At 52.4% G+C, this 121,896-nt stretch overlaps 3 protein-coding genes, 3 long non-coding RNA genes and 3 other non-coding genes across 10 annotated transcripts; 1 reads left to right on the forward strand and 8 right to left on the reverse strand.

Moving 5' to 3' along the window:
* Positions 1-25,622: 25,622 nt before the first annotated feature.
* Positions 25,623-29,306, reverse strand: LOC115501747. The gene is made up of 3 exons (XR_003964896.1): positions 29,252-29,306; positions 26,416-26,576; positions 25,623-25,775 (listed from the first exon to the last, which is right to left on the reverse strand). It is a non-coding gene; the product is annotated as an uncharacterized LOC115501747 (long non-coding RNA).
* A 540-nt stretch (positions 29,307-29,846) lies between these two features.
* Positions 29,847-76,975, forward strand: LRRC75A (leucine rich repeat containing 75A). Its single transcript, XM_030294932.1, has 4 exons — positions 29,847-30,098; positions 61,410-61,538; positions 71,827-71,942; positions 74,998-76,975. Exons 1-4 carry the CDS (start codon positions 29,847-29,849, stop codon positions 75,536-75,538), a joined length of 1,038 nt encoding a protein of 345 aa, XP_030150792.1. The 3' UTR covers positions 75,539-76,975.
* A 102-nt stretch (positions 76,976-77,077) lies between these two features.
* LOC115500483 lies at positions 77,078-78,918 on the reverse strand. Its single transcript, XR_003964542.1, has 3 exons — positions 78,489-78,918; positions 77,666-77,768; positions 77,078-77,431 (listed from the first exon to the last, which is right to left on the reverse strand). It is a non-coding gene; the product is annotated as an uncharacterized LOC115500483 (long non-coding RNA).
* LOC115501914 lies at positions 77,502-77,575 on the reverse strand. The gene has a single exon (XR_003964965.1). It is a non-coding gene; the product is annotated as a small nucleolar RNA SNORD65 (small nucleolar RNA).
* On the reverse strand, positions 78,635-78,705 carry LOC115501895. Its single transcript, XR_003964947.1, has one exon. It is a non-coding gene; the product is annotated as a small nucleolar RNA SNORD49 (small nucleolar RNA).
* Positions 78,919-79,045: 127 nt separating the features above from the next.
* Positions 79,046-79,116, reverse strand: LOC115501896. Its single transcript, XR_003964948.1, has one exon. It is a non-coding gene; the product is annotated as a small nucleolar RNA SNORD49 (small nucleolar RNA).
* Positions 79,117-80,982: 1,866 nt separating this feature from the next.
* TRPV2 (transient receptor potential cation channel subfamily V member 2) lies at positions 80,983-99,605 on the reverse strand. Of its 2 annotated transcripts, XM_030294931.1 has the most exons (15): positions 99,316-99,603; positions 97,264-97,581; positions 94,771-94,904; positions 93,066-93,359; positions 92,146-92,444; positions 90,190-90,363; positions 89,665-89,820; positions 88,962-89,057; positions 88,009-88,079; positions 87,362-87,527; positions 85,340-85,406; positions 84,893-85,230; positions 83,837-83,964; positions 82,993-83,072; positions 80,983-81,190 (listed from the first exon to the last, which is right to left on the reverse strand). In XM_030294931.1, exons 2-15 carry the CDS (start codon positions 97,461-97,463, stop codon positions 81,096-81,098), a joined length of 2,298 nt encoding a protein of 765 aa, XP_030150791.1. In that variant the 5' UTR covers positions 97,464-97,581; positions 99,316-99,603; the 3' UTR covers positions 80,983-81,095. The 2 variants fall into 2 exon arrangements, 1 of the variants encoding a protein (XP_030150791.1); XR_003964541.1 differs by lacking the exons at positions 80,983-81,190; positions 82,993-83,072; positions 88,009-88,079 and having other exon boundaries at positions 83,878-83,964; positions 99,316-99,605.
* Positions 99,606-102,593: 2,988 nt separating this feature from the next.
* LOC115501194 lies at positions 102,594-108,640 on the reverse strand. The gene is made up of 3 exons (XR_003964744.1): positions 108,548-108,640; positions 107,997-108,175; positions 102,594-102,629 (listed from the first exon to the last, which is right to left on the reverse strand). It is a non-coding gene; the product is annotated as an uncharacterized LOC115501194 (long non-coding RNA).
* Positions 108,641-119,318: 10,678 nt separating this feature from the next.
* On the reverse strand, positions 119,319-121,256 carry UBB (ubiquitin B). Its single transcript, XM_030295453.1, has 2 exons — positions 121,152-121,256; positions 119,319-120,406 (listed from the first exon to the last, which is right to left on the reverse strand). The coding sequence occupies exon 2, from the start codon at positions 120,398-120,400 to the stop codon at positions 119,483-119,485; it is 918 nt and encodes a 305-aa protein (XP_030151313.1). The 5' UTR covers positions 120,401-120,406; positions 121,152-121,256; the 3' UTR covers positions 119,319-119,482.
* Between the last annotated feature and the right edge of the window lie 640 nt (positions 121,257-121,896).

The following is a 121,896-nucleotide window of genomic DNA, read 5'->3' on the forward strand; positions in this document are numbered from 1 at the left end:
GGTGTCTGCGTTGGCAGCCATTATAGCAGCTACCATCGTCTCCTTCCAAGAATGCCGCTGCCTTCTCATTGGCGCCCCCACGCGCCCTGGCTGTACCTGCCCACCAGCTTCAAAGGTCATCCTGTCGCGTTCGATCGATAGCTCGCCGCGGTTCCACCACCGACACACACCGTCTCCTTTATTTGGGAGCACGTCTCAGCATCATATTATTTTACGTATAAACGCTAAAGTTCACATTTCTAAAGATGACCCTTGAAACAGTGACATACCTGTATTCGTTTAAAACAAAGTCCCGGGGTGCCTGGGTGGCTCAGTCGGTAAAGCACGCCATTCTGGATCTCTCGGCCCAGTGTTCAAGCCCCACGTTGGGCATAGAACCTACTCTAATATATAAATAAGTCCTAATGTTACTAAAAATCAAGTGATTGTTGAGATTCTCCTGCCTGCTGTAAATTTCTTTGCATTCTTCACAGTTTGAGACAGGATCCAAATAAGTTCTACACTTTGAAGTTAATTGGTATGTCACTTGAATCTCTTTCTATAACTCCCCCTGACATTTATTTCTTTTAACATATTTCTTGGAAAAACTAGGTCTTTTGTCCTGTCAAGTTTCCTACAATCCAGATTTTGCTCACTAACTGGGACGATATGTTAATGTTCTTCTGCTTTCCTGTGTTTCCTATAAACTGACGGCACGAGAGGCTTGATCCCATTCAAGTTCAATTTTTTGGCAAAAATACTTCATAGGGGACTTGTGTTCTTCTATCGGAAGGCACGTGTCTGGATTTCTCTCTTCGCTGGTATAAGCACCTGCTGATCATTTATTAGGAGTTGCGAGATAGTTATATTCTATAATCTGTAATTCCTTCCTTTATAAATGGATTGTTCCTATAAAAAGAAACTTCTCATCAACTATTGGGCTACCCTGGGGTACAGTTTGTTCCCTAGGGTGCTCCAAAGGTGACCAATGAGGTTTTTGTTCATTTAGTTGCTGTGTAGTAAATGCAGGGTGGTGTCTAAGTAAAAGATCATCTCTTACTTCCCATCAGAATCCAAACTAGGAGAGAACTCCGAATGCCATGAATGTAGGGTGTCTCTCAATGTTTACAAAATCCGATGTGAACATTAGAAAATTTACAGTGGGCAAAACCTTATGAATGCATCACCTGTGAGAAAACCGTCACTTAGAGCATTGAATTTATGCTCTGGTTGAGTGCTCGCACCAGAGAGAGAACTTATAAATGTCACAACTGGGGTGCCTGGGTGGCTCAGTCAGTTGAACTCAGTCGGACTCTTGATTTCAGCTCAGGTCCTGAACCCAGGGTCGTGAGATCGGGCCCTACATTGGGCTCCACACTGAGCATGGAGGCTGCTTGGGCTTTTCTCTCTCCCTCTGCTGCTCTCCCCCTGCTCTCTCTCTCTCTCTCATTAATTAATTAATTAATTTAATTAAATAACCGTGAAAAGCCTTAATCATACCACTTCCTTCATTGCCATCAGAGGAGTCCTTTATGGGAGGAAAACCCTCGAGATGTCCTGAACGTGGGAGAGTTGTCAAAGTAGGTATCTTATTAAGGATCAGATCAGAGATGGTGTGGCCCCTGGAGAAACAGTATGGAGGTTCCTCAAAAAATTAATTAGAAATGCCATAAGGCCCAGGGCGCCTGGGTGGCTCAGTCGGTTAAGCGGCCGACTTCAGCTCAGGTCACGATCTCACGGTCCGTGAGTTCGAGCCCCGTGTCGGGCTCTGGGCTGATGGCTCAGAGCCTGGAGCCTGTTTCCGATTCTGTGTCTCCCTCTCTCTCTGCCCCTCCCCCGTTCATGCTCTGTCTCTCTCTGCCTCAAAAATAAATAAACGTTAAAAAAAAAATTAAAAAAAAAAAAAAGAAATGCCATAAGGCCCAGTAATTCCACCTTCCACCACTGGGGATTTGGGGAGAGAAAATGAAAGCACTAATCTGAAAAGGTCTATGCACCCCTATGTTTATTGCAGCATTACTTACAGTAGCCAAGATAGGGAAGCGCCCACTGATAAAGGAATGGACGAAAATGTGGTGCGTAAACACAACGGAATAGTACGCAACCGTAAAAAAGACTGAAATCTTGCCCTTCGCAACAACATAGGTGGACTTAGAATCACTTGTGCGAAGGGAAATAAGTCTGACAGCGAAAGACGAATACCATGTGATTTCACTCAGCTGTGAAATCCACAACACAAAAGAAAGGAGCGAACAAACCAAAGCAGAAACAGACCCATAAAATGCAGAGGGCAAACTGGTGGTTGCCAGAGGAGGGTGGGCAAAATGGGCGAAGGGGAGAGGCCGTTCCAGGCTTCCAGTTCCCCACCCCACCACACCAGCCCCCCACACACTCACGCTCTGTTCATAGCTGCCTCCCTCTTCCTTCTCAGCTGCCCGACTCTTATCATAGATTTTTGTCTCCAGAAATATTTGGAGAACGGTGCCAAAAGGAAATACACTCCATCTTCTTCTTCAGTTTTGCTAATACTGGCCAGTGTACCAGACAGACCTTGACCAAACGGCTTTGACCCCTTCGTGGGATCGCTCTTACTGAACGGCATTTGGCATCACGCCCTGGGTGAGCGTCCAGGCCGGCAGGAAGCAGCGGTCATGGGGAAGGACTGTCGTTTTTTATTGAAACGATGTTGTTAGATGTGCTGTTTATCGGTGTCTTCTTTAAGACTCCCCAAAGAGACATTTCTGGTAAGCTTAGACCAGGAAAAGCTGTCCTCCTGAACAACTGGTAGGTTTCTAACTTACAGACCCCAGGCATCTTCTGACTGCCGACTCACCGAATACTCCAGTAAATAAAATCTTTTTAAGGAAATAGCCAGAATACGTGATGTTCACGTTCCTGCCGACTAATGTCATCAAGTTAATGGGCTGCAATTGATCTTAGAATAAGATTATTCTCTGTCGCCGATCCTGAAACCTTCCAGAGACTTGAACTGGGATGGAGAGAAGTGTTTGGTTTGAAGCATTTCCATTTATAAGAGATATTGATGCTTCCAAGTAGATGAGGAGGAGGCTTTATTTTTAGGAAATTTTTGCCCCTACTTTTCCTTCTCTCACCTACTCACATGATTTCAAGGATTTTTGCTTTTAGTTAATGGACAAGAAATTAAAGGTGATGAGGAGGTAAATGATAAATGTAGAAATTCTGCTGGTGGTAAGGCAGAGAAATTTCTCAGATAAAGAAAGGAAATAAATCTCAGGGACCATGAGGGTCCAGAGATTTTACTCTGGGTATTGAAATGTTCATTGGCTGATCTACTTTGTATCGATAACGATTAATTAATGTGTAAACACTGGCATGATCACCTAAGCCCACTTTGACCTCAGGAAAGTTGTACTGGAGACAAAGCCCATGAAGTATGTGCAAAAGCCTTCAGCCAAGATTCGTATCTTACTGCATATCTGAAGATTAATTCATATCCATTGCTTATCATCATGTAATATGTGGTGGAAAGAACTTCTGAGATGGTATTGAATGGCACCTGGCTGGCTCAGTCGATGGAGCATGGGACTCTTAGTCTCAAGGTTGTGAGTTCAAACCCCACGTTGGGTGTCGAGATTACTTACACATAAAATCTTTTTTTTTTAAAATAAACTAAAGTGGTATTGAATGTAAGAAATCCCCAAAGATTTTTCTCCTCTATGGGATGCTCCCAGGTAAAGTTGAATAAATCAGAGGGAAAAGGGCTATTTTGTAATGTACCTTTGTGAAAATCCAAACTTCCCATAAAATCAGAAATGTATTATAATATTAACAATCTTAAACTTAAAAATAAAATAACCTTTCAGTGCAAAAAGATATATACACACATTAACCTATAACCACGTTTCTAATATTAGATCATTTCCCAATCTTTTTATTCCATTGAAGAAATAAATAGCCTTTAATGTTATGGCAAGTTTTGAAGTTGTGTTTGGCCCAAAATACAGTAGTCATTTTTGTAAAGATTTTTTAAAGGTAATTCCTACCCACAAAGTTGGGCTTGAACTTATGACCCAGAGATCAAGAGTTGTACATTCCTCGGCTGAGCCAGTCAGATGCCCCAATAGTCATTTTAAATTTTTTTTAAAGTTTTTTAAGTTTATTTATTTATTTTGAGACAGAGAGAGAGAGAGAGAGAGAGACAGTGTGAGTGGGGGAGGGGCAGAGAAAGAGAGAGAGAATCCCAAGCAGGCTTCACACTGTTAGTGCAGAGCCTAATTTTGGGCTTGAACTCCTGAACCGTGAGATCATGACCTGAGCCAAAGTCAGATGCCTAACCGACTGAGCCACCCAGGTGCCCCCAGTCATTTTTTTTTTTTTTAAGTAAACCTGGGACTCAAACTCAAGACGCTGAAATCAAGAGTCTGCTTTACAGACTAAGGCAGCCAGGCACCCCGATTTTTTTTAATGGGGGCTCAAAATCTAGGAAGTTTATAAAGAATTCCTAGATCACCATTCAGAACTTTTTTTTGGGTGTCCATTAAAGTTCTATAATCACTCTTTCATTCTAGTGTCTGAAACTCCTAGATTATATCATATAAATTGTTCACGAAATCATCTTTTTGGGTGCAATCAAAATGTTAAATAAGAGATTAATTTACAACTAATTGATCATAGCCAGTTACAGATTTCTTTGTTCCTTCTCCACTGCTTCACTTGACTAACCTTGGGGGAAAAAAAGAGAAAAAAGAAGAGATTAATGGAAAATTCTGGAATTGCTTAACATTTCAATATTTTAAATACAGTCAGTTCTTTTTTTTTAATGTTTATTTATTTTTGAGAGAGAGAGACAGAGCACAAGCAGGGGAAGGGCAGAGAGAGAGAGAGAGAGAGAGACAGAATCAGAAGCAGCCTCCAGGTTCTGAGCTGTCAGCACAGAGCCAAAACGGGGCTCGAACTCCAAGATCATAACCTGAGCTAGAGTTGGACGCTTAACAGACCAAGACACCCAGGCGCCCCAGTCAGCTCTTCCATACTTGTTTTGAAAGCACAGATTCGTTCCACCACAATTGCTACATAGGGCAACATTTGAGTTTGAGTATGTGTGATTTCAGGGCGACTGGATGGCCAGTTAAGCATCTAGCTTTGGCTCAGGTCATGATCTCACAGCTTCTGAGTTCAGCCCCATGTCAGACTCTGTGCTGACAGCTCAGAGCCTGGAACCTGCTTCGGATTCTGTGTCTCCCTCTCTCTCTCTGCCCCTCTGTCACTCATATTCTGTCTCTCTCTCTCTCTCTCTCTCTCTCTCAAAAAGAAATAAACATTAAAAATGAACACTAATGAACAGGGATCTGAAGACGGAATCATGTGCAGAGATGGGTAAAATCCAGATAATGTGAGCATGTTGACTTTTCCCAGAAGGGAGATGCAATTAATCGCCTTGTCTATTACATTTCTCTTTGTCTCTCTTTCAATTCACTGCTCCTCTCTGTCTGCCCAAGTGTCAAGTTTACCCCATCTACAGACTAATTTCTAAAACTTCGGTGACTTTTTCTTTCCACGACTGGAAGATTTCAGTTTGTTTCTTTTTACCATCGCTTGTTTCTACTTTGTTTCTGATGGCTTTTTATTTTTTTAAGACTTTTTAATTTTTTTATTATTTTTTTTAATGTTTATTCAATTTTTTGAGAGACAAAGAGAGACAGAGTGTGAGCAGGGGAGGGGCAAAGAGAGAGGGGAAAACACAGAACCCAAAGCAGTCTCCAGGCTCCGAGCCATCAGCACAGAACCCTACGTGGGGCTTGAACCCACAAACCATGAGATCATGTCCTGAGACGAAGTCGGACGCTGAACCGACTGAGCCACCAGGTGCCCCAACTTTTTAAAAAGATTTTATTATTTAGGGGCGCCTGGGTGGCTCAGTCGGTTGAGTGTCTGACTTCAGCTCAGGTCATGATCTCACGGTTCGTGAGTTCAAGCCCTGCATGGGGTTCTCTGCCTTCTGCTCAGAGCCTGCTTTAGATCCTCTGTCCCCCCCCCCCACGGCCCCTCCCCTGCTCACCCTCTCTTTCTTTCTCTCTCTCTCTCAAAAATAAATGAACATTTAAAAAAATAAAATTTTATGATTCAGTGATCTCTACACCCATCGTGGGGCTTGAACCCACAACCCTGAGATCAAGAGTCGCACGCTCCATCGACTGAGCCAGCCAGGCACTCCTCTGATATCTTTTTAAATAATTTCTTGCTCTAGTTTAAAACAGAAGTCATTCCTTTTTGTATCTCCCTGAGCATGCCACATACATTTATTTTGAAGTCATTATCAGTCTGTTCCAGAGGGTGAACTTGGAGTGGATTCAGATTCCAATTTTTTATTCTCTTGGAAAGTTCTCTCTCTCTCTCTCTCTCATTCTGGGCTCACATCCCCACCCATCTAGTCTTTATGCAGTTGCTTCCACCTGCCCCCTGGCCAAGCCATAGTCTTACAATGACGTTTCAGGACTCCCCTGTCCCCTCGCGGTCTTCATGTTATGCAAAATCAGGTAATATGCCAACTGGTGACTGTGTTCTGAGGCCATCTCTGACTTCCTACCTCCCCAGTCTTGTGGCTTATAAATGCCACCTCCCCAGGTGGCAGTCGGCCAGGGTTGTTTATTTTTTTCCCCACTTCCTTTCATGACCTAGTCTGCCCCTCACTTCCAGCAGTGAGCCTGGCGTGAAGGCTCAACATTTTTAGTTCTCTCCAATCATTCCCACTGACTTCCGACCCCCCCCTCAAAAAAAAAAAAAAAAAACAGCAAACCCGGGGCTGCGGTGTGCTCTCTGCTTTACATTTCCGCCCTTGCAATATTTCACCTCTTCCCCGCTTGATCTTTTCTATCCTCCAGCATCGTCTTACCTTTGAGTGTATCCAGGCATTTGGGGTTTTCTGTTTCAATAGTTTATGTGTCGCTGCTGTATGTTTGGAGCAGAGAAGGTCCATCAAAGCATGAGCTCCTGATCTTATCCCTTCCCTCTCTTCTCTGCCCTGGGTTTTTGTGCCTAGTGGCTACAATGCAGGGGAAGTTTGGGGTCTATTGACGGGATGGCATATCTAGGCGTGCCTTGACAACCCATCGCTTACCAGCTAGTTTAATGAACTGCCAGATCTTTGACGAGATACATAGGGAAGGCTTCTCACGGTTAGATTATCTCTGAGATTCTGCAAGATGTTAGATTATGCGCCAACTCTCTATCTCACGCCCGGAACCACCAAGAGATCTTGGGTAACGAAATTGGAGTGATCTCAACCGGATTTAAATGATCTCCCATATTCGGTCATTACTTCAGAGGAGTGCATAGCAACCACGTTCTTCTTGAGTGGTTTTGTAATCACCAAACTTGATTATGAGTTTATGAGGTCATCGCGTCCTGGGATATAGAACCCGGAGAAACATGTTACAGCGTCGCTGCGGAAGATCCGAGCCTGTGATGGACTGGGTTGAAGCTAGTCACAGACAGCCGACCTTGGTGACCACCTACAAGTAGGATGCCGCTTATTCAGGAAGTTCTTTTCCCCCCAACCTAAGGCGGGGCCCTTCACCCACCAGAGCGAGGGAGCCTGCCGCCCTTCCGGAGAAAAGCCAATATGGCACAGAACTCCAAAGCATGGATTTGGGGACCTGGTTGGCTTTATGAAACTGGCCAATTGCCTTCATTTTCTTATCTCTTGAGAAAGGAATATCATTGTTCTCCCTCCTAGGATTATCATGAGTGAAATCGTGTATGTAAAATGCTGTCCTGGAACAGTATGTCTGTTTCTTTAAAAAACTAATCAACGCAGGGGCGCCTGGGTGGCTCCGTCAGTTAAGCATCCGACTCTTGATTTCAGCTCAGATCACGATCTCCCACTTCTTGAGACTGAGCCCCACATGGGGCTCCACGGCGTGCAGCCTGCTTAAGATTCTCTCTCTCCCTCTCCCTCTGCCCCTCCCCTGCTCACTCGCATGCCCTCTCTCTCAAAAAATAAAAATAAAAATAAACACAGAATTATAATAGCACACGCAGAATTATCATATGACCCAGCAATTCCACATCTGGGTATATGCCCAATAAAATCGAAAGCAGAGACTCGAACAGCTATGTGTATACTCATGTTTACAGCAGCATTGCTCATAATGGCCAAAAAGTGGAGGCAACCCGGGCGTCCCTTGATGTACGAATGGATAAACAAAATGCGCTATATCCACACGATACAATATTATTCAGCCTTGAAAAGGAAGGAAACTTCTGACACACAACACCACACGGATGAACCTTGAGGACGTTACGCTCGGTGGAAATGAGCCAGTCACAAAGAGACAAATAGTGTATGATTCCACTTGTGGGAGGTGCCTAGAATATGAGTCTGTCAGATTCATAGAGACAAACAGAAGAAAGGTGGCCACCAGAAGCTGAGAGGGGAGAGGCATGGGGAGTGACTAAGATGAGGGGCACTTGGGTGGCTCAGTTGGTTAAGCATCCGACTTCGGCTCAGGTCATGATCTCACGGTTCATGGGTTCGAACCCCGCGTCAGGGTCTGCGCTGATAGCGTGAAGCCTGCTTGGGATTCTTTGTCTCCCTCTCTCTCTGCCCCTCTCTTTCTCTCCAAAATGAGGAAACATTTTTTTAAACTTTTTTTTTAAATGTTTTATTTATTTTTGACAGAGAGAGAGAGAGACAGAGCATGAGCAGGGGAGGGGGCAGAGAGAGAGGGAGACACAGAATCGGAAGCAGGCTCCAGGCTCCCAGCTGTCAGCACAGAGCCCGACGCGAGGCTCGAACTCGCAAACCGCGAGATCGTGACCTGAGCCGCAGTCGGACGCTCAACCGACTGAGCCACCCAGGCGCCCCGTAAATATTTTTTTAAAAAGAAAAAAATAAATAAAATGATGAAGACGAAAATAAATTAAGTAAATAAAATGATTAAGATGGTGAATTTTGTTATGTGTATTTCACCACAATTGAAAAAAGGAAAGAGCCACATGACAGAAATTTCCATTCATTGCTCTGCTCAATAAACTTCTATTACACAAACATTCTCCAGATCCTCTGTTAGGCACTGTGGCTCCCAAGAGGACTTAGACACTGGCCCTGACCTCAGAGGAGAGGCGAGGCAGACATCTAAACAATGTGTGAAATAAAGTGCAGACAGGGGTCTGGGTCATAAAGTCCTATCAATGACATGAAGGACCCAGGGGAGCAAGTGGCCATTTCTTCTTGAGAAGCCACAGTGAAAGTCAGGAGAGCTTTCTAGAAAGCAGAACATGTGGCCTGAATCCTGAAACCTGCAGAAGTAGTCATCAAGCTTTGGGGGGTTTGAAAGGGAGAAGTTTGAGCCACGCCGGGGGCCTGACATGTCCTGGTGCACTCATGGCCATGCACTTGGTATTGCTGGTTCTAGGTGACAGAGGCATCCTGGGCCGGCAGCAGATACGGCTCTAAAAGGAGCCACAGGGGGCTTCTGGGCCTGGCGAGGTGTTTGGACACTCACTTGCGGGCAATGGACAGTGACTGGGAGGTGCTGAGCAGGGGACTGACTCAATCATATTGGAACGAGAGCAATCACTTGGTAATGCAAGACTAGCGATCCTATTTGTTTGTTGCTTCCAGGCTAAACAGCAACTGATAAGTAGCCAGAAGTCTAGTGTTTTCAGGCCTGCTCAGAAAGGATGATACACGTGGGCCTGTGAATCTTCAAATGCTTATTCAGACCCACGTTGCTCATAATCGGAAGGAGGACTTAGGTCATGATCTCACGGCTCAGGTCATGATCTCACGGTTGATGGGATAAAGCCCCGCGTTGGGGTCTGTGCTGACAGCACAGAGTCTGCTTGGGATTCTCTCTCTGCCCCTCCCCCAAATTAACCATCTTTGCTTAATGTTCAAGAGCCTTGCATATTGCCAGTGAATCAGGAAATGAATACTTTGTAATGACAGCCACACACAAACCTGGAGTTCCCTGTCTGGGACTGCAGCCCAAACGCTGAAGCTCTTCCCAAAGATCCCCACGGAATGTGAAGGAATACCCATCCACTGTAACCAGAAAAGCCATTTCCTCTGAAGTCAGAACACGCTGTTGGGTTTCTAGAAGATAAAACCAAAAACTTTTGGCATCCTGACGCTTTGCTGGATGACAGTACCTCCTGTTTTTACCAGGCTGCAAGGACTTCTCACCAGTTTTTCCCAGACAACCCATTTCCAGAAAACAAATATCCTCCTTAGGCGTCTGCCCACCCTCCCGTTTGCCATGTCCACACAGAACAGGGACTTTCCAGATGCTGACACACATTGTCTCACGTTAGGCAAGGTATCCAAAAACAAAAACAAAAACTTATTTCTCACAGAAATTTCAGAGAATCTGCACCAAATAATCCAGAAAGTGTGTTCTTTGCAAACAAGCTGGTATGGCTTTGAGATTCATATTGAGTGAAGTGAAAAGACTTAATAAAGCACGTCTCTGCGTGCTGCTCTGGCTGTGACAAGCACTTGGGGATCTAGCATGATTCTCGTCCTGGGCCTGGAGAGCCTGAGGGCTGGAGTTTGTATCACTCTGTTCTCTCTGGAACTTCAAGTCAGCCCCCCAGCTAAGCTGTCTGTCAATTTTGTGAGCAAAAACGAGCAGCGACTCCGTGAGTTTTCCAAGGGACAAAGTGTGGGCAGGTTGTTTCGTTGCAGTTTTGTCCCAGGTTGACAGAAGATTCTGACCCATGCTCTCATTGTCTAGAACAATGATTCTCAACTGGGGGGGGGGGTGATTTTGTGCCCCAGGGATATTTGGCAATATCTGGAGACATTTTTTATGTCATGACCGGGGCTGGGGGAAGACAAAGGAAGAAGTGTTACTGGCATCGGGTGGGTAGAGGCCAGGGATGCTGCTAAATGCCCTGCAATGCGCAGGGCGGCCTCCTTCCCACCGCCAAAGAATTATCCAGTCTCCAATGTCAATGGCGTCAAGATCAAGAAATCTGCGTCTAGAATTAGAATCCAAACACCAGAGTGCCTAACATTTAGTGCTCTCAGAAAGTCAAACTTTCCTGCCCACCAAGATCATTCTCTCGTTTTGTAGTCATGGGGGTTATAGCAAAGTGCAAGGTTAGACTACACTTCCCAGCCTGCTTTGCAGTTCAGTAGGAGCGTGTGACTAGTTCTCACCAATAGCATGTGACTTGAAGAGATTGCAAGATAAGGCTTTGAAGAATTATCTTTCTCCTTCTGCTGGTAAGATGTAGATGATAACTAGGCTATGTTAGAACCACATATGAGATCCTGGGTCCCTGAGTCGCCCTATGGGAAAGAACCACCCATCAACTAAAGAGCACTTGCTGCGGTCTGTTAGGTGAATGAAAAACAAACTCTTCTTGTGTTGGAGCCAATACATATTTTTGGGTCTTGTTTGTCACGGTCACTTAGCTCATCCTAGCTGATAAAGAGCCATCCCCCACAATCCCATTTTGGCCCTACATGCCGAGACCCCTGAATGGGGCAAACATGGTGGGGATCTCTGCCCCTAGGGTTAGCTTGGGGTTCCCCCTCCTCTAACTGGTAGGGCTGCATGTGTCGAAGCCCACTGTTGAGGGGTCCTTGCTTTGCTGTGTACAGCATTGACTCTTGGAGTAACCTGTGATATGATCCCAGCTCTATGTGACTTTGGTTACATCTGGCAGAACCTCAACAAGAAGCAGCTTTGGCAAAAAAAAAAAAAAAAAAAAAGACGGGGGCAGGGGGAGAGACTCAGGCAACCAAACCACAGGAAGCATCATGGCGGACCTGGCTACCAAGAGAGCAGGACTCTCTGTCTCCACCTCTTATCTCCACTGCTCTGGGTGTGTTGGCTTCATTCTCTCCTTCTGCAGTTAAACTTCTTTACACAAAGGGGAAGAGGCACCATCATCCTTGAACTCATATCTTCACAACTGCCAGTCCAGAGAAGAAAGATCCTCCCTGCCTCCAGTTTGAAAAACCCTGGGAGGAACTTGGGTGGAGCGTTCCTGCTGTGGCTGGAGGCCAATGTTATCAGCAGGAGGTGAGGAATGGTGTTGCTCCTACACAAACCTTAGCCAGGTGCACCTTCTATTAACTTGAAATCTTCCCAAGGGCCCATCTTGCCTCTGATCCCTGAGCTAAGGAATCAGGGGGTAGCCTCAGGGTGTGAGCGGTTCACAGAATTCTTTTCCCACCACCGCTCCCCCAACTCCTACCTTTGGCAGCGAAGGTTGTCCCAAAAGTGACAGGGGAAAATTCTCTGTGCAAGATATGATAAATCATAAAACACGATGGCTCCTGAAATCTGCTGTGTGCCAAAGCTGGGAATTTTTCAGCAAGATAAACCATGTATCTCAATCAATTTGTCTCCAGTTTCTACTGGTTCACCCTAGTCTGTTTCATTCATGGCGTATATCACACTTGTTTCTTGTCCATCTGCCCTACTAGAATGTAAGCTCCCTCAGGGCTGGGATCTTGTCTGTCTCGGTCCCTGCCTTGTCCCTCACATTCGTCACGGTTCCCGGCATGACCCCTGCTTGTGATGTGTGCAAGAGAGTGAGCCTTTTGCCAAAGTTTGGAGCCTGCCATGTTTCGCTGAGGGTCCATCCGCCCCTTCCTCTGTGCGTGGTGACTTAAATGTCTGTGGGATCTTCTTTGAATCTACTCTCGTTTGCGTGAACCCTTGCAGAAGTCTCTGTGTCAGACCAATGGCAGCTTTCTCCTTATTCTGGTGGGATTTCCCACTACTTTTCATCATTTCAGCGATAACTTGGGAGAAGGGGGTTCCTGGTACAAACAGAGGAGTCAAGGTTAGAGAGATACAAACTGATAAGACAGTGGCCACTCTCTGGAGATGGTGTTCATAGTCTCACCTCCCAAGTTTCTTCCATTCATTCCATATTTATTTAGGGGGCGGGACCTCAAGTCACTCTCTGGAACCCGAAGTTCTAAGTCCTCGTGCTGACCTGTTCCCATCTGGTACTTTCTCCATCTGTGGCTTCCACAGCACAATCATCCTAACCCTGGGGGTTGGGTTTCTATCTCTTATTGCCAATTGTTAACTAGGGGGCGGAATATTCATTACTTAAGACAGGGATGCAGGATTTCATGCTTTCTTCCTTATTTGGTCGGGGGTTTCCTGTGAGGGCGCCCGCCATCTTGGGCCCGTTTGGTTTGATCCGGCTTCTTGCAGAGTACTGCTCCGACCGGCCTCTGTCCTTCCAGAAAGCTGGCCAGTATTTCCTCCTTTTGGCCTCCAAGTGCCCTGTCAGAACCTAACTGCCTCCTCCAACGGCTTTGCTATCTTCCCCCTTTGACATCACCTCCAGATGCTCTTCCAAGCTTCCCCTTCCTCCTCCAGCACATGAAGTGACACAATGCCCCACTGACCTGTCCTTGTCCATCTTCTCATCCCAGGTCACCTCATCCACTCACTGTTATGGCTAAATGTGGCCCTTCTCAACGGCACGTGTCCAGTTAGACCGGGGTCCGGCGCCTCCACAAAATGCGTCCCAGGGCGCCTGGGTGGCTCAGTCGGTTAAGCATCCGACTTCAGCTCAAGTCATGATCTCGCGGTCCGTGAGTTCGAGCCCCGCATCGGGCTCTGTGCTGACAGCTCAGAGCCTGGAGCCTGTTTCAGATTCTGTCTCCCTCTCTCTCTGACCCTCCCCCGTTCATGCTCTGTCTCAGAAATAAATAAACATTAAAAAAAAAATTAAAAAAAAATAAATAAAAAATAAAAAAAAAATGCGTCCCAAACTCAACAGGTGTGGGACGGGAGTCATTTTCTACCCACACTCTTGCTTGTTCCTCCAGCTTCTTCTCTTTCCCCTCACATTTCCCTGCACCTCCATCCAACTTGTAGTCACGTCCTGTCAACACTGCATCCTCAGCATCTTTCTACAACCATACGGCTCCCTCCTGGCTACCCTCCCTTCGGCTCCCGCCTGCCTTTCCATCTCCTTACCTCCAGTTCCACGCTCCCATTAGCCACCCCCATACCTCCTCTAGAATAATCTTCCCACAACACAGGAGTGTCGTTTCGCTCTCTGACTTCAACTTTTCAACACTTCAATACCTTGACTGCAGGATGAAGCACCAAATCCTTGTCCCCTGAGGCCTTTCATGGCCAGGCCCCTGCCCACCTCTCCAACCTCCTTTCCAGCCCTTGCACCCATATTCCAACTCTATGGGACTATTGCAGGTGCCCAATGTGCCTCATTGCAGAATGCCTGTCCTGAGTCAACCTGGAAAATGCCACCCATCTTTTTTGTTTTTAATGCTTTTTAAACAGTTTATTTTTGAGAGAGAGAGAGAGAGAGAGAGAGAGAGAGAGAGAGGCAGAGTGCGAGTAGGGGAGGGACAGAGAGAGAGGGAGACACGGAATCCGAAGCAGGCTCCAGGCTCTGAGCTGGCAGCACAGAGCCCAACACGGGGCTCGAACTCATGAACTGCGAGATCATGACCTGAGCTGCCCGGGGCCCCAGTGCCACCCATCTTTCAAGTTTTATTTTGGGGGGCACCTGGGTTACTCGGACAGTTAAGCGTCCAACTTTGGCTCAGGTCACGATCTCATGGTGCATGGGTTCAAGCCCCGTATCAGGCTCTGTGCTGACAGCGGGGGGCCTGGATTCTGCTTCAGATTCTGTGCAGGTGTGTGTGTCTCTCTCTCTGCCCCTCCCCTGCTCACATTCTGTGTCTCTCAAAAATAAATAAACATTAAAAAAATTTTTAATAAAGTTTTCTTTTTCTTTAAGTTTATTTATTTTGAGAGAGCGAGCGAGCAAGGGAGGGACAGAGAGAGAGAGAGAGAGAGAGGGAGAGAGAGAATCCCAAGCAGGCTTCCCACTGCCAGCACAGAGCCCGATGTGGGGCTCAAACCCACAAACCACAAGATCACGATCTGAGCTGAAATCAAGAATCAGACGCTTAACCGACTGAGCCACCCAGGTGCCCCTGACGTTATTTTTCATTTAAAGAACCTCTACCTCCAACGTGGGGCTTGAACTCATGACGCTGAGATCAAGAGTCGCATGCTCTATCATCTGAGCCAGCCAGGTGCCCCTCACCCATCTTAAATAACCAGTTCCTCGGAACACCTCTCCGGCACCCTCTTCCTTCTTTACGACTCACTGCACCCCACCCTGTGTTCATCCCCATCAGAGGCCCTGTAACACTTCATTTCACGTATTGGATTACAAGTCTGTCTGCCCTGCCGGACGATAAATTTCATGACACATAGTAGGCTTTCAATAGATGCGCCATGAATATTATACACACGTGGACTCCGCGAAAGGGAGACCGAATACAAATAAAAATACACACACCCAGTGTATATCACGGACACGGATTCTAGAGACCGACTTTCTGGCAGGCGATGAACCCGTGGAATTTTTCTTCAAAGCGAGCCCCCAAGGAGACATCACTTCTCCCTTCCCCTCAATGGCCAAACACCAGCAAAACAACGTCAACTGCCTCCTGGGCCTCCCGGATGACTCACTGGAGAGCTTTCTTGGGGAGGCGTGGGAAGAGATGATGGTTGACAAAAATAACCACAAACATTTGAAGCATCACCGACCGAGCCTCTGTCTGTGGGGTGAACAACAGGGACGAATGGCAAGGTTTCTCCCAGGCAGGGCAGCAACCCTCCTTCCAGCACAAGTGGTCCTCAAACACTCACGTGGGCAGAGACCCAGACGAACGTAGTGAAATTCAATAGCCCCTGTTCCTATGCAGTCAGCCGCTCGTGTTCGATGTGCCCGTTCTTAGTAAATGACGAAGGAAGCACCCGTGTGAGCAGTGATGACTGAACCTCATCAAGCTGATAATTCCCTCCGTGTCTTTTTAAACAGTTACGAAGGGCTTTCCCCACCCTGTACATCATCTTGTTCGAAGAGCACATCAACCAGGACAGAAGGGCGATTTTACAGACGAAGAAAAAGACTCAGGGAGAATCAGTGATTTACCTGCACAGAGCATGATGCAAAGTGGTCCAAAGACCGGCAGCATCGGCGTCACCTGGGAACCTGTTGGACACGTGACTTCTGAACCCCGCCCAGATCTACTAAATCCGAAAGTCTGCCACGGGGCCCAGTGGTCTGTTGTAACAAGCCCTCCAGGTGACACAAGTGCATGTCCAACTTTGAGAACCACTGACCGAGGGTGTGCAGGTAGCAAGTTATAGACCCTGGGTGAGAACCCAAGGATGTCCTTAGGTAATAGTTGTCATCGGACTACTTGAATGTTAGTGAATAAGAGTTTCCTGCTTCTACTTGCTTCATGAAGCCCTGCAAAGACCAGCTCCACCTATAGCTCAGCCTCTCTCCACTCCACTCTCCCTCCCACCGGCCTCCTCCATTCCTTAGACATGCCAAACTCTTTTCTGGCCCCAGGACCTTTGCACTACTGTTTCCACTGCTTGGCACGCCATACCTCCCGGCTGGATTCTTCTCACTTTAAGTGCCGCCACAATGCCTAGCACAAGGTAAACTCTCAGTAAACGCGTATTGAATAAATAAACCACAAACCAGAGGCAACTCAGAAGAAGGAAAAGGCAATTTCCTCCATTCCTGCCTCCACTAAGAATGGCCAATCTAGGCTGTTCTTTGGGGAGGGGAGCATGGAAAGCAGTTAAGAGTTTGAATATCAGGGGTACCTGATGAAAGCTCCCGCATAGGACCTGGTTTCTTTTTTTTTTTTAGTTTTTTTTTTTCAACGTTTATTTATTTTTGGGACAGAGAGAGAGAGACAGAGCATGAACGGGCAAGGGGCAGAGAGAGAGGGAGACACAGAATCGGAAACAGGCTCCAGGCTCTGAGACATCAGCCCAGAGCCCGACGCGGGGCTCGAACTCACGGACCGCGAGATCGTGACCTGGCTGAAGTCGGACGCTTAACCGACTGCGCCACCCAGGCGCCCCAGGACCTGGTTTCTAAAGATAAGCACATTAGTGGATTAAGCTGCAGTGACCACAGATGGGAGGGAAGGGAAGCTGGCTTTAGTTGGGAAAAGAAGAGTGATGGGACCCAGGAAAGGGTGTGGCTTCCCTGAGACTCTCTTCTTAATTATGGCAAAAAAACACAGAACATGAAATCTACCCTCAACATTGTTTTTCACCCTCAACAAATTATTTTTCGTCTTTCGGCTCAGGTCAAGGTCTCAGTTCGTGGGTTTGAGCCCAGCGTTGGGCTCTGTGCTGACAGCTCAGAGCCTGGAGCCCGCTTCCGATTCTGTGTCTCCCTCTCTCTCTGCCCTTCTCCCACTCGCGCTCTGTCTCTCCCTCTCAAAAATGAATAAACTTAAAAAAATTTTTAAATAAATAAATTTTTATTTATTTTAGAGAGAGCGTGAGCAAGCAGGGGAAAGGGGCAGACGGAGACAGAGAGGGAGAGAATCTCAAGCAGGCTTCAGGCTCAGTGCAGAGCCCAATGCAGGGCTCGATCCCACGATTCTGAGATCATGACCTGAGCTGAAATCAAGAGTCAGACACCTAACTGATTGAGCCACCCAGGCGTCCCTACCCTCAACAAATTTTTTTAATGTTTAGTTATATTTGAGAGAGAGTGACGCACAAGTGGAGGAGGGGCAGAGAGAGAGGAAGACAGAATCTGAAGCAGGCTCCAGGCTCCGAGCTGTCAACAAATATCTCTTTGACATCTCGCTTTCAATTCTTTGAATAAATATCCAGAAGGGGGGTTGCTGGGTCATATAGTGGCTCTAGTTGTAGGTGTTTTTTTTTTTTAATGTTCATTTATTTATTTTTTTTTTAATTTTTTTTTCAACGTTTATTTATTTTGGGGACAGAGAGAGACAGAGCATGAACGGGGGAGGGGCAGAGAGAGAGGGAGACACAGAATCGGAAACAGGCTCCAGGCTCTGAGCCATCAGCCCAGCGCCCGACGCAGGGCTCGAACTCACGGACCGCGAGATCGTGACCTGGCTGAAGTCGGACGCTTAACCGACTGCGCCACCCAGGCGCCCCTAATGTTCATTTATTTTTGAGAGAGAGACAGAGTGTGAGTGGGGAGGGACAGAGAGAGAGAAAGAGAATCCGAAGCAGGCTCCAGGCCCCGAGCTGTCAGCACAGAGCCCAACGCGGGACTCGAACTCAAAAACCGCTAGATCATGACCTGAGACGAAGTCGGACACTTAACCGACTGAGCCACCCAGATGTCCCTACTTTTAGTTTTTCGAGGAGCCTCCATACTATTTTCCACAGTGACGACACCATTTCACATTCCCACCCGCAGCACACAAGGCTTCCAATGTCTCCACATCCTTGCCAAATCTTGTTATTTTCTGCTTTTGCTTTTGTTTTTGATAGCAGTCATCCTAATGGACGTGAAGCGGTATCTCCTTGGGGTTTTGATTTGCATTTTCTTTTTTTTTTTTAATTTTTTTTTTTTAACGTTTATTTATTTTTGAGACAGAGAGAGACAGAGCATGAACGGGGGAGGGGCAGAGAGAGAGGGAGACACAGAATCGGAAACAGGCTCCAGGCTCTGAGCCGTCAGCCCAGAGCCCGACGCGGGGCTCGAACTCATGGACCGCGAGATCATGACCTGAGCCGAAGTCGGCCGCTTAACCGACTGAGCCACCCAGGCGCCCCTTGATTTGCATTTTCCTAATGAGTAGGGATGAACACCTTTTCATCGGCCGTTCGCATATCTTCTTTGGAGAAATGTCTGTGCAAGGCCTTTGCCCATGTTTTTTTTTTTTTTTTTTTTAATTTTTTTTTTTCCAACGTTTATTTATTTTTAAGACAGAGAGAGACAGAGCATGAACGGGGGAGGGGCAGAGAGAGAGGGAGACACAGAATCGGAAACAGGCTCCAGGCTCTGAGCCATCAGCCCAGAGCCTGACGCGGGGCTCGAACTCCCGGACCGCGAGATCGTGACCTGGCTGAAGTCGGACGCTTAACCGACTGCGCCACCCAGGCGCCCCTTTGCCCATGTTTTAATTGGGTTTTTGCTTTTTGTGGCCATCCATGGAACCTTCTATCTGGCTCTTGATTCTGCCATTTATAAAGTACTACATGTCAGGTAGTGTGTAAAGCCAGTCACACGCGCAACCTCATTTTATCCTTACGACAACCTTAAAAGGCAGGTACAGTAAGAATCTTCGTTTCACAGACGAGGTTCCAAAGCCCAGAGAGGTGCAGAGATCATGCCTGTGTCTCTCGGCACCTCAGAACTCGGGACTGTCTCCCCGCCGGTGGTGGAGACAGTGTCTTGCTTTCTGATGTGTCTCCTCAAACACCCACAGGCGCCCAGCAGAGAGGGTGGGGAGCTGTTGAAACCCGGTGCTGGCCCCTCCGGGGGGGGGGCGGGGAGGACTGGCCTCTACTGCCCGTCAGTGTTCAAGGGGCAGAGTCATGTTCTTTTACGTGGCTCTTCTTATACCAACCATGAGAAAGGAAAGAGCGCAGTGTGAGAACACAGGCAGAACAGTGGTCCCCCAGAGATGTCCACGTCCTGGTCCCCCAGAACTACTGAATGTTACCTTACGTGGCAAAAGGGTTGCTGCAGATGGGATTAAGGATCTTGGGATGGGGAGATTATTCTGGAATACCTGGCTGGGCCCAATGTAAACACAAGGGTCCTTATAAGAGGGAAGTAGGCGGGTCAGAGAGAGAGAGAGGAGATGTGACAACGGAAACAGAGGTCCGGGTGATGTGATGGCTGGAAAGGAGGCGTGAGCCAAGGAATACGGGCAGTTTCTAGAAGCTGGGAAAGGAAAGGAGACAGATGTCCCTCCTGAGCCTCCACGGGGAGCGCAGTTCTGCCAACACCTTCGTTTGACCCAGTGAGACCCCCTCTGGACTTCTGACCTCCAGAACCGTAACTCAGGAAAAATGATGTTCTTTTAAGAACGTGGTGATTTGTTATAGCAACAATAGGAAGCTATTAGAAAATGGACCAAAAAACCCCAGTAGAATATGGGCAACCCAATAGAAAATGGACAAAATGGGCACTTAACACACAAAGGAAATGCACGGGTGGGTAACCAAATGAAGAGATAGTCAACATCAGTGATTGTTGTGGTTCGCCTGGGCTGCCGCAACAAAATGCCATAGACTGGGTGGCTTAGAATAGAAATCCCCCTTCTAAAAGGGGGCAATAGGAACAAAAAGGGAGGGGGTGATAGATCCCAAGCAAGTCCCAAACCTAGTCTATGGTATTTTGTTTGGCAGCCTAAGCTAAGACATCAGTAACTGAGGAGATGTAAATGAAGGCCCCTGCGATTACATTTTAATTGGAAAAAATGAATACATCTATCAACAACCAGCATGGGAGAGAAAATACGAATCCGGGGAGGGATCTCTCATATGGTGCCGGGGTGGGGCAGCACTTTGATGGGAAGCAATCCAGCATGAATCCTAAATGTTTTGTTTGTTTTTGAGAGAGAGTGCATGAGCAGGAGAGGAGTGGGGGGGGGCGGGGGAACAGAGGATCTGAAGCATGGTGTGGGGCTCGAACTCATGAACCATGAGATCGTGACCTGAGCCGAAGTCAGATGCTCAACCAACTGAGCCACCCAGGTGCCCCACAATCCAGCATTAATTCTAAAGCTTAATAGTTCCACTCGCAGAGCTCTACCAGGTGTAAGACAAGAATGTACGAGACCATTCATAAAAGCACTGTCCACAGTGGCAAAAGGCTGGAAACACTTGAATGGCCGTCAGTGAGGGAGTGGAGAAATAAATCGAGGTATGCTCATAAATGGACTATTACACATCATCAAAATGAATTAACTACAGTGACGGGCAGCAACAAGGATGATACTTACCAACGCAATATTAAATTAAAACAGTGGCTCTGAAAAAAAACTGCACAGGGCAGTATACCCTTTGATAACGTTAGCGACAGCGGAAATAAAATATAGATAGCCTTTAGGAACACATATGAATCCAATTCAACTCCCCAGACGGTGTGGGAATAGAACAAAATGGATGAAACAAGATTGGGCATGATTTGAAAAGCTGGAATCTGGACAATAGGGGCATATGGGTTCACTTTATTAGTCTCCCTAGTTTTGTGTGGGTTTGACATTGCCCATTATACAAAGAAATTTTAAAATAATATAAAGAGGGGCACCTGGGTAGCTCAGTCGGTTAAGCCTCCGACTTGGGCTCAGGTCATGATCTCGCAGTTCATGGGTTCAAGCCCCGCGTCGGGCTCTGTGCTGACAGCTCGGAGCCCGGAGCCTGCTTCAGATTCTGTGTCTCCCTCTTTCTCTGCCCCTCCCCTGCTCACGCTCTGTCTCATTTTCTCTCTCTCTCAAAAAAATAAATAAATAGAACATAAAATTAAATTAAATTAAATTAAATTAGATTAAATTAAAATAAAGAGGGAAGCAGGGAATGATGAACACAGAAATCAGGAGTTAGGGCAAAGGTCTGGAAGAGAACCCTACGATGAAATGGCTGCCTTGGCTTTGTTCTGTGTTGGGTGTTGAGTTCGGGAGCACTGATTACATAACTAACTAAACAGCTAGATTAAAGCAAATCATGCATGGAGCAGTGGAGAAAGAATGAGAGAAGTGGAGGGGAAAAAGCAGGAAGTCAGCCTTGTGAACAGTTCTCAGCCGCCCTAGGTGGATGCGTCCCTCGGGTGTCCTGTTTGCATGGAGGTACTTGCAACTCATGGAGACCTGGCCCCTGGCCCCACCGCTGGCTCTCCTCCTCCTCAGATGCCATTTCTCTGGCCATCTGAGAGTACCCTTTCTGGAAAAGGCCTGGGCAAGGTATCCCACAGCTCTGAGGGGCCGGAGAAGGGCTAGATCCACAGACCGGGATCTCACACAGGTGGTCGGCTTGACCCGGCAGGCTTTCGGACTAAAACGTAGGGGTTCACGTTCATCCCCGGCACATGCTGCCAGCCATCGGGGACCCTGGTGCATTTACCTGGTGGCTAAAAGAAGGCCCCAGGTGTCAGGAGAGCTGCTGAGAGAGTAAGCTAACTGGTCACCCTGGAAAGAAGGAGGGTTGTTCTTCGAAAGAAAATGAACTGAGAGACAGAGACCCCTTTTGTGCGTGCGTGTGTGTGTGTGTGTGTGTGTGTGTGTGTGTGTTGTGAGTGTTCCCTCCGGGCCAGTTCTTTCAGTAACGCCTAAATTCCTCAGAGTCAAGAAATGCTTTTTCTGTCCCCTTTTGCAACCTTAATGAGCTCTCGGGAGACAACAATTTACCTCCTTCCTGCCCAGGCCCCAGCTCTTCCGGCTCTTCTCAAAGTTCGGTCCCCAGACACACCTGACTGGCAGCATCAGTATCCCGGGGAAACACATTTAAAAAGCCGCTGCCCCTGATTTCCTGAATCAGAAATTCTTCGGGTGGCGCCAGGGGGATCTGTGTTTTAACAAGCCCTCTAGGGCACTCTGATGGGAGGGAAGGGGAGGGAAAGGAAGGGGAGGGGAGGGGATGGAGGGGAGGGGAGGGAAGGGGAAGAGAGGGGAAGGAGGGGAGGGGAGGGGAAGGAGGGGAGGGGAGGGGAAGGAGGGGAGGGGAGGGGAGGGGAGGGGAGGGGAGGGGAGGGGAGGGGAGGGAAGGACGGTGGGGAGGGAAGGAGAGGGGAGGGAGGGGAAGGAGGGGAGGGAAGGGGAGGGAGGGGAGGGAGGGGAGGGAAGGAAGGGGGGAGGGAAGGGGAGGGAGGGGAGGGAGGGGAGGGAAGGGGAGGGAGGGGAGGGGAGAGAGGGGAGGGAACAAGGGGGGAGGGAAGGGGAGGGGGGAGAGGGAGGGGAGGGGAAGGGAGGGGAGGGAGGGGAAGGGAGGGGAGGGGAGGGGAGGGAGGGGAAGGGAGGGGAGGGGAGGGGAGGGAGGGGAAGGGAGGGGAGGGAAGGGGAGGGAGGGGAAGGGAGGGGAGGGAAGGAAAGGGGGGGAGGGAAGGAGAGGGGAGGGAGGGGGAGGGAGGGGAGGGAAGGGGAGGGAAGGGGAGGGAGGTGAAGGGAGGGAGGGGCGGGGAGGGAAGAAATCCCGAGGAGCTCCTCCAATGTGTCTTCCAACTGCAGACTTACCTGTGTCCTTCGCCTTCCTTTCCCCAAATCGTGCCAGAGTCTACCTGATTCTCATCTGAGTCCAGCCACATTCTGGGTCACCTCCCACCCACCTCCCCAGGGGCCTCAGGGCGCCCAGCCTCCTGCCTCGTGTTCCTACCTACATCCTCTCCTCACATTCAAAGACAAACAGCAACTACATGGCAACAACATTTTCACACAAAAATGCTTAAGATATACATTGAGCATCTATATTCTCAAAAGCAGTGGGGACTTGGTTTTGAATTCCCAATCTTCAGTTCCTACCAAGGAGGCATTGGGCAAATTCTTATTTCTCCTAAACTTCAGCTTCTCTTTAAAAAGGGGCATCGGGGTGCCTGGGTGGCTCACTCGGTTAAGCGTCCGACTTCAGCTCAGGTCACGATTTCACGGTCCGTGAGTTCGAGCCCCGTGTCGGGCTTTGGCTGATGGCTCAGAGCCTGGAGCCTGCTTCCGATTCTGTGTCTCCCTCTCTCTCTGTCCCTCCCCCGTTCATGCTCTGTCTCTCTCTGTCCCAAAAATAAATTAAAAAAGTAAAATAAAATAAAATAAAATAAAATAAATAAAAGTTAAAAAAAATTAAAAAAAATAAATAAATAAAAATAAAAAGGGGCATCATGGGGAGCCTGGGTGGCTCAGTCGGTTAAGCCTCCGACTTTGGCTCAGGTCATGATCTCAAGGTTCATAGGTTCGGGCCCCATGTCTGGCTCTATGCTGACAGCCTGGAGCCTGCTTTGAGTTCTGTGTCTCTCCTCTCTCTGTCCTTCCCCTGCTCACACTCTGTCTCTCTCTCTCAAAAATAAATAAACATTAAAAATTTTTTTTACAAAAAGGAGGCATCATAACACTTTTTGCAGGATTATTAAAAAATGATAAATATAATCAATGTAAAACCTACTGCAGCAATAAAAGATTGCACTGTTTGATCCATACATTAGATATTTTGATTTAAAGATTTATGCAATCCGAATGATCTTCAAATTCCATTAGGCGTCTTATACTTCAAGTTCTCACAACATGAGTAGAAACTGAAATGAATGTTCAAAGAGAAATCATGATGTGAATTCCTTAATTCCAGGCTTGAAGATGACAAAACACCAGTGCTTCTGATGTTATAAAAAATTACTTGCTTAGGAGCACCTGGGTGGCTCAGTCGGCTTAGCGTCTGACTCTTAGTTTCAGCTCAGGTCATGGTCTCACGGTTTCGTGGGTTCGAGCCCTGCATGGGGCTCTGCACTGGCCCCACTGAGCCTGCTTGGGATTCTCTCTCTCTCTCCCTCTCTCTGCCCCTCCCCACTCCTGCTGTCTCTCTCTCAAAATAAATAAACTTAAAAAAAATTACTTGCTAAAAGAGAATGACGAAAGGATAAATTCCAGGATTTTCTCTTAGTAAAGTGATCTATCTCCCTTTAAAAAAACAAACAACAGGGGGGCACCTGGGTGGTTCAGTCGATTAAGTGTCTGACTTTGGCCCAGGTCATGATCTCGAAGCCTGTGAGTTCGAGCCCTGCATCGGGCTCTGTGCTGACAGCCCCCTTTCTCACAAAGGGGGTGCTCTGCATCGAAAGGTGTTGGGAGGTGGGCTACTGGTACCATTAGTTAATTTAAAAGTGAATTAGGCATTTTCTAATGAATCAGCCTGGAACCTGCTTCCTATTCTGTGTCTCCCTGTCTCTCTGCCCCTCCCCCACTCGCACTCTGTGTCTCTCAAAAATAAATAAACATTAAAAAATTTTTTTAAATAAAAAGAAGGGGTGCCTGGGTGGCTCAGTCGGTTAAGCGCCCAACTTTGGCTCAGGTCATGATCTCGCAGTCAGTGAGTTCGAGTCCCGCATCAGGCTCTGTGCTGACGGCTCAGAGCCTGGAGCCTGCTTCCTATTCTGTGTCTCCCTCTCTCTCTGCTCCTCCCCCACTCACACTCTGTCTCTCAAAGATGAATAAATGTTTTTTAAAAATGCATTTAAAAAATAAATGAAAATTAAAAAATAAAAATAAATAAAAAATAAAAATCACCACCACCACAAAAATAGCAGTCCCATTCACAAGTTTCTTGAAAGCACAATCTCCTTAATTCTCTGCAAACTGATTTCCGGAGGCTCGTCAGTAGCTTCCCTGTCAATAAACGCAACCTCCGTTTTAGTGCTCTTTGTGGTTCGTTCAATCATTTTATCGAGCGCCTGCCATGGAGTGAGTTCCTGTCACTAGGCTAACACATTGGAGGTGGCCATGTGTGGTTTTGGGTTTTTTTCTCATTCAACAAGTATTTTCTGAGCTCCTCCCGTGTGCCAGGCACTGTGCTCTGTGGGCACCGGGGGACACCCTGGCCTGGAGGTGAGCCTAGGTCGTTACAGCTACCTCTGGCGCAGACAGTGAGACCCGAAAAACACGCAACATGGACACCTAACTTCAGCCCGTGGGAGGCAAGGGAATCTCAGAGGCCATCCCCGAGGAAGCGACATCCAAGTTTAGTCTAAAGGATAAGAAGGGACGATGAAGAAGGAATCTCTGGGTGGAACAGCACAGGCCAATGAACAGTAGAAACATGGTACAAGCTATGCTGTGGTGGTCACAGGGAATTCGAGTCACACAGAGGAGGGCACGGGGGTGTTCAAGGGAGGTGACGCCTTACCTGGATCTTCAAGGATGATGAGGCGTCTCTTAAGGAGGCGAAGGATGTCCTGGAAAGACCACGCTGCGTGTGCAAAGGTACAAAGTATGGCATCTTGGGAGAGGTGTAAGGGAGTACGAGATGATGGCTGAAGGGTAGGGCATGAGGACAGTGCAGCACCTGGGGGACACGAATGCCATAGTAAGTAGTTTGGACTGAAAGTGATAGGAATTGCTGAAAAGAGGAGAGAGAGAGAGTGAGACACAGAGAGTTAGTTCCCTTTTATAGTGATGGCTCCAGCTGCTACATGGAAGACACATTAGGAGAGTAACACCGGAGTGGGGGAGACAAGTTAGAAAGAAGACTATTGTGGGGCGCCTGGGTGGCTCAGTCGGTTAAGCGTTCGACTTCGGCTCAGGTCACGATCTCGCGTTATGTGAGTTCGAGCCCCGCGTTGGGCTCTGTGCTGACTGCCCAGAGCCTGGAGCCTGTTTCGGATTCTGTGTCTCCCTCTCTCTCTGACCCTCCCCCATTCATGCTCTGTCTCTCTCTGTCTCAAAAATAAATAAACGTTAAAAAAAAAATTAAAAAAAAAAAAAAGAAAGAAGACTATTGTAATCCAATGATTAGGGTGAAAAATGACAGGTCCTCAACAAGGCAGTGGCTGTAGGATGTCAAATGTAAACAGCTGATTCACTGATATAAAGGAATATTAACGACACGGGCTCTAGAGTCAGACCGCCCGAGGTGTGAATCCCAGTCCTGTCCCTCCCTATCTGTGAGCAAGTCACTTAACCTCTCGAGGATCCCATTGCCTCACCTGTGAAATCAGGACAATGATAAAGACCTCCGTTGTTGAAAGGGTGACATAGCATAATATCCACGAGGAACACAGCCTGAGGCAGCACTCGGTGAATGTGCACAAATGACAGTCACCGTCCTTAGCACCATTAACTGCACTTGGTTGACCAGATGTAGATCCTGAGAGAGACCAGAGACCGCAGTGACTCCAGGGTCTCTGGCTGGCCACAACTAACAGAAAGCAGAGAGAGGAGAAGGCAGGTGGGGAAGGAGGCCCGGGAGAGGATGCGCTCATTTGTTGAGAAGGAAGTGCCCACCGTTGGAAGAGATAATCCTCCAGTCTTTCGCACCCTGGATCTTGCTGTGTGTGCCAAGAGGGCAAGACCCTGACCACTTGTTACCTGGGCCACTTCTCAGTGTTGTCTTTGTGGCGAGCAACCTTGAAAGATGAGGTCGTGTCTCCCTCTAGGCTTGCTTCCTGCTTCCTGCATGAGCGATGGATTCCCAAGCTCGATTCCCAAGTTCCCCCGTGATGCAAACCCACTGCTTGCGGAGCATCCCTCTGAGCCCATCGTGCTGCCCCATGGGAACTCAGAGGCAAGGGAAATTGATGCAAATATGCAGTTTCTCATGCTGTGTGCGCCTGAGTAATAAAGTCCTGTGTCTCTGACCCCGGAGTCTCGTGTCTTCTGCCAGCATCGATGAATCAGTAACAGGTTAACTTATTAGCTTATGAGTTGGAAAGAGAGACCTGGGGACATCAGTGTGCGCACGGCAGGTAAAGCCATGAGTATAGATAACATTGCCTGGGAAGAGGTCTGGGGCATAGTCTGGGTAACACCAACAAGGAAAGGATGAAAGTAAGAAAAGGAGCTCCCAGATGACCTCAAGAAAGAAATCTAGAGGGGAGTAATGCCTTACAAGCCAAGGGAGTAGAGTTTCAATCAAAACAAAATAGGAAACAGGAAGACACGCTGCTTAAAAATCAAGACTGAAAGCAACCACTGAACTCAGCAACTAGGTGACTGGCAGAGACATTTCAATGACATAGGGTGGCCAGAAGCCGCCCCCCCCCCCGCCCACTCCAGAAGAGGAGAGAATGGAGGTAAACATCTTAAATAAATGTCTCCAAAAAGCTTAGCTGAAAAGGAAAGAGAAAGGTGGAGCATTGGTGACTGGAGGGGATGCAGGCAAATGAAAGTTTTCCCTGTAAACAGATGGGAGAGATCTGAGCAGATTATACACGAAAGAGAACAAACAAGTCAGGAAAGAGGGAAAAGTGGAGTAAAAAACAAAAACAAAAACAAAAAACAAAACTCAGAGTAAGGAAAGATGGAATCAGGTCTCTGCAGAAGAGGAAAAGGATGACATTCAGATCCCAAGTGAGGGACTGGCCGGGACCCTCTTCCACTGAGGTGGCATTTGCCCCAACCACACGCCCAACCTGCCCACTCAGATTGTGGTTTGCCTGCAGGTGCGTGGAGCCCCTGGTCCCTAGGGAGGGGCCTGGTCAGCAAGTTTCCCTGCTGGTCACCATGCCTGGCAGTCCTCCAGGCCAGAGATGACAGGCACCAGAGTGTTTCCCAGCCTGGGTTATTTGGAGATGCCATCAGTCTACTCCCCACACAAAGGGTCCAGGCAAGTTTGGAAGGTGTTGGGTAAGGCCTGTGAAGCCAGCCTCCAGGAAGACTGAGTGTTCCCTGCCAGTAGAGATGGGCATTTGGGAGTGGGGCATCCGAAGGGAAAAGAAAGCCTTCTGGGGGAGACACAAGGGCTCATCCTCCGGGTCCTCGGGGTTGGCGGAGAAAACACCCATGGGAAGACCCCAGTGCCGCTCGCAGAGTAGGGAAAGGAACTGTCCTTTGCAGAACACCTGCACTCTGCTTGGAGATTCTGCGGCCCCTCCTCCTACCCTCCCAATTCTTGACACAGTGTTCTTATCCCCACATGACAGAGGAAGGAGCTGAGGGCTTGCCTGATGCTCAGCGCGCAGTGCGTGCCGGGGTCCAGCTGTCTGTGACTTGGGAACTGCTCTCCTGTCCCCGTGGCCCCCACTGTCCTTCGCACTAAAGCGTCAGCCAGGGCCTGGGTCAGGGGCAAGCGCACACAACGTTAGCACTCCTGCAGCCCTGCGGACGACACGGGGGCAGCCACCACCGCCTACGAGCATGCTCTGTGCCAGGGAAGGTGCCCCAAGTGCCTTAGCCTTCTCTCCCGCAGGGCCCTGGTTGGCTTCCCAAGCACCATCAGACCTCACGGGGGTCTGATCCCTTAGGGGCTAGACCTGGCAGAGGGAGGGGGCCAGCAGGACTGGGTAGTTGTTGGCCCTACATGCAGGCATGCCTCTGCTTTTTTGCACGGGGTGACCCGGAAGAACCTCGCCCAGAGGTGTGAGAGCAAGAACATGAGGAGACAACGGTTCTTTACATCTTGATGGTCCGGAGCCTTTAAGGGACTGACGGAAGCAGCCAGAGGGGCTCTCTCCATAAAAAGGCACGCCCACGACACACAACCTTGGACACAGTTTACGCCTCGGAGCGCCAACCACCGCCACCCCCACCCGGCCCTCCCCCGGCGCCCCCTCCGCAGGCCAGGTGTCAAAGGAGCCTAGGGGCTGGCTAAAAAATGCAGATCCCCCGGCCGCACCGCGGAGACTCTCATTCAGTGGGTCTGGGGCCAGGCCCGGGAGCCTGCGTTTTTAACCAGCACCTCAGATGACTTCGGCACCGACGCGTCGCAGAGCCCACTTTGAGAAACCCGACTCTGGGGCTGAGACACCCCCCCCGCCCCGCCCCGCCCCCGCCATGTTCCAAAGTTTCCCCATCTCGTCGGGCGCACGGACCGCTTCCCCTCACCTCCCGCGGGCCTCGCCCTCGTGCGCGGTCGTGGAAGCGTCTGGGAAACCCGGCGGGGGCCCAGAGCGAGGGTCCTTGGGGCCTGCTCGCCCCGGGCGCCAGCGCGCCACGGCCCCGGGAGGCGCCGCGCGGTGGCCGGCAGGGGGCGCGGTACCGATGACGGCGCCGGAGGGGTGTCCGGCGGCCCCAGCCCGGAGCCGAGGGGCGGGAGGGAGATGGGAGGGGAGCGCAGGGGAGCGGGGGAAGGGAGGCGGGAGGCGGGAGGCGCGCGGCGGCGCGGAGCCGGGCGCGGGCGCAGGGGCGGGAGCGGGAGCCGGAGCCCGAGCCGGGGGCGGGGCCGGCCGGGGCGGGGCCGGCGGGAGGGCGGGGCGGGCGGCGAGCGCCCGGGGAGCGCGCCCGGGGAGCGCGGAGGGAGGAGCGAGGGGAGCGCGGGCAGCCGCTCGCCCCCGCCCCCGCGCGCCCCGCGCGCAACAGTTCCCCCAAAGTTGCCGCGCGGGAGGCGGGCGCGCCCGGGCGGCCGAGGGGCGGGCGGGCGGGCCGGGGACGCGGACCGTCGCCGGCCGGGCGCGGGCAAGTGCCGGCGGGCGGCGGCGGCATGGGCACCCGGCAGACCAAGGGCAGCCTGGCGGAGAGAGCCAGCCCCGGCGCGGCGCCCGTCCCCCGCCGCGAGCGGCCCGACTTCTGGGCGTCGCTGCTGCTGCGCGCCGGGGACAAGGCGGGGCGCGCGGGCGCCGGCGCGGGGCTGCCCCCGTATCACCGGCGCGTCGGCATGGTCCAGGAGCTGCTGCGGATGGTGCGCCAGGGCCGGCGGGAGGAGGCGGGGACGCTGCTGCAGCACCTGCGCCAGGTGAGCGCGGGCAGGGGGCGCGGGGGGCGCGCCGGCCCCGGGAGCGCCCCGCCCCTTGCCGAGCAGGCCCGGAGCGCCGAGGACACCGCCCAGGGCCCCCCTCTCGCGGGGATGGAGCCGGTCTGGCAGCAGGTGCCTCGGCGCTCCCGCTGAATTTGAGGCCTCGCGGGGCGGGGCGGGGCGGGGGAAGGCTGGCCCAGTGAGGCCCGGCCGAGGGGGACCTGTTGGAATAACGTCCCCGTTTCTCTCCTCCACGGGCAGAGAGGGAGGCAGGTCCCAAGGATGGTCGGTGGGAGCGGGTGCGGGGACGGATGCCTGGTCTGCGCCAAGGCGCTTTCCTTCCTCTCTACCCGCTGGCCGTCACCAGGGGTCCTCAAGGAATGCGCAGTTGTCAGTTATCCCCTTCGGGAGTCCAAGGGCGCAGCCCTGGGACTGGTGAGGCGCCGGCCCCCAGGTCATTTGGCCACCGGGAGGCATCCTGGATTACGGGTGAGGTGGGAGACAGCGTTGATCTCCCCTGGCTTACTTTGACAGGTGCTCAGCCAGGAGTCCCTGCTGAACAGTAGAGAGAAAGGAGAGGGGGGCTGGCTTGGTTTCCCGTGTGAGTAACCTGGTGCAGGAACTTCAGGAGGCGGCCAGTACTCTGCCTTCAGCCTGTTCCTGTCCCTGCCCCATTGGTTGGGGACTGACTTTGCAGATCTGGCCAGGCCCCTTTGCTTTGGGGCTGTCCTGGGCGGCCACTGTCATCCACCTCTCTGGCTTGTTTTCCACCTGCTTTCTTGTGAGGGAGGGGGGCCCCCCTGTTCCATGGATTTTGGTGAGTGAGTGAGAGAGAGGCAGGAGTGTATACGTCCCCCATCACCAAGTTGGCTTGGACCAGCTTTGGGGGGTGGGGGTGGGTGACAGAGTCCAGGCCCCGAGGTATTCTCCATCGGTGGTGGGGTCCAGTGCGGATCAGGGAGCAGGAGACCTCAGGTGGCCTTTCTGAAGTTTTTCCATCACTAATGAAAGAGGGTGTAGGAGTGCCTTCCTTCTAGGAGCTTTCAAAATCGAATGAGACGCACGTCCCTTGTGGATTTTATACCCCCCACCCCCACCCCGCCACACACACCTTTTATATCTGGTTTACCCTGGAGTATGTTCCCAAGATGTGCACTGCACAGGGAGAAGAAAGCAGAGGCTTGGGGACTTGGGGAGACTCGGAGCTTCTGCTCTTGCCTTAACTTTTCCAAACAGCATCCAGAATGATGCCTGAGATAGCTCCGGATCTCTAGGTTTCCTCTCTGGATTGAGTCATTAGGGAAAGATGACATTACGCGCAGCGTAACTTCGGCAGTGTGTGTTTCTGTCCTCCGAAAATTGGAAACCAGCGTATGGCCTCTGTGGAAGCTCGTTCGCTTCCAAACAGAATAATGGATTTTCCAGACCTTCGTAGCCCATTCGCACACCAGACAGTAAGAAGGTTCTGCTGACCACAGGCTATTCCCCCAGCATTGGGGTGGGTGCTTCAGGGGGTCCAGAAAGAAGAGGGGAGAGGGCTGACAGGCGGGAGTCGAGACAAGCCCCTGCTTAGAAGGTAAAAGAACCAAGTAAAGCCAGCATTCTCGAGGGCCGTTCGGGTAGGGCCCGGCAGGAGTTGGCAGACATCTTGGGCTCCTCCAGTCCCCCTGAAACGGACTGTGATTCCACCTCCTGAAGCTGAACTTCTCCCTGGTTTTTGGAGAGTCACAGGGTTCTTGAGACAGGGAGCATTTCCTGAGACACGTTGGTCTTGTGTGTGGCCTGACACACTTCTTCGTGGCAGGATTGACAGGGCTGATGGGGGCCAGGACGGGGTCAATCAGACTTGCCCCTTTTCTGTGACAGCACCAGAATAACTTGCCTCCCAGCTTGCGTGGGCCAGGCTCCCTTGACCTCTGGCTTGTGGCTGAGGTCTGCAGGTCTCTCCCGAGCCAGTGATGGGCTTGCCCTAGGGGCCTGGAGCGCTGCCCCGTCGCCTGGAACGCGTACAGATCAGGGCTCCTCCAAGAGTTGGCCACGGGCCCTGGGCAGTGCGAGAGGGGAGCACGCCAGGTGGCCAGATGTCAGAGAGGTGGTGTTCTAGGATCCTGAGGCTGGTTAGAGGAATTTTGAGCTGGATCTGTGCTGTGCACCTACGTGGCTCTTTCTCCCGAGTTGTGTTTTCCTTCCCAGTTTGCTCCTCTCGTCTGGAGGTAGTGATGTGCAGAAAGGGAATGAGCAGTCACTGAGAGATAGGGAAACACCCAGGGCCTCACCAGGGGGCGGACCAGGTGAGCCTCTCTAGGAACACAGTGGGCCCAGACAGGTGAGTGCCGTGCTCAGAGTGCTGCATCTTGCTGGTGTGTGGACCCAGACCCCCAGGGCAGGGGTAGATGAATAGGAAAGGTAGGAAGCAACAGTAGCCAGGGCAGTAACAGCGCTGGGTTACTTATTGTGCGTGGTGCATTCTCCTGTGCTTGGAAACGTGTTTGGCTGCCGGGTTTGGGAATGCCCTGAGCGCTAGGGTCGGAGGGGGCTTAGCCTCCTGTCCTTGAGCATCTCGAGCCCCGGAAGAGCTCCGGACGCTCTTCCCAGACTAATGCACCAGACGTGCAATCTTGTGAGAATTCCCGAGGGTTCACAGACCCCAAGTTCAAGATTTGCTCCAGTCTGGTAACCGCCCCCTACCCCCCACCCCCCCACCCCCGCCACCACCACCACCACCACCACCACCACCACGTGACTTGCTACAGGCTCAGGAATGCTGTTTCCATTCCTCAGGACCTCGCGTGGCAGTTTGTGGTGGCCGTTGGTGTCATTTCTTCTGAATGCCCCTCGTTCGCCGCTAAGATTTGCAGGGTAGTTTCCCTGATTGGAGACTTTCCCGCTAGTCCGTGCTTGGCACCTGTTGGAGAGGCGTCAGGAGGCTTTGCTTAATGGTCATGATCGTGAGCCGTGGCCCCTGGGGCTCAGGCAGGGTGCCTGAGTGGACCTGTTTCTTGAGGAGCAGTGTAATCGTGAGGGGAGCCTGGGGCCAAGGTTCAGCTCTGGCAGCTTGCCTTCCAGTCCTTAATCTGCTTTGACCTTGGACCCAGCAGATAACAGCTCTCTGAGCTGTATTTCCTCATTTCCCAAAGAGTTATCTGGGGTCCTGAGCAGAGCAAACGCTACAAAGTATGTGGAATTGAGTCAGCTCTGCACGTTCTCACGGGCAGTGATAAGACACGAGAGAATCTGCCCAACTTTGGGTCTGGCCAGGCTACGGGCAGCGTCTTGGTATCCTTTCTCAGGCCAGGCCCAAAGAGCTTTTGGGTCTTGTCTACCTGGCCAGGGCTCAGCCTGGACCAAAAAAGCTCCCTGCAAGTTCAGAAGCAGTGGGGGATGCGAGACTCATGGGGACAAAAGAAGAAGCCACCTATAGATAGAGGAGGCCATTCCTTTCCCCACCGCTGAATTCCAATCCTGCAGGATGTCTCCATTCTTTCCCCACGTGCCTCTCCTTAAGTCTTGGGCTCAGGCTTGCCATCTTTAAGGAGCCCTGGGGAAGAAGTACTTTTAGGCATAGAGAGAGGGCAAATGCAGCCTCTCCGAGTCCCACAGATGCAGACTGGCTCGTCGGCCGGCTTCGTGGAGCACCAGAATAAGGGGTCAGTTTCCCTAGGAGATGCCAGGCTGCAGTGGCCCACGTCCTCCTGTTCACCAGCCTCCCCGCTCTCTCATAAAGAGAATCCGACCGGATCAGTTCATTGCCACTCAGTATGGCGCAGCCCTACTGGGCAAAGCTGTTCCAGGGCTAGCCTGTCCAGCCCCATTCAGGGGTGTGGCTTCGCCATGAGCGCTGGATTCAGTCTGCTGTGGCCAGAGTGGCAGGGCTGACTTCCCTCTGTACCTGGGAGTATGAGCCATGTCAGCTAATGCAAAAAAAAAAAAAAAAAAAAAAAAAAAAAAGAACAACTCCCCTCCCCCTGCCCGGGGCCAAGGGTAACTTGCTTCCTAGGGGGACTGAATAGGAGACAAGCATTTAGAGGCTCCCTGGGGTCCTGGATACTGGGCAGGTGCTTCCTGGCTGGAGTCAGAAAGATGAAGAAAATAGCCTTGAAGGTCACCTTTTTCTTCTGACACCCCACCCGAGAAAATCTCTTTAGGTGAGCAGGTTGGAGGACACCGAACACGGAGGTCTCCCACCCTTGGCCTTGATCTTATTCTTCCCTGACTTGAAATGCATTTCCTTGTGTCCAATGAACGCTTCTTGCCTTTCCAAGGCCGCCCTCCGTGTCTGCCCTTGGCTCTGAGATTCACTTGCCTTTTCGGTCCTACCACAGTGGGTAGCGTTTAATCATCCGTACGCAGTTTCTCACCTGACATAGATTTTGTTTGTCAGACTAAGTCATATGCTTCCCAAGCGTGGAGACCCCACCATCTCCCCCGCCCCGCCCCCGTTGTCCCTGGCATGGTACTGAACACCCACAGGCCTATGACATTCTTCAGTAAGTCTGTGCACTGTGAAGATGTGCGTCCACATGTCACCACTGTCACGGTGTGTCCTCAGAAGGCTCGTGAATCCCCAGCCACAGCTGTGCATCTGGGGGCTTATTTATGAGAAGCATTAGTATGACCGTGAGATCTGACATGTTTGCTCTCTGTGTCATTGGATGCCTGGGAGCAGTGTCCTCGGGGCTTGGCTGTTCCTGGCGGCCTGCCAGGTGGTGGTGTTCTTGGAGAGAGGAGTGGCCCGCTGCCCGGCCTCCGTGGGCACCTTGGGGATCCCATCCTGCAGGTGCAGTCTGGAGCCTCTGCCGAGGTGGCCGCGAGGGGGGTGGGGGGTGGGGGCCGAGCCTGAAGGGAGAGCCTGGCCGCCACATTCCCGATCGGCTGCTTGTGCTGAATCATGTTCGTTTCACCCACAAAGAGAAACCTTCCTTTTTTAAAATCCACCGCTCTCTGACTGGGCTGGGCACAGGCATTTCCAGTAATAAAGGTGTGGAAGGAATCCCATGCCGGGGCCTGCTTTGCTGGTTTGCAAGGCCAGGGACGCGGTAGCCTCTGTATGGGCAGCCATGACCGCGGGGCTCGGGCCTGGGCCGGCTGTCCCGACTTCACATCTGGTGGGCTGGGGGCCTTCTTTCTGGAACACATGCCCACCTCCTCAGAGATGACCAGGATCTGCTTTGCTGTTTGTCTTCAGAGCTCCTGAAATACCCTGGGGTCCACGTATGGACACCCCTCCTTGGTGACCTGGGACACCCCCTGCCCCTTCCCCCAATGTCATTTCATTTCCGTGTGTGCTTCTCTTGGGCAGAGGCCATAGATCATGTACTGGGCACAGTGGGTTTTCAAGAGATCCTTGTCGAATGGATTTTAAACTTCTTCTCGGGCACACTTCCCCGAGACCACTGCTCCTCTTTCTCAGCAACCAGCGTGGTCTGGCTCAGACTTCTGGAGTGTTTCCACCCCAAGCACGGAGCCAGGTTATCCTTCCAGTAACCTGCAGAGTTGGTATTGTCCCCGCTCCCCGTTCTCTGGGTGCCAGCAGCTCCTGTGCACCCTGCACGCCCCCTGCAGGTGAGAGCCACCTGGCACAAGGGTCACCCAGGTGACCAGGGTCTTTTCTCTGGCTTCCCCACCTGGATGCTCAAGGGGTGGGGTCGACATCCCCACTTTAAGGAGGGGATCTCCGCCTGCCATTTCTCCCGCCCTTCCCCTCCAAGAGCAGCGCCGTGGGTGACCCTCAAGCAAAATCACACACACACACACACACACACACACACAGCCGCGTCCTGCACGAGCAGCCTGTTCTGATGAGGACGGTGACCTTGGAACACTCGGGGGGGGGGGGTGGGGGTAGTGTGGGCTCGCCACAGTGCCTCTTCTCCCCACCCCACCCACCAGCCCTGAGCAGGGCCCACGTGGCTCTCCGGGAGCATTTCCCAGCTTTTTTTTTTTTTTTTTTTAACTTTTATTAGCTCAAACTCCTGGCTGCCACAACCATATGGAGTTCTGCTGACGGCTGCTGCTCAAAGGCATGTGGCATTTTGATGTTTCTAACTTCATCTTCACCAGCGTAGATGCAGGGGTCCGGCTGGGAGTGGGGGGTGTCTGTTGCCTGGTAGAGAGGTGGCCTCCTCCAGGCTGCCCCCCACCCCTGCTCAGCCCTGCATGCCCATAACTAGTTTTCTGCTTCTCTCTGCATTTACACGTTTCTCTCTATGTCCCTTCCTTTCCTCGGAAGGGTTGGGGGGGGGGGGGGGGGGGGGGAGAAGCAAACGCTTTGCCTCTTATTAGTCGGCCTGCTTTTGGTCAACTTCCCTCTGCGGCACACCCCAGCCTCCATGGAGGAAGGGGTCCAGCTCATTTCAGTCACCTGCTTGGTGGGCCGGTGCCTTGGGCCGGAGAGTGGTCATTGGAGACACCCCTCCTGTCTGCACGTTGCTTTCCAGTCCACAAAGCGTTCTCCCTCGTTTCTTTTGCTCCTTAAATAGTCTTGGGAGGTTGGCAGGATATTGCTTACAGTGAAAAAAAAAAAAAAATGGCGGGGGGGGTTTAATATTATGAAAGCACTGTATAATCATTGTAGTAAAATATGAAAAGGCAGATGAGCAAAAATAAGACAGCAGGAATGAATTCCTCTATTTCACAGTCGAGTGCCTGTTCTTCGAGGCACTCTTCTAGGCGCTGGAGAGGCAGGAGGCAGGCAGAAAGGAAAAGCGGTACTCGTAATTGTTTCCCTGCCGCCTGGAGGGTTTGTGAGGACCCAAGAGGCGGGCGCTGAGCATTGGCCCAGAGAAAAGGGCTCCGCGGAGGTGGCTCCCTTCGCTGGCAACCGGGAGCCCTGGTTCCGGTCCCAGCTCAGACCGTACTGGGTGCCCAGCTCCTTCCCTTCTCTGGCCTCGGTTTCCCCATCTACAAAGTGAAGGGGCGGTGTATGGTTGAAATGACCACTGAGGCTCTCTGCCATCGCTCAGGTTCCCCCAGGCTCCAGTCCCCAGCCAGTGGAAGAGCCGGGGACACGGGGAGGGGCTTCTGGAGGGAAACAGCCCCCTGGGGCTCTGGGGTTGACCCCTGCACAGCCCTCACACTGGCCACTGCAGAGGCCAGCCTGTCACGCACGCAGCAGCCCTTGCCGACCTACCCTTCCTCTGACGGAGGAGGGTGGTAGTCACACAGTGTCAAGGGCAGAAGCCGGGGCAGCGGACTTGCACACCGTCCTGTAGGCTGCGATTCGCGAGCAAAGACCCGTGTTCAGAGAGGCCTGCGTTGTCTTGTGAGCCCTTCACCCAGGGTGTCACGAAGGACAGTGAGGCCTGTCTCCAGGCTTAGCCAGGCCCTGCGGGGACCTGCAGCCTGTGGAACTCCCTCAGACTCCCTCTCTTCCCCCTCTGCTCCCAGGAGGTCGCCTGGGCCCCTCTCACATCCACCTCTCTCCTCTCTCTCCCGCAGGGCAGGCCTAGCTCAGTGTTCATGATTCCGCTCCTTGGTGCCTCTCTCCTGCCCACAGAGACCCAGTCTCCCAGCCTGCGCAGAGCGGGGGTGGGGTAGGGGCCTTGTCCTCTCTGGCAAGCCCCCCCCCCCCACCCCTGCCCAGCCAAGCACCTGCTGCTACCCGGCCTCACTAGTACGTGGTTCTTTCATTCCGCAGACACTCCTGGCACCTGTGGGGTGGGGTGGGGTGGGGTGGGTGGCCCCTGGAAGGAGTGGGCAAAGCAGGGTCCGCCCCGGTGCTTGTTTTTAGCGGAATCAGAGGAGCCGCTGGTTCTGTAGACAGGCGGTGAGTGAGTGTAGGGCCAGCCGTAGCGGGTCACATTCCCGCTCTGCCATTGACTCCGGCCACAGACGCAGAGAGGTTGGGCTGGGCAGAGAGCCAGGGAAGTGGCCGTAGGGGATGGCGGGGGGTGGGGGTGGGGGTGGCATTCGCAGGTGCAGGGCACGCGGCACAGGCTAGCTGCTTTGCAAACTCCTTTTCCCCCACAGGGCTTCTGGGTGGACACAGGCGCTGAGCCTGGAGGCTGCAGGAAGCCAACCTCCCTCTCCTCCTCCCCTGCCCCTCTCCTCCTCCCAGCAGCCCTGGTGCTTGGGTCTGGCCCTCTCCGGTGCATACCTCCCTCCAGGCCCTTAGCCTAGGCTCCCCAAGAGCATCCCAGTGCCTCGCTGGGAGCTCCGACTCTCTTTTTCCCCTCCAGGGACCCCCCCCCCCGTCCACACACAGCTGCTTCCCCCCCCCCCCCAGAGCCACCGGCTGCCCAAGGAGGCTTGCAGGACACCCCTCTCCCACTGAGGGCCACCAGGCAGGGGTGCGACCCCCGGGGGAGACTGGAAGCCCTCCCCACCCAAGCATGGCAACCACCTGCAGGGAGCCGGGGACTCGTACCCCGCGAAGCAGCAGTCTGTGACCACCCGCCCTCCCCACCCCTCCTCCACAGCCCCTGCTGCCCTTAGTTCTGTCCATGCAGCCACCGCCTCCGGATGCTTTGGGCTCAGGCCCCACATGGAGAGCCGGGAGTGGGGCAGGATTCCCTCCCACGGTGCTGGGGGCAGACAGAGACCGGGAGAGTCCACCCCCGTCCCCCCCGCCAGATGTCAACCCGGCTGGTCCCAGCACACCCAGCAGACCCACCCCCAACGTGCAGAGCACACTGAGGGTTGGAGGGGGGGTGGGCGGGTACAGGAGATGCGGGTGCTGCTCAGGAGAGAATGCTCTGTGCTCAGCTGGGAGGCCGGTCAGGCTTCCTTGGCCCCAGAGGAATCCCAGGGTCTGTTGTCAGAAAGACAACGCGTCTTTCTGATTTTCACTCCTGGCAAATGGTCAGACTGCCCAGCCCATAGCTCTGCACCCATAGCGCAGAGACAGGACCAGGGCTCGCATCCCTCTGCCGCCCATGCGGGGCCGCCTCGCCCAGCCCAGCCCAGCCCAGCCCAGCCTGTCCTGACAATGACACCACCCACTAACGGTGCCTGACTCTGCTCCCCTCCCCATCCTCAGACGCTGCTCAAGCCAGCCATCCTGGGGGGGACAAGGAGGGTGTCCTCTGTCCTCTTTGCACCTGCCAGGGCCCAGGTGTTGAAGATTCCACCTCCAGCATCATACAGTAAACTCAGTGTGACTCTGACGTATTTGCCGAGATTGGCTTGTGATCTCTTAGGGCTCCTGATGTCCTTCCCGTGGGGCTGTCACTTTCTCCCTAGATAGGTGAGTGAACAAGAGAAAGCAAGGGCTACAGAGAGGAAGGAGCATGGGAGGGGGCTCTAGGCCCGCCTGGCACCAGCTGCTGGGCCAGTCCTCTGGCCTTTTGATCGGCCACTTGACCATCTTGCCTACCGTGGTCTCATTGGCTCGCTCCTGGCTGTGGTCCTGGGTCCCAGCCACCAGAGAACGGGGAGGGCTGGGGTTTGAATGTCCTTAGAGCTCCAAGGGGGCTTGGCTCTGCTCCTTCCCTGCTCCCTGGAGGAATTGGATGGAGAGAAGGGGTTCCTGTGGTTCCTTTCAGTGAGGAAGCCTGCTGCAGTCAGAGCTGAGATGCTCTGTGGGAGTGCAGGCCCAGAGGGGAGTCGTGGCCTGCACAGGATCCCACAAGACTGGGCCCAGGTCCCTGCCTCCCAAGGCCCTCTCACACCCCGTGATCCCTGGAGAAACAGCGGGGGCCTGTGTGTGTCCCAGGGAATAACCCCTGAGCTTCCTTGGGTCGGGACTCATGGCTCTGGGTCCCATCCTCAAGGGCAGGACGAGGGAAGGGCTCTGGGCCTCTTCGTGGGGCAGGAACCCTGGCCATCCCCGCACCCTTGTGTGAACTGGCAGGAGCAAAGGGGTGGGGAAGCCAGACCTCCAGGGAGGGGAAGGGTGGGGAGTGCCGTTCCTCCGAGCACATTCTCTAAGCGGGCTCCAGGCTCCGAGCTGCCAGCACAGAGCCCGACGCGGGGCTCGAACCCTCAAACAGTGAGATCGTAACCTGAGCGGAAGTTGGACGCTTAACCAACTGAGCCACCCAGGTGCCCCCGTGACAGTTTTTTTGTTCGTTTGTTTTTTACAGTGAGATCGGAGGGACTGACAGCACAGAATCCGCTTTGGATCCTCTGTCTCCCTCTCTCTGTGCCCCTCCCCCCCACATGCTCCCTCTCTTTCTCTCAAAAATAAATAAACATTAAAAAATAAATAAGGATGTGGAGGCCGTGGCGGCCCAGGCTATGGTGAGCTCACGGGGGAGGAAGCAGGGAGCAGACCACGACCTGAAGACAAAGAAGGTGGTCGTGAGCTCACTGCCCCCCGCGTTAGGGCCACACCTCTGCTCCCGGTCAGCCTGAGGAAACCCGGGGCTTTGGAGGTGTGGAGGCCATTCAGTGAATCCAGGTGGGCCAGGGATGCCTCGTCCCCTTGGTTTCTCTCAGTGAGATGCAGGGCAGCTCCGTGCCCCTGCAGGGCCTTTTCGGTTAGCACAGCCACAGTCAGGTCCTGGTGAGTTCAGCCCCACCCAGACACCCATGCCCCGCACGGCTGCACTTGGCCGCCTCGGCGAAAGTGCACACAGTTCAGCTGAGGCCAGTCAGGATCCTCGCCCCTTTCCCACTCGTCTCCTCGGAACAGCCTTCCCAGATCACCTAAGGCAGGGAATGGTAAAATGCCAGCCAGCACATGATTTCTGCCTCTGAGCCAGATGCTCACCCTCTTCTTCCTAAATCGGGGCGGTAGAGCAGTTGGGCATCTTCTGTAAGGTTCTGGCTCAACATTCCTGCCTCTCAAAGGGTGTCAGACAGAATCAGAAACATCCTGAGCGGGAGCACCGAGGGTCAAGCAGGGACATCACGGTGTCCCTTCCTCGCTGCCCTTCCCACGGGCTCCGGCCCCTCCTATTTCCAAGGATCCAGGAATTCCCCTCCAGCTTCCCAGACTGTTTTTCCATTCCCGCCTCTGCTAGCGCGAGGGGAAATAAGGTCTGGATACTTCCCCCACCCCTGCAAGTACCCCCCCACAACTCCAGATGAAATCAGTTCATTCGATCTGATTTCTCCTCCACGGTGCCAGTCTTCCAAATTTTGTGTTGTTCTCAACCGCAGACCTGTATCTCCCACTTCCTCTGGAATTGTGGAGTTTGGGGGTGAAAACACTCGTGAGCAGGATGCTTGCCCCTTGGGGTTTCCAGACCACCGCTGGCCCGGAGACCGTCAGGAGTGTGGAGGGCTACGGCTCTTAGATATGGAAACTCAGACACAAAAGGTTCCAAGTTACCCGTTCCGAGAACTCCCGTCCCTCCAGAATTCACCTGCTGGTAGAGAATCCATCACATGGGACGAGAAGGATGGAAACGCTTTTGGTAGGACACCTCTCAAAGAGAAGACCCAGAAGTGGGCACCTGGGGGTATAGGGAACATAGGCGAGGTGGAGACGGCCATGCCCAAAAAGGAGAGGGGTTTGGGGATGGAAGTAGAGAAACTGTTTTAGGAAACTAGCCCGGGGCGCCTGGGTGGCTCAGTCGGTTAAGCCTCCAACTTCGGCTCAGGTCATGATCTCATGGTTTGTGAGTTCAAGCCCCGCGTCGGGCTCTGTGCTGATGGCTCAGAGCCTGGAGCCTGCTGAGAATTCTGTGTCTCCCTCTGTCTCTGCCCCTCCCCTGCTCACAGTTTCTCTCTCTCTCTCTCAAAAATAAACATTAAAAAATTAAAAAAAAAAAAAAAAACTAGCCAGAGGTTGGCCAGGAAGCCCAAAGGAGCGAGGGCAGCCAGCTGGGAACTTGAGAGCAGGTGTTGTGGCACGGCACTCTGACGTCCCACCCAGCCGTGATCTTGAGGAAGGAGGGCCACCAGGGGAAATCTTGCAGGCAGGATGCAGGGAGGCTGGGGTGGAAGGAGAGGCCCAGGACCCTGGTGGAAAGCTCTGAGGCTTCGCTGGCCCTCTCACCTCACCCGCCCCCACCTCCACCTGCACCCCTCCCTCCTGGTCCCTCAAAGTGGTGGACAAATCAGACAAAGCCCCCCCCCCTTCCTTTGCAGTCTCTAAGTCTCACTGATTCCCTCTTGCTGCTGCTGCTGGTTCATGTCGTCTGTGGGGACAACGAGGCCCCGAGGAGCAGGGCCTTAGGATGGGGAAGATTCCACCTGACCCCGGGAGCCCTCGGAGAGCACATCTGTGGCTCCCTTGCTGGGCCCCCTCCTGCCTTCCCTGCTGCCCAGAGAATGGCGCACAGCTCCTTAGCGATACGCCGTCGACCTCAAAGATTCTAAATTACAAGGTCTTGGGGGAATTGGCTGATTCTGGAGGTGCTGACAGGGCCAAGGCCACGGACGCTGGGAATCTCCTCCTCTTCCTCCCTCCTTGCCACTTCCTGCTTGGAGGTGGGAGTGAGCTGGGTCAGGCTGGATCCCTGCTCCACTGTGACTCATCTCTGCTCACCCAGATCCCCGGAAGCTTTGCCTAGGCCTTGCCTCCGACCTGGAGATTTTAAAGTGGTAAAGACCCTCTGTTTGTTGGGACAGTTACTTTTATGTGTCATCTTGGCTGGGCCACAGTACCCACTTTTGGTCAAACCCAAGTCTGCATGTCACCGCAAATGGACGGTTAGATGAGACTAACGTTTAAATCAGTGGACTCCAGGGGCGCCTGGGTGGCTCAGTGGGTTAAGCATCCAACTTCAGTTCAGGTCATGATCTCATGGCTCATGAGTTCGAGCCCCACGTCGGGCACTGGGCTGACAGCTCAGAGCCTGGAGCCTGTTTCGGATTCTGTGTCTCCCTCTCTCTCTCTGCTCCTCGTGCGCTCTCTCTCTCCTTCTCAGAAATAAACATAAATAAATCAGTAGACTTTGAGTAAAGCGGATGCCCTCCAGAAAGTGGGTGGGCCTTGTCCAATCAGTTGAAGACCTTGAGAGAAAAGGCTGGAATTCTGCCTCCAGATCGCCTTCAAACTCAAGACTGCAAAATCCACTCTTTCCTGGGTCCTCAGCATCCCAGCCTACACTACAGACTTCAGACTTGCCAGATCTCACGAGGCAGTTCCTTCTCTCTCTCTCTCTCATATGCAAACACATACACTATTGGTTCTGTTTCTCTGGAGAACCCTGACTAGTACCCTTGTCCTCTATGAACTGGGGGCTGGAGAGAAGGAGTTAAAAACTTCTGGGGACTCTGGGGCCCTCCTGTCCCCGCTGCTCGCTCACTGTGTGAGACAACCGTCCACACCTCAGCTTCTCACTCCGAGAAATGGGCTGTTTCTGTCCTACTTGGAAAGCAGGTTGTTAGGAGCCAGAAGGAGCCTGTAAGTCACTCCTCCACCTCTTTGCCATTACCTACAGTTCCCTTGACCATGGACCAAAGCTTTCATCTGAAACAAACAAAACTTACCCCAGCGAGGACAAATGCATCCCCCGGAAAGCATAAACAACTCATGCAGACTATTTCCCAAGCAGAGGGATCAGGAGGGCGCTGGGACTGATGACAAATTGCCGAGAATCCGTGGAATGTAGAAGCCAGGGGACCTCAGGGACCCTCTGGCCCTAGGCTTTCTGCAGAGTCCCAGCCCCACAAGATGCACTGGGAGTGGGGGAGGGGCTCGGCAACCAAGTTTGGGAAGCAGTGCAAATGCCAGCACCCTTCCCCAAGTCCTGAAGCACAGTAGCCAAAGCGTCCGACAGGAGAAAAGAAATTGCTGTTTGTTGAATTCCTTGTGTTCCAAGCCTCTGATGGGCCGCTCTCTCCTACTTTCTGCTCGCTCTTTAGGAGGAATGAGCCAGTGCCATCTGCATTTGTAGGTGACGTTGCTGCCACGCGCAGGGGATGATTTACTCGGAGCCACACCATTACTTGGGGCCCAACCCTGGACAGGGACCCAGTGGTCCCCTGTCCCACCCCGAGCAGAGTCTAGGTGGAGATGTGACCACAGGGGAGCAGACCAGACCCACCTCAGGCCCGCTACACCCTTTCCGCTGACTTTATATCTTTCTAAAGAGAAAGTATCTTTGTGCTATTTATTTGTTGCCATTGCCGTTCCTTGGACTTTAATTCAGTGACACTTGGCAACAGCCAGGCATCTGTTTCCAGGGGACTGTTTCATGCAAAGAGTGTCCTTTTGAAAGACTTCGAAGATAACACACAAATCACACGCAGCAGCCATAAAGCCCTGTGCCTGGGGAAGCTGCTGACCGGCCCCTGCACCCTGGTGGGGAGGGCAGTTGCAGCAGCCCAAGCACTTGTCACAATTAAGGAGCGCCGGCCTGCCCGGATGCTGGCTTCAAAACCCTGGGGGGGGCCAGGTGGCCTACCAAGAGCAGGAGAGTGGCCAGCCCCCCCCCGGGGGACACAGCACCCTGGGACCAGAGAACCTCACTCCTTGCCCCACGCCCCTCAGCCAGGCCGGCAAGTTGGGCCAGGGGCACACACACACACACACACACACACACACACACACCCCACATATACACACATACATACACACATCCCACATGCATATACATATACACACATGTATACACATGTATACGTACAAACACAGACTACTTGTGGGTGCTTGGCTTTTCTTAATTGCTATTTAATATATTGAAGTGGAGGGGTGCCTGGGTGGCTCCATCGGTTAAGCATCTGGTTTGGGCTCAGGTCATGATCTCATGGTTCATGGGTTTGAGCCCCGAGGCGAGCTCTGTGCTGACAGTGCGGAGCCTGCTGGGAATTCTCTCCCTCCCCCTCTCTCTCTGCCCCTCCCACACACCCATGTTCTCTCTCTCTCTCTCTCTCTCTCTCTCAAAGTAAATAAACTTTAGATAGATAGATAGATAGATAGATCGATCATGGGCCACCAAGAGGTGGATGCTTAACCAACTGAGCCACCCGGGCACCCCTGAAGTGGAAATTTTAAAGTCTACCATTTCACTAAGATTTTATGGTTAACATACAAATACCATTATTCTGCTGATGAGTCTAGTAAATTTAACCATTGCTTTTAAGGCTGTGGGGCTTATAACTTCAGTAACTAAACTTCTTTAGATATCTGAGTGATTTTACTGATTTAACATACGCAGCTTTCTTAAGTTGATAAGTAGCCTTCCTATAAGAAGCAGGACTTTCCCAAGTTCCTAAACAGTTCTTAAAATTTAACAGATGAAGCTTATAAATAGGGCGACCATCAACTTCTCCTAAACATTTTGAGTGGGCTTCATGCCCAGCGTGGGGCTCAAACTCATGACCTTGAGATCAAGAGTTGCACACTCTACCGACCTGAGCCAGCCAGGCGCCCCAAAGATAGAAGGTGGGGTTTTTTTTAGGTTTTAGTTGTTTTTTGGTTTGAGGTGGTTGTTGTTCTGTTCTGTTTTGTTTTGTTTTGTTTGTAGGCTCTAGGCCCAAAGTGTGGCTTGAACTCAATACACTTGGACCCCAAGATAAAGAGTCCACCAACTGAGCCTGCTAGGCACCCCAGGAGTTCTCTTCAGCATTTCAAAACTGTGGCAAACTCCGCCTAATCCTCTCTCAGCATTCCGCTGGAAATCATAAGCCTGAAGGCAATTACTCAATTACCCGTTTTAAATTGGAATTGCAAGGCTAATCTGTTAGGTACTCTAATATACCTAATTCTCTTAAACATTACAGATGTGTGAAACGCCAGATGCGTGTATTCCTAAATTTATCTGAGCTTGATTTGCTTCAGTATCTCAGGGCTTCATTCAACCCTTTCTGGGTGAAGGACACTTTGTTGCCACGGAAACGGTTTTACTGTTCAGGGCGCAGGAGCCTGGGGTCTGGTTGCCTGAACCTCGCACCTGCACCTAAGCGGTGGTGGTCTGAGCCCCATTGTTCCCTCTCTCTCCAGCACCCTCCCCCTCCCCACCCCCAAACCCCACCTCCTCCTCTCTCTTGGATCCTATTGTTTCGCACTTCCTACCTCGGTAGGGTCAAAGGATAGCTTCACAGATTTCTACTTAGTGCTCCAGCCTTTCAGAGGTCCTCCCCCCCCCATTCTTCCTGTCCTCAGGGCAGCTATCTAGAACTCCTCCTGTGGGGCACACACTCTCGCACCATCGGCTCCTTGGCTCCCAGATCTTCCCTCCAGGAGGGGTCAACGCCAACGACAAGAATCACAGGGAATCAGAAGGAAGATTCCTTAGCAGTTACCTTCCCTCATAGTACAGAAACCCGCTACAGCAGCGCTGAGTGATTATCTTTCTGCTGCTTGCATACTTCCAATGACTGTGAGCTCATCACCTGTTTTTGTTTTTTAATTGCGGTAAAGTAGACATAACATAAAATTCACCATTTTAGGGGCGTCTGGCTGGCTCAGTCAGGGGAGCATGTGATTCTTCATCTTGGGGTTGTGGGTTCGAGCCCCACACTGGGTAGAGAGATTACGTAAAAATAAAATCTTCTAGGGGCTCCTGGGTGGCTCAGTCGGTTAAGCACCCGACTCTTGACTTAGGCTCAGGTCCTGATGTCACGGTTCATGAGTTCCAGCCCTGCCTCGGGCTCTGTGCTGACTGCAAGGAGCCTGCCTGGGGCTCTGTCTCCCTCTCTCTGCCCCTCCCCTGCTCTCTCTCTCTCAAAATAAATAAAGATGAATTTAAATAAATAAATAAAATCTTTTTGAAAAATTTAGTTTTAACCACATTTAGATGTACAGTTCAGTGGCATTAAGTGTATTCACTTCATCGTGCAACTATCCCCTTCATCCGTCTCCAGAACGTTTTCATCTTTCCCAACTGAAATTCAGTTCCCACTAAACAACACTGCCCCATCCCCCTCCTCCCAGCTCCTGACAGCCACCCTTCTTCTACTTTGTGTGTCCATGAACTCGACTCCTCTAGGGACCTCATATGGGTGGAATCGCAATCTTAGTCCTTGTGGGTCTGTCTTATCCCACCCAGCAGAGTGGGCATAGGGTTCCCCACGGTGCGGGGGCCGTCAGAATCTCCTTCGCCTCTTGTTTTGAAACGTTCTTTCTCATAGTGAGCTGGGAATCATCTCAGGGCAGGCGGTCCTCTGGGAAGCATTTCTCACCAGCCAGTCCCACCTCCTTGGGGGGCAGATAGCAAAGGGAAGGGTGGGGGGGGGGGATACATGCACCCAGAGAGGACCCAGGCTGGTAGAAACAAACGTAGGTTTCTTTTTTTTTTTTTTTTTTTTTTTTTGATGTTTATTTATTTATTTATTTATTTATTTTTAAAATTTTTTTTTTCAACGTTTATTTATTTTTGGGACAGAGAGAGACAGAGCATGAACGGGGGAGGGGCAGAGAGAGAGGGAGACGCAGAATCGGAAACAGGCTCCAGGCTCTGAGCCATCAGCCCAGAGCCCGACGCGGGGCTCGAACTCACGGACCGCGAGATCGTGACCTGGCTGAAGTCGGACGCCCAACCGACTGCGCCACCCAGGCGCCCCTAAATGACACTTTTTAAAAGAATTTTTTTTTCAACGTTTTTTATTTATTTTTGGGACAGAGAGAGACAGAGCATGAACGGGGGAGGGGCAGAGAGAGAGGGAGACGCAGAACCGGAAACAGGCTCCAGGCTCTGAGCCATCAGCCCAGAGCCCGACGCGGGGCTCGAACTCCCGGACCGCGAGATCGTGACCTGGCTGAAGTCGGACGCCCAACCGACTGCGCCACCCAGGCGCCCCTAAATGACACTTTTTAAAAGAATTTTTTTTTCAACGTTTTTTATTTATTTTTGGGACAGAGAGAGACAGAGCATGAACGGGGGAGGGGCAGAGAGAGAGGGAGACGCAGAACCGGAAACAGGCTCCAGGCTCCGAGCCATGAGCCCAGAGCCCGACGCGGGGCTCGAACTCCCGGACCGCGAGATCGTGACCTGGCTGAAGTCGGACGCTTAACCGACTGCGCCACCCAGGCGCCCCATGTTTATTTATTTTTGAGACAGAGACAGACGGAGCATGAGCAGGGGAGGGGCAGAGAGAGAGAGAGAGGGAGACACAGAATCTGAAGCAGGCTCCAGGTTCCTAGCTGTCAGCCCAGAGCCCCACGCGAGGCTCGAACTCACGAACCGTGAGATCGTGACCTGAGCCCAAGTCGGACGCTTAGCCAACTGAGCCGCGCCCCTCGACAAAGTAGATTTCTGATGGCAGTGGCCCTCGGTCGCCCACGGCTGGAGGAGGGGAGGGGTCCCAGTCCCCTTGCCCTCCTTGGCGCTTCCCCCGGGGAAAATGCCACCTCTGTTTTGGTTGGGTGTATTCATTTCCCGGAGCCGCCATAACAAGGGATCAGGAGCCCGGGGGCTTAGAACGGCGGAAGCGCATTCTCTTACGGTTCTGGAGGCCAGACGTCCAAATTAAGTCGTTGGCAGGGCCGCGTGCCCCGACTGCCTATGCCTTGGTGTCACCTCCTTATAAGGACACCTGTCATTGGATTGAGAGCCCACCTGGGTGATCCAACCACATCTGCAGAGACCCTCTTTTCAAGGGAGATGGCGCTCCCGGAGTTCCGGGGACTAGGCACCACAGTTTGGGTGTCCAGTGTCCCGCACCTCGTTCTGTGGTGTGGACATCCACCCCCAGCGGCCCCCTCCATTCCCTGGGGGGCTTTTGAGACTCCTTCCTGCTTCCTCGGAGACTTGTCGGCCTCCAGTGAGCAGCTGCCTGGAGTCCTCACCAGACCCCCTCTCTCTGGCTCCTCTCCCTGGGGCTGCTTTTCCCTCCTGGCACCTGCCAGTTCTCTTCCCTCCCCCCCTCCTCCTGGGAATCCCCAGGAAGGCCAGCCTGAATGTCACAGGGGAGGGGACAGAAGTTGAGTCAGCCAGTATTCCCCAGTCGGTGCCCACCCCCTCAGGAAGAGCTGCCTCTGATGTTCCAGGGCCGGGAGGGGAGAGAGAAGCCCGGGCTGCTTCCTGCCCGCCCTCCGGACTCTAATTAATCCCCCTCTGGTGGACTGTGTTTGATTACAACCTCATTAAGTAGCTTTGCACATTCAGGCTCTGGCGGCTTCCAGATTGAAGCTGTCTGCCTTGGCTGGTTTCTACGCAGAGCCTGCGGCCTGCCGCCTTCCTCCTTCCCCTGCTCTGTTGTCGCAGAAACCGTGGAGTCATGCCTGGAGGGGAGAGACCGCGCTCCTTTCCCGTGGGGCCTTCCTTCTGGGGATGAGTTTCAAACCTCAATCTGAAAGGGAAGGGGGTGGCTGCGGGTTTAAAATAGCGTGTGCCTGGCGGCCTCCTGTGCGGCTTCCCCCAGCCTTCCCCTAAAATCCCTAAGAAGACATGCCAAAAAAAGATGAAAAACACTGAAAACAGAGACAGGTGGACAGTCTGGGAGGAACCTCCCGTCTTCCTGCAGCAGCGCTGGCTCCCAGCTTCCCCTCAGGAATCTGAGGCCTCAGTGTGAGAACTCCATTAATCAGGAAGTCAGGCAGCTGCCTCTTTCCCCTCCAGCAAGCGGCAGGCGGGTGATTTGGGGATAGAAAGAGTGCTGCTTACCCCCTCCCCTCCGAGCCCTCCTCCCCTGTGCTGCTTCTGCATTCGAGAAAGCAAGGCAAGGCCCAGGAGGCCACCACCTCCAGACCGGAAGTGCAGTATGGCCGCCGGGGCTGGGAAAGTCCTGGGATGCGGACACCACGGTGGATGTTCACGGAGGCCGGATGTTCACGGAGGCCGTCAAGGGCCCAGGCTGTGGGGGTGGGTGAGGATGTCCCTTCCCAAGGTCAGAGTCGCCTTGGCTCGGTGTCCCAGGCCTGGCCCCGAGCTGGCTTCTTCAGCAAGCCAGAGCCGGACGAGGTGGACTCCGTTCTTACCCAGGAAGCAGCCATGGGACAAGGTCATGACTCTGGTCCCCGACTGCAACGTGTGGGAGGAGTTTTCCACCGACACGCAATTCTCAGACACCAGCTGGGTACCCTGGAACTCAACTCTATTCTGGCCCCGTTTACCTGGAGGGAGCATCAGAGCCCAAGGGTGAAGGGCGCTCAGCCCTACAAGACTGCGCCCGACCCCCACTTCAGAGGCCAACTCAAAGTCCAGGTTGTCACTCGTGCTGTGACCCATGGGCTACAGGCTGGAGGTTCCCACTGATGAAGTTTTGGGGTGATGGTGGGGGGCGGGATCTGGAGTCGACAGCCAAGAAAGAATTCTTGAAGACGTCTTTGGTGCAAAAAGGTGATTTTATTGGGGCGCCTGGGTGGCTCAGTCGGTTAGGCGGCCGACTTCGGCTCAGGTCATGATCTCGCAGTCCGTGAGTTCGAGCCCCGCGTCGGGCTCTGTGCTGACAGCTCAGAGCCTGGAGCCTGTTTCAGATTCTGTGTCTCCCTCTCTCTGACCCTTCCCTGTTCATGCTCTGTCTCTCCCTGTCTCAAAAATAAATAAAACGTTAAAAAAACAATTAAAAAAAAAAGGTGATTTTATTAAAGCACGGGGACAGGCCCCGTGGGCAGGAAGAGCTGCACGGATAACTCGTTATATACCCTCCGGTTGGGAGGGGGTCAGGGATGGAGAAAGTCTCGAAGGAACTTTGGGAGCAAAGTTTCCAGGACCTTGAGTGGCCAGCTGCTGTTAGGAAAACACCATTTATTACCGTTTAATAAAGCCTCAAGTCGTGAGACCCTTCGGGTATATATTGGGGGGCCATAAGCTTGGAGTACGATTGCAGTTGAGAGAAAGAAGGTTTCCAAAGGAATTTTTGTATGTTAAAGTAGACTTGCAGGTTCCTGGGGGGTCAGGAAAATGTTAAGCCAAGATTCCGTTTTGGCCCTAGCAAAGTGTCATCATCAAGGCAGCTGAGCTCCTAGAGGAGGTCGCTGCCTGTTTCAAGGACTCGTCAGTGGGCTGAAGGCAGTAAGGGAGTTTAAGTTTTCATGTGTCTTAGTTTCCCACATCGCCATGGCAAGCACTTGAACCCCTTTGTTCTTGGGCAGCCAGGAGTGTCTGAGGAATATCCCATAGATGCCGCCTGCAGGGGTTGGGGGGGGGTTGCCGTTAGCCTGTACTCTGCCCTAGCTTGCCCTACGCTCCCTCATCACCACAATCCTCTCCTGGGGTTCAGTGAACTTGCAAGAGCAGCTCATAGGACTCGGGAAAGCAGTTTACTTACTAGTTATTAAAGGATGTAACTCAGGAACCGCCACATGGAAGAGAGGGCAAGGTGTGGGGGAAGGAGTCAGAGCTTCCCTGCAGATGATCTCACTCTCCCCTGTGTCCTCGCGTCCCGAACCCGTCTCTCCAAACCCCATCTGAGGATTTTGTGGAGGATTCATTCCACAGTCATGACTGATGAAATCATTGGCCATTGGCGACTAACCCAACCTCCAGCCCCTACCCCTCGCCAGAGGGCAGGGAGGTGGGACCGAAAGTTCCAACCCACTAATCACCGACTGCTGGACTGCTCTCGGGGCAACCAGCCCCCTTCATTAGGTGATCCTGGGGGGCTGTCCCAAAGTCACCTCATTAACACGACACGAGACACTTCTGTCACTCTCATCATGTAGGAAATTCCAAGGGTTTTAGGAGCTCTGTGCCAGAAATGGGGACAAAGACCAAATATATATTTCCTATATATTTTTTTAATTAATTAATTAATTAATTAATTTTTGAGAGAGGGAGAGGGAATCCCAAGCAGGATCTGCACTGTCAGCATAGAGCCCGACGTGGGGCTCGAACTCACAAACCTTGAACCGAAATCAAGAGTCAGATGCTCAACCTACTGAGCCACCCAGGTGCGCCCCCAAATATATATTATAAGTTACTACAAATCACAGTATCACCACTAGACAGATGATAGACGTGGGTCTCACTAGGTCGTGCCTCTTTCCAGGGTGAACAAGTGGGGAAAAGAAAAAACACGGGTGTAGGATAAATCAATGCCGCGGAAGCTGAACCCTGACCTCCAAAAACGATCTACAGCAGGATCCGGAAGAAGTGAACTTTGTGGGAAAAGAACAAAATGCCGCACACAGAGGGCAAGCTGAAACAGGGGGGGGGGGGGGGGGAACCAGAGGGTGAGATGAAAAGGAGATTAATGAGAAAAATAAGAATCGGAGGAAAATGCTCGCCCACTTGCCGTCCTTCCTGGAGAGACTAAAAGTAGACTCAGAACATGAGATCAAGGATGAGGACGAGGAAGGCAAACTTGAGACACTCTGAGAGAGTGTTATGGAAAGGACATGAAAAAGATAAGATCAGGGGCCCCCTGCTGGCTCAGTTGGTAGAGCCTGCGACTCTTGATCTCGAGGTTGTGAGTTCGAGCCCCACATTGGGGGTAGAGATGACTTAAAATCCTTGGGGCTCCTGGGTGGCTCAGTTGGTTAGGCATCTGACTTCGGCTCGGGTCGTGATCTCTCGGTTCGTGGGTTCGAGCCCCGCATCGGGCTCTGTGCCAACAGCTCAGAGCCTGGAGCCTGCTTTGGATTCTGGGTCTCCCTCTCTCTCTGCCCCTCCCCCACTCGTTCTCTCTCTCTCTCTCTCTCTCTCTCTCTCTCTCTCTCTTTCTCTCTCAAAAATATTTAAAAATTTTTTAAAAATAAATAAAAGGTAAAAAAAAAATAAAATCCTTTAAAAAAAATAAAAGCTACAATCACAAGAGACTGAGAGCCACCGTCGGTTTTCCTGATGAAAAGAACAGGTTGAGAAAAGGTGGGTGTTTGTAGACGGAAAGATGGACACAGTGGCAAAAAATTTTAGTAACCAAATGTGACAGAAAAAAAAAAATGGCCAGATGCGCATGCCCCCTCCTCCTCCTGAGCCCTCCTCCTACCTCCAGAAGGTGTCTGTGTTTGCCTTCCTAGGTCTTTCCTTACGTTGTTGGGAACTACGCAGAACATAAAATGTACCGTCTTAACCATTTTCAAAGGTTGGTATTGGTGCGTTCACATTGTTGTGCAATCCCATCTCCAGAACTCTCTCGTCTTGCAAAGCTGAGACTCTGTACCCGTTAAACACTAACTCCTCAATCCTTGTGGGCTGGGAGCCCACGGCGGCCACCTACTTTCTGTCTCTGTGAATTTGATGGCTCTCAAAACCTCATGTAAGTGGGACTATCGTTTTGTGACCGGCCTATTTCACTTAGCATAATATCCTCAAGGTTCATCCGTGGTGTAGCACATGTGGGGTTTCGTTCCTTTTCATGACTGAATAATATTCCATCGTTGTATATACACCACACTTTGGTTCTCCACCCATGTGTTGGTGGACACTCGGGTTGTTTCCACCTTTTGGCTATTGCAAATAATGCTGCAGGTGTGCAGATGTTGGCTTGAGTCCCCGCTTTCAGTTCTTCAGGGGCATATATGGTAATTCTATTTTCAATTTAAAAAAATGTTTTTAATGTTTATTTGTTTTTGAGAGAGAGAGAGAGAGGCCGTGAGCTGGGGAGGGGCAGAGAGAGAGGGAGACACAGAATCTGAAACAGGCTCCAGGCTCTGAGCTGTCAGCACAGAGCCTGACATGGGGCTTGAACTCACGGACTACGAGGTCATGACCTGAGCCGAAGTCAGACGCCTAACCGACTGAGCCACCCAGGCGCCCGTCTACTTTTAATTTTTGAGGAAATGCCATTCTCTTTTCCACAGTGACCGTGCCGTTTCACCTTCTCATCAGCAAGCACAAGGTTTCCCGTTTCTTCCCATGTTTGCTAAGACTTGTTACTTTCTGGTTGGGGAGCAGGTTGGTCAGCCAGAGAACTTAAGTCGATTTGTGTCAGGAAGGGAAGCCTGACAGGGTTGGCAGGATGGAGATGAGACACTGAGGAACAGTTGGGGTCACAGGAGAGGTACCACGAAGGGATTTTTGGAGTCTTAAAGGGGATCACAGAGGGATGCCCCTTTGGTGACTTGGAGACATGGTTATAAAGATACCAGTTGTTGGGGCTCCTGGGTGGCCCAGTCAGTTAAGCGCCCTACTTTGGCTCAGGTCATGATCCCACGGTTCGTGAGTTCAAGCCCCGCACAGAGCCCGTTTCAGATCCTCTGCCCCCGCTCCCGCCTCCCCCCTCTCTGCTCAAAAATAAACATTAAAAAGATTATCTCTCTCTCGTCCTCTGCCCCTCTGCCCTTCTCACACTCTCTCTCTAAAATAAAGAACTTAAAAAAAAAAAAAAGACCTAGTCTCTTAGCGAGGTTAACGTTTGTAATAGTGGTGTTGTCTATAATCACCGTACTGTGTATTAAATCTCTCAGACTTACTTATCTACTGGTTGCTAGTATATACCCTTAAACCACATGTCTCACCCCCAGCCCCTGGTAACCACCATTATACTCTGTGTTTTTGAGTTTGGTCCTTTCTAGATTCCACATAGAAGTGAGATTATGCAGTATTTGTTTTCCTGTCTGACTTATCTCCCTTAGCATAATGGCCTCAAGGTCCTTCCGTGTGGTCGCAGATGGCAGGATTTCCTTTTTCTTAATGGCTGAATAGTATTCCAGTGTGTGTGTGTGTGTGTGTGTGTGTGTGTGTGTACCACATCTTTATCGATTCAGCCAACACTTAGGTTGTTTCCACCTCTTGGCTATTGTGAATAATGCAATGAACATGAGAATGCGTGTAACTCATCAATGGTCTGTTTTCATCTCCTTTGTATATATCCCCAGAAGTGGGATTCCTGGATTGCACGGTAGTTCTATTTTGAATGTTTTGGGGAAACTTTATGCCCTTTAAAATTATTGAGGACCTCAAAAAGAGATTTTCTTTATGTGGGTTATACCTAGCAGATGCTAGTCACCATATTAGAAATCAGACAAGGGGCGCCTGGGTGGCTCAGTTGGTTTAAGCATCTGACTTCGGTTCAGGTCGAAGTCCGTCTCCAGCTCTGTGCTGACAGCTCAGAGCCTGGAGCCGGCTTCGAATTCTGTGTCTCCCTCTCTCTCTGTCCCTCCCCCACTCATGCTCTGTCTCTGTCTCTGTCTCTCTCAAATAAATGTTAAACAAAAAAAAAAGAAATCAAACAAAAGTGTTTAAAATTTTTTTTTCAACGTTTATTTTTATTTTTGGGACAGAGAGAGACAGAGCATGAACGGGGGAGGGGCAGAGAGAGAGGGAGACACAGAATCGGAAGCAGGCTCCAGGCTCTGAGCCATCAGCCCAGAGCCCGACGCGGGGCTCGAACTCACGGACCGCGAGATCGTGACCTGGCTGAAGTCGGACGCTTAACCGACTGCGCCACCCAGGCGCCCCCAAACAAAAGTGTTTTAAAGATTTATATATTCATTTCGGGGCACCTGGCAGACTCAGTTGGTAGAACGTGTGACTCTTGATCTCAGGGTCGTGAGTTCAAGCCCCGCACTGGGTGTAGAGTTTACTTAAAAAAAAAGAGAGAGAGAGATTGGGGCACCTGGGTGGCTCAGCCGGTTAATCACTCCACTCTTAGTTTTTGGCTCAGGTCATGATCTCATGGTTCGTGGGTTTGAGCCCCACGTCGGGCTCCGTGCTTGGGATTCTCTCTCCCTCTCTCTCTGCCCCTTCCCTGCTCACTCACTCGCTCTCTCAGCATACACGATTTTAAAAATTTTTAATAAAAATTAAAAAGATTTATTTATTCATTCTTTTAAAATTAATAATCTCACATGTGCAAGAAATAAATTTTTACAAAAATAACTACATTTTTCAAACGAAAAACACTTCAGTGAGGGACGTGGCATTGTTTTACAGTTTTTCGAATCTCTGTAACGTGTGGCTTGACAGAAGATAGCTGGATCCTCATACCTGCTGCTTCTGCATTCGGTCTCTTGCAGCGGCTTGTCGGGGTTGAAGTCTGCAAAGAAAATCTAGGTCACGCTGACATGTCATTAGAAAAGAGGATCTCGCAGAGCCCCTGAACGGGACTATAGACCGCACTTGGAGAAATGCTCGTCTACGTGGATCTCTGCTCACTTTTTGGAAAGCCATACCCCTACCCCTAACCTCAGGTCCATCACCTGTCTTCCTACAGGAACGAGTCCCCAAACCTGGTTCTTCAAGCTCAAGTACCATGGGGCCCCCACTTACACGAGATGGAGTGTGTCAGCCACTGGCCACCTTGGTTCCCTGCTGGTGACACTCTCCAAGCAAAGCTGCCTACGGCAGTGACCCAGGGACACCCACTGATGTCCCCAAGCTTTCTGATAAGGAACCCTGCTTGCCCAATTCCTAGAGATGCCGCTGTTTAGACCATAGCGAGGAAGCTGTTTTCCTTACTGCCTGGTACTTTGCAAGGCAGACCAGCCCCCCCAAGTCCAAGGCTGTGCCCGGGGTGGCCTGGAGGAGCCCTGTGTGATTTGGGTCTTTTCCCCGTGCACGCAGCCGGCACCGCTTACCTCCTGCCTCATCCTTTCCCGAGAGCCTCCTAACGTCGGAGGCCCCTGTTGGGCAGCATCAGTGGGGCCATCAGAGCAAAGCTGTGACACAGTCGTCCCCCATGAATTAGCCTCGGAGAGCGGGGTGGGGAGGACAGCTAGGAGCCCAGAAATATCCTCAAGCAGCTCAAGCATTCGTGGGCCTAGATGGGGTCGAAACAAAGAAATAACAGCAATAAAATGTGCAGCCGCCCTTGTCCAGCCCCCATCTGGTTTTCCGGGTTGCAGCTTCTCATAACCCGCAGCCCTGGGACCTTCAGGAGCCCCACCCCGGCTGTGGCATGACCCACAGTTACCCAAAGCACAGTGAGCAGGGCAGGGCCGAGCAGGACCATGTCTGCCTTCCTGGGGAGACCCTCCTCTCCTCCCCCTGGGCGCCCCCCTCCCAAGCAACAGCTAAACAAGTCCAGACAACAGCAGCCCCCACAGCTGGAGCCACCGTCAGCAGGCTGGGTGCCCAGAGTGACCACGAGGGGTTCTGGGAGGAACAATTTGCGCCTCCCCAGACCTGCTCCAACCTCCGGGGTTAACAACGAGGGTTTTCTTGGTCCTCCCCGGATGGCATGGCCTCTACTGGCCTGGAAAGGAGGGAAATGGGAAGAGGGGCAGGGCCAGAAGGAGTGCAAGAGCCCGGGCAGTCAACCAGTCCAGGGTTTTCAGACTTGGCTTTGGCAACAGAACTACTTTGGGGGGTTGTTTGTGTTCCTGTAGTTTTTAACTAAAGGGTGGCCTGCTCTGTCGAGAGCTTGCTGACCCCTCTGGCCTGTCTGTTGCTTGCTTTCAGCCCCAAGATCTTGGAAATACAGTTTGGTAACTACTAGTGTGGTTCATCTGCCCATTTCACAGATGGGGAAACAGATCCCAAGAAGGAAGAAGTCTGTTGCCTGCAGACTGACAGTGTGTGGGGGCTGGGTAGAACCTAGAATCTGGTGTTTTCTGCAGGGACATCCAGACAGGGACAAAACAGGGGAGGCAGAGGCTGGCGTGAAGTCGACATCTCACCAAAGGACAGGCAGGAAAAGAAAGATAAATGTATCTTCTGTCCTCCTGTGGCCACAAATCCAGCCTCTGGCCGGGGCAATAACCACCCCTCCATTTCCACCCATGGGACCGTCCACTTCCCTCACCCACGGCCCCAGGAAAGGGGAGCCTCGGCACTTTGACACATGGGCCTTCTAAGACCCTAGAACACAGGCCCTGTGACTCCCCCTTCCTACATTCCCAGCCTCTTCCTGCCACAAGGATGCATTTTTGCACATTACTGAGTAACAGTGTGTGTTCTGAGATCACACGTGCCCTGACCCTGCTGACCATGAGGCCTAATCTCGAGTTTTCTAAAGAGAGAGGTCATGGCTTTTGTCACATTCTCAGATGGGTCTGTGGTCCAAGAAGTGGTTAAGAGCAATCGTGTAAGGAGAGGAGGGGCCTTGCAGAGGGGAGGGGGGTGGAGGCCAGGAGGGTAGGGTGGGGAGGGCTGTGTTGGTGGTATTCTTCCCCTCCAGAGGCTTCTTTTTTTTTTTTAAATTTTTTTTCAACGTTTATTTATTTTTGGGACAGAGAGAGACAGAGCATGAACGGGGGAAGGGCAGAGAGAGAGGGAGACACAGAATCGGAAACAGGCTCCAGGCTCTGAGCCATCAGCCCAGAGCCTGACGCGGGGCTCGAACTCACGGACCGCGAGATCGTGACCTGGCTGAAGTCGGACGCTTAACCGACTGCGCCACCCAGGCGCCCCCAGAGGCTTCTTTTTTATGAGAGAGAGAGAGAGAGTGCAAGTGAGCGAGAGGCAGAGAGAGAGAGAAGTAGGACTCAAGGTCACCCGATGTGGGATTCAACCCCGCTAACCTTGAGATCATGACCTGAGTCAGATGTTTACATATGTTACTTGGTTTTATTGCCCTCACCTACTCATGATGGAGGGTCCCTGGCTCCATTTCACAGATAAGGAAACTGAGACCCAGTGATATGAGGTAGCTTGTCCAGGACACGGCGCTGGCCGAGGGATAGAACAAGTCAGGCCAGAGACCGAGGTCCGCAACAGTGTTGTATCTGGGTCTGCAAAGGCCTTCAGCTCTGGAACTTGGCAGCTGGCACGTCAGAAGCCTCCCTGTGCCAGTATGCACACCAGACCTTGAGCCCTGCATCTAGGTCCCTGGTAAATTATTTCAGCAGCCAGAGGCCCTGACAGAGGGCTCCTTGCCTCTGAGGTCCATTCCTGCTGGGTGGACAGCAAAGCCCCCCTCACTGGCCCTTGGAATCGATTCTTTCCTTCCTTCCTTCCTTCCTTCCTTCCTTCCTTCCTTCCTTCCTTCCTCTTTCTTTCTTTCTTTCTTTCTTTCTTTCTTTCTTTCTTTCTTTTTTTCTTTCTCTCTTTCTCTCTTTCTTTCTCTCTTTTTTTCAATGCTAATTTATTTTTGAGAAAGAGAGAAAGCGGGGGAGGAGCAGAGAGAGAGGGGGACAGAGAATCCAAAGTGGGCCCCGTGCTGACAGCAGAGATCATGACCTGAGCCAAAGTCAGACACTTAACCGACTCAGGTGCCCCCGGCCGGATCCACGAAGCAAAGATCCTTCCTTTCTTTGCTCTTAAAAATGTCACCACCAAACCTCAGGAATTCAGGATGGCATTCCCTGCACGTTCATCCAGCCTCCAGCCCAACTCACTTCGGATAAACCAGATAAACCAGAGCAGTCCCCAAAGAGCTCCCTGCCCCCCACTGACACATAGCCACCCCCCCCACCCATTCCTGAAATTTTTCTTTATTTTTTTTTTTTAACAAATTTTTTTAATATTTGTTTTGGAGAGAGAGAGACAGAGCACGAGCAGGGGAGGGGCACAGAGATAAAGGGAGACACAGAATCTGGAACAGGCTCCAGGCTCCGAGCTGTCAGCAGAGCCTGATTCGGGGCTCGAACCCACGAACTGTGAGATCACGACCCGAGCCGAAGTCGGACACTTAACCAACTGAGCCACCCAGGCGCCCCGAAATTTTTCTTTAAAAACATCTTTATTATAGGTGATTGTTTGTCTTCCACTGTGACTGGGATATAATTAAAAAAAATTTTTTTATGTTTTTATTTATTTTGGCGAGAGAGACTGAGCACTAGTGGGGGAGGGGCAGAGAGAGAGGGAGACACAGAATCCGAACAGGCGCCAGGCTCTGAGCTGACAGCAGAGAGGCCGATGCAGGTCTCGAACTCATGAGCCAGAAAGAAGATCGTGACGTGAGCCAAAGTCGGACGCTCAACCAACTGAGCCACCCAGGCGCCCTGTGACTGGGAGATAATTGAGTTACGGCATTGTGTAAGGTTAAGGCGTACTGCCTCAAGGCTTGACTTCCAGCCACTGTGAGATGGTTACCACAGTAAGCTGAGTTAATCGCCTCACCTCATGTAGTTACGGGAGAAAAAAAAGAAAAACCATGTTTTCTTCTTTGCGATGAGAGCTCTTAGGATGTGCGCTCACTCAGCAGCAATGACCACAGTCGTCATGTCGTACGTTCCATTCCTGAAGTCCTGGGCCTTGGTTTCTTCATCTGTAAATTGGGAATAATGATGCGCAGCCTACTTGCCTTATGGGATTTCTTTTTTCTTTTTTAATTTTTTTTTAACATTTATTTATTTTTGAGACAGAGAGAGAGAGAGAGAGAGCATGAATGGGGGAGGGGCAGAGAGAGAGGGAGACACAGAATCGGAAGCAGGCTCCAGGCTCTGAGCCATCAGCCCAGAGCCCGATGCGGGGCTCGAACTCACGGACCGCGAGATCGTGACCTGAGCTGAAGTCGGACGCTTAACCGACTGAGGCACCCAGGTACCCCAACCTTATGGGATTTCTAAGCATCACACGGGAAGGTGTTTGGAAAAGTTCAGGACACCCCCCCCCACCACCACCACCACCACCAAAATGGCAGAGAGCAAACCCCTCCTGGGACTCACCCACTAAGCACACATTTCCTATGCCCCAGGGCGCTGGCCCCTGGGATCTCAGGCTGGAATGCTCTGGCCTGTGCGGGGGGGCAGCTTCAAGTGCAGCTCGGGGGACCAGGGGCCGTAGGGTGAGGGCGGCAGAAGTGGGTGGTACTTGCTTTCCCTGCCCACCTTCAGTGGCCCCCGTGGTCCTCAAAGTGGGCTGGGGGCAGTCCCCCCCACCCCCCAGAGTGGGAATGTTACCATTGCCTGGTTCAGGCAAGCCACCAAGCTGAGAACAGAAACCGTAGCTCCCACCAGAGGACGACAGAGACTGGGGCGAGGCGCTCGAGGAAAGACACAAGGTTTACCCCTGCTTTTTCACACAGAGAGGGCATAAAGTTTATTCTAACTCTCTAGGGTAGAAACCCATGTTTCTATACTTCTCTAAAGCGATTAACGCTGTTTCAAGCTTCCGCAGGCTTGACTGGTGGGGAATTCACACTTAGTCCTGTTTGGGGAGCCTGCCCTTTCCCTGGGGCTGTGTAAGAATCTCTGGGTCTTACACAGTCCAGAACATTTGGAGTTGGGCCCCTGGGTCCTAATGCACACTGGTCACTGTTCTGGGCCAAGCCCATGGGGTCCGTTGCTGGGAAGGCCAGGGGTGTCTGCAGAGGCCCCCAACTGGGGCTGTCCATGTGTGGTGACTCCCAAACCCTTGTCCCTCCTCAAGCTTGGGGAAGCTCTGCCCCCACTTGATGCCCTTTCTGTGGGAGCCCTGGTGGGGTTTTCTTCTGGGCACCTGACAGCCTCTCATTCAACTCCACGATTCAGAAGCCCCTCAAGACAAAGGACCACCAAGAAGGAGGAGTAAAAATGACCTCAGGAAGCATGAAAACCTTTGTCCAGAGGTTGGAGGGCTTGAGATAGATACATCCCTGCACTGGGAAGGCCATCTCTGCAGGGGCTTCCCTGGCCCCCTGGGGAAGTTCTGCAGCTGGGAAACCTTGAAGGGAGTGTGTGTGTGTGTGTGTGTGTGGCGGGGTGGGGGGGGTCTCCGCCTTTGCCCGGGTGCTGGAGTGGGGCACTGAGCCACCTCCAGAGCAGAGGGCTGTTCTGGGCCTGTTGGGTGGGACTCGAGGGGTACGGCTGAGCCGCCCCTGACCTCTGGGCATCCTTCACTCTTGCAGGACCTGGGCATGGAGTCAACCTCTCTGGACGACGTTCTGTACCGCTACGCCAGCTTCCGGAACCTGGTGGACCCCATCACACACGACCTCATCATCAGCCTGGCCCGTTACATCCACTGCCCCAAGCCGGTAGGGCAGCTGTGGTCTGAGCCCGCCAGATCTGGGGGTGTGAGGCGGGCGCCCTTCTGCCAGAGAACCCAGTGCCCAGGAGGGTTGGTCGATACTGCCCGGGGCCGAGGGGCACAAGCCCCTTGTGCAGACATCAAGCCAGCGGGCCTGATGCCTGCCCTGTCCTAAGGCCCAGCATCCATAGCAGAGATCAGCATGATCAGTAGGGGATTTGTTTGGCTCCTGAGTGTATTAAATCCGAATTCACTGCCAACATGTAAAACTCAGAATATTTCACACGTTCTCCATATTTAGCTACCTTTGAAAAACGGGAAGTTCTGGTAACACGAAGCCCTCATTTCTGTAGGACTGGAGCTGAGTAGCCTCCCCTATTACGTGGGGCCAGGGCCACCGCGTAGAGTCACGTAGGTTGTACCTCGCACAACGACACGTAAGAGCAGAGGTGGCAGGGGTGAGGGCAGACAGGAGACCACTCAGATCCAGCCCGGTCTCCGCCACCAGGCCTTAGGCGCCGGTGCAAGACTGTGTCCATCTAGAGGCGGACGTTTCCTTATGTGCACAAAGGTGCCACGTAAATCTCGCAGGGACCCTGCTTGCCTCCGGCATGCCTCAGTCCCCACCACTCCCAGCGGTCTCCCTGCCTAAGGCTGAATGTCATTTTCCACCCACCCACTTTGCTCATGTCCACTGGCTTCCGAAGCTGAGAGGGAAAAGCTCCGGGGTCCCCAGCTCCGCAGGCAGGTACTGCTTGGACATTTCCGGATGGGAGGCTCTGCCCCTCTCCCTCGCGGGGTGCAGGGCCAGCTCACCCAGAGCTGCCCTGGCAGGGCCCGGGAGGGCCGGGGTGGGACAGCCCCACCCTGGAGCTTTTCTCTCCCATCCCTCAATTTCTAGCAGTTTCCAAAAGAAGCGCGGAACAGGGGCAGGGAAGCCGGAGCAGGACCCAGGAGTGCCTGAGGGAAGCTCGTGCTTTCAAAGTAGGATCTAGGATAAGAGGGAGGAGGTGATTTTCAGACCCACAGTCGTCCAGGGGGCTGGGACCTTGCTCTGGAGCTGAGCCTCCATCTGGGCCTTTGTCTAGGGCCTTGACTTTGGCTTCTGGGTCTGTTTGGAGCCAGGACTCCAAGGTGAGGAGTGAGTTCTGAAGGGCTGGGGCGGCAGGCGTGGGGGAGGGTTGGTGGTGGGACGCAGCAGAAGGCAGGGATGCTGGGCTCAAATATGTGCCGGTTAGAAAAAGCTGGCAGTGACGGTTGGCAGGCTGGGAGCCTCGGGCTCGGGGAAGAGGGGCGGGTGCCAGGAGCCGCGGGGGGGGGGGACCGGCTGGGCCTGGAGTCACCTTCACTTCTCATTCAGATTATACCTGGCTCAGCCTGGAGCAGCTGAGACCAGAGTCCGTAGGCCTCGCAGGTGCCAGACCTCTGCCTTTTCTAGAACTTAGATGCCCGCAGGTGAAGGGGTGACACTCAAAGCAGCTCATTGGGAGAGATGTTATTTTCATGCCCATTTTAACGTTGAGGAAGACCAGATTCAGGCAATGAAGTCATCGGATAAAGGTTACACTCCAGATGTGATCTGGACCCCAGTTCCGGGCAGAGTGGGGCTGTTCAGGATCTCTGCACTGTCCCTCAATGGCCAGCAGCTTCTCTCAGGGCTTGAGTGGGAGCTCGCAGGGTTGCATGGGGGCTGGAGCTGGGGGGCCTGTGCGGGAACAGCCTGAGCACCCGTGCCCCCTCCTCCCTCCCTGCCCGCCCATGCCGGACCTCAGGAGACTGGACGGGGCGGGAAGGAGAGGTGGCCCAAGGGATTCTGTGCTGAGTTCCATCCCTTCCGTCTGGGCGGCGACCACAGGGCCCTGTTGTTGTCTTAGCTCAGGCCGCTACAACACGTTACCACTGACCGCGTGGCTTATAAACAACAGAAATGTGTTGCTCACAGTTCTGGAAACCGGAAGCCCAAGATCAGGGTGCCCAGCATGGTCGGGTTCCGATGAGAGCCCTGCTCTGGGTTTGCAGACAGCCGCCGTCTTGCTGTGGCCTCACGTGGCGGAAAGAAAAAGAACTGGCTAGCTCTCTGGCCTCTTCTTCTTCATCTTTTTTTTTTGAGGTTATTTATTTATTTATTTTGAGAGAGAGAGAGTGGGGGAGAGACAGAGAGAGGGAGAGAGAGAATCCCAAGCAGGCTCTGGGCTGACAGTGCAGAGTCCGACGTGGAGCTCGAACTCACGAACTGTGAGGTCATGACCTGAGCGGAAACCGAGAGTTGGCGCTTAACCAACTGAGCCGCCCAGGCACCCCTGAACTTCATCTTCCTCCGCTCCAAAGGGGGATAACAACACCGTCTCCTGTGGGCCCGTCGGAGAAATGATTCTTGAGAAGGACGCCGTGTGTCTGGCATGGAGGAGCCCCTGTACGCAGAAGCTAAGGTATAATTCAGTCATCGAGCACCAGTCATGTGCCAAGCAGGGTGCTCGGGCCCAGCACGTCAGTTGTGGGGCACGGAGGCCGGCAGTGGCCTCAGAGTCTTGGAGAACAAGGGTCTGGCTTCTGATTTCCGGATTTCCGAGAGCCAGCCGGTGGCGTCAGCCCTGTCGGAGGCCCGGGAGCCTGGTGGGTTCCCCTGCCCATATCTAAGGCCATGTGGCAGGAGAAGCCCTTCTGAAGGACTCTTCCGGTTGGGGCGGAGGCCCAGATGGGCGGTCCCGACTCTAGGGCCCCGAGGCTGGTGGTAAGGGCAGCCCCCAGGCCCACCCCCAATACATGACTGCCTCGGGGCTGGCCAGGACCTCCCGTTCTTAGCTCTTTCACCCAAGTGTGAGCCTTAAGGTTATAGACAGAGATGTCAAGACCATCAACTATGAGGGGGCGTCTCCCTCAATTGTGAGATGGGACAAAGGAAGCAACCCTTCCTGGTCCAGTCTTGGCGGAGCATCCACCAGACAAATAAGCCTTCCCACCACTAAGACGACCCCCTTGAATGAGTCCCATCCATTTTCTTGACCTGTGTCCCAGCTGGAGGTGGGCCTGGGCCCTGGCAAAGGGGTGGGTCTGTGCCTGTCCCGAGGCGGAAGGGGACGGGCAGAACCCCATCCCGCCCGTGACTGTGTGCTGATTAATCCACAGCCCAGCTTCAGACTCAAAAGTCACCCACCTCTTGGACATTTGTGCCCTGGAGCCCGTGAGTCACCACCCCTCCCCCACTGTGAGCACAGGTCACTGAGTGGGGAATTTGAGGCTCTTTCCTTCCCTGGGCCCCAGCTCCAGCCCCGCACATCTATCCCATCGTGTCTACAGTAGGGTTCCCCGCACGCAGACGCTAAAATGAGGGTGTGTGGACAGCCATCTGTTAAGGAGGTGTCCCAGGGAAGCCAGGCCAGCCCAGGCTCCATCCTGAGGAGGGCAGGTGGCTTTGGCCTGGTCCCTCGAGGACCCCGGGGCTCGAACCATCGATGGGCTCCCCTGGGACGTAAGCTCCCAGGCACATCTGTCTCACTGGCTCGCCTGGGCCGTCCAGACAGAAGCACAAAATTGGGAAACGTGGATCCAAGGGCGTTTGGGACGGAACAGCCATGTGGCCCGTCACAGCCAGCAAGTTCCAACAGCCCTGATTCCCTAATGGTTGGGGTCTCTCCAAGGCCCTCCTGGTCCCCGCGTCCCCCGTCTCGGGGCTGCTGTCAGAGTCTCCACCTGGACTCTGGGCCTCTGCTCCTGCCTCCTGCCCTCTATGCTCTGGGAACAGCCAGAGACTCATCCGCAAGGTGCCCTGGATCACATGTGCGCCTCCCTGAGATACCTTCCACTGTGGCGTCGCGTTGTAGGCCGAAACCAAACTCTTTATTTGCCCCCGCCTGCATCTCCTGTATCATTCCTTATTTCCCTGTCCGCCCCGCTCATTCTGCTCCAGCCACGTGGCCCTCCTGCCTGTGACCACACCTGCCCTCTCTGGCTGGGCTGCCCTCTCCTCCGTTCGGACTCAGCCCGACTGTGTCCTCTCCAGGGCCACCTTTGACCAGCCTAGCTCGCAGAGTCGTCCCGGCCAGCCTTTGCGCTGTGTATTGCGTTATTTCACTTGCGGGTCTCCGAAGTTCTCTGGCTTGCTTACTCGTGAGCTAACCTACTGTCCGCCTTCCCCACCAGAATGTCAATTCCGAACGGGCAAGAGGTGGCATCTGTCTCGTTCGCCGTTACTTCTTGCGCCAGGCAGGGCCCCGGGGGGAGAAGCAGGCCACACGGAAGCCAACAGGGGATGTTGAGACACCCAAAGATGAGCAGCAGTGGGAAGCTGTTACCAGAAAGGGCCATGGGTGCAAGCCATGACATGGGAGCCAGAACCCTGCTTCTAGAACCATGCAGTATTTCTATTTATTTATTTATTTATTTATTTATTTTGAGACAGGGACAGAGAGTATCAGTGGTTCTAGCTTAGGGTCCCTTAAGACAGTGGCCAGGGTTGCAAGCGTCAACAGGCTTGGCAGAGACTGGCAGACCCCCTTCCCGGATGGCACATCCCTTGGCTGTTGGCAGGAGCCCCCAGCTCCTTGCCACACGGGCCTCTCCGTAGGACCTCTTGAACTTCCTCACATCGTGGCAGCTGGCTTATCGCTGAGCAGGCGATCCAATAATGAGCAAGGCAGACACCACAACATCTCTTATGAGCCAGCCACATTCTATGGACCGCTCAGGTCAGCCCTGATGCCGTGTGGAAGGAGACTATGAAAGGGGGCTATTACAGGAGGCCAGGATGGGTGGTGGGGGCCATCTTGGAGGCTGACTACCACCCAGGCTGAAACAAGAAGGGAATGAGAAGAGAAGGGCCTTTCCTCCTGTCCTCTGATCTCGCTCCAATCGCTCTCATTAGCTGAACCCGACTGGAAGCCGGGGCAAGAGGGTCAGTGATGCTGTCTATAGGCTCAGCCTTCCCGGCACCGAGAAGAGCAGACAATGGACTCCAGGAAGGGAGTAAAGAGAAAAGCCAGCGGAAGTCGGTATCTGATGAATGAATGAATTTGTGAATGAGTGAGGGAAGCCTTGGGGCTGTAGTAGTGGGGGGCTGTGCTGGTTTGGGGCCTGCGGGAGCACACAGAGGTGCCTGGGGCAGCCAGGATGGCAGGTGGGAGCCACCATCTGACAGTAGGGAGGTGGGGCAGAGTCCGGATGCTGGGGCCCCCTCCTGGAGGGGACTGCGGTCGGCCTTAAGCATCTTTCCTGACAAGCCAGTGAGAGGCCGTCAGGTTCTTCCCCAGGGCCCGGGTCAGAGGCAATGGTCAGGCCGGAAGAGGCACTGCGGGACCCGCACCCCACCCTGCAGTGCCCGGTCCCCCCTGGCTTGCACCATGTCCCTCTCCTTTCTTCTTCCTTTTCCATGGGTGGGAGGAAGGGCTGCAGAATTGATTCCACAAACCGCCTTTGAGCCTCGGGCGTGGGGTAGGACTGTCGCAAGTAACAGAAGCCCACTCACGCTGCCTCAGGCTAAGAAGAGAATTTATCCAGCTGTCTTGTGGGGCCCAAAGACAGCCACGCTTGGAAGGCGGGGCTGGAACTATAGTGCAGGGCAGACATGTCTCCGTCCCGCCTCTCAGCTCACCCCGGCCTCCCTCTCCATTCCCGGGGCTCCGGGTTTACTCCTCGAGGTGGGTGGAGGTGGGGGGGGGGGCGTCCAGCCCGGGGAGGAGACGGGGGTGTGTCTCGTCCCCAGGACACGGCTGGTTGGCTGCGGTCTGCTAGTGCCCGCTTCTGGGCCAATCAGCTGCGGCCCGGGATGGGGTCTGGTTGCACAAAGGGGCTGCTGGGCCTCACCACTTAGGCGAGCAGCGCGGGCCCTGCAGAGCGCGCATTGCTGGGTGCAGGGCGCGCGGACCCCGTTCCTTTGCGGCGCCGGTGTTCAAACTCCTCGGTCCAGGTTGCACAAGGGGCGCGTGGCTGCTCTGTACCGAGAGGCGGCTGTTTCTGGAAACCACGCAGAAACGGCACTTCCTCCTCCTCCTTTGCCGCCTCCCTCTCCTTGCGTCCTCTCCCTTCCCCACCCTCTCCTGACTTCTCCAACTCGGGGCCAGCCCTTGCTTTGTCCTGTTCTCCGCAGGAGGGAGGCCGGGAGGGGCCTTCGAAAATGGACGGAGCTGGGGGAAAATTAGATGGGCTTGCTTAAGGCGGCTTTTGTGGGTGCAAGTGAGAGAAACACCTTGAACCCACCGAAAGCAAAAGGCGTATCCCCGGGAGGGCAGCGCAGAGCGCAGCGCGGGATGGCAGGTCGGGAAGGATGCCAGCCTCAGAGCCGAGCTTGGAGTCCCCATTCCATTTTACAAGCTGTGGGGCTTGCCAGTCTATTCCACTTCCGTAAGCCTCAATTCTCGTCTGTAAAGTGGGGATAATAGCGCCCGTTTCAGGGGATGGTTGCGAGTTAACTGCATTGTGACGAGGTCGTGCATGCAATGCAGGGGCGACGCCGACCAGTAGATGCGCAGCTGGCTGTTGTGTATGTAGTCCAGATAAACTACAGAGTGGAGGGGAGCTCTCACTTCTGGAAGGACACTAGCTCGCGCTGAGTCTCCGATCAGCGGTGAGGTGACCGTATCCATTGTCCTTGTTGGTGAGGAATCGGGCTTGCTCAGTCTCCCAGGTGGGGGAGCGGCCGCGCACGGTCCACGCGTTGCCGCGCCTTGCACGCGGCTGCCCCCTTGTGGCCGTGTCCGCGCACTGCGGCGGCTGCTTTGCCGCCTTTTCCTCTCTTTGTTTCTTCCTTCCAAGGCCCAGCCGCTCAGACCCAGAGGATGACCCCGGACTTTGGCAACCCTGGGAAGTGGTTGGAGGAGGAGCCCAAGCTGAGGAGCTCGGTTCTCAGCTTTGGGGCAGGTGCCGCGGGAGGGTGGCGATGTTCTTTCCCCGGAGTGGTCCCAGGAGTGAAGCCGGGCGGACCACCCAGTCTCACGCACGCACTTGGTCCCTCTGGTCTTTGAAGCGTTTGAACTGGTGCTTCTCCACCTTGGCGACACAGGGGAGTCACCTGCGGAGCTTTGAAACAAGCCCCGCACGCAAGCTGCAGACCCATTCTGGGGTTGGCCACAGGCAGCAGGGATTTTTATTTTTTATTTTTATTATTTTTATTTACATTTGAGAGAGAGAGTGATAGCACGAGTGAGGGAGAGGCAGAGAGAGAGGGAGACACAGAATCTGAAGCAGGCCCCGGGCTCTGAACTGTCAGCGCAGAGCCCGATGTGGGGCTCGAACTCATGAACCACGAGATCATGACCTGAGCCAAAGTTGGACACTTAACCGACTGAGCCACCCAGGCGCCCCTCCCTGAGCCTCTTCTGACCGAGGCCTCCTCACTGGAGTCCCTCAGACTCTTCCCTTTTCCTTGGCACTCAGGGCTACACTGTGCCTTCTCCATCCCTTTGTGTCCAGTGTGTCCTCCCCCTTAGCTCATTCCATGGCCGAGGGGGAGGGTGTCATCAGAGGCTGATGAATGTAACGAATGTGCCTTGAGCCCCAGCCTCGTAATTCCAGTAGCATCTTCCAGGAGATCCTTCACGTGGCTCCAAATGAGCTGGACGCTAACCCCGCCCTGCCTTTCTGTCCCTTCTCCCCTGGAGCCCCTTGCCTTCCACCCGGCTCCCCAGCCCAAAGCCCGGACCCATCCTCATGGCCTCCCAGCCCACACCCTCTCCGCCCCGTGCCAGGTCAGGCAAGCGTGGCGGCCCCCGTCACTTTCAGCCCTTCCCGACACACCCATATGACGAGGTTCAGCAAGAGACTAAGTCTAGGAATCAGAACGTGCAGTCCAGGGGTTTGCACGTGTAATCGCCTGAAGTGACAGGTGACATTTGTTTATCAGAAGGCGTGGGCAGTAGGAAGTGAGGTTCTTGGAGAACCAGAGACCAGAGGTGCTGTCTAAACCGACTGCATTCACTCTCGAGCCTGTGTCTCCTGGATCCCCATTCGGATGCCTCGCCTCTTTGGACACTCAACACCCCCTTTTCCTGCCTCTCCGCTCTCTCGTCTCCCGCCCGCAAGGTCTTCTCTTGCCTTCCCATCAGCCCCAGCCCTGCTCTGTAGGCCTCAGTTTCTTCCTCTTTAATTAATTAATTATATATATATATATTTTGAGAGAGAGAGACAGGGTGTGAGTGGGGGAGAGGCAAAGAGAGAGGAAGACACAGAATCCAAAGCAGGCTCCAGGCTCCAGGCTCCCAGCTGCCAACACAGAGCCCAAAGTGGGGCTCGAATCCGTGAACTGCGAGATCACGACCCGAGCCGAAGTCAGACGCTCAACCGACTGAGCCACCCAGGCGCCCCAGTTTCTTCCTCTTCAAAACGGGGATAATGAAAGTGTTTCTGCTCTGGGGTGTTGTGGAAATTCCGTAAAGTCCTAGCATAACGTCCGTGTGCAGTAATCCATATGACAGATGGTGGTGGCTTGGACCAAGTGGTAGCCGTGGAGGTGGCAAGTGACGGGACCCCAGGTTGTCACCTACTCCTGCCCCCGTAATACGCCCAACACCTAAACCTTTGCACCCATTTCCTCCTCACTCAGGGAGGCCTCGTTTCCTCTCTCCATGCAAAAATCACAAACCCATATCAGCCCTTAAAAGCCAAACTCAAATCTGAGCCTTGGATGGAAGTCCTCCTCCTTTACCCGCTCAGGACAGCACGGTATTTACCCAGTGGGCTTTCCTGGAGAGTTGGCGTGCTGAGCTACAGTCAGAGCACTCTACAAGTTGTAACTGTTTTCATCCTCACAAAATGCCCCGCGACTCTGGTTTGCTATCCCTTCACAGTCAAGTGACTTCCTGAGGTCACAGAGGAGGTACCAAAACGAGGGGGAAGATCCACCGGATTTGGCTCTGAGTCTGTGCTCTTAACGACTCAATACACTGCTTCTCCGTTAGCAGAGTGACGATGGTCACAGGCCATCAAGTTGGCCTTTACTGAGCGCCGGGCACCCTGCTGAGCACTGGTCACAGGTTCATGGTTGAACCTCACCACATACATGTTGCTCTGCGCACGTGGGTTTGCATCTGAGCCCCAGCACTTGCTGGCTCTCAGCTTTTAGCACTGGGCCACCTGGCAAGAGCCCTCCCTCTTGGCCCTCCCTTTCCCAGGGCTTGCTGACCGTCTGTGGGGTTGACGTCCCTTGGGACAGAGCTGGCGTCTCTCTGGCATCTCTCTGATGCCCCCTGGAACCCAGTGTAAGTTCACTAGGCCCTCCATAACAAAATACCACTTAAACGGCAGAGATTTATTTTCTCATAGCTCTGATAGCTGGAAGTCCAAGGTCAAGATGTTGGCAAGGTTGATCTCTTGAGTCCTCCCCTTGGCCTAGAGATGGCCATCTTCTCCCTGTGTCCTCACATGGTCTTTTCCTCTGTGCATGTCTGTGTCCCAATCTCTTTTCATGAGGACACCGGTCATACTGGCTTAGGGCCCACCCCCAAGGACCGCATTTTACCTTAATTACTCTGCACATACAGCCACATTCCGAGGTACCTGCGATTAGGACCCAAATTTAAGAACTTTGGTCGGGACACAATTCAGGACAGTTATTTCAAACTCCAAACTGCTGACGGGACGGGCCTGCAGTCCCTGGCTCAGTCCGTAGAACATGCGACGCTTGTTCTCGAGGTCGTGAGTTCAAGCCCCACGTTGGGTGTAGAGCTAACTTACAAAAAAAAAAAAAAAAAAAAAAAAAATGCTGATTGTCCAGATAGATTAGAGTAGATGAATGAAGTGGGCTGGGAAAAGACTTGGCCTCCCCATTCTTCTATTTTCCCACTTTTGACATTTTTCCCCCTGAGGCACCACAAAAGTATTTCCCTTTCGTCTTTACTATGTGAAAGACCAGTGCGGGACCATCTGTTCACGGCTGTATCCCCAGCTCCTAGAACAAGTGCCTGTCACCTAGAGGGGGTGCTCAGTCAATATTTGTTGAGCAAATGAGTGAGCAGAAAGGCCCTGGACATTGGGGAGAGGCAGAGACCAGGGTGAATACTGGCTAGGGGGTCAGCCAGCACTCAGCTCTGGTCAACGGTCAGATTGTCTGGAATTCAGAGGTCTCTGTAAATCTCGATTTTGCCACGACAGCAACGAATTCACAGAAACGAGAACATGAGGCAGATCCGTTGGCAGCCATTGCCCTCTACTAAGGAGGTCCCCCGTGAGCCGGCAGGACAGGCCTCTGTGAGCAGCCCGGGGGCGTCGTGCTCCTCCAGTGCAGACGGGAAGCTGGAGGTGAGGGCCTGGGCCCCTCTGCCTGTTCCTGCCCCTCAGGGACCCCCTGCCTATGGTCGTCTCTGCAGGAAGGCGACGCGCTGGGCGCCACCGAGAAGCTGTGCAGGCAGCTGACTTACCACCTCAGCCCCCACTCGCAGTGGAGGCGGCACCGGGGGCTGGTGAAGAGGAAGCCACAGGCCTGGTGAGTCTCCGTCACCTGAGGTGGACCTGCCCTGCCCCCTGCCCAGCCTCCCCTCCCCCTCCAGAGTAGCCCAAAGTGAACCCATGCCAGGCCGGGTGTTCCACCACACTCCCTCCCCCGGGGGTGAAGGGAGGAGCTGAGACCAGAGGGGTGGTCTCGGAAGGTGCCCGAAGGAGGGGAGACTGAAGGAGGGCATTCCACAAGGGCGAGGGCCACGAGGGGAGCTAGCTGCAGGCGGGACCCCTGTCTGTGGATGGGGAACTGGGGAGTGTGGGCCCATTCAGAAGGGGTGGGTGGGGAGGCCGACGGGAGGAGTTTCTAATTCCTGGTGTGTGGAATATGGGTGATGAGGTTTTGGGGTGATGGTGGGGTGGTCTGGAGCAGACGGCCAAGAAAGAATTCTTGAAGACGTCTTTGGTGCAAAAACAGGTGATTTTATTAAAGCACGGGGACAGGACCCACGGGCAGGAAGAGCTGCATTGGGGTCGTGAGGGGTAACTCATTACATACCTCAGGTTGGGAGGGGGTCGGGATAGAGTAAGTCTCTAAGGAATTTTGGAAGCAAGGTTTCCAGCACCTTGAGGGGCTAGCTGTTGCTAGGGAAAGGCCATTTATTACCGTTTAATAAAACCTCAGCCACGAGACCCTTTAGATGTGTATCAGGGGCCATCAGCTTGGAGTATGATGGCCAGCATGTATCTTGGGGGAGTTGAGATAAAGGAAGTAGACTTACAGGATCCTCGAGGTTGGGACAAGTTAAGCTAAGGTTCTCTTTTGCCCCTAGCAAAGTGTCATCATGGAGGCAGCTGAGCTCCCAGAGGACGGTCACTCTGCCTGTGCCAAGGACTTGTCAATGGGCTGTAGGCAGTAAGGGAGTAATTTTTCATTTGCCTTAGTTTCCCACATCACCATGGCGAGCACTTAAACCCCCTTTCCTTTGTTCTTGGGTGGCCAGGAGTGTCCGAGGAGTATCATGTAGATGCCACCTGCGGGGGGGGGGGGTGTGCCAGCCTGTATTTCTCTCAACTTGCCCCAAGCTCCCTCATCATGGGCACTCCCACCGGATCCCCCCCAGTTCTCCTGGATGGCTCCTAGGGAGATCCAGACCCCAGCCGTGCCCCTGGCCCACACAGCAATGGGAACCCTCAAGGGTTTTTGGACCTTCTAAAGAAGATTGGGGGGTTCGGGGCAGCTGGGACACAGAACCTGTGGACCGAGACAGGTAGCACCATAGGAAGCCAAATAAAGGGGAGCCTGGAAGGAAGGCTTTCTGGAGAGAGCGCCCCTGCCTTCCTTGTAAATGACCCCGGGGCAGAGTGGCTTGTGTCCTTCCCCTAGACTGGGTAGGGGCAGGACTGCCCTCCCTCACCCACAAGAACTCTGGTTCCTCTTTCCCTTCTGGACTCCCCCACTCCAAAGCCAGGAGAGGAGCTGGATCCTGGAGGAACAGTGTGAGGCTCTCACGAAGCAAGCCCTCAACTGGGCTGAGGTCAGGGGGACAGAACAGGACAGGAAGACCCGTGGAATCTGGAATGCCACTGCGGAGTCTGTGAGCTAGGTCTTTGGGATTGAAAAGCTAGAAATGCGAGCTCTGCTGGAATCCAGGCGCCTCCTCTCCTGTCTCCCCAACACACACGTGTGCTCAGCCCATTCTTCATTTCAACAGCTTCGCTCCCCTCAGGCGGCTTCCCATCACACTTGAGTCTAAACAGGGCCCTCCATGATGGGCCCTCTGCTCCTCTGTGGCCTCTCACCTCTCACTTCCCCTCACCGCAAACAAGGCGGCCTTCCTGCTGGCTCACAGACACCAACTCTTCCCAGCCTCAGGGCCTTTGCATGTACCCACTCTGCTGGAACTTTTACCAGACTCTTCTGATGGCCCACTTCTTTAAATGTCAGCTCAAATTAAGTCCTCAGAGAAGGCTTCCCTGGGCAACCGGGTCCAGGCTCCTCTCACTTCAATCTTGTTTGTTGTCTGTCTCACCCTACCCCCACCGTCCCCCCGCAGTAGAGTGAAAACAGGGATCTTGTCCATCTTGTCCACTACTGTGACCCCAGTGCCTAGGACAGTGCCTGGTATGTAGTGGGAGCTTAACAAACACTTGTTGAAGGATTGAACGAGGGAGGTGGGGGTTGTTACTGTCGTCATTTGACTGGCCACGATCACCCAGCTGCTAGGAGCCTTCCGGCTTCAGATCCCAAGAATAGAGACTTCTGTCCAAGCCGCCATCTTTGGGCGGCTGCTGTTAACATATGCTCTTGAAACAGGCTGAGCCCCCTCCACCTTCCTCTCCTTCCCACGGCTGGAGCCCTGGGGCTCATGTGGTACCTGGAAATGGGGAGCTCTGGTCACAGAACGAGAAACAGGAAGAGCGAGGAGTAGCAGATGGGAGAGTGGGAGGGGGTGCAGAGCACTGAGCCTCCAGGAGTTGGCAGCTACCTGCCCCCAAGTCCAGAGCCCCTGCACCCCACCCCTGCCTGTGGTCCTACAGGGCTCTCCCTAAGGATTCCCCCATCTGGTGGGCAAGATTATCCTGCAAGAGAGGCCTCAGGAGCCTTTGTGGCACTCTTGGGGACGCAGGAAGCTCAGTCCAAGTAATGACAGCAGCAAATACTTCTTCGTAACTCACATGGACAAGGCATTGTCCTAAATGCTTTGTGCCTATGACCTTATTTCATGAACAACTCTGGTACGCGATTAGCTCCATCTGTTCAGGTGAAACTGAGGCACAGGGTTAGAGGTCATGTGACTAAAGATCACACGCATAGGAAGAAAAAAAGAGTGAAGATGCAAACGCAGGCACTATGGGTACCCAGAACGAACCCTTAGTCACTGCAGAAACATCTGGGCCTTTCTTTCCCTTGTGGCCCCTCAAGCTCTGGACAGCCGGGCCCAGCCAGGCTGAGATGTGAGGTAGTACCACGGGGACCAGAGGGCCTGGTCTCTCCCATCCCTGGCATTGCAGAGCAGAAGGTGGCCCCGTGGTGGCGGCCACTGCTGCCCCCGGGGAAAAGGCCCCCTGCTTGAACGTCGCTTGTGCCTTCTCCCCTTCAGCCTCAAGGCTGTCCTGGCTGGGAGCCCTCCGGACAACACGGTGGACCTGTCGGGCATCCCGCTGACCTCGCGGGACCTGGAGCGGGTGACCAGCTACCTGCAGCGCTGCGGGGAACAGGTGGACAGCGTGGAGCTGGGCTTCACCGGCCTCACGGACGACATGGTCCGGCAGCTGCTGCCGGCGCTCAGCGCCCTGCCCCGCCTCGCCACGCTGGCACTCAACGGCAACCGGCTGACGCGGGCCCTGCTGCGTGACCTCACCGACACCCTCAAGGACCCCAGCAAGTTCCCCAACGTCACGTGGATCGACCTGGGCAACAACGTGGACATCTTCTCGTTGCCCCAGCCCTTCCTGCTCAGCTTGCGCAAGCGATCCCCGAAGCAGGGCCACCTACCCACCATCCTGGAGCTGGGCGAGGGCCCGGGCAGTGGGGAGGAGGCCCGGGATGGGCCAGTGGGCCAGGAGGACCCTGGAGGCGGCCCTCAGGATCCTGCTGAAGACCATGAGGGCAGGGAGAACATAGGCAGAGTTCAGACATGACACAGACGTAGGGGGGCCTCCCCAGGGAGTCCTAGTGGAGTAAGATGACTGAGGCAGGCTAGGGGGCCCCACTAGGGGCCTCAGGCTGTCCCCCAAAATTGGCCAGGGCAGCCCCAGCCACGGGAGCCAGACTGTAGCATCTGAAAGGGGGTTGTGTAACACTTCTCTTCGGTCTCCACTGCCCCCTTGCTAATCTCCTCTGCTCCTGAGAAATCCTCCTTGGCTCGAGAGACAGATTTGTGGGAGCAGTCTGTTTGGAGATGCGGAAAGCTTGACCTAATGTTAAGAACTCCCCCCCAGGAACGGAGTGCAGCTCTGGCCCTACATCTAACTTCCTATTTCCTGATAGAGAATTTTTTTCCTATTCTGGGAAGCAAACTCCAGCCAGATGCTACCCTGATAGCCCAGAGGTGTGCCCCCGCTCAAGGCATCTTTACCCTCATACCTGGCTGAAGGTGGGGGGTTGGGGCACTGGCTGCCCAGAGACTCCAAGAGCCTAGTCTCCATCCTGACTCCAGTAGGTTCTACCTCCTCCCTGTAAAGCCCTGGGGGCTCTGAGGAACCACTCCCAGTCTCCGCCTCCATTTCTGAAGCCCGCACCTCCACCTGGGATTCCAGGGCCCCACCCCAGGCCCAGCTACCCCATACCCTTCCAGAGCATCCCAGAAGGCCTACAAATACCGGCATGCATAAAAAGGCCCACCCAGAAACCCTACACCATAACCCCTGCCCCAAGCCAAAGTCTACCAGCCCTTCACTAGGGTTCAGTGTTGCAAGTGTGCAAGCCAGAGTACTGCCCCTTTAAAAGGATCTTAAGGGTCTTTCTCAGAATTTCTCAAAGTCCCCAAAGTAATTCGTGATATGGAGCACACTCCCAAAACCTCCTATGGAGGGCTCCTTAAAAAAACCCAAGACCATGAGATTAAACTTCAAACTCTTGGCAGATCTACGGCCTCCCAAAAGTAGAGGTTCCCAAGGAGAGGAAGCAAAGGTTTTTTTCACCCTCTCTTCTTACTCAAGGCCTACAAGCCTTCTAGGCACAATAAGCCTAGACCCAAGGCATAGACTTCAAGTCCAGGGAGATTGGAAAACAGCCCTTTTAAGCTGAAAAAAAGCCCATAGATGGTGACCAGACTGCTCAGGCAAATGGCAGACAGCTGGGAAGCACGGCCTGACAGGCCTCCAGCCTCGTTGACAGGCAAGATCCCAACTCAGGAAGGCAGCAAGATGGGGGCTAGGTCAAGAACCAGACTATGGCACCTTGCCTGCCACTGCTCAATGGTTGGACTAAGCATAGTTTCAGGAGGTGGAGGCTATGCAAAAGGACGTGGCCCAAGGGCAACAGACTGGAATCAAAGGTGTGGATGCCTTAAATGCTTTGGAACTTTCACCCTTAAAGTCTGAAGTTGTTACAGGAGAACAGCTTAGGCCGGACCATACAGATGTTGACAAATGCCAATACCTGGACTGCTCATATCTAACAGCAGTAATCAAACTTTTCTCCAAATACATTTTTAAGAATCAATACTAAAAACCATCCTTTATTGTAGTACTGGTTTATTGTAATTGCATGGAAATGCTAATTTCAGGAAGAAATAAGCTTTAAGCTTAAGAACTCAGACCCTCACCCAACAGAATTCATACAAAATTAAAAAGTGCAGAAAGCTCTTTGGGCAAGGGAGAACTAGAAATATATTTGTAACACTAGAAAACCAACAGTGACCTATCTTAGAAAAACACATTTGTTGGTTCTACTGCTGGTAACGGAACGGGCTCTGAATCTCAGCCTCAGGTAAGTACTGTTTCCACACCAACTACTGAAGTCTAGGTTTTCAGTCCAAGCTGATGGTGGTCACTGGTCCTCGCATGGCTGACCATTCTCTGGAAGATAGCCTGCAAAGACACTAAGTATCAGTCTCACTCTCTACTCCGACCAACGGTTATTCATAGCATACACAGATATCTTCAGAAAACCACAGGTTCAACACTACACAATCTGCCGGTAATTCCAGCTATTTTTAGGTGATTTCATCATTTGATATCTTTTCTGCATGTCAGTTTACACAAAATTAGCTTATTCATTCTACCAAGGAGGGGGAGGGGGCCCTTGTCCAGACAAAAGCTTACCTCTACTTGGGCTGAGCTGTGGCACCACCGGCTTCAACTCCACACTGCTGATCGCTGATTTTCGACAACCCAGCACTCAAAACCTGGGGCAATTCAGGCACCCCTAGACAGGCAGCAGACACCAAAGACAAAACAGGTAGGTCTTATCAGGATAGCCTCAACTACAGCTCCCAAGTTCATCGTAATAGAAGTTCTTGGAAACGTTCTGGAGATGCTTTTTTGTAAATTAAGCCACAGAAGTCTAAAAGTCTTAACTGGCTTCTTTGGATATCGTAACCTCCACTTACTTAAGTCACATCAGTTTTTAAAAATACTTAGTTTTAAAGATAGAGAGCAAGCACGGGCAGGGGAGGGGCAGAAAGAGGGAGACAGAATCTGAAGCAGGCTCTAGGTTCTGACCTGTCAGCACAGAGCCCAATGCAGGGCTGGAACTCATGAACTGCGAGATCATGACCTGAGGCCAAGTCAGGTGTTTAAATGACTGAGCCACCCAGGTGCCCCTAGTCACATCATTTTAAAGATCCCAGACCTAAAGCTACCATTTTAAAGGACGAGGAAAACAATCTCAGCAAATAGGCGATTTGCTCAGGATTATACAGCAGTGAGATGAAAAGGAAATTCCTGGGTTTCCTCTGCACTCAGCTCCACGACCACTATGAACCATAATCAGGATCTCAGAGATGTTGCCAATAAAGGTCAAGGGCTACACGGATACAAGGGATTAGGTTAACCGATAAAATTCCCACTATCTAACCGGGAACTTCACCTAATGTAACAAGGAGGCTCACTCAACCACTAAACTTCTCCAGAGATCAAAACTCACCTCAAGGCAGGCCACTCATCACTCGAATCCTCAGCTGCTAACGATCGCACGCTAACTGGCAACCTGGGTGAATACAGATAATAAAGGTCACTGCTCAAACCAAGATCCGCCAGGACACCGGCAGCTGGGGAGGACTTGTTGACTGCAGTCAGCCAGGAACTGTTATCGTCAGTTATCGCTTCTGACGGCACTTCCTATAAGTGATTTCATCAGAGCAGTCAAGCACCTCCCCACTCCCCAGTACCACTCCAGAAACCTGGACACCACCTGGAAACAAGCCGTAATTGCTCCACAAACAACCAGGCCGTTGGCTGTTCTCAGCAACACATTGTGATGGTGCGGTGTCCAATGCACAAACGTTACAACTGTAAACTATCAGCCAATTCCACTGCATTTGAGCAACCAAAACGTTCCAAATTACAGCTCCAACCCCGCCCAGACTAGGTCCTACCTTAGGGAGGGATCCTGCTCCCGGCTGGCACATGCAGGGCGACGCGTGTTAAGGGCCAAGTTCTGGCGGTGATGTTCAATCACCCTGTCGAGGTTTCAGCGACTGCGGTCAGACAGCCATAAAAACCGTCAGTTGTCGATTCTGACTGCACTTCCTAATCTCATTATCATCGGGACAGTCGGCCAAGTTCTCCACGTGGCCCCCATTACCAACCTCACCCGCGAAGCGCGCTCACGTGCAGGCCGACCCACACTTACCCACTTCTCCGGGGTTGGCGCGCTCCCCACGGCGGGTCCGGGGAGCGGGGGCCCGGCCTTCGGGGACCTCAGGTTCCTGGGACTGCAGCAGCCCTACGGGATAAACAGGCACGCGGCCCTTGAGCCTCGGTCCCCCGCGGCCCTGCGCGACTCTCCCCCCACTGACGCGCCCGCCACGAAGCCCGAGCCGCCCTCCACTCCCCACATAAGCCTCCCGAAACCTTCTTTGCAGAAACCAGGAAGCTTCTAGCTCATTTGCCCTTGCCGCCAGCCACTAAGCTAAATTACAAAACCCGCTTACCTCCATAGCGACTCTAAGGGAAAGGTCGCTTTAGTTGCGTGCCTTGCCTTTAAGGAGTCGGAATATTCCATTCTTCACAAGAGGGAGGGTAATGCTGGCAAAGACTCACGGGAACTTCCAGCCCATTTAACGATGCAGATTCCGCCCCACCACCCCAGGCCACCCCCCCTCCTTTAGAGCCCATGGTCTCTTCCATGGCCCCGGATAATGTGACTCGCGGTGCCAGGAGTGCTCCAGGGCGCATGCGTGGGGGCTGAAACGCGTTAGCCACGAGGCGTTGGGGCCCCAGGCGCTTGTTAGCTGCGTGGTTTTGTGCGAATCACTCAGCCACCCTGAGCTTCTGTTGCTCCTCTGGTCATGAAGATACCGGCACCGCAGAGGTTACTCTGAGGATCACATGAGATATCACACCTGAAACAGCAAGCATTCACAAATAGTAGTGCTTCTGATTCTAGGAAGCGCTGCCAGTTTGCTCTCTTCCCGCAGCTATTTCAAAACATCCACGGAGTCTCTCAAAATCCCTTCTTGCTGACAGCTCTCATCACTCTTGAGAATGACCCCTAAGGAGCAAGCAGACGTCTTATCTGGATCCGCTTCCATCCTCTTTTCTCCTGTGCCTGTTCTTCGATCTCACCAGCAATGTAAACCTCTCCCTCTCCGCAAATGCTTTCCTTTCAGCATTTGCACATCCTTAGGTCTTCCCCACTTAAAAAATACTCAATTCGTACGCGTTTTATAAACACTTAGGACACCAAGGAAGAGCAATTCATTTGGACTGGAGAAAATTGGGAAAGCTATAGCGAGACAACCTGTGAGCTGGTCTTAAGGATTTGGGTGGGGTGGGGGGCTTCCGGCAAGAGCCAAGTGGGGGGTGGGGGGGGGTCAAATACACAGGCCCATCAGTCTACCTGAAGAATACAGTAAAAGTGCTAAGGAAGACATGGAGGACAGCAGGGGTATAGGGGAAGAGGTATCTGGAAATATTTGGGCAAAACCCTGGAGGACTGAGGATGCCAGCTAGGGTGTCCTGTGGGCACTGGGGGAGCCTTTTAAGCCTTCAGAGCACATGGGTAACATGTTTCTCTTCCCTCTTAGGAAGTCCCCTCTGGCGGCCTTGCAGAACAGCTTGGAGGGGTAGGAACTGAGCAGGTAGCCCAGCAGGGAGGGAAACCAATAATCCAGAGCCTGAAGGAAACCAAGGAGCTCAAAGGCTTTGAGAGAGATCTTGGATGTGGCTGGAAGCTGTGGGAAAGGACAAAAGGTGGCTGTGTTGCCGGCGTCCCCCCACCACACATCTGTCACGACAGCAGGTACGGCACTCAGGAAAAGACAGCCCCGAGGCTGGGGGCCAGCAGGTGAGGGTCTCCTGTGCCTGGGTTGAGGGCAACAGTAACCCAGTCCTAGACAGAAACGCTCACAGAGACATGCAGATGTCAGTCAGCCCGAGGGCCCATTAACTCTGCTTAAATAATGCTTCCAGGAGAGTTAGTCATGAGAAAATATTTATTTGTATTCGCCAGCAAAGTTCCCTGGAGCCCCAGAGCCAGCAGGTAGGGCTGGAGAGATTCCCTGGCTCTGTCCTGCATCTGGGCAGGACATCAGCAGGACTCCAGGAGCTGGAGGGGCAGGTGGTCATCCTCTGAGGCGGTGTCCTCCTCCAGTTGGACGGCCAGGACAGGCTTCTTCACGGTGCCTGTAAAAGGATGAAGAGCCCTGTGGCTTGGGCCTGGGGCTGTGTCCCCAGGAGGCAGGCGCCAGGGAAGCAGGAGGAGGCCACAGCCATGAAACCACATCCACACGCTCTGTGTGCAGCAGGTGATCCCAAAGTCGTCAGCAACCCTTCTCCCTATGTACCCACTCCTGCGGGCATTTCCTGAACCCCTGCTTTGTGCCTGTCAGGGACTTCCTCCCAGGAGCTTAAAGTCCCTGGAGGTGACAGCCTTTTGTGTTAGAATCTGGAACACCTGGCGGGAAGAAGAACCGGAGGGAAGTGAGAAGTAGGTGTCCAGGGAGCTCAGGGGAGAGAAGAGAGACGCAACCTGTAAGCAAGGCAGATTTGGACACCCATAAGGGGCAGGAATGACACTTGGACAGAGAGAACAGGGAGCAGTGTGGGGGGACTGGCTGTCACATGGAGGGACAGAGGTGTGGGAAACGGGCTGGACTTCAGCGATGTGTCTTCCCCCTGGGGGGTGAGGCCTTCCAGACAGTGGGAGGCGTACCGGGCGGGCCTTGTGTAGTTTTTGACTGCACTGGGGGCTAAGCCTGGAGCAGGAAGACTTGCCTAAAGGAGAGGGTGCAGACGGAGCCTTGCAGTGGTGCAGAAGCTGAAGACACGAGGGCTGGGGGCAGAGGAGTGAGTGGCTGCCTGAGAGGTCCTGATAATACTCAGCACCAGGCTGAGAGGGACACTGAGCAGGTGTCCAGGCCTCCTGCCCAGGTGAGGAGAGGCAGGGCTGGCACACGCATTACCCGGAAGGGCCAACCCAAGGCCGTCCCTGTTGGGGATGTCCAGTTGGAAGTCCCAGCAGGCAGTGGGTATGGGATGCTTGGGGCAAGATGAAGGGCAAGGTGACTTTCAGAGTCCCGGCCTCGAGGTGATAGGGTGGCAGGACTCAGAGGAAGGGAGGCACGCAAAGAGGGCAAGCAGGAAATCTATCAGTTTGTGAGGGCCACGGTCAGGGCCCCAGGAGCCTGGGAAACCAGAGGCTGGAGGAGTGTCCCTACCCAGGGGTCAGAGGTGACGCAGGCGCCGTTGTGGGGAGGGGTCGCGCGCCACAGTCACAGACAAGTGGAGTCTGCTGGAAAGAGAACGAGAAAGAGGAGAGCCAACCGCAGACCCAAGTGGGAGCTACTGAAGATTCCAGAAAGGGCATGCTGTGGAGACAGCTAATCCTCGAAACGGGTCTCCAGATGAGAGGCAGGAGCCAAGGCCAGTCTTGGTGGCAGGCAGCAGGGTGGAGACAGGAGGGGCCTCCACACACTTGAACGGACAGGACGCAGGCCGTGACTGGGGGGAAAGGCCTAGGAAGTGGCTTCTCCTCAGAGGGGTGGGGGCTGGGGGCTTGGGTAGGGGGGCAAAGCCGGGGATCAGCAAGGCTGGCCCTGTAGACGGGGCAGAGCCAGTGGGGGCTCCGAGAGATGCCCCCTGAGCTGTGGGATAGGTGGGAGGGGGCTCTCTAACTCGTTCCCCCAGGCGCAGCCCAGGCCTGGAAGGGTGCAGCTGAGTGGACCCGGCCAAGAGGAGGGCACGGGGAGGTGAGGGCAGGCAAACGTCCTCAGAGTGTCTCCCGGCTGACCCCCTGAAAACAGGCCGGTGAGGAGGTGGGGCTGGAGAGAAAAGGAGGGAAGGGTTTTAAGGGGGACTGGGAAGTGGCCATGGAGGTGGTCCTGCCCCAGACTGTCCGTGGCTGTGTGGCCGAGCAGACAGACACACACACACACACACGGACATCTCTCTCTCCAGAGCAGGGGCTGTGGTCCATGGCTACTCACCAGGGACGCCAGGCCCTGCTGGCTCCTCACACACCGTTGGCAGCGTCTGTTCCCACGCAGCCCAGTTCACTTCCTCCACCCTGAGGACAACAGAGCAGCCCTGAGGCTCTGGGAGGCCACCTGTGCAGCTTGCTTTGCCCCGGGCGCGGGGCCCAGGTAGACACGGGGACGGTCAGGAGAATGGGGTTTCTCCGCCCTTCTCGCTGGACACTGGGCCACCCGTCATCCCACCTGGGCCCCGTCCGGGTGGCCACCACCCCACTGCCCCCTGGGCCACGTGTCTGCGTTGGCGGAAACGGGCATCTGTCCCTTCAGGCCGTTCACAGTCACCTGGGTTGCCCTGAATACTCAGAGAAGAGTTTAGATCCTGTGTGTCTTTGTGTTCCTGGGTTCTGGAGCCCTTTTGTGGCCGCTCCGCATGCCCAAGACCCTCCCCTCTCCCACGGCAGACTTTGTTTTCTGTGGAAGGGTCGTAGCCTCTGTGGTCGGGCTGGGGGAGTTAGGAGGGCAGAGCAGACCAGCCCGGGCAAGGCTAGTGTGCTGGAACCTGAGGGCCCCTCTGGCTTCTTGGCCTCCTGAGTGTTGCCCCATTTCAGGCCGGAAGGAGCAGGTCAGGGGAGGGAAGGGACAGGACCGGCTGGGATGGCAGACTGGCATCCCTGACCTCGCCTGTCCAGGGCAGAGTCCCCTGGTGCTCCTGGGCCCTGCCTCTCCCACCAGACCTGACTGCTGGTGGCTGTCCCCTGGCTTTTACGAGAGTCAGGCCGACCCGTGGTGTGCAGTCTCCAGGGATCACTGGGTCAGCAAGGCCCCCAGGCCACCCTCCCCTGCCTCCCTCACTCACCGGAAGCACCAGCGCTCATCAGGGCTGCCATCTGGCCTGGTGCCAACGGCCAGCTTCACGCCTGCCCGCCGCTTCTTCCTTCTGCACCACCAGTAGCCATTCTCCATCTCCAGGACAGAGATGGCTTTCTGGGGACAAAGGACACATCAGACGGTAGCCAGGAGGGTACTCCACAGCACTTTGTAGAACCCAAAGTCTGCTAAGCATGTGGGTTTGAATCCAGCTCCCATGTCCAGCAGGTAATCAACCTGTGTGATGTTAGGCCCCCAACCCCTCTGAATCTCAGTTTCCCCGCTTGCAGGTGGACGGGTGTTGGGAAGTCAGCATGTGGTGAGCGCCCAGCGGTTACTTGCGTTGTCACCGATTCCAGAATTCCACACCAGCAGGTGCGGAATTTGATTTGCTCTACCCACACGTGTGCCTGCCCACCGGCACACAAGTGAATTAGGTGGGGCACAGAACTCTGCCCATGAGGGCACGGCTCGGAGAAGATAGGGGGCTTGCCCAAGGTCAGCAGTGAATCGGTGGGAGTCCAACCTTAGGGACAAGGCTTTCTGAGCACCAACTGCCCACCCTCAACCCTCCAGTCAAGAAGTAGCTATTGCTTCTTCCATGGAAGGCAGATGTCATATCAGCCCCCAGCTACAGGGCCCTCTGCTCCCCAATCCCAGGATTGCACATCCTGCCTGCCTCACCCACTAAAGCAACCCCATTGACTGTTTGATAAACACAGGACGGGAACTGCATGAGGGCCAGGACGCGATCTTGTTCTCTGCTGTGTGTTTCGCCCCGAAGAACTGAGGACTAAGCTTAGCTCGTGGTAGACACTCAAGAGATACTTGACAATGATAACCGTTAACACTTTCAGCACCTACTACGTGCCAGGCACCGTCCCCAGGGCTTTAGATCTATGAGCCCATTCAATCCCCACAACAGCCCTAGGAAGGAAGGAATGGATGAGGGGACCCAGCTCAGCTGGGTCCTGCACACTCCTCACTGTGTGGGCCCAGAACTTGGGGAAAGGGAGGGGAGCCCCCCACCGTCGCCCCGCAGTACCTGCAGCTTCCAGATGCTCCAGCTGTCGGTGGCGACACTGTTGACGGTCTCGCTCATGAGGGCAATGAGCATGTTAAGCAGCAGGATGTAGGTGAGCAGCACGTATGCCAGCAGCAGCAACAGCACAACGCCGCGGAAACGCAGCTGGTCTTGGAAGGCCAGCTCCCCCATGCCGATGGTGAACTTGAAGAGCTCCAAGGAGGCGTCCAGGATGCCACCGTATGGGGACGAGCTGCCCCCCTCGTCCTCCCGTCCCACCCCAGGCTGTGCTGCCTCCGTGACATTGGGGCCCGTGGGGACCCCGGAGTCCAGGGCTTCCCGGCTCAAGCTCACCAGGGCTGCAGGAGGGAGAAAGGGGGATCCTCAGCCTGGGGAGACCAGGGGGCAGCCTCGAGGGTGTACAGAGTGGGCAAGGGAGAGGCAGGGGCCAGAGGGGGGAGTCCTTACCTACAGCGAAGCCGAAAAGGAAGACTAAGTAGACCAGCAGGAAGCGGAGTAGGTCCCGCAGGATGACCTAGAACACACACACCCAGGAGCCGGAGTGGGTGGCCGGCCCATCGGGCATGACCTACAACCCCTGCCTCCGCCCTGAGCATGGGTTCCCCTGTACACACCATGCACACACACACACACACACACACACACAAATCTGTGCATCCCACACCGAACAGACCGGTCTTTTAACATCACTTTCTTGCTTACAACCATCCAGGGTGAAAACATGAAGCACAGAATTACCCTGTGATCCAGAAATTCCACGTCTGGGCAATAGACCCAAAAGAACTGAAAGCAGAGACCCAAACAGGTACTTGCACTCCCCTGTTCAACCAACGCAAGCATCCATTGATGCGTAAAGGGATAAACAAAATGGGGTATATACACACGGTGAAATGTTACTCCGCCTTAAAAAGGAATGAGATTCTGAGACGCGCTACAACATGGATGAAACGGGAGGACACTGTGCTGACTGAGCCTAGCCAGTCCTAAGAGGACACAAACTGTAGGATCCCACTTCTATGAGCTACCTAGAGGAGTCAAATTCATAGGGACAGAAGGAAGAATGGTGTTGGGGCGCCTGGGTGGCTCAGTTGGTTAAGCATCCGACTTGTTTGTGGGCTCTGTGCTGACAGCTTGGAGCCTGGAGCCTGCTTTGGATTCTGTCTCCTTCTCTCTCTGCCCCTCCCCCAATCATGCTCTGACTCTCTCTCTCTCTCTCTCTGTCAAAAAATGAATAAGCATTAAAAAAAAGAAAAAAAGAATGATGTTGCTAGGGGCTCAGGGAGGGGAGTGGGGAGTTCATGTTGAATAGGGGGACAGAGTTTCAACTCTGTAGATGGATGATACTTAATACTGTCCCCTAAAGGTAGGATAATATTATGAGGGTATTTAATATCACTAAATGTCACTTAAAAATGATTAAGATGGGGGAGGCTGGGTGGCTCAGTCGCTTAAGCCTCCGACTCTTGGTTTTGGCTCAGGTCATGATCTCGTGGTTGGTGAGATCGAGCCCAGCATCGGGGTCCGTGCTGAGTGTGGGAACTGCTTGAGATTCTCTCTCTCCCTCTTCTCTGCCCCTCCCCCACTTGTGCTCATGCATGTGCACTCTCAAAAATAAAAATAAATTATTAAGATAGTACATTTTGTAATGTATATTTTGCCACAATTAAAAACATTTTTTTAAACCTCTGGGGCTTCCAGACCCCTCCCCATGGACAACAAATCCCCAACTTCTTCCCTCCACTCACTCTGCCCAGCCTCCTTGCTCTGTCCCAAGTGCTCCAAGCTTGTTCTGGCTCCTGGCCTTTGCCTCCGATGCTGCTTCTCTGAGTCTGCGCTGGCTAAGTCATTTTTCTGGTCTCATCCATCACCTCTTCAGAGAGGTCTCCCAGACCATCCCATCTAAAGCACCCGCTGCCCCACGTCATTCCCCAAGGCACCGGCCTATGTATTTCCTCCATAGCATTCAGCCACCTGTAATGTTCTCATCTATTCCTCTTAGTGTTTCCATTTCCCTTACCAGAATGTCAGATGCAGGAGGGTTGAGGACTTGTCTGTTTTGTTAGCAAACAAAGGAGCGTATTCCAACACTTAGAACGGGACCTGGCCCACACCTCAACTTTTGTTGAATAAATAAATGAACGCAGACACATCCATATGCCCAGGTGTCCCAGGACACAGGCACATAGATGAGCTCATGTGCATCGTCTCTGCTCCTTCGGTGTGCAAGGATGCACTAGCAAACATACAGATATCCTTGTGTTTGCTCAAACCCATGCAGAGCGCAGACCGCTGAGGGCAGGTGTGTGCACGCTGGTACTCGTGCTCGTGCTTGAACTTGGGTTTGTGATGCACAGGCAGACATGCTCGTGTTCTCCTCTGCCCAGGAGGAGGGCGCCTGCCTGCTGAGGCCAAGAGGGTCCCGTCGGCACGGTGTCCAGCTTTGCCTGGTCACCGCGCCCCGTCTCTCACCTTCTGGATCATGACACTGTAGATGCCCGTGTGTTGCAAGCCACGTGTGTAGTAAAGCAGGTTCAGCCAGCCCAGCACCAGCGAGGACACCAGCAGGGGCAGGTACCACTCGACGGCCAGGAAACGCAGCACCTGGGACACCACCGTGAGCAGGGCCTGAATCAGGCTGCGTGGGAACAGAGTTCAGGTCAGCTTGCAGGCCACCTGGCGAGCTCCCTCCGCCCCCACTTGCCCCCACTGGCCGGCACCGACCACCCCTGCCTCTCCCACCATCCATCCATCTAGATGGATGAGAAGTCCTCCATCTGCCTGGGACTGGACCCAATCAGGGGTCATTTAATCCCTGTGGGCCTCAGGTCCCTCCCCTGTAAAACGGGGGTACTAGGAACAGCACCTGACTCATGGGGCATTTGTGCAGATTCAGTGAGCCACAACATGTAAAGAGTTCAGGCTCCGCTGGCACGTAGCGCTCAGGGCACGTAACTATGACGAGCACAAGGAGCCCCAGGCCAGACAGCCTGCACTTTGGTCCAGGCCCCTGGCGCTCCCCGGCTCCTGTCCTCGCCTCTCCAGCCGGCCTGGCGCCTGATGCCACACCAGCCGCTCCCCGGGGCTGAGACAGGGGAAGGGAGTGAGGCCCCACGTACAAGAGGATTTCAAAGTAGCTGTCCAGGAACGAGATCCAGATGAACAGACGGCGTCTCCAGAAGTACCACAGCTGTGGGGGGAGGAGGTGGGGGGGGGGAGGAGGGGGGAAGGAGAGGAGCAGGGGGTGGGGCGGAAATTTGCTGTCCAGGCCACAGAGCAGCCCTGCTGGGCTCCCCACTGCGTCCCCTGCCTGCCGGCCTGGCTTTGTGGAAGTCTGGCCGGGACCACCTCACAGGCTCAAACAGCATCTTGGACTTTTGCGGGGTGGGGACGGGGGCTCATGCTAGCTGAGAAAGCTGTGAAGCCTGTTTCCAAAAAGTGCGGCCACCCACAGACGCCCGGACAATGCCAGGCGCCTCCTCGCTCCCTGTGGACCCAGGCGAAGAACTCACTCACTACTCAGGCCTAGGGGAAGAGCTCCTTTGCCTCTCCTCACCCCGGCCCCACGGGGACCCTCCTGTACTCCAGCCAACCTGGATCTGGTACCAAAGTCCCACCCACTCTGAGACAGGCTCCATGGCACAGTGTCCAGCCTGTCTCCTGCACTCTCACCTGAAAAGGAGCCACCGGGGGAGTCGGGCTGAGCGCACCTGCCCCAGCCTGTCTGTGCTCCCCGCCACCCCCAGGAGGAATGTCCCAGCCCGGCCGAGGGACCTGGGGGTGGGGGCTTCCAGCTCCACTTTCCAGGGAGCAGAGCTGGCGTGGCGAGGAATCATGGGAGTCATTTGCCGCCCCTCAGAAACCCCAGAAAGCACAGCAGGGAGATACTGGCCCCAGAACCCAAGGCCCTCAGCTGCCCGAGGCTGGTAGTGACGGGACAGTTCCCCGGAAATGAAGGGATTGTGGTTAACTCAGTCTAAGTCTCCTCCTAGGGGAATTCTAGTTTGTTTCTGGGAGCCACACGGAGTGCTGGGGTCATGGGGTGCGGAGGGGGGATGGGAGGAGCCCTCACCTGGCCCACGAGGAGGTAGACACCCCCAAGCAGGATCAGGATGTGGCCCAGCAGCAGCATGGAGCCTCCAGTCGTCACTTTCAGGGAGAGGAAGGCCTGCGAAAGAGACACTCTGGTAGGACCTGGGACCCGAGTCCCCTCCCAACAGTGACGCTCCTCGCTGAGGGCCCATTCTGAGCATGAGCTGTTGGAGAGGCCACACAGGGCAGCACAGGGAACGTGGGCTCCCGGGCAGGCCCCCCCGACCCCCAGATTCTAGCCTGTTGTAGAGGCACGCTGTATAGTGGTTATGACGGTGGGTTCAGATCCCATCTCCCCCACTGACAGCCTGCGTGAGCCTGGATAAGTCACTTAACCTCTCTGTGCGTCCCTCCCGTCAACTGTAAACCGGGGATGCTAACAGTTCATCGTTCTCAGAGGGCTGCTCTAAGCATTAATTAAATAAGCTAACACATGTCACTCCCTGGAAATACTTTGTCACCTATGGTGAGCACCCAGCCCGTATTAGCAGCGTGCTTATCATCTCCGTGTTGCTGGCTTCGGTACCCACTAGCTGCGCGAGAGCTCGGGTGTGTCACAGTGTTATCAGGTGCAGGTGGGGGTTGGCAATCCCTGCCCTATCTTCTTCCGAGGCTGGTCCCAGGGGGCCTCCCTCCCCAGCATGCGCCCCATCCCCTCCCCCCCCACCCCCCACCTGCTGTACCTTCTCCAGGGCGGGCTGGTGGTAGGCAACAGCAGTGAAGAGGAACATGTACATCAAGTAACACAGGAAGTTGAAGAAGAATCTGGGGATTAGCAGATCCCATTTCGCCTGTAGCAGTTTGTTCAGCGGCTCCAAAACCACCATCCGGTGTCGGTGCTGGGGTGGGAGTGTGAGAGCTGGTACATACAGGGGTCTGCTCATGTCAGGCTCAACACGAGGGCTGAGGGAAATGGGGGGGGGAGCCCCAAATGACCCCGCCCCACCGGCCTCTACCCCACCCTCGTGGCTATGGGCTGGCAGAGCGCCTCATCCTCCAGTCCAGAGCAGGTGGCCACCGGGACCCCCGCATGCTCCCCATGGGCGTGGGACCGGTGTGTGGAATGAGCATGGGCCCAGAGGCTGAGGTCGGGGCGTGCAGCCACATCCCCACTGGCACAGCCACAGGGCACGTCCAGGAGGCAGCCCTGAAGTATGGAGCTCTGCCAGGCCCCCTTTGCACCCCTCCCCGGGTCCCAGTGGGCTCACCGGGCTTCTGCAATGAAAGGCGATGATCTCCAGCACTGAGTTCTCCTCCCAGCTGTCCACAGAGGCCAGGTCATACAGCGACACCCGGACAGGCCCATAGCACCACTCGGTAAACTTCCGGGAAAGTGGCTGGCACGGCCCTGAGAACTCCCGCTGCAGGATGTGTCTGAAAATCTGCAGGGTGAGGCAAGTGATCTTGGCCTGCGTGGCCACCTCCCAGCACTGACCAGGAGGCTGGGAGCTAGTCGGTACCCTGCAGACCTGCCCACCATCTACAAAGCTACAAGCAGACACCCGCAGGGGTGCCTGAGTGGCTCAGTCGGGTAAACTTCCGGCTCTTGGTTTCAGCTCAGGTCATGATCTCATGGTTCGTGAGTTCGAGCCCTGCATTGGGCTCTGCACTGACAGTGTATAGCCTGCTTGGGATTCTCTCTCTCCCCTCTCTCTCTGTCCCTACTCTGCTTGTGCACTCTCTCTCTCAAAATAAATAAACTTAGGGGAGCCTGAGTGGCTCAGTCAGTTAAGTGGCTGACTACGGCTTAGGTCATAGTCTTGTGGTTTGTGGGTTCAAGCCCGGCATCAGGCTCTGTGCTGACAGTTTGGAGCCTGGAGCCTGCTTTGGATTTTATGTCTCCCTCTCTTTCTGCCCCTCCCCAGCTCATGCTCTGTCTCTCTCTCTTTCTCTCAAAAATAAATAAACACTAAGAAAAAATTTTTAGGAACACTTGGGTGACTCATTCAGTTAAGCATCTGACTTCAGCTCAGGTCATGATCTCACGGTCTGTGGGTTCGAGCCCTGCATCGGGCTCTGTGCTGACAGCTCAGAGCCTGGAGCCTGCTTCAGATTCTGTGTCCCCCTCTCTCTCTGCCCCTCCCCAGGTTGTGCTCTATCTTGCTCTATCTCTCAAAAATAAATAAATGCTAGAAAAATATAAAAAAATTTTTTTAATTAAAAATAAAAAAAAAAACAGATACACGCACACAGCCCGTACACACAGATCCTTGTGTGTATAAACTCTTCTCACACACCCTCACATGCTCAGCCACAGTGTAAATATTCTCATCGGCTCACATATGTTCAGACCTGCCAGTGAACCTGGCTCTTCCTTCCCCACTTCTGCCCTGAGGTCTCTTCCTTGGAGCCCCTACATGGCAGAGGGACCCCAGCCCAGAGGTCCTTGAGGCCCCTCGAGACCAGAGGTTCCCGGCTACACAGGTGTGTACCCTTCTGTGGTCAGAGCTCAGAGCTTCCACCAGACTAGAAAGCATCCCTAACTCGAACAGGTTAAGAAGCAGTTTGTTTTGGGGCGCCTGGGTGGTGCAGTCGGTTAAGTGTCCGACTTCAGCCAGGTCACGATCTCGCGGTCCGTGGGTTCGAGCCCCGCGTCAGGCTCTGGGCTGATGGCTCGGAGCCTGGAGCCTGTTTCCGATTCTGTGTCTCTCTCTCTCTCTCTCTCGGCCCCTCCCCTGTTCATGCTCTGTCTCTCTCTGTCCCAAAAATAAATAAAAAACGTTGAAAAAAAAAATTTTAAAGAAGCAGTTTGTTTTGGGGTGCCTGGCTGGCTCAGTCGGTGGAGCATGTGACTCGTGCTCTCGGGATTATGAGTTCAAGCCCCAACTTGGGTGTAAAGATTACTTTAAAAAAACGGGGGTGGGGGTGCTTAAGTGGCTCAGTTGGTTGAGCAGCCGACTCTTGAATTCAGCTCAGGTCATGATCCCAGGGTCATGGAATCAGCTCCAAGTTGGGCTCCATGCTGAGCATGGAGACTGCTTAAGATTCTCTCTCTCTCTCTCTCTCTCTCTCTCTCTCTCTCTCTCTCTCTTTCAAAATAAATAAGCTTAAAAAAAAAAAAAGGCAGAGAGACCAATGATCTAGAATGTTGCCCCAGGCTCTTTCTGCAGAAAAATCAAAGGGGGTCCTGTTGCTTCCTGGAAAGGTGGGGGCCAGGCACTCACCTCGATTTTGCCCTCCTTGGCGGCCAGCTTCAGGGGCGTGAGGCCCTGCAGGTTGGGGATGTCTTCGAGCTGCACTGTGGGGCAGAGGCGGGCGCCGGCTCGGAGAAGCCCATCGTACATGCGGATCACCAGCGCACTGTTCTCGGCCGAGTTATCTGCGATCATCACCAAGGCGTGCAGGGCAGTGTTGCCCAGTGAGTCGGCCGCCTGCAGGCTGGCAGGCTGATGCCGGTTCTCCAGGAGGTAGGTCACCACATCCCACTGCTTGGTGCACGCGGCCAGAGAGAGGGGCAGCTCGCCTGGGGGTCAAGAGGGACAGCTTGAGCCTCAGGCCTCCCAGCTTCCACCTGACTACGCCTCACATCCCCAGGACAGAACGCCGGGCCCCCTTTAAGAGAGTCAGGCCTCGGGACCCCAGGTCCGCCCGGGCCTGTGCTGAGAGGGAAGAGGGTCCCAAGCCCCATTTAGGGCGGCTGTGCCTTTTCCTATGAGCCCTGGTAAAGTCATTTCTGTCCAGCTCTTGACCCCAGGGAGAGGTGACCGAAGCTTTTTTACTATCTAAAGGCTCAGAACAGAGGTCAGCCAACCAAGGTTCCCATCTCCTTGCCTCCTTCTCTTTTCTTCACCAGAGCCCAGCTCCACTGCCACCTGGCATCGACACCCCTTTAGACTTTCCCCCACACCGGTTCCGCCAGCCCATTCCCCTGTCCTGGTCTGGGAGCGGATGTGTGACGAGCTTCCTTGGCCAGACAAGGCTAAAACATCTCCTAAGACAAACTGCTTTCGCAGGCAGCCCGGTGACTAGAAGCACGAGCCCTTGGGGGTCAGACAGATCTGAGTTTAAGGGTCAGCTCTGCCACACATTTACCGTGCGACCTCGTCCCCTCTGCACCTCAGTTTACCCAAGAAAGGCTCCTCACCGAAGTAGAAGCAAGTCCCTTGGCTCTTCTTCTGGAAGAAGTGGCCACAGGCCCGGGCATGCACATTGGCCCCATTCTCCACCAAGAGCTTCACACACTGCAGGCTCCTCTTCTCGATGGCAATATGCAGGGCACTGTGGCCTCGGTAGTACTCATCCGTGCACTGGGCGTTGACCAGGGGCTGGGGATTGCCAGAGTCCCGGTCAATCTGCAGCAACGGCAGGATGCAGGCGTTGGCCCCATCCCGAAGGTTCAACACGGCCTTCATCAGGCACGTCTTACCCGTGGAGCCCTCTGTGGGAGAAGGGGAGGGGAAGGGGCACCAGGGTGCTCAGACCTGGAGTGGCCGGGCTGCCCACCAGCCCCAAAGCACCCCTTGGGAGGATAAAAAAAGATTGTCACACACGACCGGTGGAAACACAGCCATGCGATAGGGTATTAAGGCTCCAACCAACAGGTATTAAACTACCAACAGGTATGGCTACAATTTCTGCCCTAGAAAATAGGTTTCTAGGACGTAATTTGTCCTATGCGCAACGTTGTCTATAGAACACCCGGAGCAATATTCGTTAAACGGCTCCATCATTTGATAGCTCTCTCCTTAGGCAAGTCACTTGGCCTCTCTTGACCTCGGTGTTCCTGACTGTAAAATGGGAATGTTGCAGGGCTGTTATAAGGGTCAAACGGAATCACATACAAAATTCTTGGCACACAGAGGGCCTGGCACCCAGTACGTTGAGGTCAAAAACGACAACCAACCTAAATGGCCACCGTTGAGGAATAGTTAACTAAATCCTGGTAAATGTACACAACAGAAAAGCTCTGCAGCTGTTAAAGTGACCGGGTTAGAAGTCTATGCACTCAAGTGTAAGTTGTCACAAATGGGTATATATGGCCCGACCCCTTACGTAAATATATACCTGATAGATTTTTTTTTTAATTTTTTAATGTTTATTTATTTTTGAGACAGAGAGAGACAGAGCATGAATGGGGGAGGGGCAGAGAGAGAGGGAGACACAGAATCGGAAGAAGGCTCCAGGCTGTGAGTGGTCAGCCCAGAGCCTGACGTGGGGCTCGAACTCACGAACCGTGAGATCGTGACCTGAGCTGAAGTGGGACGCTCAACCGACTGAGCCACCCAGGCGCCCCTATACCTGATAGATTTAAATGGTTTGAAAAGATATATCCCAAGTCATGAACAGGGATCCAGGATGTCGTAACGTTTTTAACCTCACCTTATACATTTCATTATGGTCAGAATCTTCTGGAATGCACAAATGTTACTTTTCTGACATTGGGGCTGATTTTCTAATCAGGCCAAACCATAAAGATGTTTAGATTTGGGGCAAAAATAATGACACTGTTATTTTAAGATGAAAGGAAAAGAAAAGAAGAAAAGAAAAAAGGAAAGGAAAGGAAAGAAAAGAAAAAAGGAAAAGAAAAAAGACAAAAGATGCACTGTGAACCAGTGAGTATCCATTTGGCCACCAAGGTGGGCTGAAGATGGCGGAGGTTGGCCAGGAGCCAGGGGGAGGGGAGGGAGCAGGAGGCACAGCCGTGACCTCAATGAGCTGCCCTCAGCTCTGTCGGCAGGGCCTCCCTGCAGCCATTTAGGCAGGAGGGCTGCTAAGAACAGTCACCTCTTGGCTCCTGACCACAGTCAAGGCCAACCAGTCAGCCGAGTCTCAGCACAGGGCAGGCCTACCTGTGTACTCTGAGTCGGTGAGGTACTTGCTGGTCCGGGACAGGTACTCTGCTAACCCAGCCAGATCCTCGGGGACGCCCCGGGCCACCACGCTGAAGAGCCGGTCACGGTCAAAGCGGTTTGGGTCTGGCTGGCTGTGGGGATGTGACTTGTGTCTGATGCTGTGGAAGAACCATGCTTCCCCCCACCCCGAATGCCCCCCATCCCAGGGAGTCCTTCCAGGGCATCCTGTGAGCACTGGGCACCCTGCAGGCCCGAGAGCCCTCTGGGAGCCCTTCTGAGGGCCTCTGCCCAGCGCACACCAAGGAGACCCCAAGTGCCCAGAGTCCTAGCAGGTGGAAGAGGGCCTGTCCAGGGCACTAGTCCCCAGCATCCCCACGACTCCAGATTTTTTTCCGCATCAGGCGCTTATCATTTGCCAGGTGGCTCGATGGTCTTACAACAGGCTCATTATCCCAGAGAGGATTTCAGCACAGGAACCTGTCATGCTCTTGAGCGGGAGTCCAGGTGGGGATGGGACCACAGGAGGTACCCACAGACTGTTAGGGGCTGTATGCCCTGCTGGCCTAGACAAAAGAATCAAGAAAAGGCCTCATCCTCTCAGAAACCAGCTCTAGGGGCGCCTGGGAGGCTCAGTCGGTTAAGTGTCAACACTTGATTTCACGGTTCAGGTCATGATTTCATAGGTTGGTGAGTTCGAGTCAGGCTCTGCAGCAGAGCTTGCTTGGATTCCCTCTCTCTCCCTCTCTCTCTGCCCCTCCCCTGCTCACACACTTTCTCTCTCTCAAAATAAATAAATAAACCCCAAAAAAGTTAAATAAATAAATAAGAGAACCCCCGATCCTCTCAGAAACCATCTCGAGACTGATAACGGTGTGGTTGCACCTTTAACCCTCACTTCAGCCCTTGGGGTCAGCAATCTCTATTTTCTCCATTACCTCCAAAGAGGTAAAGTAACTCGCCCAAAGCCACATGCGCAGGACTGGGGCTCACCTGGGGGAAGTCGTCTAACTCCAGACCCTGACTCCTAACCCCCAGAAAAATTCTAGGCTGGGCAGACAGAAGTTTCTCAGAGACACAGGGGCCTAGCGCTGAAACCTATCAGATGCTCACCAGAGTTTTACCGAGAAACCACACTTCTGGGAAAGGCCCCAGAAGAGGTCTGGCAGCCCCTCAGCATCTAGCAGTTTCTGGTGACAGGGGAGGGAGGGGAAGGAGTGTGGGGTTCCCCTCCTGGGCCTGACGCTATTTACAGAGGCCAGCCTGCCCCTGGGGCTTCTGGAACCGTCACCAGTGGATATAAAGGGACAAAAAGAGGTGGGAGACCATTGGAAGCTCTGGGGACCCTCAGGTCGCAGCTTCACCAAGGAAGGGTTAGTGACTCTCTAATGAGCAGGGGACTGTTGGGCTCAGTCATGTGTTAAGCTGTGGCTGTGTGACTGATAGAGCCAGGCCCTGCCTCCCCCACACCAGTTAGTCGCGCGTCTGCCTGGCCTGGCCAGACATACCATCATCTGCCTAGCAGACCACGTGGCCGCGACATGCCCGAGAGGACTCTGTGGCTGACTGGGGAGCCCTATGGGCAGTCTGGCCGGAGGAAGGGGCCATTTGGACAAAATACTTCCCGTCACTGGGTGGCATCACAGTCTTGGAGCGGGGAAACCCAACAAGAGCACAGACTGAGGCACTGAGGGGCATCGAGGGACCTATTCTGCCTGCCAGGGGGACTACTCAGCTCCCAGAAGCCTCGCTCGCAGCCTCCCCTGCCCGGCTCTGAATCTGACCGAGGCCTTCCGACGCAAACGACACAGGGGCTCTGGGCTGGGAGCCAAGGCTGGTGCCACGTCTCAGACACGAGGAGAGAGGAAGGGGCTTTCCTGGCAGAGTCCCGCCTCGCCCACGAGGATTCTCCAGCCTCGCACATCAGACCTCACGCTGAGGGGGGATGCCAGGCGAGCCCCCCACGCACCCAAAAGCTGGGAAGTCATATACCCCCGGCAAAAGTGGGCTCGCACTGTCTGAACTGGTACTGATCACAGGAGGCTCAAAGTGAAGCAGACTCCTAGCAGAAGCCCCCCAGAGTCCCCTGGGCAACAGGTCCAGCCCTCGAGCAGAAGAGCAGAACCCAGGAGCACCCAGGACACTGCCAGATGTCCCTGACTCTCAACTCAACTTGGACCGGAATGTGGATCACGCTAGCATCCCCGCAGGGACTGTGACGCACAAGGGTCAGGGCACACACAAGGGGTTGCAAGGGTCTGTTGAGTACTTCCAGACGGAAGAGCATGTCCCTGTGAAGAAGAACAGGACCTCAGAAGGCAGAAGGCCAGGAATGAGGAAGGTTCCAGAGGGATCAACCCCAGAGAGCAGAGCAGGGTTATGCCTGTCAGGCCCAGGAGCCATCACAGCCAGACTGAGGACCTCCCTCCACCCCTGGCCATCAAGTCTGACTCAGGGTGCTCCCCTGGGCCCCACCCCCATTTGCTGCCTCACCTGACACCTGTTCCTTTGCGGTAGTTGAGGTTCACTTTGATCTGAGGGGGGCAGTTCCGGTCTTCGCTCTGGAATGGTGACTCCATGGGGGGCGGCCCGTCCCCAAGGCCCAGCTTTCCTTTGTCTGCCTCAGTGCCATCTTCTTGGCCTCCGTCTGACGTCTGGAGCCTGAAAGTGGGAGAGCTGGAGGGCGAGGCCATCCTAAGGGGAGGAGGCTGCTCTGTCTGGCTCAAACCTCAGTGGAGACCGAGTTGTCAGAGGCTCCTCCTTCCCTCCTTCTTCCCAGTCCTGGGTTGGGGTAAGAGGTCTGGCTGGGGCCTGCAAAAGAGAAGTTTAGGGGGCACTTGGGTGGCTCAGTCAGTTAAGCAGCCGACTCTTGATTTCAGTTCAGGTCATGGTCTCACAGTTCGTGAGTTCGAGCCCCACATCAGGTTCTGTGCTGACAGTGTGGAACCTGCTTGGGATCCTCTGTCTCCCTCTCTCTCTGCCCCTTCCCAACTCGTGCTTGCTCTCTTTCTCTCTCTCTCTCTCTCTCAAAAAAAAAAAAAAAGAATAAACATTAAAAAAAGAGAGAGAGAGAGAGAAGTTTAGATAGAAGCTGAGTACAAGTAGACCCACCCACCGAGTCAGACCGTCGGGAGGGGGAGAAAGGCCAGGGTGAGGAGAGGGAGGGAGGTTTCCGGTGTGAGGATGGAATGGGGAAGAACAGGGACCCAGTGGGTCTGCCTACTGACGTAGTCCCACGGGAAGGGTTGAGACTGTCCCTGACTTTCCCTCCCTCTGATATCTGAGAGGCCACAGCCCCTGGTCCGGGGAAACAAACGTTTGGGGTCACAGCACAAACACAGCATTTCTCTACATAACATCTTGCCCAGTGGCCAATCTTCGCAACAGATAAGAGTGCGGCTGTAGGCACCAGAGGCGGGTCATCGAACCTCTTGCCACAGGACGGGAGCATTCTGGGGGAGGCGGTTGGAAAACCGCTGGTCTCTCAGACCTCTCGTTTTGCTACCAGGACAACTAAGGCTCAGAAAGGGGAAGTGACTTCCCTGAGGTCGTCAGCTGTTGGCAGGGCCTGGTCTAAAACCACAGCACGCTACCATGATGTCCTTCTTCAGTTCTCCAAGTCTTTCAGGGCCCATCTGTGTTTTCAGTCTGACTCATCTCTGAGGGCATTGAATGCCACCTCTCTGTGCTTTAGGGTCTCTGGGGGCTACAGAGTGGGGAGGGAGCCCCCTGGCTGGCTGCCCAAACTCCCTCTGACAGTCCCACCTCTCGGGCCCTAAGTGGGGCTCTGGGCCCTGACACCTCTTGGTGGGAGAATGGAAACCACAGCCTCCATCACATGGCAAGGGGTGGGGCCCCAGTTGGGGGCAGGGGGAAGGCCTCGGAGCCCCCTAGTGGGTAGAAGCAGAAAGAAGGAAGACAGAGTCAGCTATGGGTGGGGAGACAGCAGGGTGGGAGAAGGGGACAGGGAGCAGAAACAAGGGCGAGAAGATGAGAGGCTGGATGGTGACAGGGCTTGGGCTGGGCCCCGTCCAGCTTCAGGCTCCCACAGCCCTCAGGGACCTGGGGTTGGGGGGCATTTTCCCACAGAAGCAAGAGAGGCGGGGACCTGGCTAGCTGACTCAACATGTAGACTTGTTTGTTTTAGGTTTTTTACTTCAACATGACCCACCATCTATCTAGAAAGATGGGGCGTCCTTCCCAAGCCACACACCGTTTAGCCTGGCTTATGTCCCTAACCATCCCCCCGACCCCCGATCTGCCTCCTCGGCTGCCCCCCAGCCCACCGTTCCCAAGCCTCAGCAGCAACAGCTACCTGTCGGGCCCCTGCCGCCTGTCCTGCAGCTCTTACCCGCCCCAGGCAGGGAGGAAGGGGTCTGGCAGTCCAGGTAGAGGCGGGAGCCCCTTGAAGACCCTCACTTGGGCTGGAGAAGCAGGCAGCCTCCCCCCACCCCCCCACTGCGGCTTCCCCGCCCCGATCGGTCGCTGTCAGGTTCCAGGCACCTTCCCCCCTCCCCAATGTGCCCCGATCGCCCACCGACTTACCCCGCGGGCCGAGGCCAGGGCGTGGCGGCCGGGGCTGCGGACCCGCCGGGATCCCGTGCCTCCGGGGCGGCGGGGGCTGCGGGAGGAAGTGAGGCAGGGAGGGCGGCGGGCGTTGACAGCCGGGAGCCGCAGAACCTCCCCAAGCCTGCTCTGAGCTCCGCCAGGGGCTGCGGTCTCGGGGTGTTGCGCACCCTCAGCCCACCCGGCCTGCAGGCATGGTGGGGAGTGGGGTTAAGTCTCCCGGGTCAGGACGGGCTGGCCATCCGCGAGTGACCGGCTGGACCACTGGCCACACCCTGCTCTCGGGGAGACACGCCCCGCCTCCCCACCCCCACTGTGTCTAGCCGGGGATGGCCCAGGTGGGGGGGGGGGGCAAGCAGAGGCAACCCTCGGGTGCTGGGGCCTTGCCGCAGGTGGGAGCTGGCACGGAGTGGGGGGTCCTTGCCCCGCTGTGCCGACCTCTGCCTCCTCCCCTTCCCCACCACATGCCTTCTCAGGCTGGGAACTGGTTGACCCGTCCCAGGGCAGACGGAGCTAATGTGGACGGACCCCAGGGAGAGGACAGACCCAGCCCAGCACATGACTCTGGGAATGCACGCCACCCGACCAACTAACTAGGAATCTGAGGGGATTTTCCCACCTCTCTCGGGCTTTCCTCCTGCCCCCCTAGCAGGGGGCCCTGTCAGCTCCACACCCCTTAGCGAAAGACGCTTCCAGCACCTACCAGCAGGGGGGGGCAGGGAGGCCTCCAGGCACTGCAGAGATGAGAACTCCCTGCCCCCAGCTGGGTACGGATTCCGCACTGGGGCTTGAAGTCACGGTCGCCCTCCAAGTAGCCCTGGGACACCTTCCTCTCCCGAGCTCCCTAACACCCAGTCCCTGCCCCAAACCTACCAAATTGTCTCCATCTCTGTCCGGTCGAAACCACTATCATCTCTCCCCTGGGAGACTGGAGGCACCTACAAACGGGTCTCCCTGCTTCACTCCAACTCCACCCCTCACCCTCATAATCCATTCCCCGTGCAGCAACTGGAAGGATCTTTCGAAAATGAAACCCAGATCACCCCCAGTCCCCACTTAACCCCACCTGCCACCCCAAACGATGGCTTCCCTTGGGACTTAGAATCAAATGCAAACTCCATGCCCTGCAACCCTGGGCAGTCTAGATGCTCTTTTCCATTGCTTTACCTCCACCGTGTCTTACACGTTGCACTCTAGGCCTGCGCTGTCCCACCATCTGACTCTCTGAATTTAAATCAGTTAAAATAAAATGAAATTAAACATTCTGTTCTACAGTCAGAGTAACCACGTTTCGAATGCTCAGTAGCCACATGTGGTTGGTTAGTGGCTACCATATTGGACCGCACAGATACAGAACTTCTCCATCACTGCAGAGCATTCTATTGGACAGCACCGTTCTAGACACTGGAACACATTTCAGTCTCTCCAGTATGCCATGCTCCCTTATGTTGCCTCCAAGCCTTGCACAGGCTGGTCCCCCTGCCAGCAACAACCCTCCCCCCCAAACACACACACACACATACACACACACACATACGCACTGCCCTTGTTCTAGCCAGCTCCTACTCATCTGTTGTCTCTCCATTGAAACATCAATTCCTAGCCTTTCCTAGACCCTGAACTGGGTTGGAGGCCCCCACTAGGTGCTCCAGTGACACTATATACTTCTCCGATCATAACTCACTATCCATTATTGTTAACGTTTATTTGTCTGGCTTCACCTTTGACAATAACGAATGCCTACCTCACAATGTGCCAGACATTGTGCCTAGGGCTTTACATGCAACTCTCAGAGCCACCTTATTTCACAGACTGGGAAACTGAGGCTGAGCAAGATTAGGCACCTTGTCCAAGGCCACATAGCTGGGAGGTGACAAAGCAGGGGTTTGAATCCAGGGACACACCCTTATGCACCAAGCTCAACAAGGGGCAAGGTTTTGCCCCCCCCCCTTTTTTTTTTTACTGTATCCTCAGGACCTAGCAGACAGCTTGTGCTCAAGGCTTTTTTTCCCCTTTTTTTCCTGCAAGAAAGCTCTGAATGACTGCGTGGTTAATCATAATCATAATGCAGAGGACATTATTGTGCTGTTGGAGAAAAACCGAAAAGTGGACACCCTCAAGTCCTTCAGAGGCACTTCAGATGACAATGACAATTGGGCAGAAAACCCTAATTGCAAATGCAGTTTTTAAAAAGTTCTCAGATCATCAGCCATCTGGGACATGCAAATAAAAACAACAATGAGATACCTTCACACTGCTGGGATGGCTACAAATAAAAGACAGATAATGACAAGTGTTGGTGAGCCTATGGGGAAATTGGGATGCTCATACATTGCTGATGAATCATAAAATCAAACAGCCACTTTGGAAACCAGTCTAGCTGTTCCTCAAAAAATTAAGCACTAAGGGCGCCTGGCTGGCTCAGTTGGAAGAGCATGCAACTCTTGATGTCGGGGTCATGAGTTCGAGTCCCATGTTGGGTGTAGAGACTATGAAAAAAAATTAACCAGGTAGTTACCGTATGACCTAACTATTGCACTCATTTCAAAAGAAAGGTAAATGTATGTCTACACAAACACTTGTACACAACTATTTACGGCAGTGTTATTCATCATGGCCAAGTAGAAACTAAAATGTATAAGGCTTCTTTTGGGGGAAATGAAGATGTCCCAAATTAGACTGTGATGACAGCTGCACAACTGTGTAAATATATTAAAGACCATTGAACTGCACACTTCAAAACAGTGAACTGTATGTGATTTCTATCTTAAAAAAAAAAAAAAAGTCCTCTGAGCAGAAAATAATGCCTGTGTTCTTAGTGGGAAATGAATCAAGCAGAGAATAAAGTCTTCCTCAGTTCCAAGGTCACTGGACTTCTATTTCAACGTCGAAGTTTTGTTCAGTCCAGTCTCCATGTAAGGAAAAATCTCCTCCAAGCAGCCTTCACACCCATGTGTTTCATTTCACACTTAGTAACTTTTTATAAAGGCATGTTTCTTTTTTTGGAATTTATTTTCAGAATTGATTTTAAGAAAACGAAGAGAAAGGTCACAAAATGTGTAACAGACATATTCTTTGGAGGAAGGAATTAAGGATCAACGATGGGGGGCATCTGGCTTGCTCAGTCGGTAGAGCAGGTGACTCTTGATCTCAGGGTCCTGAGTTCAAGCCCAGGTTGGGGCTAAAGCTTACTTAAAAAAAGGGGGGGTGGGGTACCTGGGTGTCTCAGCTGGTAGAGCATCCAACTCTTGATCTCAGGGTCGTGTGTCATGAGTCCACATTGGGCATGGAGCCTACTTAAGAAAAAAAAAACAAGGATCAAGGATGAGAAGGCAACTTCCTTTTCAAGGTGTATCCTTAGCACTACTTGATTTTTTTTTTTTTTTTTTTTGCCATTGGCTTAAAAAAAAAACAAATATGGACTGTCTTGTAGAGTTAAAAAAAATTTCAACTCGTATGTGCAAGCTATGGCCAAAGCCTGTACATAATTAGTGTAAATTCTAAAGAGAGGTGGGGGAGAGGGGTTCAGAGTCTATAAGATGAGAATTATTCTGGCCGTAGAGGGGAGGAAGGGTAGGACTTGGGGGGAGGGAGGTGGACAGGCCAGGGCCTATGCCTAAAACTTTTGATTTCCTTATGCCAATCCCAAAACTTGGTCCGGAGCCTGGGCCAGGCCATGTTTACTGGCCAGATAGACAAAGCCTCCCTGAGCAGCACTGTATCTGGAACTGACAGTAAAGAAATAGAAAGAAGCCTGTTTAGGAGGCTGGACAAGCTTCCTGGAACAAAGGAGACAGCGACTAGAGTTTAGCAGGCTTATAGTGGGAGAAAAAAATGCTAGCTCAGGTGGCCCTGGTCCCCAGCAAGGACCAACTTAGAAGGCCACCGAGGCCACAGAGGAGAAGGGGACCAAAGTCCTGCCGGTGTGAGTACAGTCTGCTGGCCTGGGACAATTCTCACTCTCATGGAAAGTGAGCTGCCATTTCCCACACTGCCTCTGAGCCCCAGAGGCCACTGCTCAGCCAGACCCGCATGTGGGACCTTTCTCACAGGACCTAGAACAGCCACATCCAGGCCCCGTGCCAAATCTGGAAGCCCAGGCCCAGGCTGGGCATTTGCCTCTAGGGAAGTTCCCCAATCTTGGGCTGAAGCTGGGCCCGTTGTCAACAAGGCCTGCTATTGGCTAATAGACTTCCGATTTTTTTTAATGAAAAGATCAGGAGAGAGGGATGTTATCTGGGAGATCAGAACTGAGAAAGGGGGGATGGGAGGAAGGACCGAGTCTGAGCCAAATAAAGATGGGGCAGAGAGAGGAAGCGCGGGTCTCAGAGACAGGACCCAGAAGAGAGACACGCCCTGAGGCCGAGAGATCTAGAAGCAGGACAGGCTAGAACCAGCGCCAGAGACAAGGGGAAAGACCAGACGCAAGCAGGGTTGGTCTGGACCAAGCACCAAAAATGCATCAGATAACCTGACTGAGACAAAGGGTGGCCCAGGCTGCGGGCGAGGTCGAGCCTAAGGGACAGCAGTCGGACACCGAAGGATGGACGCGGACCAGAAGACCGAGCCGGGGATGCAGAAGGACAGACCCCAACCCTGCGCGGCTTCCACCCCGTCGCCCCTCCCCGACCGGGCCCCAGCCCCGCCCCCGCGCCCAGACGCGGCCCCTCCCCTTTCCCTAAGGGAGCTCCAGTCCCCGCCCCCACCCCCACCCCCCGCAAACACCTTCCCTGGGCCGCGGGCCTGCGGCTGGAGTTAGGTCTCCCCAGGACAGCGTGGGGGCGCGGCAGATCTTCCCCGTGGACGCGGATGGCCCACTCCTCATGCCCCACTCCGCTTCCCAAGTCACAAAGCAGGACAGTGAGGGTGTCAGGGACTGTGGCCTCTGCCTCCCTCCGAGGGAGCGGGTGCGTCCTAGAAGGATGCACCCTAGAGGTGGCAACTCAAGGAGCTTGTAGGACGCGGGCACACGCTTGACCGTGAGCCAGGCACTTTATGAGCATTTTGTTTCTTCTTTTTTAACAAGATTTTATTTTTAAGTAATTTCTACGCCCAACGTGGGGCTGGAACTCACAACCTCCCCTCTCCCCGACCCCCGCCCCCACCAGGTCAAGAGTCCCCCACTCCACCCACCGAGCCTGCCAGGTGCCCCTGGGCATTTTCTTTCTTCATCCTTACCTCCCCCTGGGAGATAGAACTTCCATTTCAGAGAAGGGGAAACAGAGTCAGAGGTGAACTAACTCTCTTGCTCTAGATCACAGCACGGGTCGCAAGTGATGGTGAGATTTGAACCCAGACCATCTGATTTCCCTCTGTGTTCCCATCTCTTCTTTAAAAAAAAAAGTTGGGGATTCTCCGTCTCCCTCTCTCTCTGCCCCTCCCCCCACTCATGCTGTCTTGTCTCTCTCAAAGTAAATAAATAAACTTTAAAATAATAAAATAGGGGCGCCTGGGTGGCGCAGTCAGTTAAGCGTCCGACTTCAGCCAGGTCACGATCTCGCGGTCCGTGAGTTCGAGCCCCGCGTCAGGCTCTGGGCTGATGGCTCAGAGCCTGGAGCCTGTTTCCGATTCTGTGTCTCCCTCTCTCTCTGCCCCTCCCCCGTTCATGCTCTGTCTCTCTCTGTCCCAAAAATAAATAAACGTTGAAAAAAAAAATTAAAAAAAAAATAAATAAAATAAAACTTACACCCTTTTTACACTGACAGTTTAAAGAATTTTGGGGAAGACACAAATGTTCGGACCACAGCAAAGGGAATAAACGGGTTGACTAAAGATCCAAGGGAAGAAGTTCCAAAAAAGAGTTTAGGATTTGAGGGGCACCTGGGTGGTTCAGTCAGTTAAGTGTCCAACTTCAGCTCAGGTCATGATCTCATGGTTGGTGGGTTCAAGCCCTGCACATGGCTCTCTGCTGTTAGTGAGAGCCTGCTTCAGATCCTCTGTCTCCCTCTCTCTCTCTCTGCCCCTTCCCTGCTGGTCCTCTCCCTCTCAAAATTAAATAAACATAAAAAAAAAAAAAAGAAGTTTAGGATTTGAGTGTTAGACCTTCCCTCAGAGCCCTAGGGTCCCCAGGGGCTGCCTGATTGCTACAAAAGCCTATCTCAGGAGAGAAAAGTTGTCCAGACCTGGGTACCCAGGTCAAACATTGCCTGAAAGTCCCACTTGGGGTCCAGAGAGTTAGACAATGGGGAAAACATGCTTCAGAACTTCCTTTGTTTCTCTGGGTTTTTTCCACTTGTTTTTTGTAAGTTTCTGCCTTTCATGGTAGGAGATTTCCTCAAATGTCTGGGACCAAAAAGCCAGGTGCATGGATGGGGCTTCACTGAGCTTCCCTAAAGGGTGATGTCACCGTTCTCAAAGTTTCCAGGGCAGACGTCTGCTTAATTCCCCCTGGTAGGCAGGGTCTCGTCTGTGCTTGGGTCCCCAGGGCACCAAGGTCTCAGCTTTTCCACTGAGTTAGGAATGGTCATCAACTGTCCAAGCATTGCCTCTGCATGGCTTCCTCTCCCACCCTCTTTGTCCTTATTTTATTCTTTTGTGATCATTTTATTTATTTATTTATTTATAAATCTTTATTCAAAGAGAGAGAGCATGAGCAGGGGATGGGCAGAGAGAGGGAGACAGAGAATCCCTAGCTGGCTCTGCACTGTTAGCACACAGCTGGACACGGGGGTTGAACCCACAAACCACAAGATCACCACCTGAGCCAAAACCAAGAGTCGGACACTTAACCGACTTAGCCACCCAGGTTCCCCTATCCTTTTGTGATTATTTTAAAGGGGTTTGGGGAGGAAAGCATTTTTTTTTAATTTTTTTCTTAATGTTTATTTATTTTTGACAGAGAGAGAGAGAGAGACAGAGCATGAGCAGGGGAGGGGCAGAGAGAGAGGGAGACAGAATCCGAAGCAGGCTCCAAGCTCCGACCCGTCAGCACAGATACCTACGCGGGGCTCGAACGCACAGACTGCGAGATCATGACCGGAGCCAAAGTTGGACGCTCAACCGACTGAGCCACCCAGGCGCCCCGTAACTGGAACCCCAACCATAACTGTGACATTTTATTTTTTTTTTATGTTTATTTTTGAGAGAGAAAGACAAAATGCAAGCAGGGGAGGGGCAGAGAAAGAGGAAGACACAGAATCCTAAGTAGGCTCTCAAGCTGTCAGCACAGAGCCTAAAGTGGGGTTCAAACCCATGGACCGTGAGATCATGACCTGAGCCAAAGTCGGATGCCCAACCAACTGAGCCACCCGCGTGCCCCTAAGATTTTATTCTTAAGTAACTTGTGTTATAGTTCCAATATCTTCCTTATATCTTTTAACATGTTTATTAGTCTAAAATTCTTATTCTGGGGTACCTGCCTGGCTCAGTCAGTAGAGCATGGGATTTTTGAACTTGGGGTCATGAGTTTGAGCTCCATGTTGGGTGTGGAGCCTACTTAAGAAAAAGTTGGAAGTAATAAACAATTTAAAAAATGAAAATAAATAAAATTCTTATTCTGACAAGAAACAGGTTATAGTTTTTCTGTTGAAAGCAGTGATGCCCTGGGGCACCTGGGTGGCTCAGTGGGTTCGCTGTTCGACTTTGGCTCAGGTCGTGATCTCACAGTCCGTGAGTTCGAGCCTCGTATCGAACTCTGTGCTGACAGCTCAGAGCCTGGAGCCTGCTTTGGATTCTGTGTCTCCCTCTCTCTCTGCCCCTCCCCCCCTCACGTTCTGTCTCTCAAAAATAAATAAACATTAAAAAAAATTGGGGGGGCGCCTGGGTGACTCAGTTGGTTAAGCCTCTGACTTTGGCTGGGGCCACGATCTCGTGGTCTGTGGGTTGGAGGCCTGCATGGGGCTTGGGCTGACAGCTCCGAGCCTGGAGCCTGCTTCTGATTCTGTGTCTCCCCCTCTCTCTTCCCCTCCCCTGCTCATGCTCTCTCTCTCTCTCTCAGAAATAAACATTAAAAAATTTAAAAAAAATTTTTTTTTTTTTTTTTAAAGAAAGCATTGATGCCCTTAGCCTGTGGGATCTGCCGCTAAGTCCAGCCAGATAGTTTCAGATTTGAGTTGAACTGTAGAACACCCAGCTGGTGTCGCCGAATTGCTTGGTGCGGAAAGAAAACCCTGCTCATTTGGTGACCAGAAGTGTCGGAAAGCAGAGGAGACACCCCCTGCTACCTCCCCTGGGAATCTCCTGCATGGGGAGTAGATAAGCCCGGGAAGGAGGCGCCACGAGAATACAGCCAAGCCACTCCTCGCCCCACAAGACGACCTTCAGGACGTGTTTCCACACTTTGCTCTCCAAAGAGAAGCAGCCTCAGGACTCACCCCTAAAATGTCATTCCCCGGATGTTGGGGGGGTGGTGAGTGGGCAGCTGTCAATCAGTCCACACCTGTTTTCGGCAGCATCTCCCAAACCTTGAGGTCTGGGCCGCCCTAATTGGACTCCAGGCACACCTGGATCCCAGAGCTGAGTCATTGGCGAGGTGGAGGCAGGTGCTGTTTGTTCCAAGGCAAGGGCGGGGGGGGAGGGCAATTAGCTCATCCCTCCCCATCACCCCCAAGAAATCTTTCTTTCCCACCTGATCCTCTTTGGGGGGAGGAGCTGGCAGCTGGTTTTGACCCCGACCTAGCATTGGATTCATCGTCCCGAGTGACAAGTGTCCGTTTACTGACCTGTTGGCACCCAGTGACTGCGCATATCTGTGCAGCCTTAGCACTTCGCACATGGGAAGAGAGACCAGTTACATTTCCGTAAATAGGAGGCTTTAGAGGAGGTCTTAGAAGAAAACGCTTGTTTTCCTCAGGCGATGCTCGGGGCCCCGATGCACACAGAGCTGTTTGGCCGCACCTTTCTGGAATAGAAGGGAGGATATTTTGTCTGTTTCTGGGCATAGCAAACCATGCTCCACGGAAAGTTTGTGTCTCTACCTTCTCCCCTTACATTCTGTGGTTTGGAGTCACCCCAGAGAGCCTGTGCAGATGTCATATTTTGTGGTATGTCTTTAGGCACGACCCTTAATTTCATTAAAAATTTCTATGTTAGAAGACCTGTTTCAGGCCCTGCTCGCCTGAGGCAGCGGACAGAGCTTGGAGCCATGCCGTGCTGCTCTGGCCTGTAAGTGCGGGGGGGGGACAGAGTTGAAAGGGGAGCAAATGAATCATTTTAGGCGGGTGAAGTCAGTCTGCAGGGAGCAGCCACTTAGAGGAAATCATCAGCACATTACCGGAAGCCAGAGCAGCCCCGATCTGTGTTCTCGCAGAAGAGAGTAGACGGCCGATGTGTCAGCAGCTCCAGAAAGGCCGAGGCCCAGACGTGCCACTGCGCACACTCTGTGGAACCTTCCAGCCCCCCGCTCGTGCCTCTTCAGCTTCTGTCTTCTTGTCTCTGGAGGTCTCTGTCCTTCCAAGCTCCTCTAGTCACCCCCTCGGGTGGCTCAGTGCCTTCTCCCTTCTCAAGGTCATGGCTGGTGTGGGGGCCGGAGCCATATTGTTCCCGTAAACCTTGGCAAGCTGTTTCCAGGAAAAGTGCAGGGGAGGAGGGGGAGGAGTAGGTTTACCTAAAAGGCCATCAGAGCTTCTGAATGAAAGTATTGGCTGCAAAAAGAGAGCAGGCCACCTCAGCTTCTAAAGGAAATTCTGTTCAGGCCTGATGCTCAGAAAACCCACTTTCACAGGCGTGGGAGGGGCTGAGGGGCTGTTTCACAGGAAGTCAAGGAACGCGGAGGAGGCGTTGGAGGCTGCCAGCTGATCTGCAAAGAGGTAGGCGGTAACCTTGGTCTGCTGGGCACGGTGAGAGATGGCATTCTCCCTTGGAAGTAAGGCCTTCCTCGGATAAGCCCTAAAGGTCCTTTCCTCCCACAGGTATTGGAACATTCCCTTAGCTGAATGCAACGGTCAGTATTTTCTGCTGGCAGAGTGAGGAGAGCAGTTCTGAAACCTGGGAGCATCGCCTCCCTTCCTGAAGGCCAGTGTTGGGGAGGCCTGGGCCGCATATTGAAGGAGTCTGCAGGGTGGACCTCTGTGCTTTGCCTGCTGTTCCCAGCAGGTCCCAGAACTTACCCCCCACCCTCTTCTTCCAGCAGGAAGTTCATATCCATCCCTACGGCAGGCAGATGGATGCCTGGGCCTGCTAAGCTTGCCTTTCTTCAAGCTCCTTTTTTTTTTTTTTTTTTAAATGTTTATTTATGTTTGAGAGACACAGCGTGAGTTGGGAAGGGCAGAGAGACAGAGGGAGACACAGAATCCAAAGCAGGCTCCAGGCTCTAAGCTATCCGCACAGAGCCTGACTCGGGGCTCGAACCCACAAACGGTGAGATCATGACCTGAGCCGAAGCTGGACGATCAACCACTGAGCCACCCGGGTGCCCCCAAAGAGTAAACATATAACATATAATGAGCTCTTACAAACCTTTGAGACAGTTGAACAAAAATTTTTAAAAATTGAGGACATGAAGGGGCATCTGGGTGGCTCAGTTGCTTGAGGGACCAACTCAGGATTTCGGCTCAGGTCATGATCCCAGGGTCATGGAATCGAGCCCTGAGTCGGCTCTGTGCTGAGCGTGGAGCTTGCTTGAGATTCTCTCTCTCTCCCTCTGCCCCTCTCCCCTGCTCATGCATGTGCTCTCTCTCTCTCTCTCAAAATAAAAATACAAAAATTGAGGATATAAACAGAGAGTTCACAGAAGGAAGAAAAGGTATTAAATCTTGCTCATCAAATAAACATGAATTTTTCATTATTTATTTATTTGACTAGATAATACCTGCCCATGGTGAAAATTTAAGCAGTTCAAAAGATTTTACATAGTGAAAGGATGTATCCCTTCCTAATCTCTTCCGGGCACCAACCAATGTTAGCAATTTCTTATGCATCTTTCTGGAATTATATTATGTGTACACAAAATCATTAAAGTATAAATATCCCCTTGTTCAGACAAGTAGGAACACATTTACTCACTTCTATTCACATTTTGGTTGTTTTCAGTGTATTGCTATTATTAACACGGCAATATTATTAATATTGCTATTATTAATTGCTATTAACATAACATGTCTATGTTCACGCTTCTTTGTCTACATTGGGGAGAATATCATTAGATTCCTAGAAGTGGAATTGCACTGAAAGTATATATGCATTAAAATGTTCCTTACTACCGGAGTCTGGATGGCTCAGTCAGTTAAGCGTCCGACTTCGGCTCAGGTCACGATCTCGCGGTCCGTGAGTCCGAGCCCAGCGTCGGGCTCTGTGCTGGCAGTTCAGAGCCTGGAGCCTGCTTCAGATGCTGCGTCTCCCTCTCTCTCTCCCCCTCTCCCACTCTCTCAAAAATAAATAAACATTAAAAAACTAAAGATAAAAAAATAAAATGTTCATTACTAAAAAAAAATAGATAAAAATAAAATAAAATAAAATAAAATAAAATAAAATAAAATAAAATAAAATAAAATAAAATAAAAAAGTGCACCTGCCTGGCTTAGTCAGTGGAGCATGTGACTCTTGATGTTTGGGTCATGAGTTCGAGCCCCATGCTAGGTATAGAGATTACTTAAATAGATAAAACTTAAAAAAAAATCTATGTTATCAATAGTTACTTCTAGTTGGTGGGAATTCAGGTAACTCAAATTATTTTACTTTCTTCTTTTTGCCATTCTAGGTTTTCTAAAGTTTTTTTTTTTTTTTTTTAACATTTTATTTGTTTTTGAGACAGGGAGAGACAGAGCATGAACAGGAGAGGGTCAGAGAGAGGGAGACACAGAATCTGAAACAGGCTCCAGGCTCTGAGGTGTCAGCACAGAGTCCGACGCGGGGCTCAAACTCACGGACTGCGAGATCATGACCTGAGCCGAAGTCGGCCGCTTAACCGACTGAGCCACCCAGGCGCCCCGGTTTTCTAAAGTTTTTAAATAATGGAATGTGTTATGTTGTTCCCTTAATAAGATAACAAATATGAATCAAGCTGTTTCCATTTTGAAAAAAAAAAAAAAGTGAAAACTCAAACCCAAACATCGATGATAAGGACAGGGCTACAAAGTTTTGCTATTTTGAAACGTATTTATTTTCACTTCTAAAGAAGTATGGGGCTATCACATGAGGGATAGGAAACAATTATAATAGTGTTGAGTGTACTTGGCAAAGTATAGTTATGTAATATAAAAAGCATATGTGAAAGTCACTATTGACGCTGGAGGTTAAATAGGCGTTACATTAATCGGTAGATACTCAATGGCTCCAAAGAATGTGTCTCTGGTTTGTTGATCTCTGGGGACAAAATGCTATTATGATCTGGAAATCACGAGGGTGGCAGTTTCCTCTCCTTGAAACACTCGTGCCCCAGAATGGTGAGAAGCATTATGTGATCCCCTTTTTAAAAAAATGTGTGTTATAAATAATTATCAAAAGCCTTACACAGTCACTCATTTTTATTTTTATTTTTTGGCCCAGAAGTCATAAAGAAAAAGATGGCCAGATTCTTTTTCAAATTCAAAACTTCTGTTTTTACAAAAGACCCCATAAGCAAGAGGTGAAATAATAGTCTGAAAGACCCTCTTTACCACAATTTTAAGAGATAAATCACTTTTCAGAATATATAAAGAGGTCCTACAAATTAATACTTTATCTTCTGTCTACACATCAGAAGGAGGATCATCTGCTTCCAGACTGGGACCATGGGTAACTGAAACCGAGGGAACGCAAAACCTCAGATAAGGGGGGACTACTGTGGTGTCACAAGTTTAATCAGGGACATGCACGTTAAGACAATAGAGTGTCATTTTTCCCCTTCGAATCATCCAAACTTTAAATGATTCATAATGTACATATTGTTTTAAGTGTTTATTTTCGTTTCTTTTTGAGGGAGAGAGGGAGGGGCAAAGAGAGAGGGAGACAGAGAATCCCAAGCACTCTGCACTGACAGTGTGCAGCCCAATGCGGGGTTGGAACCCACGAACTGCCAGATGATGACCTGAGACGAAATCAAGAGTCAGATGCTTAACCGACTGAGCCACCCAGGGGCCCCAGGACTAGGTACTTCTATGCAGTACTGGTGGGAGTTTATATTGGCATCGTTTTTTATTGTGGTACAAAATACACAAAAGTTACCATTTTAACCCTTGTCAGGTGTCCAGAGTGACATCACGTGCATTCACATTGGTGTGCAACCATCACCGGTATCATCTGCGGAACTTTCTCATCTTCCCAAACTGAAACTTCATGCCCACCTATGACGAGTTCTCCTTTCCCTCCCCCCAAGCCCCTGGCAACGACCATTCCACTCTCTGCCTGTATGAATTGGACGGCTCTGGGCACCCCCTATGTGGGGGACCATCCAGTAGTGGCCCTTTGGTGAACAACTTATTTCTCTTAGCATCATGTCTCCAAGTTTCATCCACGCCATAGCATGGGTCCGGATTCCCTTCCTTTTTAAGACTGAATCCTCTTCCACGGTGTGCGGTATAATCTTTTTTTAAAGGGCAACTTGGTAGTAACCACGAGCTTTAAGATGCCACGTTCTTGGACACAGTTCCACTTCTAGGTATATCCTGGAGAAATATTTGCACATTTGCAATAAATTGCATTTACGAGGATGTTCATTGCAGCATCCTCGTTTGAATGGTGAAAAATTAAAAACCACCTAATATTAATCAGTAAGGAGATGGGTAAACTATGGTATATCCACACTATGAAATATATTGCAGCAATTCAAAAAGAATGGAGTTGATCCATAGTTACTGGCATGGAAATGTCTCCAGGCAATAGGAGTTGCAGTTAGGTATAATTTTAAAACTGTTTTTATATAATACATAAATATGCAAACACGTTGAAAATAATCTGGTGATAAATGCACCAAACTTTTATCAAGTAGCACAAAGAAAGGTAAGTGTGGGCAGAACAAGTTCTGGGAAGAGGCACTGAAAAAGGACTTTCACGTTATACTCTATATATGTTACCTTTTTTTTTTTTAAGATTTTATTTTGAGGGTGCCTGGGTGGTTTGGTTGGTTAAGAGTCCGACTCTTGATTTTGGCTCAGGTCAGGATCTCACGGTTGTGAGATCCAACCCCGCATCAGGCTTTGCACTGGGAGTGGAGCCTGCTTAAGAATCTCTCTCTCCCTCTCTCTCCCTGCTCCTCCCCTGCTCCCTGAATGAATGAATGAATGAGTGAATAAATAAGATTAAGTTTTTATTTAAATAACAATTAAAACAAGAAATATGCTAAATTGAGTATATCTGAATTGCAGGGTTAATGGAGGTTTTTTCTGTATTTCTCAAGTTTCCTACATTGAGCGTATATACTATTATATACCTATATATTGTATAGGAGCACAATATAATTATTTTAAGGAAAAAATAGTATGCCTACTGTGAATCATCGTAACAAGATTGAAGTAAATCTATATATGAGGACGTGTGTGTGTATATGTGTGTGTGTGTGTGTGTGTTTTGTATTGATACAGAAGTCTAGAACGACCCTACAATGTACATTCTTACCGTGTCCTTACAAACCAATAAATAACGTTTCCATTACCCCTGAGTTAATTTCATTCTACTCTTCTTGCTAAGTTCCTGCTACACAGGCCATCTTGCTGTTAAGTTTTCTTCTACCTTGGGACCTTTGCATATGATGTTCTTTGCCTGGAACACTCTTCCCCCAGATATCATCAGGCAAGCCCTCATTTCTTCCAAACCTTTGCTCAAGTATCATCCTGTCTCTGAAACCTTCTCTGACCACTCCATATCCCTTATTTTGCTTGCCACTATACTACTTCTCATTATCTAAAATATGATGTTCTTACCTATTTGTCTCCTCTTTAATATACATGGGGGCTAGAACTCAGTTTTGTTCATTGCTGCATTTTCACTGCAATAGACAATAGACACAATAGACAATAAACATTCATTGAGCGAAAAAATGAATGGAAAAATATTCTCATTAAATGTGAGGTGAGCGGATTTTTCATTTTTTTACTGGATGTTTGTTTATATCACTAGATGTATTTATTTAAAAAGAGCTAGGGGGCGCTTGGGTGGCTCAGTTAAGCTTCCAACTTTTTTTTAATTAAAAAAAATTTTTTTAAGTTTATTTATTTTGAGACAGAGACAGCATGAGCGAGGGAGTGGCAGAGAGAGAGGGCGAGAGAGAGAGTCCCAAGCAGGCTCCACACTGTTGGCATAGAGTCCAATGCAGGGCTCAAACCCATGAAATCGTGAGATCATGACCTGAGCCGAAACCGAGAGTCAGACGCTTAGCTGACTGAGCCACCCAGGTGCCCCTTAATTTTTTTTAATGTTTATTTATTTTTGAGAGAGAGAGAGAGAGACAGTTTGAGACGGGAAGGGGCAGAGAGAGAGGGAGACACAGAATTTGAAGCAGGCTCCAGGCTCTGAGCTGTCAGCACAGAGCCTGACGCGGGGCTCGAACTCACGAACCGTGAGATCATGACCTGAGCAGAAGTCAGACACTCAACTGAACCACCCAGGGGCCCGGAGATTCCAACTTCTCACTTCAGCTCAGGTCAGGATCCCAGGGTCATGGAATCAAGCCCCGTGTCGGGCCTTGAGTGTGGAGCCTGTTTGAGATTCTCTCTCTCTCCCTCTGCCCCTCTTTCCTGCTCTCTCTCTCTCCCAAATACACTAAGGAAGAAAAAAAGACTAAAAAAGAGTTAATACCACTTTTTGTTATTTTACAAAATCAACCAGATAATTTTTTAAAATCACATGTCCTAATTTATACTACCTGCTTGAAGACAAGCCATAACAGGTACTGATTGAAAACAACTTAGTTATGGAAGCAAATCTTAACCTGAAAGAATTTGAGCAATTTCCTTGTGAATTGGGAGAGTATTTATATGGTTCTATTTTGTATTTGTTGTTCTATTTTAGCAGAATATCCAGGCCCACCTTTTTGTAGCATGCAAGCCTGTGACAGCATGTTTCTGTCCTGAAGGAGAAAGGTAAACGTGGAGGGAACAGGTTTTGGGGAGAGACACTGAAAATGACTTTCATGTTTTAAACCTGTATATGTTATTTTTGATGGAGTCTTTATAAGGGGGTTATACTCATTGGTATTGAAGTAACAAATCAATACGGGAACAAAGCATAATCAGCAATGTTAGTTTGGGAGGCAGGGAGAGGTCACGGTTTGAACAATGTTTCTCAAATTTTGAGGGATGTTAATTGATCAGAAAGGAAAGTGAAATAAAAAGTGAAACCGGAAATTGGAAAGCACTGGGTTAAACTTCAGACCAATTCTTCAAAACAAAACTTCTTGGAGCCCTTACCATGCTAGTGCACATTGTAAATCTCCAGGAGGGAGGTAACTTCCTGAGCTCTTGTGACCACAGCATCCCATTCACAGCGGTTGTAGTTTGAAGGATGAAGTTTGGGAAATACTGAAACCAGAATTTTCTGGAGGTAAAAGCATTCCTTAAGGGGAGTCCTGGTGGGTGTCGGGTGGTCAGAAGAGTAGATGTTAGAATCAATTACAGGGAGTTGGGTGAGACCTACTTACTGGCTGGAGTGAACTTTACCCCTCAACTTCTGAGGATCCCCTCACAACCCCCTAAACGGGAGGATAAGGACAGTGATGGGATCAAGAAAAGCATGAAAAAAGAAGAAACCTCAACACTGACTTTTCCGTTAACATCGTTGAACTAAATGCAAGATCCTCTTCCAGAAATCCACATTTGTCTAAAGCTTCCACTCGGAGTTGTCTGGGCTTCATTAAAGGGGAGTCACGGCTTACCCCCGCAGATTCTTTGGGAAATGAGCAGAGTGTAACTAAAATAAAGTGTGCTGAGGTTCAGGAAGGTTCTAGAGGTCCTCCTGGGAGACCCACAGAGAATCAAAGAGACTTGTGCACAGTTTATCCAATTCAGGAGCACAGTTTGACTTCAAAATTACATTGCTGGCTCTTGAACAGGGGCTGCTGGTGGACAATGCTGATGCTATGCTGTAAATGATTTCAGCCTTCCTGAAAGCCTATGGGTGGCAATTCTGAAAATACCATCCAGAAAGCAGTTAAAATACACCTCCCTTTACTCCCCTGAAGCAGCCAATGTTAAGCAGGGGCCCACCCTTTTGTGAGCTTATGCACACATTCACATTTTTTTTCTATAGCATTTTTCACTGACTTGAGTATTGTTCCATATCTGTTCCTACCTCCTACATTTTTTTAAACTATTGCATTATTATCAAGTAACCACTCTCCTGTGCAATCAGGTCATTTCCAGTTTTATTACAGTAAATAGCATTATAAGCACTAGGCAAGTTTTTGCATGGTTTTAAGCACTTCAACATGTAATCCTAACGATTCTGTGAAGTATAATTAACACCATTTCTACAGATGAGGAATATGATGTACTGACAAGGTGAACTCGTTGTCCAAGGTTAGAAGCCAGTAGGCAGGCGGTGGAGCAATTTGAACTCCGGTAGCCTTGTCTCCTGAGCCACACTCAATCAGTCCACTCACTACATTCTTACCCAGAGGGCATATAATCTTTAAATTATGTAAAATTCACTGTTTTTTTTTTTTTTTTCAATCTCACTGAGAACTAACAAAAACTATCTTGGAGTGGCATCAGGTAAAGTACACCAAACAAGTATTCTTTTAGCACATCTTTTTTAAAAAAAGATTTTAAGTAATCTCTACATCTAACACGAGGCTCAAACTCACAACTCTTGAGATCGAGTCACATGCTCTGACTGAGCCAGACAAGGGCCCCTCTTGTAGCACATCTTCGCACTTTCAGGAAAGATCATAAGAAGCGGAATATTAACAGAAACCCTTCTTCTATCGGATTCCTAAGTAGAAGGGAAACATTTCCTTAAAGGGCAGGTGGGATATTTGCACCACAGGCTGTAGCGGAATGGGTCAGTCTCTTCCTTCCCATGGGCTCTTTGGCATCTGGACTAACACTGCAATTGAGAACTGTATTTCTGGCAGTTAGACGAGGAGCTAAGTGGACAAACAACATGAAGCTGAACAATGAAAATGAGTTATCGTGGCTTCAGATACACAGACATATCTTTATCACCTCTTTCATCCATTTCTAGGACATCCCCAAAGGAAAGCTCCACTCCCATCCAGTCACATTTCCCCACAGCATTGCTGGCCCCTTACCAGTAGTCAAGTGAACAGGAGCCACAAACTAGTTGACCTCAATTTTACTCAGTGTAGAGCAAGGTTTGAGGCCACGAGTGATAAACCCATTTCCCAAACTGATAGCACAGGTTGTTGAATACGCATTTAGAGAGCATTTTTCTTGGTCAAATTTCAAGTTGTGTGCAAAAGAGAAATTTGTTAAGACCCATGAGTATGTAGGGGATCCCTATGGAAAATAGATCCTAAGAGAATGAGACTGTATAAGCTGAGATCTTTTTCCTCGAGATTCACATGACTACAGAGCTGCAAACCTGTCAAGAGATAAGGAAGAATTCGAGAAATAATACAACTGTGCAAGTCCTAGTGCACAAACCATTAGTTTTTACTTCAGTGAAATACTTTTATTCTCCAAGTTTTCAAAACAGGGCTTTTAAGTATAAAGCGAAGTGTGGGAAAGGACAAGACTTTTTAATCTTTGAAACACAGCTTTCCTAGCAAGAGGGCTGTTCTTAATTACTGAGTAGTCAGCAAAAAACCTGCTTAAAAGCATTAGAAGGGTGCCTGGATGGCTTAGTTGGTTGTATCCGGCTTCAGCTCAGGTCATGATCTCACGGCTCGTGGGTTCGAGCCCCGAATCAGGCTCTGTGCTGACAGCTCAGAGCCTGGAGCCTGCTTTGGATTCTGTGTCTCCCTCTCTTCTCTGCCCCTCCCTTTCTCTCAAAATTAGCCTTGAACAAGTCGACCTTGTAAAGCACTGGAACTGGAAAAGATGTCATCTTCCAATAGTGAAATCCTTCCAATCTAATAGCAAAAAGACATTCCCTTAAGTCCAAGAAAGGCTTTTTTCATTAGTACCTCCAAAGATTTAATATAGCTGTTTTTGCCTTTTCTGGCCCAGTTTATGACCACCCCTCTAGAATGAATTATTAATTCATTCGAACAGCCCATCAAGTGGTTATTTCCAGGGTCTAATTTACAAAGAAACCCTGAGTTCAGTACTCCAGTTTAGTATTTTATGCTCCAACGTCATCAGATTTCTAGGGCAGGAATTTTACAACTATTGCTGTGGCAAAGTTCCCAAAATCATGCAAGTCATTCATTGTCGGGTATACCTGGACTACCAGACCAATTTCTACAATGTTCAGCTGCTCCTTTATGACACACCTCAGTGGAATTAAGGTGTTTTCTCTTAACAGCAACACTTGTAATGACAAGTTCTTGTACCAGAAAAGTTATTTTCCTATTACAGTGTAAACTTGAGAAAACCAAGAGGGCTTCCAACTTCTTCCCCCTCCGTGTACTCCCCACAACACCCAATTTTGTCCCAAGATGAAAACCACGTTTATTTACTCAAGTTCTATTGCAGGCACTGTAAAGGCTAAAGAGAACTTAGGGCATTGTTAATAAAGGGTATCCTGTTCTCTACATTTTTACTTAACTTTTTTCTAACAATATCAGAAACTACTATGGGTGTTAATGTGACTCGATCTCACGGTTTTGAGTTCAGGCCCCAGTTTGGGCATAGAGCTTACTTAAAAAAAATCACAATACTTGAAACCACAATTCAGCAGCCTCAACAAAAATTCCATTTTTCTCTACAAGGATCGATCAGGTCAACTATTTGAGGGGTAGGCAAGTTTGCTTTCCCTCAATAGGCCTCCAATTCAACGAATTTTTAATTGTACTGCACTTCTGAAATGGCCTCCCATTACACCAGAATCTTATGACCTTTAACAAAGGACAAATTTCCCGCAACTCAAAACACCTTTTCCTTCCCAAGGGGACTGACTTTGGTGAAAATGACCTTCTGAAAGCTAATCCCCCTTCCTTGAAGGGACCCTTTTAACCAGACAGGCCCCCCCCCCCCCCCACCGTGTAATTTCACGACAGACACCAAATATGCTACCATGCAACAAAACTTTTATTAACATTTTGAACAGCTATTGAGAAAACCAGTATTTCAGCAATTGCTGAAACTGGTAATTTCTAAACTTAAACTGGGGCAAATGGCTAGAGTGCAGAGCAACGCCATCATTGGGCACTATGAACTTCAAGACTGAAGAATTAACAGCCACCCCTCAGACGAAGAACCAGGTGCAGGGTCGACTCTTTCTGGATGTTGTAATCAGAAAGAGTGCGGCCATCTTCCAGCTGCTTGCCTGCAAAGATGAGCCTCTGCTGGTCAGGAGGGATGCCTTCTTTATCTTGGATCTTGGCCTTCACATTTTCGATGGTGTCACTGGGCTCCACCTCCAGGGTGATGGTCTTGCCGGTCAGGGTCTTCACGAAGATCTGCATACCACCCCTCAGACGCAGGACCAGGTGCAGGGTCGACTCTTTCTGGATGTTGTAATCAGAAAGAGTGCGGCCATCTTCCAGCTGCTTGCCTGCAAAGATGAGCCTCTGCTGGTCAGGAGGGATGCCTTCTTTATCTTGGATCTTGGCCTTCACATTTTCGATGGTGTCACTGGGCTCCACCTCCAGGGTGATGGTCTTGCCGGTCAGGGTCTTCACGAAGATCTGCATACCACCCCTCAGACGCAGGACCAGGTGCAGGGTCGACTCTTTCTGGATGTTGTAATCAGAAAGAGTGCGGCCATCTTCCAGCTGCTTGCCTGCAAAGATGAGCCTCTGCTGGTCTGGGGGGATGCCCTCCTTATCCTGGATCTTGGCCTTCACGTTTTCGATGGTGTCGCTGGGCTCCACCTCCAGGGTGATGGTCTTGCCGGTCAGGGTCTTCACGAAGATCTGCATACCACCCCTCAGACGCAGGACCAGGTGCAGGGTCGACTCTTTCTGGATGTTGTAATCAGAAAGAGTGCGGCCATCTTCCAGCTGCTTGCCTGCAAAGATGAGCCTCTGCTGGTCTGGGGGGATGCCCTCCTTATCCTGGATCTTGGCCTTCACATTTTCGATGGTGTCACTGGGCTCCACCTCCAGGGTGATGGTCTTGCCGGTCAGGGTCTTCACGAAGATTTGCATTTTGACCTAAAGCGTTTAAAGGAATAAAGGTTAGTGTACCACCACAGGATCTTTAAGTTACTTACATAAATAATTATCCAAAGAGAAGTTAACTTCATTCTCTTAAGTGCCTTGACCGTATTAACCTCTCTCACAAACCTCTCGACTTTCAGTAGCCTCCAATCAGGCACTGAATATAGAATCTAGTCAAGGCTTTCAACTTAAAGACGATGAAGGACCAAAAACGTTTTCAAGGTTTCCTGTTCTTTCTTCGCTAAATCGTCTTCCTTCCCCACCCCATCCCCGGAATTCCCCCAAAACCTAAGCAGGACACGGAAAACTAAAAACAAACCAAAAAAAAAAAAAAAAACAAAACCAAAAAAAACCTTCCTAAAACTCGAAAAATAAAAATTGTTGTTTAAACGGAAATGAGGCGGGACGCTTTCACCGCGTTGGGATTCAAAATCTGTAACAGTTTTAGAAACCAAGCTAGACCACCTTTTTTCCGCCTTCCCCCCCTGAAGCAGACACGATGGAATCTCCATCGGTTAAGGGTCGGTTGGTCTCTGTCGGCGCGCGCGCGCGAACCGCCCCCGCTCCCTGCACGTAAACAAGGCCGACTCTTCCGGAAAGGCCCGGCGCCGCGTCACCTCGCCCTCCCCTCCCCCAACCCCTTTCCCTGAGGGCCACCCGGACCCCCAAAGCTGCCAGCCTGGTCTCGCTTAGAGCCCCTCTCCACTCCTCCCAGGTCTCGAAGGCCGCGGGCCAGTACCTGGTAGCGAACGCAAGGACACCGAAGACAATCACGTCCGGCCGCCCCGACACCGACACACACCCAGCGCTGCCAGCCGCTTCTGAACGCTCGCGGCTCCGCGGAGCTGGGATTTATGCAGCGTCTGTTGCGTGACTCATCACTGCTTACGTAGCCGCCGTGTCCGTACGCTACTGAAAGTAGTTCGCTCGGCCCCACCTCCCGCAGCCCGGTTAGGCCCTTCCACCGAGCCCCAGGTTCCTCAGAGGCGAAGAAAGGACCCTAAAAATTCAGCTCCCCTCTCTTCCAGGTGACCCTTCTCCTCCCTTAGGAAAAAATAGGAACATTATCAGGCGGATGGATTTGAGTTAAGGGGACCTTCCTCGAAAGCTCTCGAAACTTCCTTGCGGCGGCGGCGCTGATTGGTGAGGCGGATGAAGGCGAGGCCGGTGCTGATTGGTGGGAGACGCGGCGGCTCCGTTGTTGCTGGGCTCCGTGCTGGGGTAAGTAAGCGCGGACGTTGCTAAGTAGCTCAGTGCGCGTGCGCCCCAGAGGCGCGCCTTCGCGAGAGAGGTGTACTTCCGGCCGGAGAGGGAGGAGGGGTAATTGACTCCCGCCTCCGAAGTCCCCCGTCCCCCCACTAAATGTTGGGTGTTTGGGCCTTAAGTGAGGAAAAAGCCTCCCCTGCGGCGACTTCCCCGGGAAGGCCGCCCCGGTTCCGGTTTGGGTGGCGCGGCTCGCGCTGGTTTCTGCCGGCGTCTGCCGG

Source organism: Lynx canadensis, chromosome E1, assembly GCF_007474595.2.
Source record: "Lynx canadensis isolate LIC74 chromosome E1, mLynCan4.pri.v2, whole genome shotgun sequence".
Lineage (NCBI taxonomy): Eukaryota > Metazoa > Chordata > Mammalia > Carnivora > Felidae > Lynx > Lynx canadensis.

What these genes read in the sequence shown, in the direction of transcription:
- TRPV2 (XM_030294931.1), bottom strand. Translation starts at nt 97,463, where the DNA reads ATGGCCTCGCCCTCCAGCTCTCCCACTTTCAGGCTCCAGACGTCAGAC. An exon ending in CCAAGGAGGGCAAAATCGAG is followed by an intron (nt 90,364 to 92,145) that starts GTGAGTGCCTGG and finishes CTCACCCTGCAG; the next exon opens with ATTTTCAGACACATCCTGCA. An exon ending in ACCAGCCCGCCCTGGAGAAG is followed by an intron (nt 89,058 to 89,664) that starts GTACAGCAGGTG and finishes TCTCTTTCGCAG; the next exon opens with GCCTTCCTCTCCCTGAAAGT.
- LRRC75A (XM_030294932.1), top strand. Translation starts at nt 29,847, where the DNA reads ATGGGCACCCGGCAGACCAAGGGCAGCCTGGCGGAGAGAGCCAGCCCC. An exon ending in ACATCCACTGCCCCAAGCCG is followed by an intron (nt 61,539 to 71,826) that starts GTAGGGCAGCTG and finishes TCGTCTCTGCAG; the next exon opens with GAAGGCGACGCGCTGGGCGC. An exon ending in AAGAGGAAGCCACAGGCCTG is followed by an intron (nt 71,943 to 74,997) that starts GTGAGTCTCCGT and finishes TCTCCCCTTCAG; the next exon opens with CCTCAAGGCTGTCCTGGCTG.
- UBB (XM_030295453.1), bottom strand. Translation starts at nt 120,400, where the DNA reads ATGCAAATCTTCGTGAAGACCCTGACCGGCAAGACCATCACCCTGGAG.